The sequence below is a fragment of the Balaenoptera ricei genome, chromosome 15 (assembly GCF_028023285.1).
Source record: "Balaenoptera ricei isolate mBalRic1 chromosome 15, mBalRic1.hap2, whole genome shotgun sequence".
Lineage (NCBI taxonomy): Eukaryota > Metazoa > Chordata > Mammalia > Artiodactyla > Balaenopteridae > Balaenoptera > Balaenoptera ricei.
Window position 1 is genome coordinate 36,035,797 of NC_082653.1, and position 111,502 is coordinate 36,147,298.

At 38.2% G+C, this 111,502-nt stretch overlaps 1 protein-coding gene across 1 annotated transcript; it reads right to left on the bottom strand.

Annotated features, from left to right (window-relative positions):
• Window positions 1–15,256: 15,256 nt before the first annotated feature.
• On the bottom strand, window positions 15,257–75,270 carry HAO1 (hydroxyacid oxidase 1). Its single transcript, XM_059896985.1, has 8 exons — window positions 75,131–75,270; window positions 68,075–68,226; window positions 49,692–49,947; window positions 41,268–41,443; window positions 24,739–24,830; window positions 18,083–18,241; window positions 17,898–17,967; window positions 15,257–15,981 (listed from the first exon to the last, which is right to left on the bottom strand). The coding sequence occupies exons 1-8, from the start codon at window positions 75,265–75,267 to the stop codon at window positions 15,911–15,913; spliced, it is 1,113 nt and encodes a 370-aa protein (XP_059752968.1). The 5' UTR covers window positions 75,268–75,270; the 3' UTR covers window positions 15,257–15,910.
• Window positions 75,271–111,502: the final 36,232 nt, after the last annotated feature.

Genomic DNA, 111,502 nt, shown 5'->3' on the forward strand with positions numbered 1-111,502 from the left:
ATTCTTTTACATGTAGCTGTCCAGTTTTCCCAGCACCACTTATTGAACAGACTGTCTTTTCTCCATTGTATATCCTTGCCTCCTTTGTCATAGATTAGTTGACCATAGGAATGTGTGTTTATCTCTGGGCTTTCTATCCTGTTCCATTGATCTATGTTTCTGTTTTTGTGCCAGTACCATATTGTCTTGATTACTGTAGCTTTGTAGTATAGTCTGAAGTCAGGGAGTCTCATTCCTCCAGCTCCGTTTTCGTCCCTCAAGACTGCTTTGGCTATTCGGGGTCTTTTGTCTCTCCATACAAATTTTAAGATGATTTGTTCTAGTTCCATAAAAGATGCCATTGGTAATTTGATAGGGATTGCATTGAATCTGTAGATTGCTTTTGGTAGTATAGTCATTTTCACAGTATTCATTCTTCCACTCCAAGAACATGGTATATCTCTCCATCCATTGGTATCCTCTTTAATTTCTTTCATCAGTGTCTTATAGTTTTCTGCATACAGGTCTTTTGTCTCCTTAGGTAGGTTTATTCCTAGGTATTTTATTCTTTTTGTTGCAGTGGTAAATGGGAGTGTTTCCATACATTCTCTTTCAGATTTTTCATCATTAGTGTATAGGAATGCAAGAGATTTCTGTGCATTAATTTTGTATCCTGCTACTTTACCAAATTCATTGATTAGCTCTAGTAGTTTTCTGGTGTCATTTTTAGGATTCTCTATGTATAGTATCATGTCATCTGCAAACAGGGACAGTTTTACTTCTTCTTTTCCAATTTGGATTCCTTTTATTTCTTTTTTCTCTGATTGCCATGGCTAGGACTTCCAAAACTATGTTGAATAATAGTGGTGAGAGTGGACATCCTTGTCTCGCTCCTGATCTTAGAGGAAATGTTTTCAGTTTTTCACCATTGAGAATGATGTTTGCTGTGGGTTTGTCGTATATGGCCTTTATTATGTTGAGGTAGGTTCCCTCTATGCCCACTTTCTGGAGACCTTTTATCATAAATGGGTGATGAATTTTGTCAAAAGTTTTTTCTGCATCTATTGAGATGATCATATGGTTTTTATTCTTCAATTTGTTAATATGGTGTATCACATTGATTGATTTGCATATATTGAAGAATCCTTGCATCCCTGGGATAAATCCCACTTGATCGTGGTGTATGATTCTTTTAATGTGTTGTTGGACTCTATTTGTTAGTATTTTGTTGAAGATTTTTGCATCTATATTCATCAGTGATAGTGGTCTGTAATTTTCTTTTTTTGTAGTATCTTTGTCTGGTTTTGGTATCAGGGTGATGGTGGCCTCATAAAATGAGTTTGGGAGTCTTACTTCCTCTGCAATTTTTTGGAAGAGTTTGGGAAGGATGGGTGATAGCTCTTCTCTAAATGTTTGATAGAATTCACCTGTGAAGCCATCTGTCCTGGACTTCTGTTTGTTGGAAGATTTTTAATCACAGTTTCAATTTCATTACTTGTGATTGGTCTGTTCATATTTTCTGTTTCTTCCTGGTTCAGTCTTGGAAGGTTAAACTTGTCTAAGAATTTGTCCATTTTTCCAGGTTGTCCATTTTATTGGCATAGAGTTGCTTGTAGTAGTCTCTTAGGATGCTTTGTATTTCTGTGGTGTCTGTTGTAACTTCTCCTTTCTCATTTCTAATTTTATTGATTTGAGTCCTCTCCCTCTTTTTCTTGATGAGTCTGGCTAATGGTTTATCAATTTTGTTTATCTTCTCAAAGAACCAGCTTTTAGTTTTATTGATCTTTGCTATTGTTTTCTTTGTTTCTGTTTCATTTATTCCTGCTCTGATCTTTATTATTTCTTTCTTTCTGCTAACTTTGGGTTTTGTTTGTTCTTCTTTCTCTAGTTCCTTTAGGTGTAAGGTTAGATTGTTTACTTGAAATGTTTCTTGTTTCTTGAGGTAGGCTTATATAGCTATAAACTTCCCTCTTAGAACTGCTTTTGCTGCATCCCATAGGTTTTGGATCATCTTGTTTTCATTGTCATTTGTCTCTAGGTACTTTTTGATTTCCTCTTTGATTTCTTCAGTGATCTCTTGGTTATTTACTAACGTATTGCTTAACCTCCGTGTGTTTGTGCTTTTTACTTTTTTTTCCCTGTAATTCATTTCTAATCTCATAGCATTGTGGTCAGAAAAGATGCTTGATATGATTTCAATTTTCTTAAATTTACTGAGGCTCGTTTTGTGAACCAAGATGTGATCTATCATGGAGAATGGTCCGTGCACACTTGAGAAGAAAGTATAATCTGCTGTTTTTGGATGGAATGTCCTATAAATATCAATTAAATCTATCTGATCTATTGTGTCATTTAAAGCTTCTGTTTCCTTATTTATTTTCATTTTAGATGATCTGTCCATCGGTGTAAGTGCGGTGTTAAAGTCCCCACTATTATTGTGTTACTGTTGATTTCCTTTTTTATAGCTGTTAGCAGTTGCCTTATGTATTAAGGTGCTCCAATGTTGGGTGCATATATATTTATAATTGTTATATCTTCTTCTTGGATTGATCCCTTAATCATTATGTAGTGTCCTTCTTTGTCTCTTGTAACATTCTTTATTTTAAAGTCTATTTTATCTGATATGAGTATAGCTACTCCAGCTTTCTTTCGATTCCCATTTGCATGGGATATCTTTTTCCATCCCCTCACTTTCAGTCTGTATGTATCCCTAGGTTTGAAGTGGGTCTCTTGTAGACAGCATATATATGTGTCTTGTTTTTGTATCCATTCAGCAAGCCTGTGTCTTTTGGTTGGAGCATTTAATCCATTCAAGTTTAAGGTAATTATCGATATGTATGTTCCTATGACCATTTTCTTAATTGTTTTGGGTTTGTTTTTGTAGCTCCTTTTCTTCTCTTGTGTTTCCCACTTAGAGAAATTCCTTTAGCATTTGTTGTAGAGCTGGTTTGGTGGTGCTGAATTCTCTTAGCTTTTGCTTGCCTGTAAACCTTTTGATTTCCCCATCAAATCTGAATGAGATCCTTGCCGGGTAGAGTAATATTTGTTGTAGGTTCTTCCCTTTCATCACTTTAAGTATATCCTGCCACTCCCTTCTGGCTTGTAGAGTTTCTGCTGAGAAATCAGCTCTTAACCTTATGGGAGTTCCCTCGTATGTTATTTGTCATTTTTCCCTTGCTGCTTTCAATAATTTTTCTTTGTCTTTAATTTTTGCCAATTTGATTACTATGTGTCTCAACATGTTTCTCCTTGGGTTTATCCTGCCTGGAACTTGCTGTGCTTCCTGGACTTGGGTGGCTATTTCCTTTACCATGTTAGGGAAGTTTTTGACTATAATCTCTTCAAATATTTTCTCGGGTCCTTTCTTTCTCTCTCTCTTCTCCTGCTTGGACCCCTATAATGTGAATGTTGTTGCATTTAATGTTGTCCCAGAGGTCTCTTAGGCTGTCTTCAATTGTTTTCATTCTTTTTTTTTTTAGTCTGTTCTGCAGCAGTGAATTCCACCATTCTGTCTTCCAGGTCACTTATCCATTCTTCTGCCTCAGTTATTCTGCTATTGATTCCTTCTAGTGTAGTTTTCATTTCAGTTATTGTATTATTCATCTCTGTTTGTTTGTTCTTTAATTCTTCTAAGTCTTTGTTAAACATTTCTTGCATGTTCTCGATCTTTGCCTCCATTCTTTTTCCGAGGTCCTGGATCATCTTCACTATCATTATTCTGAATTATTTTTCTGGAAGGTTGCCTATCTCCTCTTCATTTAGTTGTTTTTCTGGGGTTTTATCTTTTTCCTTCATCTGGTATATAGCCCTCTGCCTTTTCATCTTGTCTATCTTTCTGTGAATGTAGTTTTTGTTCCACAGGCTGCAGGATTGTAGTTCTTCTTTCTTCTGCTGTCTGCCCTCTGGTGGATGAGGCTATCTAAGAGGCTTGATGGAAGGGACTGGTGGTGGGTAGAGCTGACTGGTGGTCTGGTGGGCAGAGCTCAGTAAAACTTTAATCCACTTGACTGTTGATGAGTGGGGCTGGGTTCCCTCCCTGTTGGTTGTTTAGCCTGAGGCAACCTAACACTGGAGCCTACCTGGGCTCTTTGACTGGGCTAACAACAGACTCTGGGATGGCTCACACCAAGGAGTACTTCCCAGAAATTCCACTGCCAGTGTCCTTGTCCCCACAGTGAGCCATAGCCCCCCACCCCCACCTCAGCAGGAGACCCTCCAACAACAGCAGGTAGGTCTGGTTCAGTCTCCCCTGGGGTCACTGCTCCTTCCCCTGGGTCCCGATGCGCACACTACTTTGTGTGTGTCCTCCAAGATTGGAGTCTCTGTTTCTCCCAGTCCTGTCGAAGTCCTGCAATCAATTCCCACTATGCTTCAAAATCTGATTCTCTAGGAATTCCTCCTCCCGTTGCCGGACCCCCAGGTTGGGAAGCCTGACTTGGGGCTCAGAACCTTCACTCCAGTGGGTGGACTTCTGTTGTATAAGTGTTCACCAGTCTGTGAGTCACCCACCCACCAGTTATGGGATTTGATTTTACTGTGATTTTGCCCCTCCAACCAGCTCATTGTGGCTTCTCCTTTGTCTTTGGATGTGGGGTACCTTTTTTGGTGGGTTTCAGTGTCTTCCTGTCAATGATTGTCCAGCAGCTAGTTGTGATTCTGGTGTTCTCACAAGAGGGAGTGAGAGCACATCCTTCTACTCCACCATCTTGGTTCCTCCTCAGCTATATTTAAAATAGATAACCAGTAATGACCTACTGTATAGCACAGGGAACTCTGCTCAATATTCTGTAATAACCCAAATGAAAAAAGAATTCAAAAAAGAATAAATACATGTATATGTATAATCGAATCACTTTGCTGTACACCTGAAATGAACACAAAATTGTTAATCAACTATACTCCAATATAAAATAAAAATTAAAAAATATTGATAACCAAGGCCTATTTTATAGTTTCTATAATTAATCATATTAAAATAAACGTTGTAACTCACAAAAAAGAAATTTTTATATGACAATATCTATCCATGAGAAAATTATACTTCTTAATACTTTAATAATTCCCCTTTTCATTTCTGTTTTGAAAATCAAACCATTTCACATTAGCAATTTATGATCATAAAATACTCATGTGTAAAATCAGTGTTCTCAAAAGACCCTGAATTGTCAAAGCAATCTTGAGAAATAAAAACAGAGCTGGAGGAATCAGGCTCCTGGACTTCAGACTATACTACAAAGCTACAGTAATCAAGACAGTATGATACTGGCCCAAAAACAGAAATATAGATAAATGGAACAGGATAGGAAGCCCAGAGATAAACCCACACATATATGGTCACTTTATCTTTGATAAAGGAGGCAAGAATATACAATGGAGAAAAGACAGCCTCTTCAATAAGTGGTGCTGGGAATATTGGACAGCTGCATGTAAAAGAATGAAATTAGAACACTCCCTAACACCATACACAAAAATAAACTCAAAATGTATTAAAAACCTAAATGTAAGGCCAGACACTATAAAATTCTTAGAGGAAAACATAGACAGAACACTCTATGACATACATCACAGCAAGATCCTTTTTGATCCACGTCCAAGATAAATAGAAATAAAAACAAAAATAAACAAAAGGGACCTAATGAAACTTAAAAGCTTTTGCACAGCAAAGGAAACCATAAACAAGACAACCCTCAGAATGGGAGAAAATATTTGCAAATGAAGCAACTGACAAAGGATGAATGACATGGACTTATATAAACTACCAAATGTAAAATAGATAGCTAGTGGGAAGCAGCCACATAGCACAGGGAGATCAGCTCGGTGCTTTGTGACCACCTAGAGAGGTGGGATAGGTAGGGTGGGAGGGAAAAGCAAGAGGGAAGAGATATGGGGGTATATGTATATGTATAACTGATTCACTTTGTTGTAAAGCAGAAATTAACACACCATTGTAAAGCAATGATACTCCAATAAAGATGTTAAAAAATTAAAAAATAAATAAAAATTTTACAAATCAGTGTTCTTAGAATTTTCCATCAGATATTGTGATTTAAATTTTTTTAATGGAATGCTTTAAGTATTTGCTATATTTTGATGCCAAGCATAGAATGTTAGAGTTGATTCTTAAAATTTTCTATAATATCCCTGACAAATTTTCATCAACTAATTTAACAAATATTTATTGAATCACTACAATTTTTCATGTAAGGTGCTGGTAATACAGCAAAAAACAGGAGAGATTCTTTGCCTTCATGGACATGACAATCCAGCTTCTAGCTCTCTGCTCTCATAATGTGTCCTTAATGGTGTTTGTTTTGTTCTTAGGACAAGATGATGTAAGTTTACCCATATATTTACTTAACAGCTTGTAAGAAAGTAAAAGTCAGCACTTGTCAACTTTAAGACTGTGGTACATTCTAGGAGCATGACTGGATTTCCAGACATCTTTACCATGTTGTGTGCTCTCCCATGAGTGTACTCAGAATGGCCAGAGCTGGAAGCAATGCTACATGAGTAGATGGAACACAGTTGAGGGAGGCTTTCTGTTGTTCTTGACACTACATTTCTCTTAACATACTAAAGGACTGATAAACATTACAGTTGGTGATAATAGAACTCTGCCCTCTCTGAGATATTCAAAGCACCAAACAGCAGTGCAGGAAGCAGTGTGCCATGACAGAAAAAGGTCTCTGTCCAGAGCCCAAAGATCTGGATGGCATACCTTTCTCCAATATCCATCTTGGCATGACCTCAATGCACAGAGAAATATCTAATGGCTTTGAGGCATCCTCTAGGAAATTAGAGGCTATGTCCACAAAAGTGTCACTCCCCTATTCCTTTGCACTCTCCACATGAAACTGGTAGAATTTTTAAAGACCAGTGTATTGTTTTAGTAACCGATGTGTTACTATGTGATAGCTGGTGACAAATGTAATTATTCATTACTGAGCTGCTTCAGTAGTGCAGACAAGGGCTGATTATGAACATTTTCCAACAGGGTCTGATATTTCTCAGTTTCATTATTAACCCTTCGTTTGGTGGAAGCAAAACTAAAATGAATCTAGACTAGGAAATCACCTTGGCTCTTACACCGGATTGGAATACTTGGAATACCTAATTTAGGTTTTGTTTCTGAATGAGTGGCAAAAACTCCAAAAGGTCAGCAGTCCATGAAATAAACTGAAATGGATAGGAAAAGATGGATTCTTGCAAGATGTGAGTCTTATCTATCATCTCTCATTTCCTTCTATTGGGAAAGGTAAAAAATTTGGAGGACCACATGAACCTTCATCATCAGGAAGTTTTGGATAAGCAACAAAAATGGAAATTTTTATAAAGTTATTACAGATGAACATTTTTAATTGTCATCATATATCTTTTCAAATTAACTTTTTTTTTAACTTACCTGAAGCCTTTGAAGAACTTTGGAAGTACAAGTGTTAACAGGGAGGGTATTTGGTAGAGGGGGAAGAGCTTTTCTTTCTTGAACTCCTGGGAGGAGGCATCTCAGATGGGGAGGCAGTTTGGGCATTAACCTCCTGTGCCCTCTTAACCACTCCCTTCCTGAGAAAGATCCAACAACTGAGGGGAGTGTCTTGCTTTCCAAAGACCTTTCTTTCTATGTTTATTTGCTTGCCCTTGCATCATTTTCTCCATCATTTGCCTGCCCAATAAAGGATGGGCAAGAAATGGCAAAATAGTTGAAAGCCAATCAAATCATCTGGATAAATTGTTAACAGACCTGGAATAAGATTAGCCAAGAAGCATTTAGCTAAAATAAGGTTTGGGGGGAAATCTGTGGATTTCATTTAGATTGTGTTTACATGACAACAAAGCATCTGGTCAGGTTAGTGGAAAGTAGGCAAATTGTTTATGCAGTTTTGTAGACAAAACCACCAGTTGATCCAATGATTGCATTTTCAAATTTATGGATTCTGCCTTTCATATACACTTCCATGCCCATAATCATGGATATTTAACAGTTGCATAAATTAATTTTTTTCTTGTTTTGGGTAGATTAACAGTTTACTAAAGTCTCAATCTTCAAATATTTTTGTTGGTTTGTTTCATTGTTGCATTTTTTTTCATAGCTATATGATTGGGAGTGTTGGAAACAGTGAATTTTAACTTTATTCAGTTAGTTTATTGAAGAATTGTTTAAAAGAGTTTCTTCCTGACTACTTTTTAGTGGATTCTTTTTTAAAAATCACTACTTAAGACAGAAATGTTCATGTCATAACACATATTATATTAAATTACTGTTATTCATAAATTCTCCAAAAAATTAGAGTCATATTGCTCATTAATATTTCAACTAGATAGCATGGTTATAACAACTAATATTCAAACCAAAAATATATTCTTGACTTAGGGCAAAACTATTGTCTACTATTATTCAGAAACTTTTTAAAAATCTGAGAGGTGTGTTCATTAATATTAAAACCAGATAACATGGTATCAACAATAAAGGAAAATCTCAACCAAAACTGTGTTCTTGACTTGGGCAATGCTACGTGTTCATTTGGTAAAGAAATCTGTGCTCCTGGATCAAAGACATGCCAAAGTTCCTTAGAGAAAGGCTCCTTATTGGTGCCAGTTGGCTATTTAGGATACAGGATTTTATCTACTCAAAAGGACATTATTTCACTTTGTCTAACAAACTTTGCTTATTCTTTTCAGATTTCCAAGATGTCATTCATTACACTACATGCCAAATATTTTTATTACAAGTATTTATATAATAGCTTATGCATGCATCATTTCTTAGTTTAAAAGAGCATCACTATTCATTAGTACATACTACTGAATAGTGATATGACTATTCCACCTAAAGGATGAAAATTTATGTTCAAGATTATTTTTTCACGATGTTGTGTTCAGTCCATGGCTAGTCTGAGCCATGAACTCAAGACTTGAGACAAAATTTCTGGGATCTTCCTAGTAAACCATAAATGAAAAGATTAACAAGAAACACAAACAAAAACCAAAGCTGCTTTAGATCAATATAGTATTTTTCTTCCAAATAATTGCAAACATTATTACATTTACTACTGTAATTAAAGTGCCTACAATACAGATAAGAGCTGCTATAACATTTTATTCTTTAAATTGGACTACATTGAAAAGACTTTATGTCACTTGCCCAGGGTAACCATGTAGCAAGGTTGGTCTTGAGTCTATTAAATAAAGTTTCTTCTTGGCCTAAGACTGTTCTGCATGTCTACATCTGGGTTACCCAGGACTATACCAAGTGGCCACATGCAACTACTTAAATTTAGAATAATTAGAATTAAATGAAGTGAAGCATTCAATACTGGGCATATTTCAAGTGCCCAATAGCCATATGTAAGTAGTGGCTACTATATCAGATGGCACAGAAATACAACATTTTCATCATCACAAAACATTCATGGGGTAGTGCTGGTCTAGATAATAAGAATCTTTAAATGTTTGTTTTAACAGAACAAATGTCCCAAAATTTATAATAACCACTGATGTTACTATTGTTATAACATTGTTAGTAAGGCTAACGTAGAAAATAGAGGACAATGTTAATAATATATAATAATTCATACGAGACATATGCTAGTTAATTTGGGACTTTTTTCATATTTAAATTAAAATTAAAGCAATGTGCTAAGCATAGTCCTGTTTTTAAATTGTGAGTCATGGGGCTTCCCTGGTGGCGCAGTGGTTGAGAATCCGCCTGCCAATGCAGGGGACACGGGTTCGAGCCCTGGTCTGGGAAGATCCCACATGCCGCGGAGCAACTAGGCCCGTGAGCCACAACTACTGAGCCTGCGCGTCTGGAGCCTGTGCTCCGCAACAAGAGAGGCCGCGATAGTGAGAGGCCCGCGCACCGCTATGAAGAGTGGCCCCCGCTTGCCACAACTAGAGAAAGCCCTCGCACAGAAACGAAAACCCAACACAGCCATAAATAAATAAATAAAATAAATAAATTGTGAGTCATGGGACATTTAGCATTACCTCAGCTGAAGGTGTTGAAATTCAGAGAGAAACAATCATTTTTCAGGCATCAGATTTTTGTATTTGTTTTTGTTTTTTTGGTGGGTGGTGCTAGCAAGGGGAGGAAAGCACGCCAGTCTGGATTTTGCCAGATGCCAGATGGCAATGCAAAATGTCTGCCAAATGCAAGTGTGACCCCAAAGTATTATACTCATCTCAGCTACCATTCAAATATAAAAGCATCAGGCCAATTTTCAAACATGCAGAAACTCAAGGAATACAGTTAATTTTGAAAATATAATTTACCAATGAAACCAAAGTTAAGAACCAGGGAATAGAGAAGCTCTGAAGACTATTGTAAGTACTAAACCTATTTCAATGAAAACTAATATTAAATAATTTTGAAAATTATTGTTACAGAGGAGGATGCTTTATACTTTAATAGTAGACAAATGTTATGTTAAGAAAATTGGGAGAGAAAGGGAGAAAAAAGAAAAGAGACTAGTTGTAAGAGGCTAATTTCTTCATTTTTTATAAGTGATGAGTTAATTGATACTGTCTGAAATTGAAATATGTATATGCCAGAAATAACAAATTACTCCAACCTCTTAAGTTTTAATTAACTTTCAAAATGTAATGAACAAGAACTTATATGCTATATTTCTTTTTGGACGATCATTTACCTTAATTTTAAGAATTCCTTCAATTTCTCTTTCCCTTCTACTAAATTCAAGTAACACTAAATTGAATATTTTACTTAAATGTAACATTTATTGTGTAGTTCTATTTCAGCAAAACCATTTCTATCTATGTATCCAGCTGCTATTTATTATATATATATAGCAATGTCTGAAATGGTATTCATCTAATATAAATGACAATTATCTCTATGTGGTAAAATATGTGATTTTCTTTTAACTCTGTTGAATTGCTTGAAATACTTAACATTTTCACAAAAAGTCAAATTTTTGATATAAGTAATATAAAAACAAAATACGTATTTGAACCTATCTCTCCTGATAATAATTATTATGAATAAGACTTTGAATCTCAACTTATAATTCACAATACATTCTCACATATTTCACCATGCTGTGTTCTCATTTCACAGCTGAGAATCTGAGGGTGCTAAGGTTAAATAATGTTTGACATGGCTAGTTACTCAGATCTTCAGGATCCTAACCCAGTGCTTTGGGGTGGGTTGGCTTTCAACTTCATTTAGTGAAGTTGGTAATAAAGCTTTAATATATAATGAAAAGTATATTGCTATAAACTACTCCATCAATAAGAAGATCCCCATATTGTTAGACTCAGGAGTTTGACTATAATGGAAAACAAATCAGATTTAAAGATAGATGATCTAACCAGAGGACACAGGTAGGAAACTGAGCCAGAGTCTTTTCCCCAATGAGGCTGAATCAAATGAACAAACAAAATCAAATTTATTGCTCACTCGAATTCCAGCCCTTGTATTGACATTATTCAGGATAACACAATTCTTGGTTTTCAGAAGATCCTGGAAAATTTTCAGTTGAACCTATGCTCATTATCTAAATGATATTCAGGAAAATATCAGTAGAAAAACAAACAGATAATTGGATAAAAATAAACTTTCTTATTTCCCCCAAACAACTATTAGTGAGGAAAGAAGATACTGATTGCTCAAGTTAGATTTGGATAAGGACAGGAAATTACATCTTTTTAAATAGATAAGATTTCCCATCACACAAACATATAATAATACCCTTCTGTCATTTGTGTTAACATTTGTGTTACCTAAAATAAACTCTCATCCTGATGTTCTTCTATAACTGGCATGTGACAGAGCACACATTGAAGCAAATATGAGTTCAGAAAGCATCCTCTACCTTTATGTTATAAGAAATCTTCAGTCTTTCCTAAACAGACAAACTTTATTTTGTTGCTATGCAATGGATATGCAATACAGTTCATCAGACAATAAATAAATTATGGATTTTACAATGAAAGATCTTTTCTCCTTATTTGAGAACAAGCCACCACTTCCTTTCATGCTATACTAATCCACCACAGCCCTCTAAAGCTGTTTCACAAATGTTAATGTTTTGGCAAGATAAACAAATGAATAACACAGCAATGACACAGATGCAGTTTGCAAACTGCAGGCTAAGAAGCATCCATACTACTTGATTTATTCCTACAGGCCTGGGATTCTGGGCTCCCCAAGCGTGGTGGAGACAAGGAAGTTTATTTCGCACCCACATTCTTCCACATAGCAGAATATAAGCAAGCTTAAACAAAAGAGATTCTGATTAATTCTGTTAGCAGGCACCCATTACTGCTACATATCTCAGGCATGATTCTGTGTAGGCGCATAGAGTGATTTTAGCCATGAGGGAAAGATCTGTGAGGCCAAGATGTTACAAGAATTGAGAACCCATGCCTCATGCACCAGACATGGGCCATGCCCATGTTTAACATGACCCGTTCCATGTTTAGATTGTTAAATATTTGCCAGCCTTAAAATCTTCACATAACAATGTTGATATCTAGCTTTTCTTGAAAAATCAGAAAATAACACTGAACTTGCATTTTCACTAAAATCAGTGGGAATGAGCTTCCAGCAGAAAAAACTGCAAACAACCCAAACATGTAACAATAGGAGAATGAATCAATAAATTGTGGCATGTTCATGCATTGGATAAACAGAACTAATTACTGATATACTCAACAACATGAATGGACCTCACATACAAAACAAAAACAATAGTACATACTGTATGATCCCACATACGAAGTTCAAGAACAGCCAGAACTAACCAATGGCAATGGAAGTTAAGATAAGTTTACTTCTTGTAGAGGGGGTCATTTGGGGATGATGGAAAAGTTCCACATCTTGATCTGGGTGCTGATGGTCACATGAGTGTATGCGTAAAATATTTACACCTCTGACAAATTTGAGCACTTAACACACAACACTGTACGTACTTTGTGCCTCTATAAGAAATAAATTTCAACAAGAAGAATCAATTGGCTGAAGAAAAGGTGGCCTTTTTAGGTGGGGTGTCATCCATATGCAACAGCTGGCTCATTACATGATCTGCTTGGCAAATCGGAATTGATGTTTCTTGCTCTAGACGAGACCGGTGGTTCTCAAAGTGTGTGCCTACAAGAGCGGTATCAGCCTCACCTGGGAGCATGTTCAAAATGCAGATTCCCAGGCCACACCCCAGACCTGCTGAATCAGAATCTATGAGTGTGGCCCCAGCAATCTGTTTTAACAAGCCCTCCAGCTGATTATAATACACTCTCCAGTTTGAGAAGCACTTCTTTAGGGCACCATATACATTAAACACACAAGAAAAGCAGACTTGGCCTATATTAAACTACCTGTTCTCTATTATCCCCTCCCTCAACATATTTTAAGGAACTCAGGAACAGAAAAATCAGTTGTCTTCCTCAAAGAACTCCTTTCAAGTTCAAGTGAGAAAATCCCCAGCAATGGATGTGCAACAAACATGCCCCCCTTTTTGTCTCAGACATCAGACAGATTTGGTTTTAACGTTGTTACAACTGGACTGGAGACACTCTCAAAACAATGTAAAAACAGCTTTATATCTTCCTGATTATGGAAACAACACACATCATGAAGCATTCAGTTGTATTATGACTCTGAAGAAAAAATGGATATCTACGTTCAAGGAGGTAGTATGGATCTGGGGGTCATAAAATAGTCTAGAAATTCACAAATTAAGACCATTCATCACCATTCTCATAAGACTCACTTAAAATGCCATGTGAAGATCTCCATTTGCTGAGAAAGCTATCAAGTTTTTAGCAGCCACAAACTATAATGTAGCCAAAGTGGACATTCTTTGCAAACAGCAAAGGCACTTCTGAATCAGTTGGTGGGATCAAAGAAGTGCTTATTATAGACCTATTAACTGATCAATATTAATTGGAAAAGTACAAAACAATTACGTGATATGACAGTCATATTCTTTCTTAGTATTTGGAGAAAAATTTAATTTCTTTTTATCAGATCAAATGATTCTTTTTTTAACTTTTATTTTTTGTTTATTTTTTAAATTTTTATTTTATTTTATTTTTTTATTTTTTATTTTTTTGACAGTGCCATGCAGCATGTGGAATCTTAGTTCCCCAACCAGGGATCGAACCCGTGGCCCCTGCAGTGAAAGCATGGAATCTTAACCACTGGACCACCAGGGAAGTTGCTAAATGGTTCTTCTTTATCAGACCTAGATATAATTTCAAAAAGAAAGATATATGTTTGTGTCCATCATAGTATTTACAAATATCTTAGCATTTAAAGGAAAAGAGAGAAGGAGGGAAGAAAGGAGAAAGCGACAGACACAGAGAGAGAGACAAAGAGAGAGATCTGAGAATAATCAAACAGTATAATAAAACAAGAAGACATAATATCATGGTCATATTTCAAGGTAGTGATTCTCTCAATTGTTTCATTCAGTACTTCACACTAAATGAACAACCAGAGAGATGGTGAAAAGACAATTTCAGACTCACTTTGGTTACCAAGTTTACCTATAATCTGTCAAATACCTGGCTGGAGAATAAATGTAAAAGTCACATGACAAGGGCTTCCTGGACAGTCCGCCAATACAGTCACACAGGACTCCAGGCTCCAAAGGAGGTCTCAAGCGTAAGTTTAATGTTCTGTTGTTGGCTTGAAATTCTTAATAATCTTATCTTTGAGTTTGCGTTTTATAAGTAAAGGATGACGGGACCATGGAACACGTGCTGGGGCCTGGGAGTCTAGAATCACACATTATCCCACCCACTCCCCACCCAACCACCCTGCCACCACCTCCCCACGTTTCCTGAATGAGTCCTTGGCTGCTGGCTGAACCACCGGCCCAGTGGCAGTGCCGCCATCCACCCCCAGCAGGGTCCTGGGCACAGAGGAGTTTGGACAGATCACAGGGTGGTGTTCAGGCACCCGTGAGGATCCCCGTCCCCAAGGAAACATGACATTAAATAGCAAAGAAAAGAGACCTTGGCAGGTTAAGAGAAAAACCTTGAAAGAAAGGAAAAGGCCTTTTTCCTGCTTTTTTGAACAGGGGGTCCACATCTTCACTTGGCATGGCCCTCACAAAGCATGTAGCTGGCCCGGCACGTGACTGTGAGTGGAAAGAAGCAAACGAGTAAAGAAGAGGAACTAGGAGGTATAAGAGAATGAATGGGTATTCACAGGGAACAGAGAGGTAGTTCGGGTTCAGAGATTAAAATGGTTGAATTCCACAGTTACAAATTGACCAGATATCTTCTTTTCAAAAAATGCTTTATTTCTCTCTGAATAAGAAGCAATCTATATCATAAAATACTCATATATATTCTGATACTAAGGATGTGAATGGAAATCTGCATTCAAAGAAGTAGAATAGCCCAGGGTGTTAAAAAGTATCTAGAAAAATCACAAATTACCACCAACTTATCCAAATTCTCTCAAATGCTATCTCCTTAGTGTTGTGAATTCAAATCTCCTGTTTCTCCAGGCACATCCAGCCTTCTGAACCTGCGCTTAGATTTTAAGAACACGGTTTTAGGGATATCCACACACAATGCAGGTTAACAAACAGGGAGATCATTATCTTTTTACCTCTGCACTAGCTACCTCCAATTTCACCCAAGGATGTCTTTTGTTTTGTAGCACGTGAGGCTGCCAGGGGATGACGTTGTCTACATCCATTTTCAATGTTTTCTTTTTAACAGTTAATATATTTCCAGGATGCAAGTCCATTTCTTTCTAAAAGGTTCCTAGGACACTCATTGAAAAGTCAAAAGCAATGAACTTAAAATAGCAAGGGATTTCTATTTTGTTGGAGAAGAACGACATCCTTTGTATCGAAGTGGGGAATTACAGACTGTGGTCACCCTCTGCACAGTGTCTCTTTGTCAAGTAATATACGCCAAAAAAAAAATAATACAGATGGGAAAATATTGTGCACTGTCAGATCTTGGAAACGGCCAAAAGATTTTTCCTCACCAATGTCTTGTCGATGACTTTCACATTCTGGCACCCTGAAAAAATAACGCATACATTTAATATGAAATGAATGCAATAATAATCAGGCAGGTAATCGTTTTCCCAAGGAATGTAAAACTTGACAAATGTAAGGTTTATGATTCAAGGTAGGCTTGCCAAATCTTATGTGGCATGAGACCATTTTTATTACCTAAACAGTCCTTAACACAAAATGACTGGCACATATTTTTATTAACACAAAGAGTATATTCTTTTCTGCCACATTTAATAGAGAGTCAGTGACTGAAAGCTCTCTTTTAGGATATGTCTGTAGCAAATTAAAATGCAGAGTGAGGATTCAGAGAATGGCGTTCTTCTCACTGATGCTGTGTCCACACAGCCTCAGCTCAGGAGTGTGTAGACCACTGATCTCCAGAATTCTATCTCTGGGGACAATCTGAGGGATACGAATCACAGAAAAGGAAGCCCTCATTATTTTCAAAAGTGGGGGAGGAGATAATTGTCTCAAGGTGATTCTTTGTATCTAGAGGTCCATTCTGAGTCAAATCCAGTCACTAGGAATAATAGTGATTGTTTACTTGTTCGTTCCTTCAGCAAATACTTATTATTTATGTGCTATGCACTGCTCTAGACACTGGGGATACTGCAGTAAAGATAACAAAGATCCCTGCCTCAGGGTTCTTACTTCCAGAGAGGAAACAGAAAATACATAATACGTGTAATTAAAAAATAAATTATGTGATAGATTATCTATAGAAGGTGTTAGGTGTTATGGAAAAATAATGAAATAGTAACAGGGATAAAAACTGGAAGTTGAGTGGGTGGAGGACAAATTGCCATTTTAAATATGGTGGTCTGGATGGGACTCTGTGAGAAAGTAGGATGTAAGTGTGACTTGAAGGACATGGGAGAGTTAGCCATGTAGATATCTGGGGAAAGAGCGTCCAGGTAGGAGGTGTGGCCAAGGCCAAAACCTTAAGGCTGAAATATGTCTGACATGGTCAAGGATAATCAAGGAGGCAAATGTGGCCTGGGTGGAATAAGCAAGAGTGAGAGTGGGAGGAGCTGAAGTCAGAGAGGTGACAGAGGTCAACCACATAAGACCTCGTAGACCATCATAAAGACTTCAGCATTTACTCTGAATAAATTGAGAGCCATTGGAGGGTTCTGATCAGAAGAGTGATATGACCTGAGTTCATGTTTAAAAGAATGGTCCTGATGCTGTGATCAGAATAGACTGGGACAGGGATGGAAGCAACAATAGACAGGCTGACCCAAAATTCCCTAGGAAAGAGAAACAACGATGGGAAGGATACACAGGAAGACCATCACAATATCCAAGATGAAGAAAGATCATGAAGGCTCCAGACAGGCTGGTGGCAGAGGAGGTGGTGAGTAGGTCTCTTTTACAGAAAGCACCTCTGTGAATGTGAGGGTATGAGAGAGAAAAGGAGTCAAGAGTGACTTAAGATTTTTTATCTGAGCAACTGAGACAATAGTATTAACATGAACTGAGACTGGAGAGTTGGCAGTTAGAGCAGGTTTAATGGGGAAAGTTGGCAGTTTAGTTTTGGACTGGTAGACTTTGAGATGCCCCTTAGACATCCAGATGGAGCTGTTGACTAGCCAGTTAGATTTCTCATTCATGTGTTAAGAGAGGAGGAAGTGTTCAATATAGTGTTCACCCTTAAGGTACTAATAAGACTCACCAAAATATCCCTGAGAAGACTGTCAAATGCTAAGTGACCACTACAGACAGCACACACTGTGGAGTTTCTCCGTCCAGAGGGCAATCTGCACTAGAGCTGTGAGTATGCAGCCAACGTTAAATTGAATTACACTCCAAATGATTCCATCCTCTTCCCCTTCAAATTCACTTCTCTCCACCAAGGAGCCTGGCCTAAAGACACCCAGAAGAAAAGAAGTTGTAAATGAGAGCACCAAGTCTTACCACTCAGAGCCATGGCCAACCAGAATTCTTCCTTCAGTATCTCAAGGACATCCTGAACGCCTTTCTCTCCCTAAGCAAATAGAAGACACAGATCTTTTGAGTAAGTCAGTCTGAATGGTTTCACAGATTTATTTCACAGTTGAGTCATCCTGTTTTATATATTTATTGCTTTGTCCTCCCATTACCTGTGAAGCCAAGCCCCAAATGATCGGTCTCCCCACAAACACAGCCTTGGCTCCCAGGGCCAGAGCTTTCAGAACGTCGGTCCCCTTCCGTACACCCCCATCCAGGAAGACTTCCACCTTCCCTTCCACAGCCTCCACAATTTCTGGCAGAACATCAATCTGTGTAGAGAAAAGGTCAGTAAAGTGATACTATGCATGCTGAATTGTTCTCCAATTCAACTTCCTCAGGCAACCAACCATCTGACTAGGGCTTAGAGTGAACGAGGCTAGGTTTAGAATCAACAGTAAAACTATTCCCTCCTAAAATAAAAGAGGTGCAAATGCTAGTAACAAAAAACCGACTAAATTTGGAACTGAGTGACTTATTTTTCTATCAAAGTCCAAGGGTTTTATTCTATTCCTGGTATTCAAGTTCAAATATCATGATCCAAAAAATATATAAACACAATTTAAAAGCACGTAATGATCATAAAGATACAGAGCTGTTTTTTCATTAAACACATAAATATAAATGAATTATCTTGCTCATATAAATTATTCTGAACATTATTTACTCATTGAAAAATCAGTTGTTAAAATTCATACTCAGATTGTGGTAGAAGCAATGGTATATAAAAATGCAGACACCACCAGTCACAGAAAATCTTAGTCTCTGATTTTCCCATCCAAAATACGGGAATATGTACAATAATATAGCAAATATATATAATAATGTAGCAAACATGCAGCTATACATTAGAGAACTCTCCCTGAAAACATTTTTCTTGCTTTTAAGGAAAATGACCACATGAACCTTGAAGATCCTCTTCTTGATTGGCAATTGATGATAGGCTTATATCAGCACTAGAGAATATAAGATCCTCATTGAGGTCAATCTGGTAGATTGCACTATTGTTCTTAATTCTTCACACCACTCTGAACCCACTTTTTCCAAGGCCACTTGGCAGTTTTTCCTACTAAAAGAAACAGAGTGCACTTGCCACTCCTCGACAGTGGCCTTGGCCTTGCAACCTACTCTGGCCAATGACACTTGATCAGAGGTGGCAGAGTGCCGTTTCTGGGCATAGGCCTTAAGAGACCTCATGCATTTCAATTTTCTCCTGCACCTTGCATGAGAGGAGAATCCCCCGGGCAGTGCTTCCCCTTTAGCTGAGACCCAGAGAAAATATTCAGCAAGCAGAGCTGTCCCATCCAAGCCCAGCTGGACCTGAAACTTGGAGCACAGCCATCTAACCAGTACCAAATCTAGATCAGCAGACCCCCATGACACAAAGATTCATGGGAATAAAGACTGTTGATTTAAATCACTGAGTTTGGAATCTTGTTTTCTAGCTCATAAAGTTGGCTAATAGCCAATAGTTTTAATAGCTAGTAATGATACAATTGGCTACTTTGATGTGAATCTTTGCACTTGAGGGTGGAAACAATCCTCAAGGTGACCTGTAGATCAAAATCTGTAGAAATTATCCACTTTCACCCCCAAGTATTTAAATATAAAATTAAGTCCATACATTCAAGTGCAGTTTTTCTAGAAATAATTGTGCTGAAATCACTCAAAAGCTTTCCCACTTCTCCCCTAAAATTTTAGAGGCTCAACTTAAAGAGAGTTTTGTGTAAAAGGTTGAAGACCAAACCTGACTACAGATTTGGAGGAAGTGAAGGCAACAGTTGGAGCAGGGCCCCTAAAACGTTTGGCAGGTAGTGTGATTTTCCCCTTTTCCTTTTGGCTTTTCTGCCTGGCCAAACATGCTTTGGATCCATTTACATACGTCCCTTTACCTATACATAGTCCTCTTTTTAGTCAGGCAAGTTACATCAACATATAAATGCTACAATTTCCAAGTGATGATGCAAGCTATAATTAAGCATATTTCCCCATTTGAAACCAAAACCAAAGAAAAATATTAGCTAGGTTGGGTTCAATACACATTTTCACAGTCACGCAAATCAAGTCTGTTTAGGATATTTCCAATGCCCAAACTGGCCTAAAAAATAAACTAATAAGGATACTTAAAATGTGAATCCTGGGTTATAAAATGAAGTCCAGATTGGTGTTTCTTGTGTCCTTGGACAAGGATGTTCTATCCATAGCTGAGCATTTCTATCCTCCCTTTCTTCTTTCTGGAGCTGTAGTTTTACTGTGTATATATTATGCAGAATAATTCTGATCAGAGCAGATTAAATAAGTAAATGTAGTAGACAAATCCACTATTTTAAGACTGTTCTGTTTCCTTTTTTTTCAGCTTGCTACACATCTAAGAGACGATTCATTTCAGCTTTTCTTTCCTTAAAGGTTCTTTAGACAACTAATTTCGGGCTTATCTCCAGCACAGTTAATCTACAGGAAAATACGGTAAGATTCCAATGTACTACTACTCACTCATCCATCCATTCATTGATTTTTTTTAACATCTTTATTGGAGTATAATTGCTTTACAATGGTGTATTATTTTCTGCTTTATAATGAAGTGAATCAGCTATACATATACATATATCCCATTCATTGATTTATCAAACACTTTATTGATTACCTGGCAGATTCCAGGCACTATGCCAGGCAGTTTAAGGAATCCAAAATGAATCCCACAGGGATCTGACTCCCAAAGAACCCCCCTCTTTCCTGTTCCTGCTCAAGGTACGCACTTCCAGGTCCTCCCTGTCCCACAAAACTTCCACTCACAGAGGGCTTCCATCTTTCTACCTTCTTATAGCATCCAGTCCTATACTGGTTTGATTTCCAAACCAAAGCAGTCGAGCACAAACAAAAGCAGATAAAGCCAGATGTGCTTTAGTTAACAGTGAAGGAGACAGTTTCCAGGCCACTGCCCACAAGTCATCCTCTGACTCTCTACCCATCACGCTTCACCAGGCAGCCCTGGCTGGGGGTGGGGGTGTGAGTTCTACTAAACACGTTTAGAAAATCACTGGTCCATATAGGTCTGGCGATTGTTTGAAACTGTAAAAATGGCTACAACTATTTCCTTCCCTATCTCCATTTCCTTGCAATGTGACATTTCTGCTTTTCCCATCAAGAGGGAGAAATGGGGCCAGAAGAGTCTGTTTCCTCACCCCTTGAATCTGAACTAGGCTTGTGACCTGCTTTCACCAATAGAACAAGAGAGAAGTGACAGCGTGCCTGTTCTAAGCCTAGCACTCAAGAGGTTTTGCATATTTCCACTTGCTCTCTAGGAAACCAGGCCACCTAATGTGCTAGATGTGAGACGATGCAGAGTCATCCTTGCTGATGTCATCCTACACTAGTCTGCCCTAGTAGACCCAGCAATTGACCACATACGCATATGAGTGAGCCCAGCCAGGACCAGAAAAACCTCCCAGTAGACATCAGCTCAAATTGCCAACACACAAAGTTGTGACATGAATAAATGACTGTTGGATTTTAGCCAGTAAATTTCAGAGTGGTTTGTTACACAGCAAAAGCTAACTGATATATCAAGTGTTTCTCAAAGGTAGAATTTCATGAATCCCTTTCAGAAGGAAAAATGAAAGATCTCATAGAATATGCCCAAGGACTCAATTTTAGAAACACTCATTTAACAACCCAAAGTTTATTTTCTGAAAAGGTTTTACAGTTGAGAATTTTCACTAGAAAAGAATGTCATATATTTAAGTTTAAGGTAGTTTGGGTCCAGTTAGCATCAAAACAAAGATGAAAAAATGAAAAAAAAAATTCTCCTAGGGTTCAGACTCCAGAGAATCTGTCTTTAGACCCCAGTTTGAGATGTTCCAGTACTGTGGATTTTGGAAATCGATTTGATTCTGCCATATCATTCTCTAATTACTCCAAGACAAGTCTTGGCCACATCATTACCTTCAGGGTAAGGATCTTAACATGAACTTATTTTTAAACTCTTTGCTGTAGCAGGGGTCTGGCAGTGGTTCTTGGTAGCATTGCATTAAGATGGATCTAAGTCAAACTCCTGTTCTAGGACTCGTAGTGATAAGTATTTCTCCATACAAAGAAACTCTGTGATTTATAGAAATGTAGAAATCATATAATCCAGATGTTTTATTTTTGCAACCAACACAACATTATGAAGAGGCTAAGGCTGAAAAGTTTGAGCAACTTGCTCACTCAGCTCTCACCCCTCAGAGGAGGCAAGCCAAGGACTTGAACCCAAAACTCTGGGTTCATTTCAATGCTCTGCCAGTGAAATCATGTTGCCTCTTTGACTCTGACTTATGATGTCACAGAATGTACAGGACAGCAAGTCCTTCTGTGCATCTACTGAAAAGTTCTACACCACAGCATCCTCCAGGCCTTTTGCCACACGCCTCAAAACCACCACACTGAGAGAAAAACACCTTCACTATAACCTCAATCCTGTTTCACATTCCTCTCATTGTCATGCACCTTAAATTTGCTCTAAAGTAGGAGGCAAAACTCAAGCAAGCATCTCATCTCATGCACACATCATGCGAAGAGGAAGATAATTGTTTTTCTTAAAATAGTCTCTGAGACCACAACTCACAAAGCCCTTTTAGATAAGTTTCCATATCCCCTCAGCCAGAAGGAAATAAATCACACCATTTAGATATTTTTCCCTTAAAATCTAGTTAGATTTGATTTCAGTAGATTTAAATTTTATTTTTAGAAAACAAACTGAATTTGGCCTGCACACTAAGTCTACATCTTCATACAAAAGAGAGTCATAAATCAGCGGAAAAGCCTTGAACTGTGACCAACTTCTCCCTGCCCAAAGGAGCTCTTCACTCTCCACTGCAGGCAATGTTTAATATCACCTAAAAAGATGGGTTTTTATAAGTAATGCTGAATTGGAAAGAGCTGACAACTTTCAATTTTATGAAGTTGTTTTAATTTTAATTTTAATTATTGACTGCATGCAAAGACTTGATTCATTCCTATCATTAGCCCATTAGTGCTTCATGAAAAAGTCTGAGTGCAAATGCGTATACCCAATAGTCCCCTGTCATCATTAAATCTGCCCTAACCTACACAGCATCCATGGCTTTAGCTAAATCAGCCTGCTAGTTTAATGCAACAGTAATCCACTACTACTTTACTAAATTATTTGAATAAATTCAAATATTCATCCCAATTAAAGCCATCCCCTATTAACTATGACTAAATGGTTCTGACAAAAGGGGGAAATGCATATGATGATCCAGCTCAGAAATGATGGCCTAGGAAGTCCATCCACATTATTTTGTAGATACATATTTATTTAAATTTTGTTACATGATGCTAGCTTACTTTGCCTACAATAATTGAGATTATAGAACACTAAAGTTTAAAGGCACCAAAGAAGTAATCTAATTGATTTTTAAACTTTAAAAGATGAAAAAGCTGAAATTTGGAGAGGTTATTGAGTCCTTCTGCTCCATAGCAGGTCAGGCCCTTCTCTCTTTCCTTGGCTCTCATAATTATGTGGGCCACCTCATTGATCTTCTTGCCCCCTGTAATGCCACAGTCCAATTTGTGATACTCATTGCTGCTAACTCAGGGCTTTGCTATTGCAAATTCAATGACTCATAATATTAAAGGACCTCATCCCAGACCTCTCCGAGCAAGTGTATTTCCCAGGACTCCCGACGCCCACCAGGTAATGCAAACGAAATGGATTCCTTGGTATTCCCCAAACACATCTCACTCTTTCCCATTCCACTTTTAGACTCACACTCGTAAAACATGGGTCCACATGGGAACAGAGCAGAGGTGAAAGGCAACTGCAATCCCATTGCCTCATCTAAAAGAATCTTGGTCATGTTCCCACAAGTGGACAGCATGTCCACTCCACCTACAGCTCCTGGCCTCCATTCTAGATCACGGATCCATGAAATCCACCCCTAGATATGTGTCTGCCTCCATGACTTTTGATCCATTTCTGGGCCCACCAATCCTTGATCTTAAAATCTACCGCTGGTTGGGCTCCTTGGCTCTTTGCCTTTTTGGAGCTAATTGCTCTCCTTTACAGTTTTGACTCCATCCCACATCATTCCAGCCAGTTTAGTTTACTTTTATATCTGGATTCTGGACTCTGATTTGCCTAGCACAGTGTGTACAGTGTATACAAAACATAGATTCACATTGGATCTCCTGGGTAGCTGTCAAAAATACTAGTGCCTCTGCCTCCCCTGGTCCTGCAAGATTCTGATGGATGGATCTAGGGTGCAGCTTAGGAATTAGGAGTCGTTACAGTTTCCCAGGTGATTCCAATATGCAGCCAAGGTAGTTCACAGCTCCAACAGAGTAGCTTGTTTGCAGCAGACATCTCCTTACCTGGACCACAGGATTTCTACTTCCTTTCCCCACCTGCCCTCACTCTGCAGTTCTTCAACCCCCACTTTCAGGAAACTCATGGCATAATCTTTTCTTTCATACTCCAATTTATAATATACCTATTGGTATATTTATGAATACAGGAATAATCCCTGCCCACAAATGACTGCGTATTTAACACAGGCTTTTATAAGTTTACAACTAAATAGACTGAATAATTATCTAATTTAGGTAGTTACTTGCCACTAAACTTAAAATCTGAGTTCTTACCTATACTCATACATATTTTACCTTGAGTGTTCACACAAAAATATATACACAATGAAAGGCAGTCATAGAGATAGCCAAAAGTGGGATAGAAATGAGAATTCCAGTTGAGGCATTTGCCAAAACTCACAGTGGCTGGCACCCCATCAAGCTGTCGACCCCCATGATTTGACACCAAGATCCCATCCAAACCATGTTTAACTGCCTCCCTGGCATCATCACCTAGAAAGAGAAAGACAACCATTGTATGGAAAAGGCAACTTAATAAAGGCTTGAGTTTTGAGGCTAAAGCATCCCAGTCAAAGGGAGCCTGACCTCATACATACGTATCTTGCTTGGAAATTTTAACACAGAAATACACCCAAGGGTTAAATCTGGAATTATAATGATGGCTTCTTTGGCCAAAAAAGGTTAACACTTAAAACAATTTAATGATGAAATAAAATTATCAATAGATAGCAAATTGACATGCAGTTAAAATGTATTTATCCTCAAAATTAAATACTCTTGCTAAGTAATTTTTTATTAACAAGATATTATTTAGCATTTAATATAATTATTCCTCTACAATTTGGATAACATAAAAGAACATACAAGTAGCAAGCACTTTCAGTACAACAGGTGATGAACAAGTCTATTTCAAAAACATTCCTTAATATAAAGATATAACTTCAGTAATTATTTTAAGTAATAGTGTTCTATAATTAAACATATTTTGCCCATGGAAATATACAAAAATGTAATATGAAAATTATATGCTACACCTCTAATCATGCTTCTAATCATGCTAAACCTCTAATCATGTTTCAAAATATATTGGTTTCTGAAAATATAGTTTTAAATAGTAGATTAACATTTCCTTAAATTGGTTTCCAACTTTTTTTATACTTTATATTTTAACTATTATTTTCAAAAGTCTCCCAATAAAAACCATTTTCTAACAGAATTATGAAAATAACACTGGTTCTCCAATTTAACACTCAAAGATAGCCCAAGGCTATAGTGAAATCAGGTTTTGGAAACTTAAGCAGATAGATACAGAACATTGTATATATTTATAAATTCAGCAATGGAGATCAAGAGCAGAACTGACAAGAATAATAAAAAAAGATTCACAAGAGAGTTTATAATTCTGATTGTTTGAAAGTTTTATGCTAAATCACCATCTTCCAAACTGTGTTTCATGGAATACTGCTTTTTAAATATTCCCATTTTTCAAAATAATGTTAGAAATATTTTTCTTCTAAAATTATAGGTACATGGAAATGTTAAATCCATGTGGTATAGACTGAATGTTTGTGTCCTTAAAAATTCACATGTTCGGGCTTCCCTGGTGGCGCAGTGGTTGAGAGTCTACCTGCCAAGGCAGGGGACACGGGTTCGAGCCCTGGTCCAGGAAGATCCCACATGCCGCAGAGCAACTGGGCCAGTGAGCCACAATTACTGAGCCTGCGCACCTGGAGCCTGTGCTCCGCAACAAGAGAGGCCGTGATAGTGAGAGGCCCGTGCACCGCGATGAAGAGTGGCCCCTGATTGCCACAACTAGAGAAAGCCCTAGCACAGAAACGAAGACCCAACACAGCCATAAATAAATAAATAAATAAATTTTAAAAAATAAAATAAAATTTTAAAAAAGTTTAAAAAAAAATTCACATGTTCTAGATTGGTCCAAGATAGCAGAGTAGAAGGATGTGCATTCACTCCCCTTTGCGAGAGCACCAGAATCACAACTAACTGCTGAACAATCATTGACAGGAAGACACTGGAATCCACCAAAAAATATACCCCACATGCAAGGACAAAGGAGAAGCCACAACAAGATGGTAGGAAGGGTGCAATCACAATAAAATCAAATCCCTTAACTTCTGGGTGGTTGACTCACAAACAGAAAAACAATTATACCATAGAAGTCCACCCACAGGAGTGAAGGTTCTGAGCCCCATGTCAGGCTACCCAACCATGGGAGGAGGAATTCCCAGAGAAACAGTCTTTGAAGTCTAGTGTGATTTGACGGCAGGACTTTGACAGGTCTGGGGGAAACAGAGACTCTACTCTTGGAGGGCACACACAAAGTAGTGTGCACATCAGGACACAGGGGGAAGGAGCACTGACCCCATAGGAGACTGAACCAGACCTACCTACTTGTGTTGGAGGGTCTCCTGCAGAGGCGGGGGGTGGCTGTGGCTCACCGTGGGGACAAGGACATGGGCAGCAGAAGTACTGGGAAGTACTCCTTGGTGTGAGCCCTCCCAGAGTCCACCATTAACCCCACCAAAGGACCTGTAGGCTCCAGTGCTGGGTCATCTCAGACCGAACAACCAATGAGGGGGAACTCAGCCTCACCCATCAGCAGACCAGCAGATTAAAGTTTTATTGAGCTCTGCCCACAAGAGCAATGCCCAGCTGAACCCACCACCAGTTCCTTCCATCAGGAAGCTGGCACAAGCCACTTAGATAGCCTCATCCACTAGAGATCAGACAGCAGAAGCAAGAAGAACTACAATCCTGCAGCCTGTGGAACAAAAACCACATTTACAGAAATACAGACAAAATGAAAAGGCAGAGGACTATGTACCACATGAAGGAACAAGATAAAACTCCAGAAAAAAAACTAAACGAAGTGGAGATAGGCAACCTTCCAGAAAAAGAATTGAGAATAATGATAGTGAAGGTGATCCAAAACCTTGGAAAAAGAATGGAGGCAAAGATTCAGAAGATGCCAGAAATGTTTAACAAAGACCGAGAAGAATAAAAAAAACAAAGACCTAGAAGAATTAAAGAACAAACAAACAGAGAGGAACAATACAATAACTGAAATGAAAAATACACTAGAAGGAATCAATAGCAGAATAACTGAGGCAGAAGAACGGATAAGTGGTCTGGAAGACAGAATGGTGGAAATCACTGCCATAGAACAGAATAAAGAAAAAAGAATGAAAAGAAATGAAGACAGCCTAAGAGACCTCTGGGACAGCATTAAACAAACCAACATTCACATTATAGGGGTCCAAGATGCAGAAGAGAGAGAGAAAGGACCCAAGAAAATATTTGAAGAAATTGTAGTTGACAACTTCCCTAACATGGGAAAGGAAATAGTCACCCAAGTCCAGGAGGTGTAGAGGGTCCCAGGCAGGATAAACCCAAGGAGAAACACACTGAGACACATAGTAATCAAATTGACAAAAATTAAAGACAAAGAAAAATTATTAAAGGCAACAAGTGAAAAACGACAAACAAAATACAAGGGAACTCCCATAAGGTTAACAGCTGATTTCTCAGCAGAAACTCTACAAGCCAGAAGGAACTGGCACAATATATTTAAAGTGATGAAAGGGAAGAATCTACAACCTGCATTACTCTACCCAGCAAGGATCTCATTGCGATTCGACAGAAAAATCAAAAGCTTTACAGACAAGCAAAAGCTAAGAGAATTCAGCACCACAAACCCAGCTCTACAACAAAGGCTAAAGGAACTTCTCTAAGTGGGAAACACAGGAGAAGAAAAGGACCTAAAAAACAAACCCAAAACAATTAAGAAAATGGTAATAGGGACATACATATCGATAATTACTTAAAAGTGAATGGATTAAATGCTCCAACCAAAAGACACAGGCTTGCTGAATGGATACAAAAACAAGACACATATATATGCTGTCTACAAAAGACCCACTTCAGACCTAGGGACACATACAGACTGAAAGTGAGAGGATGGAAAAAGATATTCCATGTAAATGGAAATCAAAACAAATCTGGAGTAGCAATACTCATAACATATAAAATAGACTTTAAAATAAAGAATGTTACAAGAGACAGGGAAGGACACTACATAATGATTAAGGGATCAATCCAAGAAGAAGTTATAACAATTATAAATATATATGCACCCAACATAGGAGCACCACACTACATAAGGTAACTGCTAACAACTATAAAAGAGGAAATCAGCAGTAACACAATAATAGTGGGGGACGTTAACACCTCACTTACACCAATGGACAGATCTTTCAGACATAAAATTAATAAGGAAACACAGCTTTAAATGACACAATATATCAGATAGATTTAATTGATAGTTATAGGACGTACCATCTGAAAACTGCAAAATACAATTTCTTCTCAAATGCACATGGAACATTCTCCAGGATAGATCACATCTTGGGTCATAAATCAAGCCTTGGTAAATTTAAGAAAATTGAAATCATATCAAGCATCTTTTCCGACCACAACGCTATGAGATTAGAAATAAATTACAGGTTAAAAAACGTAAAAAACACAAACACATGGAGGTTAAACAATACATTACTAAATAGCCAATGGATCACTGAAGAAATCAAAGAGGAAATCAAAAAATACCTAGAGACAAATGACAATGAAAACAAGATGATTCAAACCTATGGGATGCAGCAAAAGCGGTTCTAAGAGGGAAGTTTATAGCAATACAATCCTACCTCAAGAAACAAGAAAAATCTCAAATAAACAATCAAACTTTACAGCTAAAGGAACTACAGAAAGAAGAACAAGCAAAACCCAAAGTTATTAGAAGGAAAGAAATCACAAAGATCAGAGCAGAAATAAATGAAATAGAAACAAAGAAAATAATAGCAAAGATCAATAAAACTAAAAGCTCGTTCTTTGAGAAGATAAACAAAATTGATAAACCTTTAACAAGACTCAGCAAGAAAAAGAGGGAGAGGACTCAAATCAATAAAATTAGAAAAAGAAGTTACGACCGACACCACAGAAATACAAAGCATCCTAAGAGACTACTACAAGCAACTTTATGCCAATAAAACAGACAACCTGGAAGAAATGGACAAATTCTTAGAAGGATATAACCTTCTAAGACTGAACCAGGAAGAAACAGAAAATATGAACAGACCAATCACAAGTAATGAAATTGAAACTGTGATTAAAAATCTTCCAACAAACAGAAGTCCAGGACCAGATGGATTCACAGGTGAATTCTTTCAAAATTTAGAGAAGAGCTAACAGCCAGCCTTCTCAAACTCTTCGAAAAAATTGCAGAGGGAGGACCCCTCCCAAATTCATTCTACGAGGCCACAATCACCCTGACACCAAAACCAGAGAAAGATAATACAAGAAAAGAAAATTACAGAGTAATATCACTGATGAATATAGATGAAAAAATCCTCAACAAAATAACAGCAAACAGAATCCAACAATACATTAAAAGGATCATACATCATGATCAAGTGGGATTTATTGCAGGAATGCAAGGATTCTTCAATATATGCAAATCAAACAATGTGATACACCATATTAACAAACTGAAGAATAAAAAACATATGATCATCTCAATAGATGCAGAAAAGCTTCTGACAAAATTCAACACCGATTTATGATAAAAACTCTCCAGAAAGTGCGCATAGAAGGAACCTACTTGAACATAATAAAGGCCATGTATGGCAAACTCACAGCAAACATCATTCTCAATGGTGAAGAACTGAAAGCGTTTCCTCTAAGATCAGAAAAAAGACAAAGTTGTCCATTCTCAACACCATTATTCAACATAGTTCTGGAAGTCCTAGCCACGGCAATGAGAAAAGAAAAAGAAATAAAGGTAATCCAAATCAGAAAAGAAAAATTAAAACTGTCACTGTTTGCAGATGACATGATACTATACATAGATAATCCTAAAGATGCCACCAGAAAACTACTAGAGCTAATCAATGAATTTGGTAAAGCTGCAGGATACAAAATTAATGCACAGAAATCTCTTGCATTCCTATACACTAACAACAAAAGATCAGAAAGAGAAATTAAGGAAACAATCCATTTCACCATTGCAACAAAAAGAATAAAATACCTAGGAATAAACCTACCTAAGGAGACAAAAGACCTGTATGCAGAAAACTGTAAGACACTGATGAAAGAAATTAAAGATGACACAAAAAGATGGAGAGATATACCATGTTCTTGGATTCGAAGACTCAATATTGTGAAAATACTATACTACCCAAAGCAATCTACAGATTCAATGAAATCCCTATCAAACTACCAATGGCATTTTTCACAGAACAAGAACAAAACATTTCACAATTTTTATGCAAACCCAAAAGACCCCGAAGAGCCAAAGCAATCTTGAGAAAGAAAAATGGAGCTGGAGGAATCAGGCTCCCGGACTTCGGACTATACTACAAAGCTACAGTAATCAAGACAGTATGGTATTGGCACAAAAAAAGAACTATAGATCAGTAGAACAGAATATAAAGCCCAGAGGTAAACCCACACACATATGGTCACCTTATCTTTGATATAGGAGGCAAGAATGTACAATGGAGAAGATACAGGTCTTCAATATGTGATGCTGGGACAACTGGACAGCTACATGTAAAAGAATGAAATTAGAACACTCCACAACACTGTACACAAAAATAAACTCAAAATGCATTAGAGACCTAAATTTAAGACCAGACACTATAAAACTCTTAGAAGAACACTGTATGACATACATCACAGCAAGATCCTTTTTGACCCACCTCCTAGAGTAATGGAAGTAAAAACAAACAAAAAAAAACAAATAGGACCTAATGAAACTTAAAAGCTTTGCACAGCAAAGGAAACCATAAACAAGATGAAAAGACAAAACTCAGAATGGGAGAAAATATTTGAAAACAAAGTGACTGACAAAGGATTAACCTCCAAAATATACAAACAGTTCATGCAGCTCAATATCAAAAAAGCAAACAACCCAATCCAAAAATGGGCAGAAGACCTAAATAGACATTCTCCAAAGAAGATATACAGATTGCCAACAAGCGTATGAAAGGATGCTCAACATCACTAATCATTAGAGAAATGCAAGTCTAAACTACAATGAGGTATCACATCACACCGGTTAGAATGGCCATCATCAAAAAATCTACAAACAATAAATGCTGGAGAGGTGTGGAGAAAAGGAAACCCTCTTGCACTGTTGATGGGAATGTAAATTGGTACAGCCACTATGGAGAACAGTATGGAGGTTCCTTAAGAAACTAAAAATAGAACTACCATACAACCCAGCAATCCCACTACTGGGCATATACCCTGAGAAAACCATAATTCAAAAAGAGTCATGTATCCCAATGTTCATTGCAGCACAATTTACAATAGCCGGGACATGGAAGCAACCTAAGTGTCCATCAACAGATGAATTGATAAAGAAGATGTGGCACATATATACAATGGAATATTACTCGGTCATAAAAGGAAACGAAAATGAGTTATTTGTAGTGAGGTGGATGGACATAGATTCTGTCATACTTAGTGAAGTAAGTCAGAAAGAGAAAAACAAATACCATATGCTAACACATATATATGGAATCTAAAAAAAAATTGTTCCTGATGAACCTAGGGGCAGGACAAGAATAAAGACTCAGATGTAGAGAATGGACTTGAGGACATGGGGAGGGGTAAGGGTAAGCTGGGACTAAGTGAGAGAGTGGCATGGACATATATACACTACCAAATGTAAAATAAGTAGCTAGTGGGAAGCAGCTGCATAGCACAGGGACATCAGCTTGGTGCTTTTTGTCCCCCTAGAGAGGTGGGATAGGGAGGGTGGGAGGGAGATGCAAGAGGGAGGAGATGTGGGGATATATGTTTATGTATAGCTGATTCAGTTTGTTATAAAGCAGAGACTAACACACCATTGTAAAGCAATGATACTCCAATAAAGATGTTAAAAAAAAAAAAAAAAACAGGTCGGGAGATATACCATGTTCTTGGATTGGAAGAATCAATATTGTGAAAATGACTATACTACCCAAAGCAATCTACAGATTCAATGAAATCCCTCTCAAATTACCAATGGCATTTTTTACAGAACTAGAACAAAATCTCTTAAAATTTGTATGGAGACACAAAAGACCCCAAATAGTCAAAGCAATCTTGAGGGGAAAAAACAGAGTTGGAGGAATCAGACTCCCTGAGTCCAAAATAATTACAAAGCTACAGTCATCAAGACAATATGGTACTGGCACAAAAACTGAAATATAGATCAATGGAACAGGATGGAAAGCCCAGAGATAAACCCACGCACCTATGGTCAACTAATGTATGACAAAGGAGGCAAGGATATACAATGGAGAAAAGACAGTCTCTTCAATAAGTGGTGCTGGGAAAACTGTAGAGCCACATGTAAAAGGATGAACTTAGAACATTCCCTAACACCATACACAAAAATAAACTCAAAATTGATTAAAGACCTAAATATAAGGCCAGACACTATAAAACTTTTAGAGAAAAACGTAGGGAAAACTCTCTTTGACATAAATCACAGCAAGATCTTTTTTGATCCACCTCCTAGAGTAATGGAAATAAAAACAGAGAAAAAAAAATGGAACCTAATGATACCTAAAAGTTTTTGCACAGCAAAGGAAACTATAAACAAGGTGAAAAGACAACCCTCAGATTGGGAGAAAATATTTGCAAACAAATTAATGGACAAAGATTAATCTCCAAAATATACAAGCATTTCATGCAGCTCAATATTAAAAAAACAAACAACCCAATCCAAAAGTGGGCAGAAGACCTAGATAGACATTTCTCCAAAGAAAACCTACAGATGGCCAAGAAGCACATTAAAAAGTGCTGAACATCACTAATTATTAGAGAAATGCATATCAAAAGTACAATGTGGTATCACCTCACACCAGTTAGAATGGGCATCATCAGAAAATCTACAAACAACAAATGCTGGGGACGGTGTGGAGAGAAGGGAACCCTCTTGCACTGTTCATGGGAATGTAAATTGATATAACCACTATGGAGAACAGTATGGAGGTTCCTTAAAAAAACTAAAAATAGAATTACCATATGACGCAGCAATCCCTCTACCGAGCATATACCTAGAGAAAACCATAATTCAAAAATCCACATGCACCCCAATGTTCATTGCAGCACTATTTACAATAGCCAGGTCATGGAAGCAACCTAAATGCCCATTGACAGACAAGTAGATAAAGAAGATGTGGTACGTATATACAATGGAATATTACTCGGCCATAAAAAGGAATGAAATTGGATCATTTGTAGAGACGTGGATGGACCTAGAGACTGTCATACTGAGTGAAGTAAGTCAGAAAGATAAAAACAAATATCGTATATTAACTCATATATGTGGAATCTAGAAAAAATGGTGCAGATGAACTGGTTTGCAAGGCAGAAATAGAGACACAGATGTAGGGAACAAACATATGGACACCAAGGGGTAAAGTGGCAGCAGGGGTGGGGTTGGTGATGGGATGAATTGGGAGATTGGGATTGACATATATACACTAATATGTATAAAATAGATAACTAATAAAAACCTGCTGTATAAAAATACATAAAATAAAATTCAAAAAAAATCACATGTTGAATCTTTAACCCCCCAATTTTATAGGATGTGCAGATGAATACTTTGAGAAGTAATTAGGGTTAGATGAGGTCCAGAAGGTAGGGCACTCATGATGGTATTTGTGCCCTTGTAAAAGACACCAGAGAGCTTGCTCTTCTCTCTCTCCGTGCACACAGGGAAGAGGTCATGTTGGTACACAGTGGCAAGGTGGCCATCTGCGACTCAAGGGAAGAGCCTTCACAGAAACCAACCATGTTGGCAATCTAATCTCAGACTTCCAGCTTCCAGAATTTTGAGAAAATAAATTTCTTTTTTTTAAACAGTCTCTCAGGCAGCCTGAGCCAACTAAGACATCATGTCATCATGTTGTTATTATTATTATCACTATTAGGGACTATTATATATATGGAACATATACTATACTATATATATATACTATAAGGAATATATAGTATACATAATTATATAAGGAATGTTATGGCAAACCCTAAAATTCAATAAAATACAGTTGACCATTGAACAACAATGCAGGGGTTGGGGCACCAACCTCCACACAGTCAAAAATCCGCTTATAACTTACAGTCGGTCCTCCGCATATGCAGTTCCTCTGCATCTGTGGCTCCGCATCCACAGATTCAACCAACCCGGGATAGCACAGTACTGTGGTACTTGCAACTGCAAAAATCCACTGAGCAGTTCAAACCTATGTTGTTCAGGGGTCAACTGTAGTATGAAAGGTCATCTAATATATGAATTGCCAGTGTTTACCAACTGTTTTTGTATGCTATCTATCCACTTGTAAGCATACCTTGTGTTAGGCATTTTGTTACATACTAAATATATGATTGATATTCTAAATTTATTTTTTATTAAATATAAAATCCAATGTTTCAATGTAACTGTTTTAATCCAAGCATGCATTATATCTTGTTGGCATCTCATTGGCAATTTCGGAGCCATTCATAAGGAAAAGACCCTATAGCCTCAGGATTGAAAGATGACTTTTCCCCTCACTCCATTAGTTCATTAATATTTTATATTTTAATGTTGCTTCATATTTGGACCATACGTGTTTTATCACACAGCTTTCTTTTCCTGGATTTCTAATTACCTTTCCTTTTTTTCCCCCTCCATTTATCACGAGACTTTAGAGTATTCTCAATTTTTGAACCTCTCCATGATTCTATCTAACCTATTTAAATCCTTTTGTCTTCCCTCTGGAGTCTACCCCCTGGAGCCCTCTGCCTTCCTGTTCTATCCTGCTCTGGTTACTCTCAAGGCTTTACTCTTCATTCTATAGGAATTCTCCTACTTCTCTAGGTTGAGTCTATTTCTAGTCAAGTTTATGCTTTCATTTGGTAAGTGTTCTTATTTGTTTATAGTATATTCCTTTGTAACTTCCTGAAAAAGCATCCATGGGAGGTACACTTACAGAGCATTTGAATACCTTCTCTTTTGTTTGAATGATAATTGGATTAGGCATAATATTCTAGGTTGAAAAATTATTTTCCTTAGAACCTAAAAAAAACATGACTCCATTGTCTTCCAGTGCCCATTGTTGTTGACAAGAAATTTGAGGCCAGTTTGACTCCCATTACTTTGTAATTACCTGTTTTATGTTTGTTTTCTCTCCTTATACACATTTTCTCCTGAAATTTCATGAGATGTAATATGCTGCAACTTGTTTTCTCGTGTCTACTGATTTATGTCTACAGCATTCAGATAATGTCTCTCTTTAATAATTTCTTCCCTTCCTCTTATCAGTTGAATATTGGACATTTTAAAGAGTCTTCAAGCTTCTCCTTCATTTAATAATATTTTCTTTCTATTTGTCTTTTTGTTTTACATTTTGGGAAATGTCTTTGACTCTCTTCTTCAGTTAATCAATAATTTTATTTTTAATTCCAGAAATCATGTTTTTAATATTTGGGAGCTCTTTTTTATATTCTGATTTTCTTTTCATGGTAGACTTTTCTTATTTAGGCATATTTTCAACTTCTCTATCATTTGCAATTTTTAAAGTTCTTTTCTTACTTTATCTCTTTCCTCTGGGATCAGCTTTTCTGCAGATTTACCTTGGTCTTTTATGGTTTGGTGTTTCTGAAATGCCTTGTGATGCTAAATTTTTCACTTATATACAAAGAAGAAAGACTAGGGAGCTAATATAGGCTTCTGGAGCTGTTTTGCAAATCAATTTTATTCCTGCCAAGTCTTTGCCTAGAGAAGAAATTCTTGGAACTCCATGTGGGACAAGACAAGGAAAGTCAACTGAGGGGCTACTGGACTGTGAACTTCAGTGACAGAATGAGGACAGTATCATGGCATGTTGTGAAGGTCATCCACCCATAGGTTGTCCCAGCACCCATTTATTTCATTAAAAAGGAGCAAGCTACTATGCCAAGTTGTCTATTATTGCATGAGGGGGAAAGGATTATTGGCTGGTACGTGAGCTTCACAAACAGAACTCCGATTAATCCCCTTGCTTTTCAGTTTCCACTTTTCATCCCCCATCTCTGTCACACTTACACACTAGACACCCAGAGCCCCCTGAGGCATCCCATGATATGACTTGCTCCTGCCTTCAGGGTTCCTACCAAGACTACCTGCAGAGGCAGTTTTCTTTTCATTTTCCTCCTGTCAACATGATCTCTTACATTTTGTTTCTTTCATAAATTTCTTGAGGTTTCTCTGCTGTTTGTGCCTCTCATTTTCCTTTGCTTTGTTGTCATAAGTGTTATGTATTTTTGGACTTCTATACTTTAATTTCAGTGGGGTCTTAGTTTTGATAAGAGTGTTTTGAACCAAAAGCCCAATATACCATCATTTAAAACATGTTTGGAAAACGGTTCTCTAAAGACACAGCCTTAATACAGTGCAGTCCAGTAGAACTTTGCTATGATGATAGAAATGTTCCAGATCTGTGTGGCTCCATAAAGTAGCACATGTAGCCATAGAGTAATGGAAGTGTGGCAGTGTAAGTGAGAAACTGGAATTTTACCTTTATTTAATTTTAATTAACTTGAATGGCCACACTTGGCTAGTGGCTGCCATATTGGCTAGCTCAGCTTTAATGTTTGCATGAGTTTACTATTCTGATAAAGAGATGTAGTGTGGTATTTTTCTAAAAGTCTAGATATAACCATAAGTAACCTTAATGAACAATGTAAAATGTATTTGGAATTGCCCTGGTTATCTAGTTGTGTATATGATACCAAACATAAAATCAAAAGTTAAAAAATCAAAATATATGAACTATATATGAACCCCGTGATTGAAGATGTACGAAATCCTCCTATGTATATGCAGATACCTGCCACCATGTAGCTATAACCTGTGTTTTGAGATATTGAATACTGTCAATAAACTGATCCTACCAGTATGAAAAAGAGATTACACCTTAGGCTTAGTAATAAGACCACTTAGATTTGAATCCTGTATCTGCTACTTGCTTGCCATGTAAGTGGCAAGTTATTTAACTTTTTCTTGTGCGTCAGTGTACTAAATTACAAAATGGGGATAAAGATTCACATAAGAGTGGTTTGTGGATTAAAGGAGTTGAATGAATGCTTCGAAAGTGCCTGACACATGTTGAGCACCCAGATGAACATGCACTATTATTATTATTATTTTCATCTGATGGTGCAGGGAGTGTTAACTAAGAAGATGAGTAGGCAGAAGAAGATTCATTTGCTTGATACTTTTGGCAAGTTTGTTTGAGTTTTGTTTATAATAATAAATTTTCATCCTAGCGAGGATTATGGTTATTATGAGCCTTTCATTTTGAAGTAAGTGCTACTTAAGTCATAGTTTGTTGTCTTCTATCATTTCAGGTGGTTTTCTGTGTTCTTCCAGGTAGTGCTGGGAATGTAGGGAGAAATGACAGAGTGGTTTGCTCAGAAGATAGGATCATGAGTATCTAGGGAAAACAGAAAGTAATCATTTAGGACCAGATACGAGCCCCTTTCACTACTTGCTTATGAAATCTTGTCCGTAGTTTTACATTTTATTTTAACCCAGAGAGAAAAATGTTTCCTTAATGAGAGAGTCAAAATGGTTTTAGCAAAATGTTGATGAATCTTTGATATTTTCATTAATCCCTAGAGTTTACTGGTATGCCATTCCACATTTGTTGATTTGCCAGTTAATACACTAATTGATCGACAAACACAATAGTCAATAGTGAATAGCACTATTTGCTATCTTATTGACATATTATTTCCATACTTAATTTAAAATACCAAAGTGAAATGTAAGTACTCAAGATTTACCCTCAAGCCCTTGGAGTTTCTGACCCAGGACTCTGTGCTATCTCAACGGGAGTTTAGTAACTATATCCTAGCTCCATAGCAGCAGCTTTGAACACAATCCAGGAACACTGAATATTCTTTGAAAATGTCTTTAAAAATTGTAGATAGGAAAATAATGAGTTAGAGAAGTTTCTGAGAGACCAAAAGCCACTACAGAAGTGAGACAGCCTAGTTTTAAATTTTTTTAATTAAAAAATAACACAACTCTAAAAAGCATATGTCTGCTCAAATGCCATTTGTTAGCGTGAGTTCTGGCAAAGACCTAATCCTGCTTCAAGAACATGTTTGGAGTTTGTGCTAGTTTTCCAAAGTCAGAGTTTAACCACAGAAAGAGATTACATCTTGCAGTCCAATTTGCAGTCATTAGAATGCAATTCTTAAAATGGTGGTAAGGGGTGATGTTTCACTGAGATCTTCTCAGTTGCCCATGATTTCATGTTCCTACAAACATAATCTGTGTCTTTCTGCGAAAATGGAAATGAAAGAGGATAGATGACTCTCAGTCAATCCATGTGACTTCTGGATGAAGATCTGTGAAATATTGACACCTGAATTTCCCACAGCTGGCCTTGCCACCCCTGTCTTCCCTCCACCCAGAGTGGGCATGTGTACCACCTGATGTAGCTGTTGTCATAGTGATGATTCTTGTTTGTTAAATAAATGAAATAAATAGTTACAGAGAAGCTAGACAATGTAAACTGTACATGTATAGATAAGTTATTTCCTTTCAAATGCCAAATGCCCTATCTCTCCTTCTCTTGCTTTTGTGCTCTCTCTAATTATAGACATTCATGTAGTTTTCACTGAGGATTTTATTTAACAAACATTTGGACTGTCTACTGGGTGCAAAACATAATGAAAATATGACAAGCAGGTCAATAATACATATGGATAAGAAGAAAAAAGAGAGGTGATGGTGGTGGTGGTGGTCCTTGGTAAAATGACCACAGAATGAAGTTCTAGAAGCCAAAGTATTTTTCAACATAACACATGAGAGTAAAGTCTAATTCAATAGATTCATGTCATATCCTAGAGGACAAAGTTGTAGAAAATTATATATACTGGGAATCCAAAATTGCAAAGTTGGTTAAAAATTAAATGACCTTGGTGTTCTTAAGCCAACTGCCCTGGGCCACTTCTGTGATGAGAGTGAATTAAATACTTGAAACAGCACTAATTTTGTAAAATAACTACACCCTCTCAGATTCCTCACTGCCATTACTGTAGGTCAGCCATAACCCTCTCTTTTCTGGGCAACAGCAGTTTCCTAAATAGCCTCCCTGACCACAGTTTTGCCACCTCCATTGAGAAGGTCCATTACACAAAGCATGAGTTTTCTAAGATGCTAATCTGATGAGGTGGCTTCCCTGATCAATATTCTTAGTGGTCCTCAACAATTTTAAAGTCTACATTCTCGAATATGGCTTATATGTTTTAACATTGTTAACTTGTGACTGCTGTGTTTTGTCATGATTGAAGTCTGAAAAAGAGTCTTTTGACCTGATATCATGGCAAAACTCAAGGATCACCTTTCATTCTGGAATGAAACCTTCCCTAACTCACTTTTATAATTGTCTAAACCCTATTTTCACCCTCACCCTTATACTGCATAGATTTCAATCTCAGCACCTGCTAACGTCTTATTGCACCCAAATTCTTGTTTTTATGTCTGTCTCCTACAAGAATAGGGTGTCCTTTTGGCCAAGCACCTCAAATTATTTTATTTTTTTTTATTTTAGCACACAGTAAGCATGATAAATGTTTATGAAATGAATGCGTGAGTGAATAATTGAATGGATGAATGAATAAATGGGGCAGATCTTCAGGTTAATACTTTAGTACCTACAGTTGAATATAGCTACAGGAAGTAGCACTAACAATCATGGACTACAATATGGATGCAAGCAAGGTCAATGAAACTGTTGTTTAAAGGTGTCTGTAATATCAGGATATGCTCAATGAAGTATAATCCACAGAAATTTTGAACTAAGACAATGGTCAACAGGAGAGAATGTGACAATTTTGTTTTAAAATCACAGATTAAAACAGATCTGGATTTAAACATATCTCCACTACTTAAAAGCTTCATTAGGCCCATTCTTTTACTTGTATTAGCTTATTTTTGTGTACAGAATATTAAATAAAGTCGAGGGCATGCCTAGAATTTTATAAATAGGGGCTATGGAACTCATACATATTCAAGTAAAGCCTATGAAAAAGTTTTGATTCTATGTTGTTGTTAACCCTGAGATAAGTTAATAGAATCTCTCATCCCAGAGCCACTTACTTAAACATTTCCATTTAAAATAATATGTTTTGGGCAGTTATTCATATAGCAGTACTTAAGAAATGTTTTCAAAGGCAAGAAAACATTTTTGTGGGTGAACACATTTACACTCCAAATTATTAGAGTCCTTGGCACCTCCCTGTGGGATTTGCATACATGTGGATACTGAGGAAGTGGTCAAGTTCCTTAATACCTACGGCTTGATATTTGAGGATTTTAATGTTCTTGTCAGCCTTTCTATAAAGGGAGGTGATGTGGGATTCACCACACTCAAAAAGTCAGTTCTAGTCATTGGTACTGGGAGGGAACAGGAGAAAAATAGAAAAGCCTCTTTAAACAGGTCTGGCTGTCATAATATCATCCTTGGGGCTTCTTGTTTGAGAGCAGCTGTTGGCAGTTTTCAACCAAAGCAATGAACTCAAGACCTTCTACCTAGATTTTGCCAAGCTCTGTGATTTGATGACAATTCCAAAATAAGGCAATGGCATCCCAATTCTTTAGAAAAGGTAACTTCTTAATTCATGAGAATCCTGTTCTCCTTCAGAATACTACCTAAGAAGGAGGAAATATTTACTCACTAACACCAAAAGGGAGAATTGAGAGATAAGATGTCTTTATTTCCATACTCATTTTTCCTGATTATTTTCCCTGAAAAAGTATTATGATCATATCCATAAAGAATCATAAAATCATGGTGAACTCAAGTAGAGAAATAAACAAACCTCTCAAAATGCCCTTTGCAACAATGGGCAGGGATGTCAGTTTTCTCAGCCATTTAATATCCTCCCAGCTGATAGATGGGTCTATTGCTTTAGCCACATATGCAGCAAGTCCACTGTTGTCTCCAAAATTTTCCTTGGGAGAAAATGCTAAATCATTGGTTTCAAAATTTTTCATTCTGAAATAAAGAATTACATAAAATGAGATATTTCCCAGAGTTAAAGATATCTTTACAATGACTCATTCAATGAAAAAAAAAAAAAAAAAAGGGTTCCCTTTTCAAATCAATGGGCTGTTCACTCTTCAACCATCTACAGATTGATTGCATTTACATTTTCCATGTTTTGGTGCAGGATTCCAGGCTAAATGTGACAATCAAGTGGACTTAATTGGTCACTTAAAGTTTATTTTACATCTTAGGTTATTTACATAAATAAATCAGTTTAAAGGAGAAATGTTTGGCCAAGTTTAAATATCTCTACCTTTTTAAGCCAGTTTATGAATATAAACAATAAGTTTGATGCTATTTTCAGCCAGCAATTCATACTAATCATAAAGATGAACACTCGCTTGATGCATCACAATTTACAAAGGGAATTCATATAGCCACAATTTTAAAAGCTTTTGGAAAATAAAATTGATACTCTATAATTCCTATTTTATGTAGAAAATAAAACCAGAGCTGCAGAATGAGATGTCCCCAAGTATAAAACTAGCTAAGGCAGCATTTGAGTTTCAAACTAGGTCTCTTGACTCCTAATTACATTTTCTTCACTCAGATCTCAATTGCATTCTGGCAATTGCATTTGACTTCAGAAATCTTTCAAAGTCCTTGTCGAAAATTCTAGAGGAGACTGGAACTGCAGTAACATGTGTTAACAACTTCTGTCTGTTGTCTCTGTAGACTCTTTTCCCTGTCCTACTATTACCGTGGTGGTGGTGGTGGTGGGCATAGGGAGAATTGGGAAGTGTTTCCCAGCAAATGAGTTGTCAGGTCTTGCTTTTCCCTCCACCATTTAGTTGCTTTCTCTGAGGCTCTCTGCCTACTGCCTCAGACTCCCCAATCTTCCAGACAATCCTGACCAAGACATGAGTTTTCCAATTATCAAGACCTTCCTTACTTTGCCTGTGATGTGATGGTTAGTTTTGTCAGCTTGACTGGGCTAAGGGATGCCTAGGTAACTGGGTAGAACATTATTTCTGGGTGTGTCTGTGAAATTAGCATTTAAATCAGTAGATTGAGGAAAGATATGGGTGGGCATCTTCCAATCCGTTGAGGCCCCAAATAGAACAAAAAGGTGGAGGAAGGACAAATTCATTCTCTCAGTTTGAGCTGAGACGTCCATCATCTCCTGCTCTTGCACATTGGAGCTATTGGTTGTCAAACCTTCTGGCTTGGACCAGGACTTACACTATGGGCCCCCAGTTCTTGGGCCTTCACACTCAGACTGGGACTTATACCATTGGCTCCCTTGGTTCTCAGGTCTTCGGATTTGGACTTGAACTACTCTGGCTTTCCTGGGCCTCCAGCTTGTACATAGTAGATTGTGGGATTTCTTAGCCTCCATAATTGTGTGAGCCAATCCCTCATACTAAATCTTTCTATAGATATAGATACAGATATATAGATATGGATATCCTATTGGTTCTGTTTCTCTGGAGAACCTGACTAATACATATGACTTTTTCTTGCTCTTGGAGCCTGAGTCACCATCTACGCAGAGGACACAACTTGTCAAGGGTGTTGGTATATAAATACCCAGCTCCTTCACGCATAGGCAGACTAACTCTTAGAAGTATTCTACAAGATCTCCCAGAGTTTCCCAGCAGGGTTAAACTTTAGTTGCCCATAGCTGTAGCTGTCTTGAAAACATGCCCATTGTTCACTACTTCTCCTCCCTTGCACCTCTTCCCTACTCCTTTCATCTTCCAAAAGCACTGCTTGTACTTAAAACAGTGCCTCTCACTCTTCTCCTAAAGGAACCCAAACTGAGACACACCCCATTGAATTGCTGCCTTCTCCTATGTCTAATTTTGTTAACCCAGCTTAGAACAGTATTTTTCTAATTCACCTGTAAGACTCTGCTACTGGCTTACTCTATACCTGAAGTCTTTTCTCTTAGTCTAATATCCTGATATCTTGACTAGATTTTGGCAGTTCTCCAAGCTAGGGATAAAGTCTTTTCTGCCTGCACCTCTGACCACTAACTGGATTGATGGCCATCTGGATACACAATGGCACCATCCATGTGACTAACCTGCCCTACAGACCCAAATCCAATTACCTACTTCATTTCTCTAAAAGGCTGACTTTGAATGATGACAATAATCTGGACTCACCTTGTTCTTCTGCGCATTATAAATTACCATGCTAGCCAATGTCTTCTTTGCATAAAAGTACAGCTGTATCTCTCGCTTAGTCATAGGTTTTTATTCCCTTCCACTGGCTCTGCCACTGAACATAGAAAGGATCTTGGAGCCAAGGCTATAACAATTTTTATATAAACTTAGAAGCACATAGGCACACTATTTTTAATTTTTGTAAGAGAATCATAAGACTTCAGGACTTCCCTGGCGGTCCCGCGGTTAAGACTCCATGCTTCCACTGCAGGGGGCATGGGTTCATTCCCTGGTTGGGAAATTAAGATCCCGCATGCTGTGCTGTGCAGCCAAAAAAAAAAAAAAAAGAGAGTGAATCATAAGACTTCAATACAAAATTAGGTTTAATGCTTTTAGTGTGCTTTCAGCTAAAATAGCTGGTTGTGTAGCTTGGGTGACATCTATTATCATAAGGACAGGAACATTCACATCCCAAGTAACTCTTTTCAACCACTGGCAATGTTTTCTCAATAAGGATTGAATAGTTGGTCTAATAATTTCATTGACTCAGGTGGCCATTAAATATCACAGAAAATTCCAACTCCATGAGAGTCATACTGGTATCCATGTATTTGCTGAGTTTTGGTTTGTATTTTAGCTGAAATACTTGGGATTTTTTTTTTTAATCAAACCACTTAGGGTTGTACATTTTATCACAGACTTTGGCCTTCTGTTGTCATCCTAACTTTAATTAACCTAACCTTCTGATCAATAAACATACCCTTACTATGGAAACCTATCCATTACTTAGAAATGATATTAAGTGATATTAAATGCTAAACTTCTAAATAATATTGTTAATAAGAAAAAGGTCCAGTCTGTCTATTCCATAGGAAAACCAGGGAAGAAAAAAAAGAATAATATCTGTATGTGTATATTCTCTGTATAGCACCCCACCCCCATCCCAAACAAGCTACAGTGTTTCAGCAGGGGTGGGGTGAAAGGGTGAAATGGATAGGAAAAAACAGAAACATGGATAAAATTATATAAATAACTGTTGTTATTCTTGGATGGTGAAATGCAGATCAACACTTGAATGAATGTTGCCTTACAGAAATTTCAGGGCACAATGAAGCCTTGTTGTTACTCTAAAACGTTGTTCAAAGCCAGAAGCCAAGAAAAAGTTTTCAGATATCTTGACAGAGACCCACGATGGAGTGTTTTACCCATGGCTCTGAAGGAAACCTCCATGAATGCTATTTTTATTAGAATTATGACATATACACAGAAAAACACTTAAAGCGGCTTCTGATAACCAAAGTACTCCATTTCATAAGGAAGGAAAAGGGCAACATCAAAATAATAACATGATTACTTTGGACTTAATTCTCCAAATCCCAATCTGTTTAATGACCCAAAGGCAAGGGATAGGATTTCTTCTTTGTAAGAGACTCATTGTGCCTTGAATGGCCCCCGAATATGCTTTTTAATCTAATATAAAAATGATTTTAGTTTTTAGTAAGTTAGTATTATAAAAAGGTAACAACTACTAAAGAAAGTTAACTTTATTAAATAACCAATTGTAACATTGATAAAGATGACTATTACTGAGAAATATACAATATTTTGCATTATAAGTATTGATAACGTGACATTAAAGATAAAGCCATATGTCTCCACTGTGGGAAACAAACTATAAAATAACAAATGGTATAACACACGGTATCAACACAATATGAGAGAGAGACATTCATAATACATTATAGAAATTGGTGCATGGAACACTAGCGTTTAATTCTGTGGTTAGGAAAACATCTCTATTGATTACGTAGCCCTGCTAATTTCTTCTTCAATGTGTCTGGGCAGTTGGAAGAAAGGTTCAGGGCAAGGATTTTAAGTATGAGCCCAAACCCTCGTTCAACTTCTTACTCGTCTTGTTTTATTGGGTAAATCTCTTATGATTTAGCACATTTTTATTGACTGATTCAACATTACTTATTTAGCACCTACTATGTGCCAGTGTTTTAGTAAAATTGTCAAAAATGCCTGGTCACCTAGGGTTGATATTCTAGCAAGGGAGACAGAAACTAAACAAGGAACATAATAAGTAATTTATGGAGCATGTTAGAATATAAGTGCTATACAAAATAAAGAAAAAAGAAGAGCAGAATAAGAGGAATGCGATCTGGTAGATGCTTAACTTGAAAGATTAAATATGGTAAACATGGCCTCAATGAGAAGATACCTTGTAGAGGAAATTGGCAGATCTGTGCTATTGTAGTTGTTTCCTGTTGCTGCTATAACACACACACACACCTAGAGGCTTTAAAGTGACACAAATTTATTATATTACAGTTCTGGAGGTCAGAAGTCCAAAATGTATCTCATTGGACGAAACTCAAGGTGTCGATAGGGCTGTTTTCCTTCCAGAAGCTGTAGGGGAGAATCCGTTTCCTTTCCTTGTCTAGCTTCTAGAAACCACCTACAGTCCCTGATTCCCGATGTTATCACTCATATCTCTGCTTCTCGTCATCGCATTTCCTTCTCTGACTCTGACCCTCCTGCTTTGCTCTTATAAGAATGCTTTTCATTACTGTGATAATCCAGAATAATTATCCCATCTTGAGGTCTTTAACTTAATCATACATGCAAAGTCCATTTTGCCATGTAAAGTATTAATAACATATTCACAGGTTCCAGAGATCAAAACATGGACATCTTTGGGAGGTCATTATTCTGTTTAATATTATGTGAATTATACTGTGAATGTTTTCCTAACCAAATAATTTAGAGGCTGTTGGGTCATGTACAAAGTCCTCCTTCAAATCCTTTTCTCCCCTCCACCTCCACAACCCAAGATCCCCACACGTATTGTGTCTCTATTCTGATCTCTACTGCTTATTTTTTATTTTTGTTTCCCAACATAAAGACATGTAGAGTCACCCCTGATGTCAAAATGTAAAGGAAGTGAAGTTAGTCATGCACTGATTTGGGGAAAGAACTTTACGGGCAGAGGGAAGAGTCAATTCTGAGGCTCTAAGGGGCAGGTGTGTTTGGCATGTTGAAAGAACAGTAGGAAAGCCAGAGGTTCTAGGAAGAGTGAATGAAGTTGAGGGTGCTGGGCAATGAGATCAGAGAAACAAGGGGGACACTCACTGGCCACTTTTATCCAGAGAGACCGGGGAAGATAGTGAAGTCTGATCTCTTTTTGTGGGCTGTGCTCTGGCTATTGTGATGAATACATCATTTCAGGGCATAAGGAAGAATGTCCCTGGGCAAATCATCAAAAGGGTGGGTGTTATGATTTACCTTGATCTTAGTTGATGATTGGAAATTTCTTTTCTTTTAACTGCCTTGGTGCTGCACTGAAGAGCCAAATCTTAACCCGGGGTAAATGAGCCACCTCTGTGGGGCATGGAGATGGATGAAGGTCCCTGCCTCAGAGCCTCAGGAACCTGTCTGGTGAATTGGCTTCAATCCTCTCCTCTGCCGAGAGCAGATGAGAGTTTGCTTTACTCCCCCTGAGTTTCGGGGACCTCTGGGCCACTTATAATGCACACATACGTGTGTTTTGCATATGGACCAAGCAGAGATTACCAAACTCCTGAACTCTGGCTGGTCCCAGACGCCAGGAGTCAGGTCCCGCCCCCTCCCCTCCAGGCAGAGGAAGCCGTGAGGGTTGGAAGGAGCCGCCGCTTTACAGACTCATTCTCCTCTGGATTTCCTGCCTCCCTTGCCTGCCAAACCTCATTCTGAACAGCCCGGCTTCACCTTCTATGAGTCAGGTCAGCTGAGGAAAGAAACCTGATTTCATATCAGGCTGTAACAGATGAGCTTTTTGGTAGCATGTGGCCTCCAGCGGAAGCCTGGGCCTCCCATCATGTGCTCTGCCTTCACTGCTGAATGTGGGCCCCAGGGTGCTGCCCCCCCGAAGCCCAAGGGGACAAACAGGGCCAGTGTACGCACTGGGGGCCAGGGCACCAGCAAGGGGTGTTTCCTGTGTTCCCCGTAGCCTGGATGTGTGGCTCATTATTTGATCATCTTCAGATGGGAGATGTGACAAGCTGGGGAGCCTTGGCCACTCCTGTGCACATCGACAGCTGAAAAGGGCCTTTGTCTCCCAGTCCCTCACGTCATCTGGGCAGGAGCCTGGGAGCAAAAAGGGGGAAAAAGCAAAGCAGCCTTCCCATTCCTGGCTAAATGGCCCTGGCACCCAGGAGCAAGAGATACCGGCCAGAATTAACACGTGTCATCCCCCATCTAAGCAGATACCACTCTGAAACACTTTTTTGTTATCCAGAGCAAGAAACTGTTTCCTAAGCTTAAAGAAAACCTACTGTATTATTTATTGTTGTTGTTGCTAGTAGAAGTGGTAAGAGGAGGAGGAAATGGAATAGTAAATTCTTTCCTAAATGGCCAAAGCGAAACAATGAGGAACACTTCCTGTCAGAAGCCTAAATACTGGGAAACTAATTATTTTAGAAAGTCTAAAAATGAAGGCAACCAAAATAGAGATATAATGTGATACAGATTTCATATTAAGGAAATTTGAAACCATCTACTTTCTGACGAATTTGGCAAGAAGTAGGAATATGTCAGGGACGTTTGTTTTTGTTTTTGTTCTCTTAGAAAGACAGGATGTTTGGGCAACTCAGTGTCTGAGATGCGTGGAGCGGGGTGATTGACAGCTGCTGGGTGAGCACTTTGTCACTGGGCCATTGACGGTATCCCATACAGAAATAATATCTTAAACCTACCTGGAAGTGTCACGGAGATAACATCACACAGCTCATTTACATATGGTTTAACAGCAAGATTTTATGCCCAGTAGCTTATACTTATATAAGTATACACACAGCAGAGCTATATGACAGTTATGTGACACTTACATAAGACTATGGACTTATGTGATGGAGGAGAGACATCCCATTCTCTAATACATATGGAATCCCTGGCTTCCAGCAATTTTATTGTCCTTATGTGGAATGCTGATTTGATTTTGAATCTTTTAGATTTTGGATCTTTTAAAAGGATTAACTTTATATGTAGACAAAATAAGCAATAGTCCGTGTGAAGTGAGGTCTAGGATTCCAAAGAAGGCATCCCTCATTTCCTGTACTCTGATGGATGCTTTGAAATCCCATCATCAAAACATCCTCCATTAAAACTAAGATTTGGGTTCCTGGTCAAATAGTTTTAGCCCTATGAAAAACATAAGGGCAGATTTTGGTGGGAACTGAGGGAAGGTAAAAATGAAGGGGAGGGGAGATCTGTAGCTTAAGGAGGTTGGTGGTCTTTCTCAGTAAACTCCATTGAGTTTCTAGTTTTAACTCAAGATGATTCTAATCTTTTACAGGGAAAAGGACAACAATTCCCTGCTGATGGATGGGCTCACAGTTTAGTTTTAGATTACTAGATACATTGTTTTTACTAAGATGAATGAATGAGTAAATGGATGAAAGAATGAATGAATCAGTGAATAAGTTAATGAATCTTGATCCATGGGTGAACCACAACAAAAGAGGAATATTGCTGAAAGAAGTAGTAGATGAAGGAGCAAATGTGTGGCTTCTTTTGTCTCCATTCTTTTAGCTTTCTTCAATCTTCCTTGCCAGAGTTGTTCCAAATACAATAAAAATAAAATTAAAAGGGGGCTTTTTTATTTCAGCAGACAAAAAAATAGGGTATTAGGATCACAATAACAAGCTGTTGTTTAGGTTAAATTAAATATCTTCTGTCTATATGGCAATTCATCTTACTCAAAGCCCTTAATGCACTCTGAGACATAATTTTTTTTGACTTTTACAAGTATATGGCAATTCCTATCTCTGTTTTTATAGCTCAAGTACGTGACACCCATATAAGGGGTGTGATTTGCTGAGGATTATGTGGATATATGACAATGGCACCATCTCTAGAACCCAGACCTTATCATCCCTAGACAAGATCCCAGTCAATCATACTTTGGGACCAACATTTTGTGAAGATCTAATTCCCCAGGGCACCCATGTAGAAACTGGAGAAAGTCTTTGGAGCTGGATCATGACAAGAGAAAAGAGAATTAGAAAACCAGCTCAGGGACCCAGTGATCAGAGACCCTTGGTTACCTGAGTTGGGGTGGCAGTTTGAACCTGTTATGCACATCATCGAAGCGGTTGCCCAGGTAAGGTGTGTCCACTGTCACAAATATGGCCTTGTAGCCCATCCACTCAGCCCGCCGCACCAGCTGCTTGGTAACCTCACGGTCCTTGTAGATGTACAGCTGCAGCCAGCGAAGTGCCTCAGGACCAGCTTCTGCCACTTCTTCAATTGAGGAGGTGGCCCAGGAGCTCAGCATCATGCCCGTTCCCAGTGACCTGCAAGCTTAGGAAGAAAGGAGAAGATCAAGGTCAGTCTGGCATTTTACCTACTTCAAAGTCTTCAAGTTGTGGTTCCAGGGGTAAAGCCATCTACAAGGGTAATTTGGAAATAAGAAGTTAAGTCTTTAAAAGTAAGAAATATGCATTCCTTTCCACATTCTGTGAACTGATCTTGAAGACAAAAATGACTCAAATAGCCAAAGATGTGCTATGTATTAAGATAAAAAAAATTGGGAGCAACTTGAATCTCCAACTTTAGGGGATTAGATAACCTATAGTTCATAAATAAAATGAAATATACACACCCATGAAAAGTAATATTTTTGTGATGGTTAATTTTATGTGTCAGCTTGGCTAAGCAATCGTTCCCAGATATTTGCTCAAATATGTCCAGATGTTGCTGTGAAGATATTTTTTTAAAGGTAGTTAGCATTTAAATCAGTGGACTTTAAGTAAAGCAGATTACTCTCCATAATGTGAATGGGCCTCATCTAATAAGTTGAAGGCCTTAAGAAAAAGACTGACTGTTCTTGAGGAAGAGGGAATTCTGTCAGCAGACTATCTCCAGACTCAACACCAGCTCAGCTCTTTCTGGGGTCTCTAACGTGCCAGCCATAGATTTTGGACTTACCAGTCTATACAATTGTATGAGCCAATTCCTTAAATCAATCTCTCTCTCTCACAATCCCTCTTTCATTTCACCCCTCTTCTTTTTCTGACTATGACAGTAACAAAAGAATGACATTGACAGACATAGACAGTTTTTCAAGTTATATTAAGAAAGCAGGGAATTCCCTGGCAGTCTAGTGGTTAGTACTCTGTGCTCTCACTGCTGGGGCCCGGGTTCAATCCCTGGTTGGGGAACTAAGATCCACATGGCACAGCCAAAAAAAAAAAAAAGAAAACAGAAGAAGAAGAAAGAAAGAAAGAAAAAGAAAGCAAAAAGCCTCCAAAATAACATATATAACATGATTTGTACAAATCTGATTATTGGTGTATGAACCTAAACAACTAATTGTTAATGATAGGTGGGAGAGTTTAATTTTTCTTCCTTTTTAACTTTTTAAATTTTATCTTTTAAGATTTTGTTAAAGGTGCATCTACCATTTATGTTGTCTTTTAAAATTTTAAACAATTCATATGTTAGACATTTCAAACAGACATCAGTTATCTCACAATCTTTTAAACAAGATATCAAAAAATGAGCAAATAAATGAAAAATTAGATAAAATCATGTAACGTATTGTCTTAGAGAACTTGAAAGAACATGGGTGATAGGTTTTTTTCCAAAAAAAAGTAGTCAAATTGGGGTCAGCTTTAGTGCAGGAGAAACTGATAAAATGTTTGTATGCCAAATGCCAAACATGCCAAGAGATAAATAATAAATATATAAAACTGACTGTATGACCCTGGGTCATTTGACCTACCTGTGTCCCTGCCATATATCAAATGTGAGTAAAAGTCATCCAAGTGACACTTACAGGGTGATGATAAGAATCAAGTGACATGCTGTTTACAAAGCTACTCTGAGAGGTTAAAATGCTTTCATGCTTCTCGAACTTTAGCAGGCAACCAAATACCCTGGAGTATTTGTGAAAACACAGGTTGTGAAAAACACCCCCAGAGTTTCGGATTCAGTCGTTCTGAGATGGGGCCCAAGAACTTGCCTTTCTAACCAGCTTCCAGGTGGTACTGATGCTGCCGGTCCCTGGACCACACTTTCACATTTAAATAGCATTGTCATTTGATAGTAAAACTCTAAGTTCACCTGGTAATAAAGTGGGTTTTGTTTTTGATAAATGCTACTTTTCCTATGTCATTGAAGGTGTTTTTCATCCCTATTTTTCGGGTCACAGGTCAGATCAAGAAGACTTCAGCTGGAGATTATATTATCTATGGGTAACTAATCCGTTTCCTCCAAGTGTTCCTTTGAGACTTTCTCTCTTAAGGACTCATGATTTGCAAAATATTGTCCAAAAAAACCACATTTTAAGTAAGTAATAATAAGTAGTAATATGTATGAACATCCTGAACCATAGTGTTATTTTCATTGAGTTGTAAATATGGAAAATAGCTCTAGGTCATCCAGTGCTGTTTGGAACAAACACCAGAGGACACTGATTGCTGGGATCAGAATCTCCTAACCATCAATTTACCACAAAGAAAATGTGTCCTGAAGAGGATGTGGCCTAAGTAAGGTCACAGAGAGATGGGCAGCTGAGTGGAACAAGAACCCAGCATGTCTGACCACTCCCGCAGGGCAATGATTTTCCTAGAATTCCCAGATGCCCAGAAGACTTCCCTGGTATTAAATATGGATAAATGTACTCCCCCAATCCTTCAGGACCATGACACCCAAGGAACACCCACAGTTTTCCATATGCCTGAGGGACAATACCATGGCCAGAGTTCTGTGAAAGCATGGAAATTTGGAAACCAGTGGGTAAGGCCTGCCATTGGTTTCCAGGTACAGACTGTGGCTGCACAAAGTGGTCCAGCTAAGAGGACTAACAAATGATAAGGCACCTTTTTGTAGTTTATGCAAAAGCGTCATGCAGGCAACAGCAGCTCTGCTAATAAGGATCAAAAATCCTCAAACAGATCTCCTTGAATTCATAAGAAATATCTACAGACATTCCACACAGATTGTTAAAATGCTACAAACCAATGCACCAATAATATTTACTTTATTTAAACTATCAAACTAGCAGGAGGCTTCAGCCTTAACAAGCATTTTGCCCACTTCCCTTGTGTAAGCATGTCTGGAGTAAGGTAAGGCCAGTCCATGCCATCTGGTTCCTGCATCTTCTGGCTTTGATACTAATGGTTCCTGATGTTATTGGTGCTTGAGGTTCATTTTCCAAGATTAAATCATACAGGACTGAAATTTTGAATCAGGGTCCCCCCAAATTCTAAGTTACCATTGTTTCCAGGTATAGGCATTCAATAAATATTTGGTAAATTAACAGGTTTACTCCAAGACAGTCTCCTAGATGCAGGGGGAATACCAGAGTCTGTGTTGACATATGATGAGTTGAGGCTAAGATGTTACTCCCAAGAGAGAACAGGAGCAAAACTGAGATGGCTCCATGTTTCTAGAACATATATTACCAATGTGCTATGATCCCCATTAGCTTGTGATTATTTGCTGTGATAAGGAAAAACATTACTCCAAATAGCCAAAGCAATCCTGAGAAAGAAAAACAGAGCTGGAGGAATCAGGCTCCCTGACTTCAGACCATACTACAAAGCTACAGTAATCAAGACATTATGGTACTGGCACAAAAACAGAAATATAGATCAATGGAACAAGATAGAAAGCTCAGAGATAAACCCATGCACATATGGTTACCTTATCTTTGACAAAGGAGGCAAGAATATACAATGGAGAAAAGACAGCCTCTTCAATAAGTGGTGCTGGGAAAACTGGACAGCTACATGTAAAAAACTGAAATTAGAACACTTCTTAACACCATAAACAAAAATAAACTCAAAATGGATTAAAGACCTAAATGTAAGGTCAGACACTATAAAACTCTTAGAGGAAAACATAGGCAGAACACTCTATGACATAAATCACAGCAAGATCCTTTTTGACCCACCTCTAAGAGAAATAGAAATAAAAACAAAAATAAACAAAAGGGACCTAATGAAACTTAAAAGCTTTTGCACAGCAAAGGAAACCATAAACAAGACAACCCTCAGAATGGGAGAAAATATTTGCAAATGAAGCAACTGACAAAGGATTAATCTCCAAAATTTACAAGCAGCTCATGCAGCTCAATATCAAAAAAACAAACCCAAACCAAAAATGGGCAGAAGACCTAAAGAGACATTTCTCCAAATAAGATATAGATTGCCAACAAACACATGAAAGGATGCTCAACATCACTAATCATTAGAGAAATGCAAATCAAAACTACAATGAGGTATCACCTCACACCAGTCTGAATGGCCATCATCAAAAAATCTACAAACAATAAATGCTGGAGAGGGTGTGGAGAAAAGGGAACCCTCTTGCACTGTTGGTGGGAATGTAAATTGTTTCAGCCACTATGGAGAACAGTATGGAGGTTCCTTAAAAAACTAAAAATGGAGCTACTATACGACCCAGCAATCCCACTACTGGGCATATACCCTGAGAAAACCATAATTCAAAAAGAGTCATGTATCCCAATGTTCATTGCAGCTCTATTTACAATAGCCAGGACATGGAAGCAACCTAAGTGTCCATCAACAGATGAATGGTTAAAGAAGATGTGGCACATATATACAATGGAATATTGCTCGGCCATAAAAGGAAATGAAATTGAGTTATTTGTAGTGAGGTGGATGGACCTAGAGTCTGTCATACAGAGTGAAGTCAGAAAGAGAAAAACAAATACCGTATGCTAACACATATATATGGAATCTAAAAAAATAAAGGTTCTGAAGAACCTAAGGGCAGGATAGGAATAAAGACGCAGATGAAGAGAATGGACTTGAGGACATGGGGAGGGGGAAAGGTAAGCTGGGACGAAGTGAGAGAGTGACATGGACATATATACATTACCAAAAGGTAAAACAGATAGCTAGTGGGAAGAAGCTGCATAGTACAGAGACATCAGCTCGGTGCTTTGTGACCACCTATAGGGGTGGGATAGGGAGGGTGGGAGGGAGATGCCAGAGGGAGGGGATATGGGGATATATGTATACATATAGCTGATTCACTTTGTTATACAGCAGAAACTAACACAACATTGTAAAGCAACTATACTCCAATAAACATGTTTAAAAAAAGAAAAAAAACATTGATGAATTACATCCACTGTTTTCAACACAGTTTTATGTTAGAAGGAGATAAGGGAGCCTGGGATTTGCAAGGACCACTCACAGAGACAGTTGAAAATTTTCCTGCCTCCACTAAGGACAGATCTAAGATTCCATTGGTACATACCAGCATGACAATTCAGCTTGTTAAAATATTGAAATACTTCCATTCCTGTTTGTAAATAACCATGGCTCCGAAGTAAATGACCCCTCTTCCTGAGTCCCTTCAATGTGACATCTCTCTTTTCTCTCACTAAGGAGTCTCTGGATTCCCCAAACCCCACACACCCACACAGCAATTTAAAGGCTGGTGCCTGGCAGGGCTGGGTACGTCCAGACCACCATTAGAGCACTAGAGAAAAACACCTGAGCATCTCTTGCAATTGGTCAAAGTCTTTGCTCTACTGGTTGCTAAATGTTTCAAATATCACCTTGGCCTCAGAAATAAACATGTGTCCTTCCAGCTCATATTGTTCTTTGGGGGGCAAAAATTATAAGCTTTTGAATTTTGTAAACTACCTAGCATAGTCAGATTTTGTTGAGAAATTCTAATTCGAGTTATCCTAGTCTAGCGTCAAAAGCACAAAATTGTTGAAGTCCATTTTCTCTCCCTATTCATTTTCCACAATGAAACTCTCACCTGCTCTCAAAAGTAGCAACTGTCAGATTTCATTTTACAAAGGGCAGGGGTCAACTTTCATAGACCTCCATTCCCAAAATGTGGTGCAGCAACAGAAAACTCCAATGCATGTCGCCTTTTCCCAACTCCTGGCAAAATGCAGATCATTTCTGAGGTGATATTACTGTAAAGGCAAGGCCTGGCTCTTGCCCATGATGAGGGTCCCCAGTATTTAACCAAGTCTAAAAATCTTGGCTTTCATGATACTGAAGGTATCCTAGAAACAACGTACCCAAGAGGCTACACCATTAAGTAAACATTGATCCCATATGAATTTCCTTACTTCCACAAGCTCTTTGTTTCTTTGTTTCATCATCCCTAAGATATATCTTCAAGGATAGACACCTAAACTTTAAATGCTCTAGATATATTGAGACTTTGTTTATATTTGACATTTCTTTTTCTTCTTTATTTAGAGGCAACAGTAATACATTATGCCATTGCTATTAAAAAATGCATATCACTCACTCACACACGCACACACCACTAAAAGAGACACTAGTAAGGTTTTGCACCTTGAAACATCAAAGATAAACCCTATAAATGACCTATGTGATAACATCTATCTCTCAGAAAGACAAGATACAATTTATTGAGAGTCAGAAGGCCTGGGCTACAGTCCCAGCCTTGCTAACATGAGGCACATTTCACCTGCAAAGTTTGTCTAATCACAGCTGCTGCCCTGCCCATTTCATAGTATTGTCAGATGGTCCACTGAGACAATGTTTGTGGATGTTTTCTGGTAAACTCTAAAGCTAAACAATTGTAAAGGGTTAAGTGAAAGAATGCCTAATACTATTTGGGAAAAGAAGTTCTAGATAGCTTTTTAAATTTTCAGAATTTTGCCGAGGACCTGGATTTCTCCTCATTATTCACAATCTTCTCAACACACAGCTTTCCTCTGCAATGGTTTTGATGCGTAAGGCACCCATTTCTCCTTGCAAATACACGGTCAAATTCTCACTACCCGAAGCAAGAAAGCACTTAAGGGAGAGAGGAAACTTCTCCAGGCCAAGGAATTCTGGGCTAGGGCTGATAATTTCCATTAATACATTCCGAGGGTGTACATCTTTTTGGAAAGTCAGGGACAAAACAAAAGCAAATAATCTAGGAGGTGTAACAAAAACATGCATCTCCCCACTCCTCATGCCTACCCTTTATTTGCCTACAGATTTCCATGGAGAGAAGTGTGAATCTATGCGGCTGTCAGCTTTTGCTAAGTCCAGCCATCAAGCAGTAATACCTAGAAGCAATGGTTTCAAATTCTCCCTACACTATTTGGTTTCTCTCCTCTTTTATTTGCAATACAACTGCATGTATAATGATATGGAAATAATGAGATCAGTATCATTGTTTATTATCAGCTATAACCCCTCCCCCAACCCCAAAGTGAGCTATGGGCTAGTGGAAAATGTTGGTGCATTGTGTTTAACAGAATAAAAGTTATCCTCAGACCTATCCAAATGAAGTTTCTTATTAGAATTAAATCACATGCCCTAGGCTGGGGAAATGCTTCAGGGTTTGCAATAATCTGGCATAAGATCAAGTTAATTCTTCCTCCCCAGACCACCATTCAATAGAAATAACTCAGTTTCCTACACTATGAAACCTGTAATCAACTACCAAGGTTTACATCACTTCATATTAGATATGAATGCAGCCACCCCTGGGGTTGATGCAAATGCTAAACTCCGATGTTTAGCGATTTGGCTGGGCTAGAACAGGTAAATAGCTTTGCAAAGCAGCATGAGCTGGCAAAATCCTCCCTGTGGCTAAGGAATGCAATTGTACTTCTAAATTTTGCCAGGGTTTCATTTTACATCAAGCCTAATGACAACATTTACTTCTAATCCAGGTAATCTGGATGTGAAGTAGAGAAGACAGGAAACCTATTGTGGCCTTAAATTTTAGGGGATGCTAAGTCTGCCTGTCCCAGTTCTTTAGTTGAAAACTGCTTTGTACACGTCTCTCTTGTGTATCTGAGAGTCTGCTTCGCAGTTCCTGCTCATAGCAGGCAGTCATCATGAAATCAGCAGGCTCTCAGAAGGTCTTAGAGGATCTTCGGATGGAAATGATATTCATGCTACACCCAAAACTGTTTCATCTTTGAGGATTTAAGTTATGCCTTTGGCTGGGAACCACCAGAAACTTTCATTCCAAGTCTTTGTCCAGTGCTTCTCAACCTTCTACATGCATAGGAATCACATGGGGATGTTGATAAAATTCAGATTCTGACCCAGTAGGTCTAGGATAGGACTTAGGTTCTATATTTCTAACAAGCTCCCGAGTGATGCTGATGCTTGTTTCATGGACTATAAGAAGAATGAAGTAGATATCTTCTTTCACAAGGACTCATGCAAGTTAATTGGATATATCTGATGGCCTGAGTAGTGATAGGACCTCATAGGAAACAGGAGGGAGAAACTGACCAGTGGTGTTAGTGGGGGTAGCAGCTGGCTCCTGTCTTGTCAGTTGCCAGCCACATACTGCTGAATCTTTCTTCTCCATTGTTGTCCCTCTGGAGAGGGGCACAGGTACCTTTGCAACATTTTCTTATGCATTCATCTTTTGCTAGATTTAAAGTCAAGGAACTAAATTGCATTACAGTAACAACCTCTCAGCACACTTAACCATTATCAGACATATTTTATAACCTTGCTTATCCAGGATTTGCCTAGCTTCCTAGATTTCAAATTCAAGGCAAAAATAAGCAACAGAATAAAAATAAAATGACAGAAGATGAGGAAGAAGAAGGAGATGTTTCTCAAAGTTAAGAATGCACAATTTACCAATATAAAGTAGCTTCCAAATGTTTAATGTCAGGACCAACAACCTTACACATATAAATAAGCTGCTGAATCATCAAATAAAACTAAAGTTCATCATGCTAGGCTTGACAAGGAAGAGAATTATAATACATTTAAGAATGATGTTTATTCCCTACCACAAAAAAAAAAAAAAAAAAAAAAACAGAGAAAATGTAAACTATTAGTTATCAATGGGAGTCAATGTCTGTTATTTGGAACATTAATTCATGTGGGATAAATCATATACTCAGATTAGAGCAGAGCAACTAAGCAATGTGCTACTTTGGGTACAAATTATTTCTTTGAAAATAACTCTCCTATATGGGAAAAGTGAGTTAAGCTTCCAAAATTACGTATTTAAAGGAAAGGGGGTAATATGATGAAAGGGCCCAAAGGGGTTTTTTTTAGGTGCATTTGATTAAAAAGCTCCTGCAAAACTTGGTCACCAAAATAGCTGTGCTGAAAATTTTGTTGAGAAAATGCATTTTGTTCTCTGCACAGGAAGTCATTATGTAATGGGGAAAATATGCAATGACAAAGTACCAAGCAGTTGTGTGGTTCTAAACTCAGGGTCTGACACCCTGAAGTGTTCTCATACTACCAGTGTACCCTACCAGCCAATGAGTGGGTCAGCCTTTCTTTGCACATTACTGTCTTAATGTCTAAAGTTATCATTGAGATTACCCAGAAAAAGAATGTTCTGAAGTCAGTCATCTAAGGGAAAAACAAAACTTCTACTATAATTATGAGTGAAATACTTAGAAATGGTCACACAAATGTTCATGTACAATTTAGAAAATTTAACCAATTTAAATACTGCCCCAAAAGGCCAAGAAACCAGTGTTTTCATGATGGTTCATTGTCTGAATTTGGAACAGTAACCTTGAGCAGTCATAATGTCACTACACCTCAAGAACTCTTTTTCATTGTATGGAAATATTTTCAAGGAACAGTTAGCCCAATGACATCTTAGCCCTCCCTTCTTTGCTCCTACTTTATCTCTGGGGCAGAATTCTGCAATAGACAAAAACATTAGCTTTACTATAATGATTCCCAGGTTATTATTCTGTCATTTTATTGAGTCATCAGGTCCTGTCATAACTGGCTGATGGCATGGAGATGACACCACAGTGAGATGCCTTTTAGCGATGGTTTCAAGGAGTATCAGGTTTGCACGTGGTGACTTCAATCAACCTCTCTCAATTTAACAACCTCAGTATTGGAATATATATGTCAGCCTCTGACTTCTCACTGTCACATCTTTAATGTCATCAGGCACACTAATAATTTGAGAAGAAGCAATCTCATGCTCTCGAGAAAGCTGATCAATAGTTGAAATTCTGGTGCAAAATACTAGAAATTATTTCACTTGATGTTGGTCTTTAAGATAGCTGGAGTCTAATTTTTTAATAACTGTTTTGGATTAATGAAGTTTGTCTCGTTGCAAAGTGATTTCAACACTGAATCTATCACTTTTTGAAAAATTTTATATATGAATTATACATTTATATATATGCATATATAAGATGTCCATAATCATTAATATATATTTATATGTATATATGCATGTGTCTGTAGATGTAACATGAGTGAGTGTATGTACAGAAAGAGCCTGTCCACTGACTTTTGATTATTGAAAAAGAAGGTCCAGAACACAAAATTGAGATAAAAGAGTTTGAAAATAAAAGCAAGAAAAGGTATGAATTGATTTTTTTTACTACAATGATGCAAAGAGATATTCCCTTCCAAATGTTTAACTAATGTAATTTGGACAAAGTTTTAGTGAACTATCCTTTCTCCTTTATTCCTCCGTACTTTTGTTTCTTCTCAGTAAAAGTGATAAAATAATGGATGAAGACAAATAACTGGGTCAAACTCTGGAGTGAAACAGATCAACAAACCTCATCTTAACCACTGACCAACACTAGACATTGGCCAAAGGTGTCCTTCTCCTCCACTGTCAACTGAGGAGAATAATAAATAATAATGACCTCACAGGTCTATTGCGAGGATTAATAATAGGGATGTAAAGTCCAAGCACCTGGTGCATAAAGAGCACTCACCTCAGAAAGAGTAAAATTTCATTTAAAGCAAATCTGGTGCTTTTCCTGATTTAGATAAAATTAAGAATAATGGTGATATTTTCCTTGTAGGTATGCTGAAATGTATATCTACTTGATCACCTAGTACAACACATAAATATATCAATAAAGCTTTCAACAATACATCGTTTGAGTCTGGAGCAAAGGAAATGACAAATTTTCCTGCTGAATGGTCTTTCACTCAGTGTTAAGGTTGATCACTTAATCTCGGAAAATCCAGAAAATTCAACAGCTAAAGCTCTTGCCTACACCCTAATTCAGTTCTTTGGGGTCTTTGTGTTACTCTGCAATCTGTTCCACCTGCACCTTAATAGGTGGCCAAGTCATAGCTGAGTCCCAAAACTTCACTTTGGAATGTTCTGGCTTTTTAGACTCAAAAAGAAAGTGTTTAGATTTAATGGTTTTATGACCCATCAGATCCTGTGTGGTAGCCTCTAATTGCATCCAGGGGCAGGAATTTCTTTTTTAAATCTTTTTTTTTTTTTTTTTGACAGTTTAATAAGAATTTACTAATATGCCGAGCATTCCTGGAATGCATTAGGTGGGTTTTAATCTTTCTCTATTTGAGGTCCCAGCACTCCCTCATGTGGCATTTGTCCACATAACAAGTCAGAAGCAAAAGGATAAGTAAATATTTAATCTCTTTTTTCTCTTTCTTTTTGATTTCCCATGATTAAATGGAGCAAAAGAGCTAATGTGTACCTCCACGGAGAACAAAATAAAATTTTATTACAGCTACTGGGCATAAAACCAGAGAGATTTTCACCATAATGTCCTAAAAGCCTCAATGCTATAGTAAGCATTTTGTTAATTGGTTCTCTGAGAAATCAGAAATGTTCTACTTATTTTGCAAGATGGAAATTTAACCTAATGAGACCACCTCCCTTATGTGCTACTAGCATTTATGTTTATTATTGCCATTTTCTTCAATATGTTAAATATTTTGGAGAAATGATTCTGTATTCATCCCTGAGGCTTATGTGAAGGATAAAACTTAAAAAATCAAAAAACAATCTAGTAGAGTTTCAAACGATATGCCATTATAAGTAGAGGCATTTATATGACTGCTTAAATATTATAATAATGGTCAATTATTAAAATGTTGACTAAATCATCCACTGCAATAAATCTCTTATTCATAAAACAATGCATAGCAAACTGCTCTCCACTGAGTGTTTTCTGGTTATTTTCCTTCCATCTTAAAAGAGTTTTAATTTTCATTTGTTTAAAATTCAAGCCCCTTTATTTATGCTCCTGAATTTTGCATAAGGCTCTTATTTCCTAATAAGTTTCATATTCTGTGGTTTATTCCATAGTCTCAAAACTAAAAGGATAAAACTGTAAAAACATAGAACATTTATAGTAAATATTCCAAGACTATAGCATACAGTTTGCCTTAGGGGTCTTGCTGCAGTTAATGACATTTGGAAATATCAGTAACTGACCAGGGTATTATAGACAGCATTGTGTAAGTGATTAATAACCTTGAGCAAGGTATTTAATCTCTCCAAGCCTCAGTTTCCACATGCACAGGAGTCAGAGAAAGATCCTCAGGGCTTTGGGCTCACACATTTTAAGACAGTGGTCAGGGATAGCTGAGTTAATAAATTCAAATTGCCTGGCACACATTAATTGCTAAATAAATGTTCGCTATCATCATTTTCCACAAGACTTTGAAGTATCACTTTTAAAATTTATGTAAGCATTTATTAAACACCTATTTGTTTTCAGCAAGATCTAAAGATCAGTAATTATCTGATCGTTCTCTTCTATCCCAAGAATGCAGTTTTGATAAATGAAAATCCAATGTAGGCGGATGCTCACGCCACAGTCTATATCCTCCAGGGCTGGCATAGAGTAGAAAGTAAGGGAGAGAGGGGGGATTTCAGAAATGTCAAGAGGGGCAGGTCTTGCTTTGGTCCCTTTTTTTGTATTTGATGACATCTTAAAAGGGCACAAAACAATTCATTTATATGCTGAAAAAAATTGTAAAGATCATCTACTCCTGTTGGGAGTTTTATGTTTTTGTGTATTCTCTTTGTTTTGGTCTTAGCAGCAGAACTTTTTCTTTAAAGCGCTGTTCTTTTCAGTCCCAACAAGCAACACAAGTAGCTGCGTGCTCAGTGACACACTTAACTTCTTTGAGATCCTTGGAAACAACTCCAGCCTCCTTGGGACACCGGAGGTGAACCACTGATCTCATGTAAGCAGCTCACTTTATCAGTGAGGAAACATAATCCTAGAGAGTGAAAGTAGTTAGTGGTGAATTTCCACATAAATCAGATGCCCCAGCTGGACAGCCCAGGGGACAGTTGTAGCCCACAAAAGTATTTGCCTTGGCCCACACATTGTTGCTCCAAACAGTGTTTTAAAGAATTTTGATTTATTTGCCAACATTTAAAAACCAGGACATTGCACATAAAAATCAAGATTTCTGGCTTCTCTTAAAATTTTTGAAGATTTGGCAACCACCCTTCATCCTCACTCCCATGGGGCATCAGTTAGCTAGTGCCAAGGTGTGGCTGCCCTCCTTCAATGGAACCTGCAATCTAGGTTTGGTACCCTCTCCACCACTGAGCCTGCATTATTGTTTTCTTAACTTCATCCCTCCTTGGACATTTACATTACCAGCCTGGCCCTTAAAGTCATTTTTTGAGGTTCCTGCATAAAGCGTAAAACAAAACATCTTTAACAAAGTAAAAAGAGCAATTTTTACTCCCACTAAGGTATTATAAACGGAGTATACTTTTCTGAAAGGGAGTTTTTTTTTGTTTTTTGTTTTTAAATGGAATGAGTTTTTTTGTTTTGTTTTGTTTTTTAAAATTTTATTTATTTATCTATTTATTTATGGCTGTGTTGGGTCTTCGTTTCTGTGCGAGGGCTTTCTCTAGTTGCGGCAAGTGGGGGCCACTCTTCATCGCGGTGCGCGGGCCTCTCACTATCGTGGCCTCTCTTGTTGCGGAGCACAGGCTCCAGACGCGCAGGCTCAGTAATTGTGGCTCACGGGCGTAGTCGCTCCGCGGCATGTGGGATCTTCCGAGACCAGGGCTCGAACCCGTGTCCCCTGCTTTGGCAGGCAGATTCTCAACCACTGCGCGAGCATGAAAGTGAGTTTGTAATGTATGGGAGAGAAATATTTTAGGGACTTGGAATCTCAGGGGCAAATAAAAATTGAGCCCCATTTTGGGAAGCTTTTCCTAGTATTTATCTCATGTGACCCTCACAAGAGCCTCTAGAGTTAAGATCTCTCATTTAACTAGGGTTGCCGGCTGTAGCAAATAAACATAGGATACCCAGTTACAAATGATTTGGTTTTTATCTGAAATGCAACTATAACTAGTTCCCTGTATTTTATTTGGCAACCCTATACTCGTTGCCATTTAGAAAATGAAGAAAGAGTAGCTCCATTGGTCACTCTACGACCACACAGTCATGTAAAGAAGAAAGCTCTGTTCTTGGGCTTAGTTCAAAACAGGGACGTGTCCTACAGTGGTGAGGAGAAAGGCCAAAGGACCCCTGAAGCAAGGCTCTGTGAAGAAGTCTAGAGAACCATCTGGGAAGGCAAGACCGTGGTACCGTGGCAACTTCCAGAACTTTCTAGATGCTCATTCTAATTATTCAGGCCAGACCATTCCCTGGGGATTTGATTTCACCTACTCTTACTGACCAGGCTAACAGGAACACTTTCTCCAGAGATGGTGTCTAACTAACCCGTATCCTCTGAACGTGGCCCCAATTTCTCCTTCTAGCTAGGGACCAAGACTCTGGAAAAAAGAAAACTTGATTAGGGTCCAGATAATTAGGAAGGTGGGAAAAAAATCCTCCACAACAGCATCCATAGATCTCACAGTCTCCCCAAGGATCAGGCTAGCTTGAGAGAGTTTCCATATTTGGAAATGATAGAGTAAATCAAATATCAGCTGCATAATTCCATGTTGGTTTTCTGAGTTTTGAGAAAAGAAAGCAGTGTCTACCAAATACGTAGGTTCCTCCACTCTTCCTTAAATTTGCCTGTGGCTGTACAAATATTCAGTTAGTCATTGTCTTGGTTTGCATTCTTCCAGAAGCTGACAATGAGACAACGCTATGAGCCTGAGTCTTTTATTTGAGAATGATGGCAGGGCGAGCTGACGGAGTAGGAAAGTGAAAGAGGGATGGGAGGCAGCCAATGAAGGGTGTGCTAATGAGCAGGTAACTTCTGAAGGCAACTGGGGCTCAGTCTTATTAGGGAAACCCTGGGTGATGGGATTAGAAGATGCTTCAGTTACCCTGATCAAAGAGAGCTGAGGTATTTATCCACCAGCCAGAGGGATGCCCTTCCACTCACCTGCTTCCAACCACCACCCCCATTCATCAGCTCCTGCTGCCAGAGAAAATGTTAGGCAAAGAGTTGCAGGTTCTGATAGAAATGGGAAGTAATAAGGGAATATATCCTGGGCACCAATAGCATCTGTTCCAGGCACACATTCTTTCCTTCCAAGTAACCTATCCATCCCACCACCAAAATGTACCAGCCAAGGAATACTCTTTGTTATGAGCTGATCACCACCTGTTTGGGGGATTAATCTTAATATTAAAAAGACCATCAATCCATAGACAGTAATTGGAAGGTCGAAGAAAACCTTAAGAATGTTGAAATCCTTGAGGGATGATTCTACCACAAATCTGGAACATAAACAGTCATGTCACTGCCCTGACAGGAATGTGTTCAGGATCTTGGCTTCTCCAAGCTAGGTGTGTATAACATTCCGTTGCCAGTTCCTCTGTGTCCTCAGTGTCACCACATCCTCTTTGTTCTGCCTGTTCTACCTTATGCTAATGTCTATCAAGTATTTCAGTCTCCTGCACTCCCCCGGGGGGGTCTGCTCTGCATGCACCTTAAGTGACAAATTAATTACTTTTAGGGAATGTGATTTACAGATAAATGGGCTTCCCCTTGTGATACTTATGGGATTTTCTGGAAATTAAAAGCAGCACAAGGAGGTTAAGAGCCCAGACTCTGGAGCCAGACTGCCTAGGTCTGAATCCCATCTCTATCATTTATGAGCTGTGTGACCCTGGGCATCTGCTGTGTGCCTCTGTTTCTCCTGTATAAAATGGGCTTAATAATAGTACCTACTTCTTTGGGCTGTTCAGAGGATGTGATGTTTTAATACTTGTAATGTGCTTAGAAAAGTGCCTGGAACATGGTAATCATTTTATAAATAAATAAATCTAAAGGGATAAGACTCCAATAGGCATTTAATAATATTTCATGGTTAGTGCTAGAAAGAAATAATGTTAGATAAAATAGTCCTGCCTAGGCTGTCAAATTATAGTTTCTAAGTAAACTTTCTTCTCATTTTTCTTTCCACCCCACCCCCAGCAAAAGTAAGGAGCAGTGACCTTGGAACCATCAGAAGTGATTTGGAGAATAAGTCTTATCATTTACTTAATTATGAAAACCTGCTTTCTATGGAACTAGCTCTTTGCCCATAAAATGGGGACAGTGACACCTGTCAAATAGCAAATAAAATGATATATGTAAAAATACTTTACAGGCTCCAGGGCATTTTACCAAGTGAGCTTTGCTTATTGCCTTCTTCACTTCCTTTTGTTCACTTCCACTCTCTCCATGGTTCCTTCTCCAGTTTTCTCTCTTCTTTTAAATTTAGCTTTTATTGGTCTCTTCTTGCAAAATAATTCAGAAAAAAATTGTATACATATGGACCAAAAATAAGAAGACTATAGAGTCAGGAATAGTCCCATCACTCATAAATAAAAATTTGTAAAATGTGGTCTACATTCTTGGTCTTCAAAAATAAATATATTATATGACCTTATTATTGTTTGTAACTGCTTTTTAAAAATTATTATATTGTAACATATTTCCATGCCACTCAACTCTTTCTATAATATGATTTTTAAATGTTTATCCCATATTTATGCATATTATTTTTTTGCAACCAATCTCCAAATCTGGGACATTCGAGTGTTTTTCCTGACTTTTTTCTTATTAAAAATAACAGGCATGAAAATCCCTGAAAGGATGTCATTCTTCAAAATCATAATTATTTCCTTGGCATTCCTAGAAGAGAATTCATAGCATCACTTGGAATTCATATTTTCAAAGCTTTGATACACAGTGCCAAATTATTTTCTAAAAAGATTATTCTATTTTTCACTCTTCCTACTAGTATTTGAAAATGCACATTTTCAACATGCGTATAACCTAATCACCCTATCTAATCTTAAAATAATAATTTGATATTCAGAAAATAAAATTATCAATAATTTTATATTTGACAATTATGGATGGGATAAAAATTGAATACTTTTCATACGTTTATTTGTTATTTTTATGCCTCCATGTGTGACTGTCTTATTTGTCTTTTTTCAATTACATCTTTTCCTCCATTTTTGGGTTATATGTTATTTTGTTATTCAAATAAAAGAGCTCTTTACACAGGAAGGACATTAACTCTTTGCCGTCTCATTTTTCAATTCTTTTTAGTTGGCCATTTGTTTTAAATTTTTATAGATATTTGAGAGCGTGGAAATTTCCATTTTTGTGTGTGTGCTGATTTGTTTGCTTTTGTTTCATTGGTTGTTGTCTATAACATTCTTGGAAAGTCCTCTCTTATCATAACTTTAAATAGACCGATTCATTTCCCTTTTTTCCCTTCTCCTTCTCCATATTTCAGGATTACTGTAGACAAATGGCTGGGGCCACACTTATCTGTGTGTGGTCCTAGAATTAAAGGGACTCCAGACTCTGACCTAAGTCTCTCTAGCACAACCTCACTGTGTCATGCTGACAGTCTAGGCAGTATTTTGTGGAAGACATTTCAAGGAGGGAAGTGAATCCACAAGATCCTTAATTCTTAAAATTAAAATGTTTTAAAATAGTATTTAGTTCCTGCTCTTTGGTCCTGAATTTCCTGCCTTGCTCAGCATCAAAAAAAAACAAACAAAAAAAATCAGATAGACTTCATTACCAACTTTTATATGTGTTTCTGAAGCAGAATGTGGGGAGATTTATCACTGCACATATCCTTTCAAACGTTCATAGCTGCTAGGGGACTGGGAAGTTAATAAATTAGCCTTAATTAGGAATTTCTGCATATCATATTTGAATTTCTCATCATTCCCTCCTAAGGCAGTTGGAAATGCTCTACTGGGAATATAACCTATCAGTAAATGAATCATGGTCCAAAACCATGGCAGAAAACACAACCAACCAAGTCACTGAATTTGCTCTTTGATGGTGAGAATCATGTGGTTTGGGGGAAGTGGCAAGGGCTTTGAAATTAGGTAGCCATGAAGTTGAGTCCATCTCTGTACTGCCTAGCTGTGTGACCATGGGTGAGGCCATTTCTCAGACCTTGATATTTTGAGTTATTGATATTGATACTCATAATACAACTAAAAGTCATTGAGCCACTACTCTGTGCCAGGCACTGTTTTAGATACTTCATATATGTGAACTCAGTTAATCCTCATAGTAACCCAAGGAGGTAGGTACTATTTTTATCTCCATTTTACAGCTGATAAAACTGAGTATCTTGCTAGAGTCGTACAGCTAGAAGGTAGAAGAGCAGGACGTGCAAGAACAGGCATTCTGATGTCAGTCAATGAGCTTCACTTTTGTGAGTATAAAGACATCCAGGGAAGTGTTTGCTTGATGCATACAGAGAAGGGAGTCGCTAAATGTTAGCCCATTTCTATCCCTTTGAGTGAGAACCTTGTTCCTACCTCGCACAGTTGCAAGCTCCCCATCCACGTGAGCCATGCACTGCATGGCAGTAGCCCCAACGCAGATTGGCATGCTGACTCTCTGCCCTAAAACAGAAGTCGACAGGTCTATTTCAGCAACGTTCCGGAGCATTCGTGGATAAAGCCTCCACCTAGAATTTTTGGAAAACAAAAAAAAAGTTTTTAGAATTTCAAAAGCATAACCAAAGCTTTGACATTACATTTGAGTTAGAAAGAGAAAATATTCTTCTATTTTTCCCAGCAAGCAAAGTCCATTACAAAGCTCAAGGAAATGCGGTAAACTTTAATGGTTGCTAAGATGGAAAGTTAACAATAAGATGAATAATAAACTTCTCAAGCCATTGTTCTTAGTAAGGTATAATTAACACTTTATAGAATTAACCCATTTGAGTGTACAGTTTTTTGCCCTTTGAGAAACGCATGAAGTTGTGTAACCAGACAATCAAGATCTAGAACAGTTCAGTCATCCTGAAAATTTGCCCCATTTCCTTTTGTAGTGAAACTCTCCCCCATCCAATCCCCTAACAACCACTGATCATTTTTTTTTTTGTCCCTATTGTTTTGCTTTGCAAGAATATCATACAAATGGAATTATATATAGTCGACCCTTGAACAAGGCGGGGAGCGGGGTGGGGGACGAGGGTCAGCCCTTTGCGCAGTGGAAAATCTGGGTATAACTTTACAGTTGGACCCTCCAGATCTCCAGTTTCACATTCACGGATTCAAGCAACCATGGATCGTGTAGCACCTATTCAGTGAAAAAAATCTGTGTATAAGTGTACCTGCTCAGTTCAAACCCACTTTCAAAGGTCAGCTCTAGTATGTGGACTTTTGAGTCTGGCTTCTTTCACTTAGCCTAATGCTTCTGAGATTCACCCATATTGCTGCATGCATCAATAATTGTTCTCTTTGGTTGATGACTAGTATTCCATTGTAAGAAGGTAGCACAGTTTGTTTATCCATTCTCAAGATAAGAGACATTCGGAATCTTTCAACTTGGGGTGATTATAAATAATGCCACTATAAACATTCACTTAAAGGTTTTTGTGTGAATATAGCTTTCATTTCACTTCTTCCAAGCCATTTTCAAGATGGTATAGAATGGCATGGAGGTTAGATTAGAGTTTAAGAAGATATCCTATGTCTACTTCATCAGTTTTGTTTTTTGGTTTTTGTTTTATTACAGACAGTAGCTTCAGGGAACTACTTTTAAAATTTGATGTGGTTTCTTCAAAATCCTTGATCTGAATTCAGTATCCATTGAAGTATGATGATAAGGGAAGTTTTTATTTTAGTTTAATTGAGCATTTTCATCAACAATGTTATTTGGCAAAGACTGGAGTTTTTGGCTTGAATTTTTGACCCCTGAACATTATCTTAAATTACTTTTTCTGTAATACTTTTGTGTAGCAATAAAAGTTACTAACAAACCAAGAATCAAACTAGTAAATTTTACAGGAAAACTAGTTCTCTTTTCTCTCAGCAAAATTTGTATCTCCCATTTGTTCAGGATTATTTTCTCCTCATTAGTAACTGATTAAAACTGAAAAAAATACAGCCCCATTTCTAATGAGCACTAAGGCAATAAACATGTGAGTACACACACATACATACCTAACTAGCACTCACCTTTCAGGACCTAGATTTAACTCTGCTTCCAGAGAGATCAAGATTTTTTATTATTTGTATTTTATTATTTTTTATTAATACAGTGAAGTGTGATTTAGTAAGGGAGTCACCAAAATAAATCGAACCTCCCAAGTCTTAATTGAAGCCTACTTCCTGTAGTAGAAGAAGAAATTCTGTCTTTGTGTTGCCTTGAGGAATAGCTAAGGGTCTGTAATATAACCTTTCCTCACTTAATAAAGTAAAAACATCCAGCCCTTGTAAGCGTAATAAAGAAGTTTAACTGTGATTTCTCTGCAATTCCTTTGAACATCATAATTGTCATGATTTTCTGTCACACCACATGCTCTGCTGCTGGAAGTCTTTTCTTCTCGACTGACCCTCACAGCATAATTCTTTGATCTCCATTCTGATGGGGGAGAGGAAGAAGCCTTGAAGAGAGTTTTTTACTACCAATCATCTCTAAGTGTATTATTAGAATGAGAGAAAAAAGATTTAATAGCAGCCATTGGCACGCTGGCCTTGGAAGGCATTAATATTTACTTAGAGCTGAGGAAACAATGAAAGCTTTTATGAAGCATACACACAGAGCTGCGGGGCATCAGCCGTGTGTGTGTGTCAGAAAGAACATTTTCAAATATCCAGTTCCCCTTTTTAAGGCAAGGCAAAACCCTTCCATCTCCAGGCAGTAGCTTTAGGCTTGTCCACGAGGTGGCGCAGTCACTTAAATAACTGTTCTTGCTTCCCACACACGTTATTTCCCGCATTGAGAATGGCATTACAGACGCTCGTCAACCAATGCACAAAATGCAATTCCTAGGCCAAATTAGATGAGATCAATGGAGTGGGAAATGTAGGTTCTCTAGAAAGTCCTCCATATTTTGAAATTTTCCAAAGAGCAATTACAACTAACCTTGTCAGGTAATTCCAATAGCTCTCCAAGCCCCACCCAATCCCATCCCCCAATTTAAGTGATTTTTTTCCCCACAGTCTTACATAAACCAGTAGCTGACTATAACCTTGGACTCTGCTCTTATGGGACCTCCACTTTGGAAAAAGTTATGAAGATTGACAAAAGAATCGAGTCAATTGAATAATAAACCTCTTTCATAGGTTTCCTGAGTTAAAATAAGTGGGGCAAAAGTTGGGATCCATTTTGTTAGGGAAACCACTGACTGAAACAGTCTGCCCTGGCCAGGCCCAATAGTAAACACTTGCATGAGTTTTATTAAACAGGAGGTCCTGGTAAGGAACGTGAAACTAACAAGCCACCACCAACCAGAAAAATTCAGGAAAAGTCGAAAGGAGAGGAGACTCCAGTGATATGTCCTACCAACTTTCCAGAATCCTCCTCACTGGAATCCATCTTGTCTGAGCGATGCGTGCGCCACCAGGAAGGACCCTGAGTCAGAATGATTGGCCAGAGACAACCCGGAAACTAATTCCATCACCATAAAACCCAAGACTGGGAGCCACGTGGCAGAAAAGTCCTCCTGGTTTCCTTTACCCTGCTGCTCTCCGTCCGGGCGCCCCTTCCCAATAAAGTCTCTTGCTTTGTTAGCATGATTGTCTCCTCAGACAATTCTTTTCCAAGTGTTAGACAAGAGCCCACTCTCGGGCCCTAGAAGGGGTCCCCCTTCCTGCAACATTTTCACATCCAACAAGGACCTTGATTTTAATTTATCATAAATCAGGTGATATGCACAGTCCTCAAGAGGAGGTTCACTGACAACAGAAGACACCTGTTCATCGCCTAGCTTTGAAGTCCTGTGCTGTTATTGAATCCCACCAACTCAACACACGGAATTAATAATTCCGGTAAGATGATCATATTGCATCTTAATTTCTCCACATTAATTATTCTAAGCATTAAAAACACATAAAATATATGTACAAACCTACAGAATGTGTGTATATATGTATATAAAATATACCACAGTATTTGTAATCATACTTTTTAACCATTCATTTGTAATATCGAGAGATCTTTAAAAAATTTAACTGAATTATTATCAACCTCTGAGGCACCCTGGTAAAGGAAGAAGGAGGGCAGGAATTTAAGTCTGAAGAAAACACAGCATGGTAAACATATTTAAATAGTCAAGCCATTTTTGGAAAGGCTCCGTGTGTAGTTAAGTTTCAGAAGGCCTGTGAATCTCCTGAAATGGCGTGTGTGTGTGTGTGTGTGTGTGTGTGTGTGTGTATGCTTGTCAACACTTCTCTAGATAAAGAAGCCACAGCTTTGAGGTCCAAAGTGGGGAGGGGGAGTGGTTTTCAGGGAAGAGGGGGAAGAAAAAGAGGCGTGGAGGGAGGAGGAGGAGAAGGAGGAGCTGAGGGTGGAGCTGGGATAGAGATCTCTTAGCATGTGACTCTTCAAAAAACAAGAGACAATTAGCTGCTTTTCATAATGCAAGAGAAAAAGCAGCTTACTTACCTGTTGTGCAAATGAGCTGAATGATTCTGTGACATTTACACCTATGAGAAGAACACTGACAGTGCCACTGGTAAGTGTAGATTGCTTCTCAAATATTAAGGAGAGGGAATGATTTCACTTTTACCATCTGTTATTTGAAAGAAAACCACACAATTTTCCGGGTTGCTAAGTGATCCGCGAGGGATGAGGAGAGCTTCTTTTTCTAATATTACAGGACTTCTAAATACCCAAATCAGAGAATTATATTCCACCAATGATAATTTCACAAGAAGCCACAAAATATGTGCAGATCACGGTTTAGAAAGATACCCTGAGTTAATGTGTAAGAGAAACAAAGTACTGTTCTTTTGAAAATTAACTCCAATCAAGTCAGGCCCCACAAAACCTAGCAAGCTGACGTTTTTCTCTGTTCCTGTTATAATTGCAATAGGGAACTGTTCTACTGGGTGGTTCTATCTATTTGACTTTATTTGTCCTTTTTTATGTGGGGAGTGGACACAGTAGTATTAGAGCCCCAAGTCTTAGCCAGAAATATCTCCAAGCAACCATTTGGTCACATAAGTGGCCCGTGTCTCCAGAACTCCAAATTGTGGTTGTCAGAGCTGGGTACAGAGATAAAAGGTGTCATTGTGAATGACCGTTTGCTACACTTGTGGCATGGGGAGGGGTATAAATGTCATAACTGTCTTTAAAATACTCTGTCATTGTGTCACAAGGGGTTATCTGAAGTTTGTTTATTTTGCCATCTTCATTTGGATCAGAATGAGAGGTTTCAGACTGATTGCCTTCATCCCATCAAGCCAAAGCCACCACCACCTCGGCAGAACATCTATTTTTAGTTCCATGTGATCAGCTTGATGACACAGGGTGAGGACTGAAAGGTCACCCAGCAAGTTACACAGCAAAAGAGGAACTGGGATGTTAGATAGGCAATGTGTGCTGCAATAAAAACTCCTCAGGTGGTTGATAATAATCCTCTCTCCTCCAGAGAAAGTTGATTAATACATTTTTCCCTTCTTTAAAGCTGAACAAAATTGAATGATCAAGGTTCATGGAGAAGGTGGCATTGAAACCTCATTCTCATTATCTGTGTCTTCACCCTAAATTACTCAGTACTTAGGCTGAGTAAGCTGAGAATACTCACTGCAGAACCACGTAATTCACAGAAGTTGTGAGGTACTTTTCCAGTCCACATCTTGGAAGTCACCACAGTCTTCTGTGTCTCACCAGGTTTCGAGAATTTCTAGGGTTGAAGAGGTGTTCTGTCTTCTTTGCTACACCCCTTTGCTTCCTCTTAAAGGCCTCCAATGGGCCAATTGTTTTGGGTCCAGTTTGCATCAATTCAACCCACCAGCACTATGGAGGCCCAAGGTCAATGTGCATCCACTGGAATGTAAGCTCCTGTGGACAAGAACTTTCTTCATCTGGCTTACTACTCTATCCTCAGCATGTAGTACTGAATCGAGCCCACTGAGAGTCTTAATGTGTGAGGTAATTAATCAACTAGCATGGGGTGAAGGGCGGTAAGGGGTGAGGAAGGCTGTGTATAAGTGGAGTAGGTGGTCACCTGAGCATTGTGCCCCGAGGAATGCTGAGGGACACCAACTCCATCATCCTGTCAAGGCCCTGAAATTTCCTTGGTTAAAATTACCTATTTGGGTTCAAGTGTTGCTTTCAGGAGACTACTAATAGGCAAACCACATCACCTGGTGAAGAGAGTTGAGATGGGCCCAAGAAGGGGCATCTTTCAAGAGCAGAACATGTTGAAGGGACCCCAAAATATTACATAACAGTTGGAAAAAATCATGCAGAATTTTAAGCCGCTCCACTCTTTGCCAACTTTTCCCTTCCCATGGCTCCCCCAGCATTTATTAAATCTCACTTGTGTCCCAGAAAAGATCTGAGACAAAGTCAAGGCTTGAAGGAGTTTTGGGAAGCCCCGCACCCCCTTTCACCCCACTCTCAGGCTCCTGCACTGATTTGCAGATGAATCGGTGCTGCTTGCCAGGAACCACCTTGGTTAGAATGATTTCATTTCTCCTAACTTACACATAGAAAAATGATTTTGATTGATTTTGCTCTAGGCTAAAGAAGAAATGAGGAAGGCAGGCAGATTCTTTCCCCTGGGTACTTTTTGCCTGTTTTCTTTAATTTTTCACCTTCCATGAGTGCCCGCAACATTCGCTGGCTTCACTAAAAGCTATAATATAAGATGAATGAGCCCCAAAGACTATAGTATATGGAGGGCTCGCCTCCCCTGCTCCAGCAAATAAACCATTTCCTAATTGCTGAGAGAAAAAGGGTTTTCCTCCTTTAAAGTTATTTTGTTTCTAGTTTTTATTACAAATAGAAAACATAAACCATGACATCTACCATCTTGGGCTTTGAAATATGAAAGTCAAGGGAAAACTAATTTGGGAAGAGAGATGAAGCACTTTGAAGGAGAGATGAAACAGCAAAGTTGAAAGAGTAATGCTATATGGACAAACTGGAATCTAAGGTGAAAATTTAGACAATGGTAATCGAAATGAATTATAATGGAAAGCCAGCAGAATGGGAACATTTGAGGCAACCATCCGATCTAGTTTGACCAGATAAGACAGCTATCTTTTGTTTAATATTAATGGTTTCCTACACCATAAAATAGACCATCACTGTCATACTCAGAGGAAAAGAAAATGGAGTTATCAGAATTTATCACCATTTTTATACAGAGTTAAGTGTATAAAAATGTATGTATCCACATAATTCCAAGTGAGGAAACTTAGGGTTAGCTTTTTTCAAGATTCCCAGGCTTGGAATATGTTCAAACAAGTTTAAAGCCCAACATTTCTCACAGCCCTATGAATATCGCCTCTCTACTAAGCATACTATCTAGACAAATAATTCCATACCATCAACATTAAAGCTGAAAGATCTTGTTTTGATAGAATGTCTTTGTGTAATTTTTAAATATGATTTTAAAAAATTCTTACCTGGAAAATGCTGCAATATTATCAGCCAAGGTTTCCTGATCATTTGCCCCAGATTTATAATAGTCAAATATAGACTTTGGAAGTATGGATTTAGCATGTTGTTCATAATCACTGATGCAAACAAGCCGGGTGAACATTTTCCTGTTGCGAACCCTGGGATGTTTTTCTTTTTTTTCCCTGTGTTACTTTCTACATCCTGACAATTCTGTTATTTGTCAATTATTAATAGACTTTTTCCAAAGTTCAGATTTAGTTGTCTGTTGTGTACATTAAGAGAGCAAACATATGCTTAGACTTTGAAATTTTATTTTCAGCTGTCTGCCAAAGAACAGGTAGTACACCTAAGCCACAAGAAGTTGGGTTGGGGAGGCAACAGGAGGGGATTAGGTGTTTGTCACATGAAAAAGGCAGAAGAATGAGTAAAAATTAAAAACCTAGAGAAGTACTTGCCTAAAGCCGCTCTTGGCTCAGTTCTGCCTAAGGCTGCTTCTTCCCCGGGGCATGTGACTTTGCTGCCTAACAGGTACTGGAATGGGCTGCCCACTCATTTTCATTCCATATTTGGATCATGCACATATATGAAAAAGAGCTTATGAAATGAATGGGGCATCTGTTACTGGAAGGGGGACCCCTTCCAGGGCCCGAGAGTGGACCCTTGTCTAACACTTGGAAATGAATTGTCTGAGGAGACACACATACTGACAAAGCAAAAGACTTTATTGGGAAGAGGTGCCCAGGCGGAAAGCAACAAGGTAAGGGAACCCAGGAGAACTGCTCTGCCACGTGGCTCGCAGTCTCATTTTATGATAATGATAATCTTGTTAGCTTTCCAGATAGCCTCTGGCCAGTCATCTTGCTCGTACCCATATTTGATCTGACTCAGCATCCTTCTTAACGCTCCTCTTGCCTTCTTGGCTCGCACCTCTCAGCCAAGATGGATTCCAGTGCAAGGTTTCTGGGAGTTTGGCAGAACATATTATGGACTGACGTCTCCTCCTTCCTTTTGGCCCCTCTCAAATTCTCCTGGTTTGTGTTCAGCAACAGCACTGTGTTCCTTATCAGGACCTCCTTTTGAGACAACTCATGCAAGCCATTTATCATCATGCCTGGCCAAGGCAGGCAGTTTCGGTCCGTGGTTCCCTAACACATCCAGTAAATGCAGGGTGTCTACACAATATGAAACTCAGCCGATTATAAACATTTGGCTTTAACAAGGAACATTAAGGCCAAATTTACAGTTAATTCTTAGAATCTTATCTTGCTCTGGAGAGGATGCAAGCAAGTGCCAGTCCAAAAGACCACGTGATCTCAATCCAAATTTCACTCAGTCATGGACTGAACACCTGGGGAAGATTCATATTAGTAAGAAATGACTCAGAAAGCAATGGCTTTGACATCAGTTAGACCTGGTTTTCAATCTGGGAGCCCCCACTTAAAGCTGCTCACGTGCTGTCCAGTAGCTGAATTCCAACTGCCTACACCTCTATGAGAATGCTCTTTTAAATTTAGAGCCTGCTTTTCCATCCACATGGCATGCTAAAGTGCTATGGAATCAATGCCCCCTGGAATAATCCTCCACCGAGGGTTTAGTGGAATTGGTATATAAATACCAAATCCCTCACTCCTCTGGGTTAACTCATAGGTGGGTGTTCTACAGTGCAGGCTTCAGTTGCCCGCAAGTGTTAGTAGGCTGCTAAGCCACCATGTGTCAGCTGCCTTCCCTTCCAATCTCACTCCCTTACCCTTTAATTTAATCAAAGAGCTTTACGCTGTTAGGATTAGCATTGAATTATAGATAGGTTTATTCCTAAAGTTCACAAATGCTTACTTTTTGCTTCAGGGTAGTGATAACTAAATTGACCCTAAAAATACTATTGGAATGTGAAATTCTGTTAATATGTTAAGGGAGTTCCAAAAGAAATAACTCCATCGCACAGTTAACAAAATCATTATGAAAATTGATCTGAGATCTTACTTGCTGCGAGAACTGATTCAAAAGTTGCATATTAAAGCAAGACCTTTTATTTACATATTCATTTATTTGCAACTTCGACACTTATTAAAACTTTTAGCACCTTGCAATTAAAGTAATTTTGATGCAGAGGCAATTTAGCATTCTGGAATGAACCTTAAACAGGCCAAGTGCTTGAGAAACTAAAGGAGATAAGGGCCAGTGCTTCCCAAAGGGTGGCCCTGGACCAGCAGTGTCAGTCTCACCTGGAAATTTTTGTTAGAAATGCAAGTTCTCAGGCCCCACCCCTGTCCTGCTGAATCTGAAACTCTACAGCCTTTTGTGCTGTAACAAGCTTTCCAGGTGACTCTGATGTACAGTATGGTTTGAGAACCACTGCTCTGGCTCGACTGAGAGTAAAGGAGGATTTATTTTAAGAAGCTCAAATTAAAAGAAAAAGAAAAAAATTCCACTCTCATCTGTACTAATGCAGCCGACAGCTGATTTGGTGCACAAACCATCTTTGCGGATAAACTAAATATGGTCCCCACATCGTTTCATGAACCTCTTGGTGGAGAGAACTAAAAGAAGTGGGTGGAGTTTAGAACCGCTTCTGTTAATTTGTGATAATTACGTTGTTTAAATAGCTCACATTTTTTCAGAGACAGTACATTCTGTAAAACTCCGCTCTAGCCCTCTGTGAAGTGAGAAGCTGAGGACAAAACAGGACAAGTTCAGGCTTTGTTCAAGCTGCTAAAGGTTGAGCTTGCCCACACCGCCACCGACTGCCCAATTTGGGAATCAGGATGGTAAATGGCCAGGAGATGGCCTCTGCTGCTGGATTTGAGCTAAAAGATAGAGGGGATTTTTGCTTTTTTATTTTTTTTTTTACACTGGACTTTCTTTATTCATGTCAACCCTTCTTAACATCCCAATAAAGTGTTGAACAGAATAATGCCTCACTGTCTCTGCAGCTCTTGGGTATTTTCCAAACCATGTGGAACTCTCCTCTTGCATTCATCACAAGGAAAACTCAAGCATGAGCTCTACGAGAACTCCACATCCTCAGTTGGATCTTCCCTCACTTGTCTCAAGATGTGATGGAGACCATTGCTTGAAGGATGTCTTATTTCCTGCTTTTAGCCTTTCAGAGGCTTTTCATTTTCAATGAGATGTAGCGTAGGTAGAATCTTAGTCATCTTCACTGTTCTAAGCACTAGAAGGGGCTAGAAGGGGCTGTTCACAATGTCACAAACACTAATACCTAGGAAGACACCAGGCCATCCAGGATAGCTGAAGGGATTGCCTCTTACAAGGGTAAAAAATATTTCATTGTGAGTTTGTTAGCCGGAAACTGGGTTTGCCTCTTGGTGGATGTTGAGACAATAGACAAAATCAAGCCAACGATCGGGAGAAGGAAGGATTTATTATTACTTGCGGAAAGTAACGAGGTCTTTCCCAAAGCAGTGTCTCCCCTAACAGCAAAATTGGGGAAGGTTTTTTTTTTGGAATTTTATTTTATTTACTTTTTTATACAGAAAGTTCTTATTAGTTATCCATTTTATACATATTGGTGTATATATGTCAATCCCAATCTCCCAAAACTTGGGGAAGTTTTAAGCAAAGGGTAAATGCATATTCATGAAGGAGCTGGAGCAGAGGAGAATTCAGCATAGAATTAGGGCAAAAGTCGACAGAGTCCAAGTTTTAGTTGATTGAAGTTAGGAGGGTCAACTTCATCATTCCATCCTTCACCGGGGTGGGGGGTGGGGCCTTAGTTCCTACAGAACTCAAAGATACATTATTATATATATCCCTTGAGGAGGACCTAGGACTCTGCTTTATCACTGCACTACTGTTTGACTGTCTTTTCTCTGTTCCTGAATTCCTTTGTTCCCTTGAGATCATTAATTACCGAGACCTTTTGAAGGGCAAGCATTGCAGCCAGGCTTAGATCACTAAATGGCTCAGGCCAAAATGGTTTCTTTTATGTCAGAAAAAGAGAAGCCAAATATGGTCTTTTCCTCTGGGGACCCTCCTACCCTATCTGCCTACAGTTTTACTTTGCATTTTCCTGATTATTAATGAGTTTGATAATCTTTTTTATGTTTGTTTAATTGGCTTTTTATGTTTTCCAACTTGTGAAATGCTTGCTCATGTCTTTGGTGAATTTTTATATTAGATTTGTTGTTGTTGATAGTTAGAATTTCTTTATATACTTTGGATACATCTTTTGTGGTTATACATATATAAGGTACATTTTTACTAAGTTCTTGACGTTTTTCACACACACAAAATGCCAATGTCAGTCTCAAAGCTGCCTGATTGAGGGCATGTGATTAGATAGTCCCCATTTTCTTTCTCTTCCTTCCTTCCTCCTTTTCTTTCTCCCTCTCCGCCTCCTTCTCTTTGACTTCATCTTTAACTTCATTTTCTTTCTCTTCTTTTTCTTCTTCTTCTTCCCCTTCCTCTTCTTCCTCCCCCTCATTCTCTTACTTTTGTTCCTCTTTTATCCCCCTCCTTATTCTAATTAGAGTCAAGTTCTAAACGGGCAAGTTGCCTCTAACCAGGTGAATTTTTTTTTTCTGTTTCATCCGCTAAATGTGTTGCCCTTTGAGGTCCTGGCTTTGAGCTGCAATGAAAGCGTGCACAACTGTTACGAGCTTCTGGAAAGGTTCCCTCTTTCATTCTGTGCAAAAAGGCAGGACTTTGCAAGCAGTCTCTGGCAGTGGTCTGAAGATGGAGATGAGGTGCAAAGAATTGTCTTGTGCTTCTCCACTACACTGGTTAACATCTTTTTGAGTATCCACCTTGAAAGTGATATGGTTTATCTTCTGTTCCCCAAGGTCCATGAAGCAATTAAAATAGAAATCCAATTCAAGGGTTCAGCACATGCCCTTGGAGGAAAAGTGGCTCTGCTTACCTCTCTGGGCTCTTGCTCTCATTCAACTTTGGTCTGTTTATTCCTTACTATTTTATGAAGATGCCAATGCCTTGTGCACTGTGCTAGTCATTATTGCTCTTCAGCAAATAGATCTCTTGTCTTCCAGGCTCATCCTAGGATTGAATGTCCTGATTTACATGTGATATGGTAGGGTCATAAGACCTGTTGGCCAAAGAATCATGGGTGGAAATGTAGTGTGTCAATTCTGGGATAGAGAATTTAATTGGAACTGAAACCTTCTGGGCCTGTTGTTTCCTCTGCCATGATAACTAACAGTATTAATACCAGACAGGGCCCTGTGGGGCTCCTGGGCACAAAGGCTTTCTGTGTCCCCCCTTTCTTTGATTACAGGAAATAGCTTTCATTCCGCCTCCGTGACCTTCCCTGAGTTCCAAGGGGCAGATTCAAGCAGTTGTTATTTCGGGAAGGGAGGGGATGCAAGACAAGGGAGAAACAAACAGTCAAGAGAAACAATAGTACAGCCTTGGGGCAAGGTCCTTGTTCCGCATCAAAGGACATACACAACAATATCTTTGAGCTGTTTTGCAGATACTGAAACCCCCTCCAGGTGGGAAAAGTTAACGATTAACAATGGTATGCTGCCCACAAGCAAGTAGACCCCAGACCAGTTGGAACCTGAAGGTTGATGATGCTGACTCCTACTTACCTCACCACCAGCCCATCAGAAGAATGTCCATGAGCTGATCACGCCCTTTTTGAACCATTACTGTAAAACTTCTCACTATCCTCTCCAAGTGGGGACACATAGTTTTTTGAGGCAGGAGGTCGCTGTGTCACCCTTTGCCTGGCAAAGTAATAAAGTTATCCTTTTCTACTTCACCCCAAACTCTGTTTCCAAGATTCGATTCGGCACTGGTGTACAGAGAAGCTGAGCTTTCGGCATCAATTTTCCAAATAGTGGCTGCTCCAGCAACCCGAGTTCCCAAATGTGGGCATCATGGAGCACAGCCTCTAGCCAGTACAAAATGGTTATGGAGTGTGAGCAAGAATAAACTTCTGTTGTTTTAAGACACCGACATTTTGAAGTTTTTTACTGCTGCAGTACACCCTCAGTGACTTAAAAAATAATATTAGAGAAAGAGTAACAAAAAAGAAAAAATGTTGGGTATTTGGTTAGGGGGTGAGTAGTAGGAAAACTATGAAAGTTAAGAAGGATTAAAATTCATGTCATGCAGTGGCAAAACCATTGTTATTCATATCACTAGCAATAACTTGGAAGGCAGATCACGTACTTAATGAACCCCTTAAGGGAAAGAGTTGGAAAGCAAATATATAGCATGAGTTGGCTACTATTTAGCTGAGTTGGGTGCATTACTACAAGAAAAAATAAACAAGCTCACAAAGACTTGGCTGATTTATACACAGGGAAAAAAAAGATTCCCCAAAAAGAGAGTCCAGAAATGGGGAGATTTGAAAGGCTTGCAGATGTTACTTGTTCCCAAACCCTGTCAATAAAATAAAAAATTTAAAAGATGTTTGGGTGATAAAGGTCTTTTCAAACTCAGTTCTGTGCAAGGATCAAATCTAGGGCACATCCCTCACACTCATTGTTAACACAACTGAATGAAGTAAGCCATCTCAGAGCAAGAACCAGATAAGAATATGATGCTCAAGGGCTTTCCTGGTGGCACAGTGGTTGAGAATCTGCCTACCGATGCAGGGGACATGGGTTCGAGCCCTGGTCTGGGAAGATCCCACATGCCGCGGAGCAACTAGGCCCATGAGCCACAACTACTGAGCCTGAGCATCTGGAGCTTGAGCTCCACAACAAGAGAGGCTGCGACAGTGAGAGGCCCGCGCACCGTGATGAAGAGTGGCCCCTGCTCACCGCAACTAGAGAAAGCCCTCTCACAGAAACGAAGACCCAACAAAGGCAAAAATTAATTAATTAATTAATTAATTAATTAATTTAAAAAAAAGAATATGATGCTCAATAAATCCTTTCAGCAGGACAGCATGACAGGGAAAAGAGTAAAAAGGAGTGGCTGAGATATCCAAGTTATGACCCAGTCCTGCATCATCCCAAATTTAGTGACACAAAGCAAGATCTGTTTTGATATGCTCACAGAGTCTGTACATCAGGAATCTGGACAAGGCAAACAGGGATGGCTTTATGCTCTTCCATGATGTGTTACCTCAGATGATATGACATGAATATATGGGGGCTAGAATAATCTAGGGGCTAATCACTCACATATCTGGCACCTTGGCTGGGACGTCTCAAAGGCTAGAGTCAGCTGGGACAGTCAATCAGAGAACCTACAACATGAAGCTTCTTCATGTCACTAGGATTTCTTCACAGCAAGGTAGCTCAGGTGATTGAACTTCATACATGATGGTTTAGCACTCAAAGAGTGAATGTTCTAGCAAACAATGCATAAGCTACATGGCTCTTTACAACCCAGACTCAGAAGTCACATAGCACCACTTGCTCTGCTTTTGGTCAAAGCCATCTCAAATTCAAAGGAAAGGAGACACAGACTTCAACTCTTTTTTTTTTTCTTTTTTAATGGACCTACAATTATATTTCAGGTGTACAAGATAGTGATTCAATATATTTTTCTTTTTAACATCACTGACAGTTATTTATTTATTTATTTAAATTGAAGCAGAGTTGGCATACAAAATTGGTTTCAGGTGTATAACATAGTGGTTCCACATTTATGTACATTATGAAATGATCTCCATAATAAGTCCAGTAACCATCTGTCACAATACAGTTATTACAATATTATTGATTGTATTCCCTATGCTGTACATTACATTGCCATGACTTATTTATTGTATGGCTGAAAGTTTGTACCTTTTAAATCCCCTTTACTTATTTTGTCCATTTCCCTACCCCCCTTCCCTTTAGCACCACCAGTTTTTCTATATCTATGAGTCTGTCTCTGTTTTCTTCTGTTGGTATATGTGTTTGTTTTTTTAGATTCCACAAATAAGTGAAATCATGTAGTAGTTGTCCTTCTGTCTGACTTATTTCACTTAGCATAATACTGTCTAGATCTATTTATGTTGTCCCAAAGGCAAGATTCCATTCATTTTTTTAATGACTGAGTAGTATTCCATGGTGTGTTTGTACACACACACCCCACATCTTCCTTCCTTATCCATCCATTGATGGGCACTTAGGTTGCTTCCGTACCTTGGCTATTGTAAGTCATGCTGCAATGAACATAGAGGTGCATATATCTTTTTGAATTAGCATTTTCATTCTCTTTGGATAAATACCCAGCTGTGAAATTGCTGGACCTTCTGGTAGTTCTATTTTAAATTTTTTGAGGAACCGCCATATTGTTTTCTATAGTGGCTGTAGCAATCTGCATTCCTACCAACAGTGCACAAGTGTTCCCTTTTCTCCATATCCTCATCAACACTTGTTATTTGTTGTCTTTTTGATAACAGGCATTCTGACAGGTGTGAGGTGGTATCTCATTGTTATTTTGATTTGCATTTCCCCATGATTAGTGATGTTGAGCATCTTTTCATGTGACTGTTGGCCATCTGCATGTCCTCTTTGGAAAAATGTCCATCCAGGTCCTCTGCCTATTTTTCAATCAGATTTTTTTTGATATTGAGTTATATGAGTTCCTTGTATATTTTGGGATATCAATGCCTTATTAGATATGTGATTTGCAAATATTTTCTCCCATTCAGTAGGTTGCCATTTTGTTTTGTCAATGGTTTCCTTCATTGTGCAAAAGCTTTTTAGTTCGATGTGTTCCCATCTGTTTATTTTTCTTTTGTTTTTCTTGCCTGAGGAGACATAACCAAAAAAATTGCTAAGACTGATGTCAGAGAGCTATGTCCCATGTTTCCTTCTAGGAGTTTAATGATTTTAAGCTTACATTTAAGTCTTTAATCCATTTTGAGTTCATTGTTTTATTTTATTATTATTACTTTTTTGGCTGCCTTGGGTCTTAGTTGTGGAACGCAGTATCTTCATTGAGGCATGTGGAATCTTTCATTGCAGCGCGTGGTCTTCTCTCTAGTTGTGGCGTGCAGGTTTTCTCTTTCTACTTGTGGCACACAGGCTCCAGGGAATGGGAGCTCTGTAGTTGTGGTACGTGGGATCCAGAGTGTGTGGGCTCTGAAGTTTTGTGGCACACAGGCTCTCTCATTGAGGTGTGTGAGCTCAGTACTTGTGGCATGTGGGCTTAGTTGCCCTGTGGGGTGTAGGATCTTGGTTCCCCAGCCAGGGATCAAATCCATGTCTCCTGCATTGGAAGGCAGATTCTTTACCACTGTACCACCAGGGAAGTCCCTGGGTTCATTTTTTTATATATGGTATAAGACAGAGACTCAAACTTATTTTTTTTTTGTTGTTGTTCATGGCTATATTTTCTTTTTTGAAAAACATCTTTATTGGAGTATAATTGCTTTACACTGTTGTGCTAGTTTCTGCTGTATAACAAAGTGAATCAGTTATTTGTGTACATATATCTCCATATCCACTCCCTCTTGCACCTGCCTCCCACCCTCCCTATCCTGTCCCTCTAGGTGGTCACAGAGCACCAAGCTGATCTCCCTGTGCTATGCGGCTGCTTTCCACTAGCTATCTATTTTACATATGGTAATGTATATATGTAAATGTTACACTTTCACTTCATCCCAGCTTATCCTTTCACATCCCTGTGTCCTCAAGTCCATTCTCTACCTCTGCATCTTTATTCCTATCCTGACCCTAGGTTCATCAGAACCATTTTTCTTTTTTAGATTCCATATATATGTGTTAGCATATGGTATTTATTTTTCTCTTTCTGACTTACTTCATTCTGTATGACAGACTCTAGGTCTACTCACCTCAAAACAAATAGGCCAATTTCATTTCTTTTTATGGCCGAGTAATATTCTATAGTATATATGTGCCACTTCTTCTTTCCCATTCATCTGTTGATGGACACTTTAGACACTTCCAAGTCCTGGCTATTGTAAATAGTGCTGCAATAAATATTGTGGCACATGTCTCTTTTTGAATTATGGTTTCCTCAGGGTATATGCCCAGTAGTGGGATTGCTGGGTTGTATGGTAGTTCTATTTTTAGTTCTTAAGGAACCTCCATATTGTTCTCCATGGTGGCTTTATCAATTTACATTCCCACCAACAGTACAAGAGGGTTCCCTTTTCTCCACACCCTCTCCAGCATTTCTTGTTTGCAGATATTTTGATGATGGCCATTCTGACCAGTGTGAGGTGATACCTCATTGTAGTTTTGATTTGCATTTCTCTAATGATTAGTGATGTTGAGCATCCTTTCATGTGTTTGTTGGCAACGTGTATATCTTCTTTGGAGAAATGTTTATTTAGGTCTTCTGCCCATTTTTGGATTGGGTTGTTTGTTTTTTTAATATTGAGCGGCATGAGCTGCTTGTAAATTTTGGAGAATAATCCTTTGTCAGTTGCTTCCTTTGCAAATATTTTCTCCCATTGTGAGGGTTGTCTTTTTGTCTTGTTTATGGTTTCCTTTGCTGTGCAAAAGCTTTTATGTTTCATTAGGTACCATTTGTTTATATTTCTATTTCTCTAGGAGGTGGGCCAAAAAGGATCTTGCTGTGATTTATGTCATAGAGTGTTCTGCCTGTTTTTCTCTAAGAGTTTTATAGGGTCTGGCCTTACATTTAGGTCTTTAATCCATTTTGTGTTTATTTCTGTGTATGGTGTTAAGTGTTCTAACTTCACTCTTTAACATTTAGCTGCCCAGTTTTCCCAGCACCACTTATTGAAGAGGCTGTCTTTTCTCCATTGTATATTCTTGCCTACTTTGTCAAAGATAAGGTGACCATATATGAGTGGGTTTATCTCTGGGCTTTCTATCTTGTTCGATTGATCTAAATTTCTGTTTTTGTACCAATACCATACTGCCTTGATTACTGTAGCTTTGTAGTATAGTCTGAAGTCAGGGAGCCTTATTCCTCCATCCCCGTTTTTCTTTCTCAAGTTTACTTTGGCTACTCGGAGTCATTTGTGTTTCCATAAAATTTGTAAAATTTTTTGTTCTAGTTCTGTGAAAAATGCCATTGGGAGCTTGATAGGGATTGCATTGAATCTGCAGATTGCTTTGGGTAGTATAGTCATTTTCAAAATGTTGATTTGTCCAATCCAAGAACATGGTATATCTCTCCATCTGTTTGTATCATCTTTAATTTCATTCTTCAGTGTCTTACAGTTTTCTGCATACAGGTCTTTTGTCGCCTTAGGTAAGTTTATTCCTAGGTATTTTATTCTTTTTGTTGCAATGGTGAATGGGATTATTTCCTTAATTTCTCTTTCAGATTTTTAGTCATTAGTGTATAGGAATGCAAGACATTTCTGTGCATTACTTTTGTATTCTGCTAATTTACAAAATTCTTTGATTAGCTCTAGTAGTTTTCTGGTGGCATCTTTAGGATTATCTATGTATAGAATCATGTCATGTGCAAACAGTGACAGTTTTACTTCTTCTTTTCCTATTTGGATTCCTTTTATTTCTTTTTCTTCTCTGATTGCTGGGTAAAACTTCCAAAACTAGGTTGAATAATAGCAGTAAAAGTGGGCTGCCTTGACTTGTTCTTGATCTTAGAGGAAATGGTTTCAGTTTTCACCATTGAGAATGATGTTGGCTGTCAGTTTGTCATCTATGGCCTTTATTATGTTGAGGTAGGTCCCCTCTATGCCCACTTTCTGGAGAGTTTTTATCATAAATGGGTGTTGAATTTTGTCAAAAGTTTTTTCTGCATCTACTGAGATTATTATATGGTTTTTATCCTTCAATTGTTAATATGGGGTATCACATTGATTGATTTGCATATATTGAAGAATCCTTGCATTCCTGGGATAAAATTCACTTGATCATGGTGTATGATCCTTTTAATGTGCTGTTAGATTCTGTTTGCTAGTATTTTGTTGAGGATTTTTGCATGTATGTTCATCAGTGATCTTTGCCTGGTTTTGGAATCAGGGTGATCGTGACCTCATAGAATGAGTTTAGAAGTGTTCCTCCCTCTGTTAGATTTTGGAAGAGTTTGAGAAGGACAGGTGTTAGCTCTTCTCTAAATATTTGGTAGAATTCACTTGTGAAGCCATCTGGTCCTAGGTTTTTGTTTGTTGGAAGATTTTTAGTTACAGTTTCAATTTCAGTGCTTGTGATTGGTCTGTTCATTTTTTCTTTTTCTTCCTGGTTCAGTCTTGGAAGTTTGTACTTTTCTAAGAATTTGTCTATTTCTTCCAGGTTGTCCATTTTACTGGCATATAGTTGCTTGTAATAGTCTCTCATGATCCTTTGAATTTCTGCAGTGTCAGTTGTTACTTCCCCTTTTTCATCTAATTCTGTTGATTTGAGTCTTCTCCCTCTTTTTCTTGATGAGTCTGGCTAATGGTTTATCAATTTTGTTTATCTCCTCAAAGAACCAGCTTTTAGTTTTATTGATCTTTGCTATTTTTTCCTTTATTTCTTTTTCATTTATTTCTGATCTGATCTTTATGATTTCTTTCCTTCTGCTAACTTTGGGTTTTTTTTTTTTGTTCTTCTTTCTGTAATTGCTTTAGGTGTAAGGTTAGGTTGTTTATTTGAGATATTTCTTGTTTCTGGAGGTAGGATTGTATTGCTATAAACTTCCCTCTTAGAACTGCTTTTGCTGCATCTCATTGGTTTTGGGTTGTCGTGTTTTCATTGTCATTTGCCTCTAGGTATTTTTTGATTTCCTCTTTGATTTCTTCAGTGATCTCTTGGTTATTTAGTAACGTATTGTTTAGCCTCCATGTGTTTGTATTTCTTACAGTTTTTTCCTGTAATTGATATCTAGTCTAATAGCGTTGTGGTTGGAAAAGATACTTAATATGATTTCAATTTTCTTAAATTTATTGAGGCTTGACTTGTGATGTAAGATATGATCTATCCTGGAGAATGTTCTATGAGCACTTGAGAAGAAAGTATTCTGTTGTTTTTGGATGGAATGTCCTATAAATATCAATTAAGTCTATCTGGTCTAGTGAGTCTTTTAAAGCTTGTGTTTCCTTATTTATTTTCATTTTGGATTATCTGTCCATTGGTGAAAGTGGGATGTTAAAGTCCCATACTATGATTTTGTTACTGTCAATTTCCGCTTTTATGGCTATTAGCATTTGCCTTATGTATTGAGATGCTCCTATGTTGGGTGCATAAATATTTACAGTTGTTCTGTCTTCTTCTTGGATTGATCCCTTGATCATTATGTAGTGTCCTTCTTTGTCTCTTGTAATAGTCTTTATTTGAAAGTCTACTTTATCTGATATGAGTATTGCTACTCCAGCTTTGTTTTGATTTCCATTTGGATGGAACATCTTTTTCCATCCCCTCACTTTCAGTCTGTATGTGTCCCTAGGTCTGAAGTGGGTCTCTTGTAGACAGCATATATATGGGTCTTTTTTTCATGTCCATTCAGCCAATCTATGTCTTTTGGTTGGAGCATTTATTCCATTTACCTTTAAGGTAATTATTGATATGTATGTTCCTATTACCATTTTCTTAATTGTTTTGGGTTTGTTATTGTAGGTCTTTTCCTTCTCTTGTGTTTCCTACCTAGAGAATTTCCTTTAGCATTTGTTGTAAAGATGGTTTGGTGGTGCTGAATTCTCTTAACCTTTGCTTGTCTGTAAAGATTTTAATTTCTCCATCGACTCTGAATGAGATCCTTGCTGAGTAGAGTAATCTTGGTTGTGGTTTTTCCCTTTCATAACTTTAACTATGTCTTGCCACTCCCCTCTGGCTTGCAGAGTTTCTGCTGAAAGATCAGCTGTTAACCTTATGGCGTTTCCCTTGTATGTTATTTTTTGCTTTTCCCTTGCTGCTTTTAATATTTTTTCTTTGTATTTAATTTTTGATAGTTTGATTAATATGTGTCTTGGCCTGTTTCTCCTTGGATTTATCCTGTATGGGACTCTCTGTTCTTCCTAGAGTTGACTCTTTCCTTTCCCATGTTAGTGAAGTTTTCAACTATAATCACTTCAAATATTTTCTCAGACCCTTTCTTTTTCTCTTCTTCTTCTGGGTCCCCTGTAATTCGAATGTTGGTGCGTTTAATGTTTTCTCAGTGGTGTCTGAGACTGTCCTCAACTCTGTTCATTCTTTTTTCTTTATTCTGATGTTTGGCAGATATTTCCACTATTTTGTTTTCCAGGTCACTTATCCGTTCTTCTGCCTCAGTTATTCTGCTATTGATTCCTTCTAGAGTATTTTTAATTTCATTTACTGTGTTGTTCATCATTGTTTGTTTGCTCTTTAATTCTTCTAGGACTTTGTTAAACGTTTCTCGTGTTTCCTCCATTCTATTTCTGAGATTTTGGATCATCTTTATTATCATTACTCTCAATTCTTTTTCAGGTATACTGCCTATTTCCTCTTCATTTTTTTTTTTTGGTCTGGTGGGTTTTTACCTTGCTCCTTCATCTGCTGCATATTCCTCTGTTTTCTCATTTTGTTTAACTTACTGTGTTTGGGGTCTCCTTTTCACAGGCTGCAGGTTCATAGTTCCTGTTTTTTTGTGTGTGTCTGCCCCCAGTAGGTGAGGTTGGTTCAGTGGCTTGTGTAGTTTTCCTTGTGGAGAGGACAGGTGCCTGTGGTCTGGTGGGTGGGGCTGTATCTTGTCCTTCTGCTGGGCAGAGCCATATCCAGTGGTGTGTTTTGGAGTATCTGTGAGCTTAGTATGACTTTAGGCAGCGTCTCTGATAATGGGTGGGGTTGTGTTCCTGTCTTGCTAGTTGTTTGTCATGGGGCATCTTGCACTGGAGCTTGCTGGCCATTGGGTGGAGCTGGGTCTTAGTGTTGAGATGAAGATCTCTGGGAGAGCTCTCGCTGACTGATATTACGTGGGACTGGGAGGTTTCTGGTGGTCCAATGTCCTGGACTCAGCCCTCCTATCTCGGAGGCTCAGGCCCAACAGCCAGCCGGAGTACCAAGACCCTGCCAGCCATTCAGCTCAGAAGAAAAGGAAGAGAAATTTATGTCATAGAGTGTTCTACCTATGTTTTCCTCTAAGAATTTTATAGTGTCTGGCCTTACATTTAGGTCTTTAATCCATTTTGAGTTTACTTTTAAATATGGTGTTAAGTGTTCTAATTTCATTCTTTTACATGTAGCTGTCCAGTTTTCCCAGCACCACTTATTGAAGAGGCTGTGTTTTCTCCACTGTATATTCTTGTATCTTTTGTTGTAGATTAATTGACCATATAAGTATGGAATCGTTTCAGGCTCTCTATTTTATTCCATTGCTCTATGGGTCTGTTTTTGTGCCAGGACCATACTGTTTTGATGACTGTAGCTTTGTAGTATGGTTTGATTTCAGGGAGCATGATGCCTTCAGATATGTTCTTCTTTCTCAAGATTGTTTTGGCTATAAGGAGTCTTTTGTGTTTCCATACACATTTTAGAATTATTTGTTCTAATTCTGAAAAAAATGCCAGTGGTATTTTGATAGGAATTTCATTGAATCTGTTAATTGCCTTGGGTAGTATGGTCAGTTTAGCAATATTAATTCTTCCAATCCATGAAAACAGGATATTGTTCCATCTGTTTGTGCCATCTTCAATTTCTTTCATCAGTGTTTTATAGTTTTCTGAGTACAGGTTTTTTACCCCCTTAGTTAGATTTATTCCTAGGTATTTTATTCTTTTTTTTGATGTGATTGTAAATGGGATTGTTTTCTTAATTTCTCTTACTGACAGTTCGTTTTTAGTGTAGAGCAATAGATTTATCTATATTAATTTTTATTGTGCAACTTTTCCAAATTCACTAATGAGCTCTAGTATTTTGCTGATGGCATCTTTAGGATTTTCTATGTATAGTGTCATGTCATCTGCAAACATGACTTCCTTTCCAATGTGGATTCCTTCTATTTCTTTTTCTTGTCTGATTGTGGCTAGGACTTCTAATACCATGCTGAATTAAAAAGTGGTGAGAGTAGACATGCTTGTTTTTTTCCTGATCTTAGAGGAAAGGCTACAGCTGAGTATGATGTTAGATATGAGCTTTTCATATACAACTTTTATTATGTTAAGTTATATTCCTTCTATACCCAGTTTGCTGAGAGTTTTTATCATAAATGGAGGTTGGATTTTGTCAAAAGCTTTTTCCACATTTATTGAGATGATCATATGATTTTTTTTCTTCAATTTGTTAATGTGGTGTATCACGTTGATTGATTTTTAGATATTGAATCATCCACCTTGCACCCTGGGATAAGTCCATGGTGTATGATCCTTTTAATGTGTTGTTGAATTCGGTTTACTTGTATTTTCAGGTTTTATGTATCTATGTTTATCAGTGATATTGCCCTATAATTTTCTTTTTTGTGTGTGATATCTTTGTCTGATTTTGGTATCAGGGTGATACTGGCCTCATAGAATGAATTTGGAAGAGTTTCTTCCTCTTCAATTTTTTTGGAAATATTTGAAAAGGAAAGGTGTTAACTCTCCTGTAAATGTTTGGTAGAATTTACTTGTGAAGCCATCTGGTCCTAGACTTTTGTTTGTTGAGAGTTGTTTATTACTGATTCAATATCATTACTGGTAATTGGTCTTTTCATATTTTCTATTTCTTCCTAATTCAGTTTTGGGAAATTGAATGTTTCTAGGACTTTATCCATTTCCTCTGCATTGTCCATTTTATTGGCATATAATTTTTGTAGTAAATTTTTAAGGTTTTTTTTTTTATTTCTGTGTTGTTCGTGAGTTTTCCTTTTTCATTTCTGATTTTATTTATTTGGATCATCTGTCTTTTTTTTTTTTTCCTTGATGATTCTAGCTAAAGGTTTATAAATTTTGTTTTTTTTTTCAAAGAACCAGCTCTTAGTTTCATTGGTGTTTTCTAATATTTTAGCCTATTTCATAATTTCTGCTTTGATCTTTATTGTTTCTTTCCTCCTACTAACTTTGGGTTTGTTTGTCTTTTTTTAGTTACTTTAGGCATAGGTTTAGGTTATTTATTTGAGATTTTTCTTGTTTCCTGAGGTAGGCTTGTATCACTATAAACTTTCCTCTTAGAACTGCTTTTGCCATGTCCCATAGATTTTTGAATTATTGTGGTTTCCATTTTCATTTGCCAATAGATACACTTTTCATTTCCTTTTTTATTTCTTCAGTGACCCATTGGTTGTTTAGTAGCATACTGTTTAGCTTCCACATGTTTTTGTTTTTTGCAGACTTTTTCTTATAGTTGATTTCTAGTCTCACAGCACTGTGGTCAGAAATGAGGCTTGATATGATTTCCATCTTCCTAAATTTATTGAGATTTGTTTTGTGGCCTAGCATGTGATCTATTCTGGAGAATGTTTCTTGTGTGCTTGAAAAAAATGTGTATTCTGCTGCTTTAGAGTGAAATTTTATAAATACATTCCATCTGATCTAACGTTTCATTTAAGGCCAGGGTTCCCTTATTGATTTTTCTGTCTGGATTATTGGTCCATTGATGTAAGTGGGATGTTCAAATCCCCTACTATGATTGTGTTACTATCAATTTCTCCCTTTATGTTTGTCAATATTTGCTGTCGGTATTTATGTGCTTCTATGTTTGGGACATATATATTTAAAATGGTTATATCTTCTTATTGGATTGATCCCTTTATCATTATGTAATGTCCTTCTTTGTCTCTTGTTACAGTCTTTGTTTTAAAGTCTATTTTGTCTGATATAAGTATTGCTACTCCACTTTTCTTTACATTTTCATTTGCATGTAATACATTTTTCCATCTCCTTACTTTCAGTCTGTGTATGTCTTTAGACTGAATTGACTCTCTTGTAGGCAGTTTTATTTTTTAATCCATTCAGCCACTCTATGTCTTTTGATGGGAGTATTTAGGCCATTAACATTTAAAGTAATTATTGATAGATATGTACTTTTTGCCATTTTGTCAATTGTTTTCAGGTTGTTTTGCAGTTCTTTATTGTTCCTTTCTTCATCATTTGCTCTTTCCCCTTGTCATTTGATGACTATCTTTAGTGTTATATTTGGATTCCTCTCTTTTTTATGTTTGTACCTATTATAGAATTTTGGTTTGTGGTTTCCATGAGGTTTATATATAGCAATATATATATGTATATATATTTAGGTTGATGATCTCTTAGGCTCAAACACATTCTAACAACCATGCATTTTTTACTCCCCCACCAACATTTAATATTTTTGACATCATATTTCACATCTTTTTGTTCTGTGTATTCCTTAACTACTTATGGTTGATATAGAAGATTTTAATTATTTTGTCTTTTAACCTTTTTACTAGCTTTATAAATGGTTGATCTACTACCATTACTACCAGTGAGAGGTTTTCATTCATAATTTTCACACATCTAGTTGTGGTCTTTTCTTCTCCACTTAGAGAAGTTCCTTTTATATTCCTTTTAAAGTTGGTTCAGTGATGCTGAACTCTTTTAACTTTTGCTTGTCTGTAAAACTCTTTATCTCTCATTCAAATCTGGGTTATAGTCTTGCTAAATAGAGTATTCTTGGTTGTAGAATTTCTCCTTCTATCAGTTAAAAAATATGACATTCCCTTCTGGTCTGCAAAATTTCTGCTGAAAAATCAGCTCATGTTCTTATGGGAGTTCTCTTTTGCATAACTACTTGTTTTTCCCTTGCTGCTTTTAATATTCTCTCTTTAGCTTTAATTTTTGCCATTTTAATTGTAATGTGTCTTGATGTGAACCTCTTGAGTTCATCTTGTTTGGGATTCTCTGTGCTTCCTGGACCTGGATATCTGTTTCATTTCCCAGGTTGGGGAAGTTTTTAACTATTATTGCTTCAAATAATTATCTGCCCCTTTCTTTCTCTTTTCTCCTTCTGGAACCTCTATAATGCAAATGTTAGTAGGCTTGATATTGTCCCAGAGGTCTCTTAAACTGTCCTCATTTTTAAAAATTCTTTTTCCTGTTTAGCTTGGGTGATTTCACTATTCTGTATTCCAGTTCACTGATTTGTTCCTTTGTATCATCTAATCTACTGTTGATTCCTTCTAGTGATTTTTTTATTTTAGCTATTGTATTCTTCAGCTCTGTTTGATTCTTATTTATATATTCTATCTCTGTGTTAAACTTCTCACTGTATTTATCCATTCTTCCCCTGAGTTCTTTCAGCATCTTTATGACCTTTACCTTGAACTCTTTTTGGGTACTTTGCTTAGTTCTGTGGTTTTATCTTCCTCTCTTTGGAACATATTCTTTTGTTACTTCATTTTGCCTAAGTCTCTGGCAGGGGGAGCATTGTACATATCAGGTAGATTGATTACATTTTTCAATCTTGAAGAAGTAGCTTTGTACAGGAGACATCATATGGAGCCCAGCAGCACACTCCCCTCTGGTCACCAGAGATATGCTATCTAGGGGTGTCCCCTGTGTTGGCTGAGTGGGCCCTTATCTTTAATGGGGCCAAATACTGTGGGTGCACTGGTTGGTGGTGCTGGCCCCTGGCCTGGTTGACTGCCAGGCCCTGCCTTGTACAGAAACAGCTGACCACTGCTGGGCAAGGCTGGGTCCCGATGTGGCTGGCTGCATGGCCCAGGGGAACCTGGGGCTGGTGTCAGCCCACTAATAGGCAGGGCCTTGGCCTTGAAAGTCCTGGGCTGGTCCTGGCCTGCTGGTGGACAGTGCCAGTGCCAGTGGAGTTGGTTGTAGGGCCCAGGGGTGCTGGCCCACTTGTGGGGGCCAGGTCCTGGTGTGGCTGGCTGCAGATGCTAGGGGAGCCCAGGACTGGTGCCAGCTGCTGGTGGGTGAAGCTATGAACCCACACAACTGGCTGCTTGGCCTAGGGTGTCCCAGAGCTGATGCTGGTTCGCTGGTGGTTGGTGCCAGGTCCTGGCACTGCTGAGGTCCCCTTTCTTGAATGTGTAGTGCAAAACCAGAACTACCAACCACCTTGGTCTGTACATAGAGTGCTTCAGCAACATCTTCCACTGGTAATTTCAATACTAGTGTATTACCAAGTAGTATTTTCTGAATTGATATTAAATACAGGTACCACAGGAATCTTTCAAGAATTTGTCTCTTTCTTACCAAATTTTACATTGTCAGGTCATAGGAAAAAGAAACAATGGTTAAATTTCATGTTGGTACCCTACGCTGCCAAAATGGTATGTTTTATGTGTTAAAAGAAAAACTTTACCCTTCACCTCTCACCTTCCCCATGGTCCTCCCCTCTAAATACCCTCCTATGGAGGATGACTCAGCCGACAGGTCCATTCTTTGCCTTTCCCAACCTTTTCCCTCTTTCTTCCTGACATGCAGAAAGCTCCAGCAATTATAAGACAAGGATGAGAGTCAGAGCTAAACATGGTGAGACAAAGAGACAAGGAGCCTGGGTCCTGAGGCTCACAAAACCACCTTACCAACTCCAAACCACCTGCCTCCCAACTTCTTTCATATAATGGAGCATAACACTTTATCTTATTTAAATTCTTTATATTTGGGTCATCTTTCACTAGCATCCAAACACAGTTCCTAATTGACCCAGACCTCAATTCATTGGAATGCCCAGGAAAGAATTTAATAAGGTAATAAGATATATAACATATTATATATACACATATACATACCTATGTTACATATGTACATACAATTTTTTATGTTTATACAGATAGATGAAATTGCAGTTATAATTAACTGAGAATTAAATGTAGCTTAATAAAAAATCTATAGAATAGAGATAATTAGAATTCATTGAGATTAGTCTCAGTATAATCCCAGAAGCGTTCATTAAAATATTACTTCCAGTTGTTTTGTTTTTTTCCTACAAATTTATTGGGATGACTATGGGGGTGTGTATGGGTGTGTGTGTTCTGTGATTTTGACACTGAACATTAAAAAAAATTTCCGTTTGGAAATTCTGTTTTGGTTCTTATCAACTGAAATTTCCCAGTCTATTCAAACACTATCAATGAGGGCAGGACAGAAACTACAAGAATATTCATAGTGCTTAACTGTAGTTTCTGATGCCACAAGAGTAGAATGATTAATTCCTCTCCAGTTTCTTTATAAACTATCAGTACTGTTTTTAAGCTATATGCCCCCAAACTGGAGGACCTCATAGTTTCTTAGATTGCAATCAGATAAAATATGTAATCAATGACTAAGCCAGTCACTCTGCTTATTGAAATCTCAACAGAAGAAAAGTTCTGCTCTGTATAAGAAAATATATAAAATACATATATTCTGGTCGTGAACACCAGCACCCCAGATAGACATTACCCCTCACTGCTGAGGCAGGGTAGCACTAATGGGATTTTGGCCTGAGTGATGGCTCTTGCCTCTTAATGAACCCATCCAGCAGCTGTCAGGCTCAAAGAAAGGCTCTCAATCTATTAAATGAGACCTTTACTATCCCAGCTCTCTCCTCAATAATAAACAACAACAGAATGTTCCCAAGCTTCTGTAGGTTATTATAAATTTACCTCCTGCCAATAACCTCATTATAATCGGGAAAACAAAGGCTGCTTTCAACTTCTGTGCAGCACCTGAGTGAAGTCTACCAGTCGGCTCATTACAGAAAATAAAAGCAGATGATTTTTCAGGTGTTCAATTCTTTGCATCTCTGTTAAGCCCCAGCACCTTGAGTGAAAAGACAAATCAGAGTATTTTTTTCATGGCTGTCCTTCTTTCTAAGCTAGAATGAGATAATATTTTAATGAAACATTGTAGCCCTTTTCTTTTCTAAGCCATGCTTTACCCACTGTGAATCAACTCCTAAAAATTAAATACACATGTGTTTAAAAAGCCTATTGTATGTAGGCCTTGTCTAACAAGGAGAAAATTACAAAAAAATGATATGAATTGTTGAAAAAAACATGGTGAATTTGCAGCAGAATGACAATTGGAAAAATCTATCTTAACCTTCCCCACATCAAGTAGCTTTCAAAACTTGTCCCCTTTGAGATCTTAGATCACTTCTGAAAACAATAATAAATTAGCCTCTGATGCTTTTCCACAAGTCCTCAGCACATCCTCATCTACCATTTTCTTCTCTTAGTATCCACATTCATCTCTTCAGTACAGTTAGAGAATATTGGGAACCAGGCCAGCTCTATAATTCTCAGCCCTTTTATCTTAATAGGATTTTCCAGAAATCATGTGGATATGGAGCATACAAATTAGTCTGCCCCTTCAGCGTTCAGTACCAGGAAAGTGTCTGGTAATAAGATTTCAGTATTGATAGACATCTACATTTTCCAGAAAGGAGATGGCATCATTTTCAATGTGCAGGAAACAATTTTTCAAAGGATAGCCAAGTTCAAAAAACACAGGAAATATAAAATGATACACTTAAAATTATGGTCATGTGGGCAGGTTATTTATTTTGGGCCAATATTTCTCAGCAGAAATAAAATGTGTTTTTTTTTTTTTTCCCAGTCTGAGTCATTACGTATTGCTCCAAAAATCAATATTTGATAACGTTAAATAATTCCTGCCCACAGAGGATATGTAAGCTCTCAAAATGTTTGGATAAATATAAAACAGCAGTACCTGGAATTCAAGTTCAACTAATGAGACACATAATCTATTTTGTATCTGCCTTTTCTCATTTCCCGTGATTGGCACATGCACAGAAAGGCAGCAGATTCTAAAGTCATTTCCCAAAGTGGGTTCCATGGATCACTAGTATATATTCCTTGATAGAAATATATATGGAAAAAATATTGCTTCAATGAAAAATTATGATTGTTTAGATGACAACCTTCCAGGTTATCTGATTATAGTATCTCACCATCATTGAACAATTTTACAACCATGTAGGTTGTGAACAACTGAAGGAAATGCAATATAATTCTTGACTATAGACAAGCAAATTCAGTCCTGTCCATAGGAAATCAATAGACTTCCCTCACCATCTTGTAGAAACACCAGTATTACTTCTGTTTGCACATTCATCTCATGCTCCTGATCTAGAAGTATGTCTGTCAACGTTTTCTGTCTGGTTCTCTCACTGATTATGAGTTAAATGAAATCGTTAATGTATATTCATTTTTATATCTGTGTGAGAGACATTTTACCCCTGTATAAAAATGATCTTTTAACATGTATATATATTTTTTAATAATACAAGTTTGGGGAAAGTTTGGGTACAGAGGACAGGCACTGAGCTGGGACTTGGTGGCCTGAGTCTTTTCTAGACTTCTATTAATAATAAGATGACTATTGCTCAACTCTGTATTATGGAAAATTTCAAGCAGATTCCAAAGCAGAAAGAACAGTAAAATGAGCTTCCCTCCATTTAACCATGAGCCAGCTTTTGCATTTGCCAACTCATGGTCAAGCTTATTTCTTCTATCCTCTCGTGGGGTTATGTTGAAGTAAATTCTAGATATCATATCATTTTGCATATCTCTAAAAGATAAAGTCTCTTTTAAAAATAATATAGCCACAATACCATTATCACACCTGAAACTGAACAAAAATTCCTTTAAAACATGAAATAATTCAGTTACTTTTCAAACTGTAATCTATTGACAAGTCATCTGCTGGCTCTGAACGGTACTTCTTTGGCAAAGAGAGGCCAAATACCTAAGACCCCATCCATCTCTGTTGCACTGTTTGAAAATATGTCTTTGGGGATATCTTGCTTTTATGCAGTGGCTACACTTCTGAAACACTGAGCTTGCTCTGAAATTTTAGAAACCAAACCCTTGTTCAAATGTGCCACAGTGGGGCTTCCCTGGTGGCGCGGTGGTTGAGAATCTGCCTGCCAATGCAGGGGACACGGGTTCAAGCCCTGGTCTGGGAAGATCCCACATGCCGCGGGGCAACTAGGCCCGTGAGCCACAATTACTGAGCCTGCGCGTCTGGAGCCTGTGCTCCGCAACAAGAGAGGCCGCGATAGTGAGAGGCCCGCGCACCGCGATGAAGAGTGGCCCCCGCTTGCCACAACTGGAGAAAGCCCTCGCACAGAAACGAAGACCCAACACAGTAAAAAAAAACAAACAAAAAACAAACAAACAAACAAACAAACAAAAATGTGCCACAGTGAACTACTACTTTAAGAAAATGAGCAGTAAATAATTTTGACTGAGCGCCTCCCATTAATGTGTTCGTGTTTCTAGATTTTTAGGTGTCAGCTTTCCTAAGATGAGCTACTGCTTCACTATTGATCTACTTCAAGAAGTCCTATAAAATGACTATACCGCAAATGCACAAGCAATTACTGAAATAGAGTCTGAATGTTTCTACAATGTCATAAACATAAGAGACATTCATTTCAAATCTTTAGAGTTGCCTCTAACATACAAGCCATTAGGAAGCACTCTGGAATCAAGAGCTGGAATTTCTTCGCTGTTAATGGTTGGAAGCTCTCTTAGTTCAGGCTGCTATAACAAAATACCAGAGATGGGTGGATTAAACAACAGAGTTTAATTTTTTCCCAGTTCTAGAGGTTGAAGATTCCAAGATCAAGGTGCCAGCCGCTTTGGTCCCTGGAGAGAGTTCACTTCCTGGCTTTGAAATGACCACCTCTTTACTGTGTCCTCACACGAAAGAGAGAGAGAGGGAGAGAGAGGAACACGTTCTGATATCTCTTCATCTTATAAAGGCAACCAGACCTATCAGGTTGGTGCCCCACCCTTATGACTTCATTTAACTTTATCACATTACAGGCCTTATCTCCAAACACTTTGGGGGTTATGGCTTCAACATATGAGTTTTAGGGGGACACAATCGGTCCAGAACAATAGCTTAATCCAATAATTTTATCTTTCGTGTATCATTCACCCAGGTGCTCAGGCCCAAACCTAGGAAACATTACTAATTCTTCTCTTTCCCTTTGACCTCCACATCCAATCCAGTAGCAATTCCTACTGGCTTAATACTAAATTATATACCAATTCACCTCACTAATCAACACCTTTATTTCAACCACTGTGGTCTAAGCCACCATCCTCATTCACTTGAACTGATGATCACAAGATGAACTTTAAAACAAGTCAGATCATGTTAGTCCTCTGCTTTCAACCCTCCAGTGACTTGCCATCACACTTTCAATAGAATCTGTACTTCTTACCAGGTGGCTTTCAAGGTGTTACTAATCTGCTCATCCTACCACACACACTCTGTGCTTCATCTCCAGCAATTCTCCTCTTATTTTTGCTTGAAGATATCAGACTTATTCTAGCCCCAGAGACTTTATAATTGCTCTTTCTTCTCCAAGAAACTCTTATCTTCTAGATTTTTCTATAGCTGGATCCTTACTCAAAAAACTGTTCAAATGGCATCTTTTCAGAGAGGGTTCCCTTGACAGCCCTACTGCATCCTCCTTCCCTAACCCTGCCCCTTATCCTGCTTTATTTTCTTCACATCACTTATGAAAATCTGAAACTAAACTTTTTACCATTTTTTTTTAGAGTATTGGTGCCCCCCTACTAGAATGTAAACTATCTGAAATCACAGTTTCATCTCACTTTTTCACGGTTGAATCTCCAGCGTCCAGAACTGGACACTGGAGTGTGTCCTATAGGATGCTATGGTAGGCTCAATAACTTCCCCCCTCATCCCTCAAGATGTCCACATTCTATTCTCTGGAACCTGTGAATATATTATCTTGAACAGCAAAGGGACTTTATAGATGTGGTTAAATTAAGGATCTTAAAATGGAGGAGACTATCCCAGATCCCGGTGGGCCCTAAATATAATCACAAAGGTTTTTATGAGAGGTCAATAAGGGAGAAGGTGGTGAGGTGAGGACAAAAGTAGAGATTGGAGTGATATGGCCAGAAGCCAAAGAATGCTGGCAACTTCTTGAAGCTGGAAGAGGCAGGGAAACTGATTCTCCCCTGGAGCCTCCAGATGGAAACAGCCTTGCAGCTTGATTTTAGCCCCCTGAGACCCATCTTGAGCTTCTGATCTCTGGAACTGTAAGAGTACACATTGCATTGTTTTAAGCCCCTACATTTGTAGTAATTTGTTACAGTGGCAATAGGAAACTAATATAGATGGATGTAACAGATATTTTCTTAATGAATAAATTCCTTAGAGAGGCAATATAATCAATGATTGAGAGCACAGCTATAAACTAAGACTTTCTTGAATTCAAATCTAATCTGTTAGATTAACGAGATAGTATGTGCAAAGCACTCAATACAATCACTCAGTAAATGTCAGTTGTGTTATTATTACTGTGGTTTTAGTCCAAAGATAAGTCCTAGTCTTATGTTCCTTAACCCATGGTTGTATACTAAAATCGCTTGAAGAGGTTTAAAATGCTCATGTTTATCTCCCAAAGACAGGGTCAGCTACATAATATATGGAGCCCCTTATTCATAAATTATTAAGAATTTCAAAATAGCAACAGCATAGCATTTAAACTGAGCTTTCAGCCCTTCTAAGTATGGGGCCCTGTACCACTGCATAAGTTGCATCCCCACGCAACCTACCTTGTGCAAAGGTTCTGAAAATTTATCTAGGGTGGTTCTGGTATCTGTAATATTTAAGTCAAGTTATTCTAGTATAAAGCCATAGTTGAGAACCTCTGATATAGTCCAAAATTATCATTTAATAAGTCAAAAATGCTGAGACCTATGTCCTGTGCTGGCTCTCCAGAGCATCACTAAAACAGCCTGTTGTTAAGACAAAGCTGAGTTTATTGCTCACTCTGGTAAGGCAGAGAGATGAGCACTACCTCAACACTCCAGAAACATCTCAGAGAGGGAGAGACAAAATTGTGATATAGATTGAAATTTGCAAGTCTCCTTTAAGGTTTATGGTTTTTTAATTTTTGTTTGTTTTGTTTTTCTCACAAGTAAGGACAGGCTTGGTTAGGACTGGGTAAGAATCAGGAAACAATAGTTTAGAATCAGTGAATACAGTAAGCGGAAAAGACTTGTAAACTACCATTTGATGCTTTCTGTTGAAGAGTATGCTGGGCCTTTTAGAAAGCTTCTGGAAATATCTTATTTAAAAGTTATCTGTAACTTTTAAAGTCCTGTGTAAGTGTTTCCAGGAATAGTAAAGTTAAATTGATGAAGACAATGGAATAATACAATAATGTTCATATAGATAATAAGTTGTGCAGACAGTCTGGATTCTCCCCCAGAAATGTTAAATGATTGGCACAGTATCACTCAAGTAGTGAGTGAGTCAGGCTAGACACTAAGTTTCTGATAAGATAGTGCTTATACCACCTCACAGCCTGCTTCTATAGAACCATGGGTTGTATAGCCATCTAATTAAAATCTCTCAGGTTACACTCAGAATTCTCACAAATCATATTTCAAAGACAGTATTCACAATAGGTATTAAACTTCCAGAAAATTGTAAGAGAGTAAAATATAATTGGATTTTATAACAGAAAAGTTCAAAGGATTACTTTTTCATCATTAAAAAGATAATAGTTTCAAATCCAAAAGTAAATTATGAGAACATTTTTGAGGATTTTAAAATTGTTATGCCACATATGTAATATATCTGTGCATCTTAAGTTTGATTCTGAAAATACTTGAGTTGGTTCAGGAATCAGATTTGAGAAGGCTTCACAAATTACTATTTCATGGCTGTTACTGTAAATTGAAACACATCTCAATCTTTCAGTCTAAGTGTTTTCCTTTTTTCAAATAATGCAGCAATGTATGTTTTAGAAACTTTTACAAGAAATCCCCATCTTTCTGAGTTCACTGAGTTACACCAAGAAAAGAAGTCTTTATTGAATTTTTCCTAAACTAGGTAAGTTGTTTTTCTGAAAAATAAGCCCATATTTTTGCAGACTTTTACAATAAATTCTATCTAATTTCCTATTGGCATTAGCTATTTTTCTAAAGAGAACTAATTAATGATGCTTTCTTTGATGAAGAGACTGTTTCCTTGGGTTGCCAATGGTGTAATGCTGAGAGGACCTGTATAACCCTCTGGAGACAGTTTTACATATAAAATTAAATTCCATACAGAAAAGCAAACAAACAAGCATCATCAGCCATTGCACACTCTTTTTTCTTTTTTTTTTATTTAAATTATTTTATTTTATTTTATTTTTTTAATTTTTTAACATCTTTATTAGAGTATAATTGCTTTACAATGGTGTGCCAGTTTCTGCTTTATAACAAAGTGACTCAGTTATACATATACCTATGTCCCCATATCTCTTCCCTCTTACATCTCCCTCCCTCCCACCCTCCCTATCCCACCCCTCTAAGTGGTCACAAAGCACAAAGCTGATCTCCCTGTGCTATGCGGCTGCTTCCCACTAGCTATCTATGTTACGTTTGGTAGTGTATATATGTCCATGCCACTCTCTCACTTTGTCCCAGCTTACACTTCCCCCTCCCCATATCCTCAAGTCCATTCTCTAGTAAGTCTGCATCTTTATTCCCATCTTGCCCCTAGGTTCTCTGACTATTTTCTTTTTTTTTTTTTTTTAGATTCCATATATATGTGTTAGCATACGGTATTTGCTTTTCTCTTTCTGACTTACTTCACTCTGTATGACAGACTCTAGGTCCATCCACCTCACTACAAATAACTCAATTTCATTCCTTTTTATGGCTGAGTAATATTCCATTGTATATATGTGCCACATCTTCTTTATCCATTCATCTGTTGATGGACACTTAGGTTGCTTCCATGTCCTGACTATTGTAAATAGAGCTGCAATGAACATTTGGTACATGACTCTTTTTGAATTATGGTTTTCTCAGGGTATATGCCCAGTAGTGGCATTGCTGGGTCATATGGTAGTTCTACTTTTAGTTTTTTAAGGAACCTCCATACTGTTCTCCTTAGTGGCTGTATCAATTTACATTCCCACCAACAGTGCAAGAGGGTTTCCTTTTCTCCACACCCTCTCCATCATTTATTGTTTGTAGATTTTTTGATGATGGCCATTCTGAATGGTTTGAGATGATATCTCATTGTAGTTTTGATTTACATTTCTCTAATGATTAATGATGTTGAGCATTCTTTCATGTGTTTGTTAGCAATCTGTATATCTTCTTTGGAGGAATGTCTATTTAGGTCTTCTGCCCATTTTTGGATTGGGTTGTTTGTTTTTTTGATATTGAGTGGCATGAGTTGCTTGTATGTTTTGGAGATTAATCCTTTGTCAGTTGCTTCATTTGCAAATATTTTCTCCCACTCTGAGGGTTGTCTTTTCGTCTTGTTTATGGTTTCCTTTGCTGTGCAAAAGCTTTTAAGTTTCATTAGGTCCCATTTTTTTACTTTTGTTTTTATTTCCATTTCTCTAGGAGGTGGGTCAAAAAGGATCTTGCTGTGATCATTGCACACTCTTTGTTGGGAATTTATGGTGGAGCCATGGAAGGAAGGAAAGGCAGAGGGAAAATTCTTCTTATGCCGGAGCAGCAGGTGTGAGATTTTCTTTTTCTACACCCTCAAGGCTAATTTACTTCCAGGTAAACAGAAAACACTGACTGGAATTAATATCACTAACTTGGGAACTCACTGTAACATTTTTCACTCGGATGTGAAATTTGCTATAAGTAAATGTTGGGGAAGGAAGAACTATTGTTTTATTTCTAGTTTTAGGCTGAATGCTCAAGGTGTCAAAGAGAGAGAAAAAAGATGGGAGCAGGGAGGAAGGTGATGGGCAAAAATATGGTCCAGAGAGGCAACAAATTGTATCAGCTGTAATTTATTGTTATTTCCTTGTAATGTGACAGGGATAGTATATTAACCTATGAGTATTTGATGATTTCCCCCAGAAGGCAATAGCATAGCTGTCTCTCATTTCTTCCTTTGTCCTTCTCCTACCCCCTGGACTTTATTACACAAATTTAGAGCAGTCAGTGGAAAGGGGGGGAACAAAAGAAAATAAAAGATAGAAGATTTTTAGAAGAAAAGAGTGAAGTTTATTTATGAAATCAGGAAAAAATGAGACATGGAAGGAGGAGGGAAAATCAAGAGCTTATGCAAAAAGAGTCCAGGGGAACTTTTGTGGGGAAAAGAATGGAATATTAGAAAGAGGTTGAGGTTGAAGGGTAGCCCATGCACCCTCATATGAGATGGTAGAATAATAAAAGAAATGAGTTGGAGCTTTTGAGAACTGTTAGTCTGGATAATGAATTGGACGCTCCTTAGTACTTTTCCAGAGATAAAATTAATTATTCATGTTCCTGGGTTGAGCTGTGTTGGCTGGAAATACTGAACCATGTAGACTCACTAAATTTAGATGGGTTACACTTTGGGAGTGAATCTCCAAGTCTTTGGATTTGTGATTTGACATCCAACTGTACTTTGAATTAAATTATCACCTGAGTCAACAGTGCATTTTGGTATGAAGGCCAGACTCTTGGAACAATGAAATAAAGTGGGAACTGAGGAGTGGGTTCTTGAAATAATTCTAGAAAGCCAGAGCAATGTGGTTGAGGCTTTGCTGAAATGGAAACTGTAATTGGGAGAGGAAGAAGGAAAAGTACTTCCAATTTGGAAATCAGATTTATGAAGCAAATATAATGAATGAAATTGAGATTGTCTTTAAAAGGAAAACTTCTCTTGTGAAACTGCAAACTGGACATTTGTTTTAAGACAGCTTCAATGGCCACTTAACTTCTTAAGGAATTGTATTCCCTTCTCAACAGAGAAAGAAGGCCTATGTCAATCCTGTTTGGAACACACAAAATATGCTGCCTTGCTCCACTGGTGGTGAACATATTTATTCCAGGGTGATCTGGCTGCTGTCATGGAAGTCGACTTCAAGCAGACTTTGGAACCACCAAAACAAAATAATAGCTCCCAGAAACTTGAGAAATCTGTGGGAAATACCATGCCAAGGAAGGGCCAAATAAAAAAATGAGTTGTGATTTGACCATTCCACCAAAATGATACAAAGATGCACAGACACAGAAATAACGAGATGCTAGCATCTAACATCCTCCACCAGGGGTGACTTATGAAGTCAAAGCTAGAAAAGCTGCCATTAATGTTATGGATGGCTTTGAGAGGACGTGCCCATGAGAAGTAAGTGGCGGAAAGAATTCCCAAGGTGGACCATCTGCCAGGGGTGATGGAATGAGGCTTGGCAAACCTACTTGTTGGTGCAATTAGGTGAGGGAGACACGATTTGCTGGATGTTAATCCTGAAGCAAGAGCCTCATGAATTCTCACTACTGGTGAAGTAGACCTAGGCTGAGGAGGATAAAGAATGGATATTAATGGCCTTCAAGATCATCACCTAATGGGGTTCATGTCAGAGGCCTTGAGCACATCTAGGGAACTGGAAATTACAGCAGGGATATTCCCTCTTATTGAAGTCTTCTCAGGGGGTCATTAATAGGACCCAAATCCCAATCAGGGACCCCAAAAGACAGCTCTTCTTGCAGGTTGGGCACTAATTTGCTTCCAGTGCAGGAGGTTTTCCTATGATGAGTGGAGATTTGAAAAAAACCTGCAGGGGTGAGTCCATGCAGGGCTCACCCTCGGCCTGTGTGGTTGGACCTAGAAGTCTGGGCGTGGCCACTGTCCCCATCTGCCTTGGAGAAGAGGGGAGTCTAGTGGTGGCCTCCACCTCGAGGGGCCTTTTCAGATGAATCATCTTTCCTTATTTGAGGAACAGGGACTGGAGCAGAGGGCTTGAGATTCTCTGGGGAGGCAGGGGTATTATTTACTAAATCTGATATATTTCTAGAAACTCCATTAGTGCATTTTCCCATTCTCTGCTTCCAAAGTTTCTGGAAAGGACAATAGTGAATTTTGGCAGAAGCTGCTGAGCCTGATAGTTTCTCCTGACAGAGACCCCTGACAGGGATTTCGATCTGCCTGGAATAAACTAGAGAATTTGGGGGGTAGCAGATGGAAAGTGTAATAGGCGCAGTTACTTTTGACATATGGGCATTCATGGCCTCTCCCCCATCTCCCCTCCCAATCAAAGAGAATTCTGGCAATGTCATTTTTGTATTTACTACTTTCCTGGAGCTCTGTGGCTTAATTGTACAGTGAAAGAAACTTAGGAGGTGAGATAGGGTATCTATATCAGAAAGGATCTGTGGAGAAAGGGTCTGTCTCCAGAAAGGGTAAAAATGGAGAGGTAGTAGGTGAGAGGAAAATGGAGGTGGAGAGAGACCGGTGAATGTTCACACTGGGGACACCAGAGAGAATTTTTCAGGAATAGATTACAGAATAAAAGGAGTGAATAGTGCTGGCTCAGGGAAGGGGGTTGATCGCTTTGGGGACTAAAGGAGGCAGAAAAGGAAAGGAATATAAGAAAATCAATATTTACTTTTGATTGCTAGATTATGGTCCTTTGAATTCAATAATCCACAAAGACAGGGCTATGTTAGTCCCAGGATTTATTTAAACCATGAAATCCTACCTCATAGCAAAGTGAAAAATGTAAGAGAATCCACCACCCAACTTAAGAACCCAGTTATTACCAACTTCTTCCTCCCAGCATCTGCATTTACTTCCAGGATTACCTCATCCTGCTTTCAGGAACTGGATAGACCAAGGTTGTGCCTACTTCTGGTTCATCCTCATCCCTAGCATGAGCCCTTTCAGAGATCTAATCCAAACCAGGGGGTTTCACAGGCCATCCCATCCTTAGCCAATCCTTGTCTCCTCAATGAGACAAAGTTCTCAAAAACATCACTCAGCCTTTCACTACACTCACCACCTCCACTTCGAGAAATAGCAAGTGCCCTCAGTAGAAAAGCTGACCCTAACACCAGGATCACATTCCTGACCTTTCCATCTCCCCTGACTTGGTAATCCTTCATTATCTTATAAACTCTGATGCCCTTAAGCAAGATGTGTGTGTGTATGTAAAATTTGTAATATATTACCATTTTAACATTTATATACATAAATATCAATATATATACATATATATACATGTATATATAAAAAGCAGCTTTTCTAGTTGTCCTCATTAGGAGGGTTGGTTAGAATTGTCTAGAATGTCATTAATGGATGTGGAAGTCCCTTACTATGCCCACTGGAAAAATGAGGCACAGAGAAGTTAGATAACTTGCTCAAGTTCACACCACTGGCAAATGGTTCACCCCCAGGAAGACTTGCTCCAGTATCTGTTTTCTCAAGCATCTGCTCCCTGCGAGGGTGAAATACATTGCTTTTTGGTGACATAAGAACAAATCTTGGAAAATCCTTAGGAATATATTTCTAACATTCATTCCAATATTTCTACCACAGATTATTAGTAAAGTAGTTCAGGAATGTGTCATACTCAGAAGATAACATGGACCAGCCAAGAGCTAGAAATACTCTGCATGTCTATTAACAGAAAAATAAACAATGTGTTGTATATTCATACAATGAAGTCTACACACCAATAAAAAGGATTGAACTGCTGATACATGCAGCATGGATGAATCTAAAACATTATTCTAAGGGGAAAAAAATGCCCTCCTTTTGTGTTTTATATTCCTTCTATCTTTTTAATAGTTTTTAAAAGTTTGAAGTTTTTATCTGATATTATTATCACAAGGATTAGGGCAAATCGAATCCTGCTGTCTGATGAATAGTTTTCTTGTGTATTTTGTAATTTTGAATTGTGAGTTCATCTTAAGTGGGCTTTATCTATGGGACTCTTTATGCCAGGTTGATGGTGTTTTCAATAGTACTTAGTTTTGTGCTCACTTTTGCTACTATACCCTCCTGACCCACTTTTTACAAGAATTTCTTGATTTGGGGCCTTTTGCGACTATGAAGCTTGTGTAAATTCAAATTTCAGTTTGTAAAGGTCAGGCCTGTGGTTATGATTTCCCAGGGAAGACTACTGTTTTCAACACACAGACCAGGCCAAGACAGATAAGCTTTCCCCACGTGCTAGTGAACAGATTTTTCATTTCACTGAGGATGTGGCTGGGAATTTTATGCAGTTTTGATTCCAACTTCCCACCTTGCTATAGTCAAGACATTGTACCCTGTAACTATGTGGTCAAAAAAACACACACCCTCTGGTTACCTAGGACAGCAGCTTCCACCACCACCATCACCCCCACCACCATCACTCCCACTGGGGCAGTCCCAGTACCAGGTCATGTTTATTTACTTCATGATTTTTGGCCCCTGTGAATTTTTCTTTCTTTTGTAGTTAGCTTTGCCTTTAAAAGATGTCAGTTGTATTTTAGCCAACATTTCTAGTTTCTGTGGTGGGAGAGTTTTCAAATTTTCTGTTCCCTCAATATCAGTTGTCAAATAAGTTTCAGAAATGCTAAACTCAACTCTTCTTGGAGAGTCACATCATTAGCCTGCTAAAGGACAACAATTTAAATTTAACCGTTTTAGGAACAATGTACACTAAAATCTCTCTTAACTTGGGCTTGCCCCCAAATCACTATTTTGTTTGCATATTTTGAATGAGGCAGTTTCCCTCATGGGAGAACTCAGGAATAATCATGGGCTTAACTGTTTCTTGAGGCCACTACTTTAACCTGTCACTAGGATTGTGTTGTACTCACAGGATGGAGGGGGTGAGGGGGTTGTCTTTCTGCTATAGCACGAGAGCAGGCATGCACTTTTAAAACAAATGCCAATACTATTTACATGTGTTTAAAGGCATAGAAGAAAAAAATCGCCCTATTTTATGCCAATTAATAGGGCAGTTTGCTCTGTTAGGAGGTAACACTTTTCCGGAGTCAGTAGAATAAAGGCTCTGAAGGAGGGTCAAAGGACTTGATGCCACAGTATAACCATATGGCTTTGCCCACAGCTGGCTCCCATCTATGGAGGAGTCAAGGGTATCAAAAGTCTTAGAATACTCTGTACAATATTGTTATTAGTTGGAATAGTTAAAAGTCAATGGTTAACCCATAACAAGCTGGTTTCTAATGCTATTTATTAGATCGAGACTCATGCTCAGAATTTATTGCACAGAGAACTAATGATTGAGGGACAATCCTATAGAGTGACAGCTCTGTAATTTTGTAAACCTGGCAGGTTGTCCCTTTGAGTCTGGGTCTATCCTATGGACTCTACAGAGTAACTAAGTACAATTTTAGGAATTATATGCCCCACCAGGGACAACAGAACACAAAGAATTCTGATGGCATAAACCTTTCCAAAGTATAATTTTTAAGGTTAACATGATTAATCAGATGTCTATTAACTAGAAACCATTTAGGGAGATTTATGGAGTTTATAAATTACTGATTAGATATCAAAGACATTGAAATGGTAGAAAAAGCTCAAAGATTAATAACTGTTCCTCTCTCATTCCCTAAAACAAAAGGAAAATGAGGTCTAGAACCCACTCTGAATGCTCAGCAAAGAACCTCCCACTGAAATAAATATTAGTCCTATTTTTCCGTATGTGCATCTTAAAGGTTGCTTGCGTGCATCAGAGGGGTTCCAAATCCATCTCTGCCTCAGAAACCCCTAATCCTGCCCTCCTGGTCACATGTACCATCCAAACCCTCAGCCTAGATCAGCTTCCTCTCTTATAACCTCACATAGCAGCTCTTAACTCTTCTATTTGTCTTTTTTTTTTTTTTTTTAAGATTACTCTTTCCTTTTTTAAAATTTTTATTGGAGTATAGTTGCTTTACAACGTTATTTTCAACTGTACAGCAAAGTGAATCAGCTATATGTATACGTATATCCCCCGTCATTCTTATTGCACATATTAATGTCCATCTTTCCAAACAAAACATGAACTCCTTGAGAACACACGACTCACAGTTTGAAAACTCTGGTATCTTGAAGACCAATTATAGGAAAGTGCAGAAGGAAGACAACCAGCACTGGGCCCGTATGTATTCTTCCCTCTCCTGCGACATGTGCATTCATACAACTAATCTTCGTGAGGCACTCAGGTTACAAAGGCAGGTAAGATAAAGTCACTGTGGCAGAGATGCTAGCTCTCAATCCCCCTTTTTCTTAAGGACACGGCAAGATTACACAGCCCAGTCCCCCTTTAGGTTAGGCGTGACCTCTCTCCCAGTGAACGTAAGTGACGCGGCCCAGCTATAACACCTCCCAGGAACACTCCTCGTGCTCTCTCCACTTCCCAGTGACCGGGGTGAAATGAACACAGTCACCTCAGAAGCCACAAGTTAGACAGCAGAGCCTCTTTTGACCTGGGTCCCAGAAAAACTTGCATGAAGCAGGGCCTCTGCTCTCTGGGATGCCTGAACTCAGTGAAACAATAATAAATTTCTCGTTCTCAAAGTCCCTGAGATTTGGGAGTCTGTTAACACCGCCTAGACTAGCCTAATCCAGTTCTCAGTCTCAAGAGGATCACATGTCCTAAGAAAGACGTGTCCTATTATTGTGGAACAGGTTCCAAAGAGCCTCCGAGATTGAAGCAAAGCAGGGATTGCATTTTGCACCTCAGTGTTGTTGGCTTCAAAAGATGCAGGTTTTGCTCCCAAGATGTATGACCAAGTTCAAGTAGGCTGAGATACCACATAATGGATATTTTTCCATTAGCCTTCTGAGCCAGTTTCTCAGAGGGGAAGGATTTGGTGGTATGGAAGTTAACCATTTTTTTCTTACTACACCCCCCACCATCTTTCAAAAGTGAAAAATCCAATATCCATTATTTCAGTCCCTGAGGGTGTTTAATAAAAGAATC

What these genes read in the sequence shown, in the direction of transcription:
- HAO1 (XM_059896985.1), bottom strand. Translation starts at nt 75,267, where the DNA reads ATGTTCACCCGGCTTGTTTGCATCAGTGATTATGAACAACATGCTAAA. An exon ending in TTTGGGGCTTGGCTTCACAG is followed by an intron (nt 17,968 to 18,082) that starts GTAATGGGAGGA and finishes CTATTTGCTTAG; the next exon opens with GGAGAGAAAGGCGTTCAGGA. An exon ending in GTTGGCCATGGCTCTGAGTG is followed by an intron (nt 15,982 to 17,897) that starts GTAAGACTTGGT and finishes TTATTTTTTCAG; the next exon opens with GGTGCCAGAATGTGAAAGTC.